The sequence below is a fragment of the Talpa occidentalis genome, unplaced genomic scaffold (assembly GCF_014898055.3).
Source record: "Talpa occidentalis isolate TD23 unplaced genomic scaffold, MPIMG_talOcc4v2.1 talOcc4.12, whole genome shotgun sequence".
Lineage (NCBI taxonomy): Eukaryota > Metazoa > Chordata > Mammalia > Eulipotyphla > Talpidae > Talpa > Talpa occidentalis.
Window position 1 is genome coordinate 81,200,787 of NW_023601212.1, and position 128,929 is coordinate 81,329,715.

General features: G+C 43.0%; 6 protein-coding genes and 1 long non-coding RNA gene across 11 annotated transcripts in view; 4 read left to right on the forward strand and 3 right to left on the reverse strand.

The window, feature by feature from the left end:
- Positions 1 to 30,602: 30,602 nt before the first annotated feature.
- On the forward strand, positions 30,603 to 34,097 carry LOC119241623 (uncharacterized). Its single transcript, XR_005124344.2, has 5 exons — positions 30,603 to 30,686; positions 31,109 to 31,204; positions 32,872 to 32,982; positions 33,434 to 33,577; positions 33,915 to 34,097. It is a non-coding gene; the product is annotated as an uncharacterized LOC119241623 (long non-coding RNA).
- AZGP1 (alpha-2-glycoprotein 1, zinc-binding) lies at positions 30,699 to 35,608 on the reverse strand. Its single transcript, XM_037507039.2, has 4 exons — positions 35,432 to 35,608; positions 33,397 to 33,657; positions 32,011 to 32,286; positions 30,699 to 31,377 (listed from the first exon to the last, which is right to left on the reverse strand). The coding sequence occupies exons 1-4, from the start codon at positions 35,496 to 35,498 to the stop codon at positions 31,049 to 31,051; spliced, it is 933 nt and encodes a 310-aa protein (XP_037362936.1). The 5' UTR covers positions 35,499 to 35,608; the 3' UTR covers positions 30,699 to 31,048.
- Positions 35,609 to 42,215: 6,607 nt separating this feature from the next.
- On the forward strand, positions 42,216 to 49,217 carry GJC3 (gap junction protein gamma 3). Of its 3 annotated transcripts, XM_054693663.1 has the most exons (5): positions 42,216 to 42,239; positions 46,398 to 46,989; positions 47,105 to 47,170; positions 47,447 to 47,511; positions 47,990 to 49,217. In XM_054693663.1, exons 2-4 carry the CDS (start codon positions 46,399 to 46,401, stop codon positions 47,486 to 47,488), a joined length of 699 nt encoding a protein of 232 aa, XP_054549638.1. In that variant the 5' UTR covers positions 42,216 to 42,239; position 46,398; the 3' UTR covers positions 47,489 to 47,511; positions 47,990 to 49,217. The 3 variants fall into 3 exon arrangements, with proteins under 3 accessions (XP_054549638.1, XP_054549637.1, XP_054549636.1); XM_054693661.1 differs by lacking the exons at positions 42,216 to 42,239; positions 47,990 to 49,217 and adding an exon at positions 44,153 to 44,172 and having other exon boundaries at positions 47,105 to 47,488; XM_054693662.1 differs by lacking the exons at positions 47,447 to 47,511; positions 47,990 to 49,217 and having other exon boundaries at positions 46,398 to 47,255.
- Positions 49,218 to 65,036: 15,819 nt separating this feature from the next.
- LOC119241620 (olfactory receptor 2AE1-like) lies at positions 65,037 to 65,975 on the forward strand. The gene has a single exon (XM_037507038.1). It carries the CDS (start codon positions 65,037 to 65,039, stop codon positions 65,973 to 65,975), a length of 939 nt encoding a protein of 312 aa, XP_037362935.1.
- A 5,449-nt stretch (positions 65,976 to 71,424) lies between these two features.
- On the forward strand, positions 71,425 to 72,369 carry LOC119242338 (olfactory receptor 2AE1-like). Its single transcript, XM_037508061.1, has one exon. The coding sequence runs from the start codon at positions 71,425 to 71,427 to the stop codon at positions 72,367 to 72,369; it is 945 nt and encodes a 314-aa protein (XP_037363958.1).
- A 1,296-nt stretch (positions 72,370 to 73,665) lies between these two features.
- On the reverse strand, positions 73,666 to 99,181 carry LOC119241615 (cytochrome P450 3A12-like). The gene is made up of 13 exons (XM_037507029.2): positions 98,756 to 99,181; positions 95,432 to 95,525; positions 93,582 to 93,634; positions 88,223 to 88,322; positions 85,339 to 85,452; positions 84,484 to 84,572; positions 83,639 to 83,787; positions 81,059 to 81,186; positions 79,975 to 80,041; positions 78,704 to 78,864; positions 77,446 to 77,672; positions 76,407 to 76,569; positions 73,666 to 74,201 (listed from the first exon to the last, which is right to left on the reverse strand). The coding sequence occupies exons 1-13, from the start codon at positions 98,824 to 98,826 to the stop codon at positions 74,106 to 74,108; spliced, it is 1,512 nt and encodes a 503-aa protein (XP_037362926.1). The 5' UTR covers positions 98,827 to 99,181; the 3' UTR covers positions 73,666 to 74,105.
- A 22,489-nt stretch (positions 99,182 to 121,670) lies between these two features.
- Positions 121,671 to 128,929, reverse strand: part of ZSCAN25 (zinc finger and SCAN domain containing 25) — an 18,299-nt gene continuing 11,040 nt past the window's right edge. For all 3 annotated transcript variants that reach the window (XM_037507022.2, XM_037507023.2, XM_037507021.2), the window contains exons 5-6: positions 127,940 to 128,066; positions 121,671 to 124,563 (exon numbers count right to left, since the gene is read on the reverse strand). In XM_037507022.2, coding sequence (XP_037362919.1) covers positions 123,731 to 124,563; positions 127,940 to 128,066 — 960 coding nt within the window. In that variant the 3' untranslated portion in view covers positions 121,671 to 123,730. The remainder of the gene's footprint in view (positions 124,564 to 127,939; positions 128,067 to 128,929) is intronic.

The window sequence follows — 128,929 nt, forward strand, 5'->3', positions numbered from 1 at the left end:
ATTGTAAAGGAATGTTACCTCAAAAGAAAAAGTGCTTCAAAACTAAATATCAATTACAGTATCATTAAATGAAAATTGCAAAATGGACAAAAATAATCAACTAATTCTTCTGCCCTAACTTTAATTGTGATGACTTTAATTTATCCCTTTCCTATCTGCTTTCATATGTATATATTTTATGTTTATTATGTTAAACCTAGTTCAAAATCATCATTATATTTGACAGGTGGCTGGTGTGCTTGAACACCTGCCACATCTATGCGGTGACTACTATTTGGACCAGAGCTGATTGTATCAGGGTTGGACACTTGGTGAAAGCGCAGTTAATGTATATGCTGACCATTAGAACTATGGGGGACAGGCTGACCAGCTATGGCAGAGGGACCTGTAGGGGATTAAAGCGATTAGATCCCTTTGGAGGAGGGGAGATTTAAATGTGAGACAGAACAAACTGGGGTAAGCAGAAATCAGAAAACAGAAGCCGCAAAGCAATGGGAGTAATGAGTAAGTAGAGGCTTGAGTAGAAAGAAAAACAAACCAAGTTATTCAAATAAAGACAGCGGAGGGGCTGGTGCATCCCTGGGGGAGCTCACAGCAGGGATCCCAGCCACCCAGTACCCAGCGCCCACAGCATAATGAGGTGACAGCCTAAATAACCTTCAGACCAAACAAGTTTTATTCTCTGTTTTGCTTGCCTCTGCTGCAGATAGCATTGCTCCCTATCTCCCTACCTCCCTCTGTGTCTCACAACAAAATAATTTATCTTTGTTCTTTGCTCTCTCAAGTGTGAAAATCCCAGTGTGATTGATGTGAAATCATATGTACTACTGAAAAATGGTCACTATTAAAAATAGTAAATTAACAAATTCAGATTTTGTTACACAGAATAGATATTTATCATTTTAATAGCTATGTAGAAGTCCATCAAGCAGACTGGCTGTTAATTATTCAGAATTCCTCCATTTCTAGACATGTAGATTACTCCAAAGTTTTGCTAGTTTAAGAAATACTTGAATGAAAATTTTGTGCAAACATCTTTTGCATTATCTACTTAGAACAGATACTGACGAGTGGGTTTACTGAGTTATAGGTATGAATTTTTAAAAATGTAATTTACCAAATTTCTTGTGGGAAGACTGGTTCTCCCAGTCAAGGTGGAGACCTGAGGTGGTTGAGGACACAGAAGGCCCCCATAGGGGAGGAGGCCACAGCCAGGTCCTTTTGAATTTGCATTGAGAACACTTTCTGAATTGTGTAACCCTTCCTGATTATTTCCCCTCTCCCTGCTACAGTAGGCCACTGAAAATTAGCAGAATAATGGCACAGTTCCCTTTCTATCCACATCCAGGGAGAGCCTCTGGTAAATGCTACTCAAATATTGACTTGGATGGTGCTAATGCAGGGTTCACTGAGGAAAACTTTCCCTCTGGAAGCACCTGTCAGGTATGTATGTGTTGAGGGGAGGGATGGGGATCGGTCAGTGGATAACAGAACAATCTTTGCCAAAAACATGCAACATGTTTCCTAGAAGCCAGAAGAAATGAAGAAACCTAGCAGAGAAGGCAAAAACTACAGCAGTCCCTCTTTAGGAAAAAAAAAAAAAAAATATATATATATATATATATATATCAGTCTCACTTTAAGAAAGGAAATAAATGTTTGGTTGGTTTTAGGGGGACAGTGATCTCAACGTGGATCTCAACGTGATCTCAACTTGGAGGAGATTATAAATCTTGGGGGACACCCCAGATTTGCCAAATCAGAAACTCTGAGGGTAGTGTCCAGCTATCTTTATATTAACCAGCCTTCCTGGTGATTCTAGTGCATGCTAACATCTGAGAACCATGTTTTACTGGAAGACTTTGGTGCTGGTTATAATAGAGAAAGTCTCAATGCAAAATTTTTTTGTTCACATTACTCTTACACCGGTTTTGTTTTTTAAAAAATTCTTGACTACAAAAGAAAAGGTAGGAACACTCCTAGGGCTAATGAAATAAGTGAGTTGTTTTTTTTCTCTATTTATAAAATTACACAGGGAAGACCTTAATGATTGAGTTAACTTTAAGATTTATAAAAAAAAAGTCCAAATAATTACAAAAAGTTACTAAAAATGACTAACGTGACAATGACGACTTAAGACTGCTTTGGTGTTAATGAGAGAGTACATGTGACTAAGATTTTTCTTTAGGGGAATTGTTTAAAAGTCACAAAAAGCTTAGGAAGGACTTAATGTTATAGAAAATTTCACTGTTCTTGGTTTCCTACAGCAGGGTTTTTTTTTTTTTTTTTTTGTAGTTTTTAAAGAAAACAGTGATTTCTGATAGTTTTTTTCTGAATTCCTCATACAATACTTTTGTGTGTTGTTTGTTATTCTTCCCCACACCAGTGGTGGAGGTGTAGGCAGGGTGAAGCACAGGACATCGACGTAGGGGTGGAGTCCAGGCCAGGAGCTTCGCAGTGGAGGTGACCGGCACTTACTTGCCTTCAGTGGCCACAGTTGTCTAATCTAGATGAGCATCAAAACAAAATCTAGCTCCTCGAATGTTTTTAAAAAAAGATTTATTTTTATTTATTTATGCATCAAGAACTGGGGTGTAGGCCAGAGGTGGACGGGGGAGAGGTTTCACCAGAGTGAATTTTAAGACACAATGGGGAGCAGAACAGGCAGATCTACTGAAATACACTCCTGAGGGGAGCAGCGGTCAAGATAATAGAAGTCTGCTGTGCCATGTGGGTCAGCTCTCTGGTTGGGGATAGAACACCTGCTGCAGTGGCTGCAGATAGCTTCATAGAGCTGCAACTTAACCCTTTGCGCCACCAGGGAGAAGATTCTTGTCATAATTCTAGTCATAATTTTTTTCAGTTGTGTGTGGCAGCTTCCAGGGAAGGGAGCACAGTGCACCATAGGTTTGATACCTAGAATCAGACTGGGATTCAAATTTTTGCTGAAGTACTAACTGGCTGTGTGAGTTTGGGCAGATTAGTTAACCTCTCTGAGCTTTTGTTCCCATTATGGGTTCACTTGTACACCCCTCCTTCTTCATTGGAGATAGAATCTTTACAGAGGTAATCAAGTTAAAATGATGTCATTAGGGTGGGCTGCAATCCAACATAATTCAAGTCCTTATAAGAAGAGGAAATTTGGACACAGACTTTATAGAAGGAAGGCAATGTGAAGCTAAGGGCCAAGATGACCACCTACAACTTGAGGAGGGGGGCCTGGTCCCTTACAGATCTCAGAAGGAAGCAACCCTGTGGCACCCTGATCTCAGACTTTCAACCTCCACAACTGAGAGACATTACATTTCTGTTAAGGCTCCAGTATGTGGCACCTTGTTACCAAAGCCCCAATAAATGCAGTTCCTCAGTTACAAACTGAGGTCAGTGGTATTGTTACAGGGCAGGGAGGCACCCCAGAACCTCCCCTTTTCCTGGGAACCACCCTGTTACAGTATCTGCCTCACAGATTACTGTGAGAATAATATGGGAGCAGATGGTGAGCAAATGTCCACTGGTTCTGACCTAAATCCACTTGGGGGTTCAGGCTGGACATTTTGAACTGGAGGAAGGTGTCCTTCTCAGGTTCATTTGCACGAAGGTCTGGGAAGTCTCTTGAGACAGTGCCCTCCCTGTGGGAAAGGCTACAGACAAGTCTTATCAACAACGAAGTTCTAGCCATCACAGGGATGTGCTGGGAACACCAGGACACTGCTCCAGACTTACGGCTTGAGCCATGGCATCTGGTCAGGGCAAACACGGGTAGCTCTAGATAGAGCAGTTTCAGTGGAGGCTGGCGGCCTCACCGCAACGTGACTGGGCTGCCAGCTAACATTTCCTGCTGGCAGATCCCCAAGGGTTAGTCTCTGAAAGCCTTTCCTCTGGGGCGTATTGGTTTCTGTATTAGTTTCCTCTCACTGCTGTAACAAATAGCTGCAGATTGAGTAGTTTAGACCATACAATGTGTTCTCTTACAATTCTGGAGGTCAAAAGTCTGAAATTGGGTCTTTTGGGGCTAAAATCAAGGTGTGTTGATAGGGCTGAATTCCTTCTGGAGACTCCAGGGGAGAGTAGATTTCCTGTCTCTTCTGTCACCAACAAAAACCCAGTAGCTTAGCATCTTCAAATCTCTCTGACATTGCTTCTGTTTCCATGTCTTTTCTTTCTGACTTTGAGCTTCTGCCTGCCTTCTATGACCACCTTTGTGACTATACTGAGATCCCCAGGATAGCCTCCCCATCTTGAGATCTTTAATTATATCTGCAAAATCCTTTTTACCATATTCTACAACATGGGTATCTTTGGTGAACTGTCCTGCATCATGAAGTTTCCCAAGGGAAGAACCCTTCCAACCTTGCCTGTGAACAAGAATCCAGCTCCTAGTTCTGACCACCTATGCACCCCTGACTGCTGCTTCACCACCAGCTGTCACCCTGATGTCTCAATATCACCACCACCAAGGCTGCTGCTGCCACCAGCCCAGCAGGAAATGACACCAGAGTCACCCCATTGGCAAAGGAGTCTGGAAAGTGTTAATTTGCACCATTCCAGACTTCTTCAGTACAGAATGGAGCACAGAAGGGAGGGAATCAAGTCAGGATTGGAAAGCAGATAAGCAAAGTCCACTGCATCCAATCTCATCCTTTAACCAAGTTGAATTTGCATGCAGCAACAGTGACAACAACTCCTGTCCTAAAACTTAGAACACTCTATAAAATGACAAGGAAAACAAAAACAGGAAAAAGGAATGATTAGTGGATGTATGTAAATATATAAATACACACATAAGAAGAAAATACAAATAAGGAAGAAAACATGCAGAGTTGCTTCAGGTCTTGTTTCGATAATTCAGCACATGGTTGTATATTGGAGCAATTGGCTAGCAATTTGGAAAATATAAAAATTAGATGAGTATTTTACACTACGCCAAAATAAATCCAAGATGGATTAAAATTTTTTTGGATTAAAATTTTTAATGAAAAATACAAAACCAGATGTAATGGAAGTAAAGAGGTGTGGCTACTGTGCTCTTTGGGGTGTGGGGGCAGTTATTAATTATGACATTTAATTATTGTCTGCCCAGCATCCCTTGTTCTAAGGAACCTAGGCTGCCCCTACTCTCCATTCCATACCTCCAACCCCCATCATGGACATGTGATTTGAATAGAGGTGTCCTCTCCTTATGTGCATCCAACTTCCAGCCACACTTCATCCAGATGGGGCTGATCACTGCCCTGGCCACCAATCTGAGATTCTTTGAACTCTGTCTCTGATCATGACACTAAGCAGATGTGATGTGTGTTTTGGCAATGCCTTTTGGAGGTGATGCTAGCCTTTTGGATATAACCATCATGAGAAAAAAAAAAAGCTGACGAGAGAGAGAAAGTTGAGAAAGCAAAGAGGTAGTGCCCAGTCCCTGCTTCCTGTAATACCAGGTTACTCCCTGTTCTTGTCAGTTATGTTTTTGTATATTCTCATTTTTGTCTACGCTTACTTTAGCTCAATTTCTGTCACTTACAACTTAAAGTTCCAGTCCAAACAAATACCAGAAATAGGAACCATAAAAAATGGTAGATTATAAATCAAAATCCCGTTAAAACCAGTATTTAAAAAGAAAAAAATACCCACTTAACAAAATTAAAAAAACAACCGAGGAAAATTGGCAACACATTTGACAGTTGCTTTTGGCTGTTTATTTCATAGTGATGCTTTTGGAGTAGCAAAACATCTTTGAGCATAGCCATTAAAGGCATTTTTTATTATTTCCTGAGGATAGATTCCAAGAAATGAGATTGCAGGTTCCACAAATAGAGGGCCTCTGTGAAATAGTGCTGGTAACCCCAAGGTTCCAGACCAGTTAGCAGGAGTTGAGCTAATGAGATCAGGTGGTGAACCAGAGCTCTGAAGGAACCCAAGGGTGAAAGTATTGAAGGTACCAAAAAATGGAATGATTTACTCTTACACAGACACTATGCTTAAGGACTGGCAAGCTGCCTGAACAAATAAAGGTTCTTAAGGGGGCTCTAGAAACTAGTGGCTCCCAAGTTTGACTTTTCTTTTGTCAGAGCTGATAGAATTCACACTGAAGGGATGCATCCCCAAATGTGTCTCCAACAGTGGGTCCTGGGGGCGTCTCCTGGGGAGGCTAGTGACCTTTCACTGTGTGTTGCTCAGAGTTCTTTCTATGGGAGCTAGTTGAGCCCTGGGTTTATAGTGAGAATCTGTGTTTGACTCAGTCTTATACCCAGGAACATTAAGCCAGGGTCACTAAAAACTCAATGTTGTTAGACAGTCTTTTGGGCCACTCTGACAGTGTGATCTCTGGCCACAAACCTTTGTGAGGGTGGCCACGTGGTTAGGAATTTCTAGGACCCAAATTCGTAGCCATTTATCTCCATCATGTTCTTTGGTGTGGATTTTTTTTTAAAAGTTTATTTATTTATGCCAAGATTGGGGTACAGGCCAAAGGTACGGGAGGGTGAGAGGATTCACCAGAGACAGAGTAGGGCAGAACACGCAGATCGACTTTTGAAAACAGTGCTGAAGGGAGCAGCGGGCAAGACAGGAAGGTCTGCTGTGCCATGTGGGAATCTCCCTGGTGGGCCAGGGATTGAACTCGTGCTGCAGAGGCTGTGGATAGCCTCAAGGTGCTGTGCTTAACCCCCTGCGCCACCAGGGAGGCCTGGTGTGAATTTTTTTTATTCACCCTTAAAGGGGGTTCGATATTCTGGCTTTAGGCAGTTGTCCTTGCCTTTGTCTCCTGTTCCCTTCATGTGTGACCTGTTGAAACCCATGCTATAGGGTGTGCTATCCCTCTGGATCCGAACTCAGGCACCATGCTTAGAGACCACTGTCCTCTAAGAGGAGAAAGGCAAAGCTCCCTGGAGTCCAACTTGGCCTCATGTCCTTGTCCTGCCACCTTGAGAGTTACTTAAACTTTCATGTTTGTGAGAGAGAGACCCGAATCATTTTACTTACCCTCTTCTGTATGGTCAGATGTCCCTTCTCTCTGGGTGACAGATTTTTAAATGGCACCAGAGGAGATTCCATACTTCTTAGTTACTTTCACTTAAGATTCTGCCCAGTTTAAAATCTAATCTCACTTTGGTTTCAAAAGTTGCCTCGTTGCTGTTGGCTAGCATTGAGGCTGGGGAATTACTGTGGGGAGGTGACCTAGTCTACTCTTTACTCCTCTCCCTCTCCCAGGAGTGAAGGGAAAGGAGGTCTGTCTGAAGGAGACTGCCTCCCTGCCCCATTCTCAGTCTAAGCTCTGGCTTCTCTGCGGTGTGAGGGAGAAAAGAGGGATAGGAGGGGCTGATGTCTCTTATTTAATTCTCTTTGTTGGCTGTTACTGCTTCCTGGTAACACCGTGCTCTATTTACTGAGGCTGCAAAACAAATTGTCCCCATTTTTAGTGGGTTAAAACAATAACAACTTTTATTTTGCTTACAAATCCTCAATTTGGGGCAAGGCTCAGCATGGTTGGCTCAGCTCTGCTCCATTTGGCTCAGCTGGGGAGTCTCACAGGCCTCATGTCTGGATGGTCTGAAAGCACCCTCCCTCCTGCTACAGTCTGGTGATTTATGCCTGTGGTCAGCTAAGATCTTGACTGGAGTTGGCAAAAGTATTCTGGAAGCTGTAACACACAGTAAAATATTAGATGTTATAGAAAGTGGGTCGCTTGACAAGAGGGAGAGCCTGGGCACAAAAGCATTGGAAGAGAAAAGGCCTGGTGAGTCCGGTGGCTGAGTCCGGTGGTGGAAGTAAACCTGAGAAGTTCCAATGGGTCATGCAGGACAAAGCAATTTGGATTGAGTGGTGGAGCTGGATACTAGGGACAGAGGTGCAGAGAGAGAGGGAAGGAAGCTGGCAATGATGCCTGTTTAGTAGTCTTGGAGATTTGGGTTATAAAAGGAAAGATAAAGAATAGGTAAGAAGTAGCTAGAACATAACTGGGTGCCAGCTTCAGGCAGACGTGTGCAGGTTTGAATGCAGGGGAAGAAGCCCAGGAAGAGATGGGACCAAGGCATTTGGAGGCACATGCTTCCCCGCTTCCATGATGGTAGAACTGTGTGTGTGACATGCACTTTACGTGGCCTGTCCTCAGGCTGTCCACATGGGCTTTGTCTGGGGCCCAGGAATGCCCACTGGTGGTGTCCATGGACAGTATGGTCCTCACTTAGAGCTTTGTGGGCTCACTGCCTTGGCTTCCATCAGGTCCCTAAGGGTCTTTTGGGAGCTACTTGCAAGGCAGTTGCATGTTGGGACAATCTCTGGGCACACCTCACTTCACAGCCAATCGGGGATGCAGGAAGCAGAGTAGATTGAGCTGAAACCTGTGGTCTCCAGCTTCTGCCCTGTGCTGGTTGTGTGGTTCCTCGAGCCATCAATCAACTCATGTGTAAAATGGGATGATTCAGGCCTTTGCTACCCACTCCGCTGTCTGGAAGACTGTACGGACTGATGGATATGACAATGCTTTGTCACCCACCAGGTACCTTAGAGCTGCCAACCATCACCATTCCTTAAATGTCCAAAACTGCATTTCTTACCACCTTGCCAAATAAAACTGGCTGAAAACCTGAAATGATTTGTTTGGTCTGGGTATGAATTAGAGGGGAGAAAATAGGAATGTTTTAAGAATTTGTCTCTAGTTGTCCATATTCACCCCAAAGTAAGGCTTTTGTGAGGGCAGCCTCCACAGAGACCCAGGACACAGTGGTGGGGGCCTGACCTGTCAACGCTCCCCTGCTCCGCCAGAGAACAGCCAGATGGCCACTGCCCCCTTCCCTGTGCAAACATCTCTCACCCAGTTGAGTAAACAGGCCTCCCTAGGTAGGAGGCGCCTCAGTGTTGGTGGCGCCCAGAAACAAGGGTGCCAAGCCAGGGGCTCTGGACTTGGGTTGTGTTTTTAATCCACCCCCGAGCAACAGGGTCATCTGTCTTGGCTCCTTCTCTCCTTGTGTAAACAGGGCTGGGGCCCCATGCGGCTTGAGTGCAGCCAGGCTCCTGCTCTCTCTTCCCTGTATAAACATATCACAAAGAATCTTTGTGACTGTCCAGGCCCAGAGGCCCAGCCTAGGAGGAGGAAGTGGGTATCAGGAAGGGGTGAGGGTGGAGGGGGGGTGTTTGGGGGAGGAGGGGAGGATGGAGAAGGGGTTCCCTTGGATCATAGGATGTGGCGAGGTCAGCTTCTCTCAGTGTCTGGCTTTGAGAGGAGAAGGTCTGTGACCTGCAGCAGACATCTGGACTAACGGGGAACTGACGCGATAGCCCACAGCCAGTATATCTCCCCTACATTAGCATTTCAGGTGTGGTTGAAAAAAAGAAGGATGGCCTCCTTTCCAAGCAGTCCAGGGCAGAAGAAAGATTATCAGCTGGAGGTTGAGAAAACAAGGGCTATTTCTGCCTCCACCCCTACTTAACTGTGGGCCCTGTGAATGATGCCTTAACCTTTCTGAGTTTCCTGGTCAGATAAATTAGAATTATAATCTGCCATTTTTTTGATGGGACAGGGACTTTAGATATGTTATTTCATTAATCCACACAATACCACCTGAGGTAGGAGTGACCATGCCCATTTTAGAGATAAACATCAAGGCTCAGCAAGGAAAATGGATTTGCCCTCAAATTCACATTCATAAGTAACAGAGCAGCTCTATTCCCTGCCAAGCCCCCACTCTGCCCCTGCACTTAGGAGATGGGGGTTTCTTTCCTTGATTAATGTGAACGCTGAGATAAGCACTGGCCTACTTAAAACAATTTCCACTGCAAGAGACAGAAATTCTGGCTCAGGTAAGCTCAAGGCCTGGGAGTTGGGGCTTCGAGCCCACGTCTTCCCAGAGCTCTCCTCCCACCACACTCATTTATCACCTTGGTTAAAATCCAGGAAAGAGAACAGTCAACAACTTGTTCCACCCGGGGTAGAACTTGGCAGGAACCCTCGGAATTGCTGTTACCAACTTTTCCATTCCAGGTAATTCGTAAATGTCTAAGTTTCCCTGGCACATCTTGCAGAAGGGAGGAGGTGGAAAAATCAGTAACTCTTCTACCTATAGACAAAAGTTAGTGCTGGGAGGTGTCCCTCAGGGGAAGAGTAAGAAGATCCAGATTTAAAAACTCTCAACCATGGCATCTAGGACATGGACGGCAAATTGCAGCCACAGGGCCAAATGTGGCTCCTGCTTGCTTCTGAGCAAATCTAACAATTTTGCAGTTTAATATAGTTGAAAAAAATCAAAAGAAGAATAATTATTAGTAATGCCTGAAAATTTTATTAAATTCAAATTTCAGCATCCCTAAATAACTGCTTTTGGAATGCAGCCAGGGTCCTTCATTTATGTGGAGTCTATGGCTGTGTTTCTGCTACAATGGCAGAGGGGAGGGTTGTGACATTAACCACGTGGCTGCAAAGCCTAAAACATTTATTTATTTATTTATTTATTTATTTATTTTAAAGATTTATTTATTTATTTATACAAGTACTGGGTACAGTCAGAAGTGCGGGAGGGTGAGAGAATTCACCAGAGCCAGAAACAGAATAGCCAGAGTGACGAAATACACTGCCGAGGGGAGCAGTGGGTATGGCAGGAGAGGTCTGTCACGCCATGTGGGACCCTCGCCGGTGGCAGGGGATCGAACCGGCGCTGCAGAGGCTGTGGGCAGCCTCGCAGCCCAGCACTCAACCGCTGCACCACCAGGGGAGGCCCTAAAATATTTATTTTTTTAAAGATGTATTTTTATTTATGCACACAAGAACTGGAGTGTAGGTCAGATGTGCGGGGGTAAGAGGACTCACCAGAGACAGAGAGGGGAGCAGAACAGGCGGATCTACTGATATACACTGCTGAGGCTTGGCCAGGGATGGAACTCATGCCACAGTGGCTGGCGATAGCTTGATAGTGCTGACTTTAACCCCTGGGCCACCAGGGAGACCCCTAAAATATTAATTTTCCAGCCCTTTACAGAAACACTTGCCATCTCCTGTTCTAGAAAAGGACATGCCTGGGCAGGACTTGGGGGAGGGTCTCACCATTCAGGAGGTAGAGATTTACTTAATCCTTTATTTTCAGTCTAGTTCCTAATCTCAGCTGGGTCTGGTGTCCCCAGTCCAGCTGGGTCTGGTTGGTGGCCTGAGGGATGCAAGCTCTCAGGCTCAGCCTTGCCCTTATCCCTCCTACCCTTCAAGGCCCAAGTCCTTTCCTCCCTTGGCATCCAGGATTCAGGCAGCCAGACTTGGGTTCCTCAAGTGGGAGGCTGGAGGGGTTTCCCTTTTAAGAAATTCACGAAGAGACAAGATTGAGATACTGAGGATTGGGAGTCCAAGTCCCAGCATGTCATCACTGACCCGTGAGTGGACAGCCAAGACCACTGAGGAAAGCCCACATCTTCAGGGCAGGTGTGGTGAGGTCGAGGATTTGGGGGTGGGTCAAGAATGACAGGATCACCCTGTGGCAGTATGGCAGGGCAAGATTTATTGGTTGGAGCTGGGAAAGGATTGCACAAATGGTACCTTGCACACAGCTGCAGCACCCAAGGGAATGAGGACAAAGAGAACACCCTCCCGGGAGGGAGGGCAATCAGAGAAGGGATTTACCTTGTCTAGGTGATGATGCTCAGCAATAAACTGGAGTCTCCAGTTTATTGAAGGCCACTAGAGTTGAGGGGTTTTTATAGCCCCATGGATTGTCCTATTTATGGTTATGTAATGTTGGATATAGTTTTATAAAGCAAGAGGCTCTAAGTGACTAAAACCACAGTTCTTTTTTCTTTTCCAAAGATTTATTTATTTGTGCATACAAGAAGTGGAATACAGGCCAGAAGTGCGGGGGGTGAGAGGACTCACCAGAGACAGACACCGGGGAACAGAATAGGCAGATTGGCTGAAACACACTGCTGAGGGGAGCAGTGGGCGAGACAGGAGAGGTCTGCTGGCCATGTGGGTCACCTCCCTGGCTGGGGATTGAACTCATGCTGCAGTAGCTGCGGATAGCTTCATAGTGTTGATGCTTAACCCCTTGCACCACCAGGGAGGCCCCTAAAACCACACTTCTTTAGGGTATCTTAAAATCAATTGGATGTGCAAGAATTTGAGCTTAGTGCTGGAGAACTTTGAGCTCACAGTCCCAGTCTGTGGTGACAAGCAAAGAACACAGGGGTCATTTTTTATAAAACAGTAGCCCACCACAGCAGAAAGACCAGGAAATCACAGCAATGCAAGGAGTAGGAGAAAACACGGCACAAAAGCCATGGCAAATAACATTCCTCAGAGATGTGAGAAGAAAATGCATGATGTTCTAGAAAGGGAATATTTGGGGAGGGGAGGAGGAAAGGGGTATCTTGGAAATGGAAAATATTAGAGCAAAGATGGAAAATTTGATAGAAGATTGAGAAAATATCTGGAAAGTAGAACAAAAAAGACAAAGTGATGAAAAACATGAGTGAAAAAATATGAAAGTTAGAGAGTTAACCCACGAGGTCTGACATCTGAATTTTAGGAATTTTGGAAGAGAAGAGAAAGTGCAGTAGGGGAAATTATCAACAAAAGAATTTAATGATGTTTTTCAGAAACAGAAATCATAGACAACCCACTGAATGCGCAGCAAAATGAATGGGTGGGAAAGAAACAAAATGGATTCATTCACATGAAATTTTAGAACCCAAAGATTTCCAGAAATAACAACAAAAACAAACAACCCCCCCCCCACAATGATTTCCAGAAATAAAGAAGAGTTCTTATAGAATGAACAAGGAATCAGGATGCTTACATTTGTTCACAATAACTGAATTTGGCTAGAAAACAGAATTCCAAGGAAAATAATTCCTAAACTAGTATTTTACACCCAAACTAAAAGCGAGTTGTAAGTGGAATATTTTCAGGTGAGCAAGTTCTCAAAATATTCTCTCTACAGGCATGCTGCTTCAGGAAACTTATTGAAGCATATGCTTTAGCCAAAAGAGACAAGAAAGAAATCAGAGAGCAGGAGAGCCCCTGGCATTAGGGGTGGGGTGGGGTGTGTGGGGGGGGTGAAGGCTCCTTAGGAAGCCACTGAAGGGAGGCCCTGAGAGATGGGTGTGCAGGAGCTAAGAGAGCGGCTAGATCATTTTGGAGCAGGAAATGCTCCGAGATTTTTCTAAATAGTGAAATATATGCATTCAGATTATAATCAGACTGTCCTCAAAACCAAAGAAGACATGTTAGGAGCTCCTATAGCTTCTTTTGCATTTCCTTGAAATCTTTTTTAGTTGGTTTGTTGTTAATAGTTTTCCAAAGGCAATCAAGTCCTATGTCTCTCCGTGCTGTTTGAACATCTACTTGATTGTAGGAGGAAGATAGAACTTCCAGTTTAGAAGATTCTGTCATCTCTGGCTATCCCAGAATGCAAGATTATACTTCCTTTTGTCTTAAACACTTTCATTTTCCCCTTTCGCATCATGTAGCAAAATCCCTCAAATGCACTGAGCCTGAAGACAGGCTGTGGGGAAGTGGGGATTGGCCGCTTTGTTCCCCACACATCCTTGGTTAAGAACTTTAAACATGGCACTTGTCTTCATTCTGAGTAGAGAGGAATCAAAGAACCTAAATCTGGAGAAGCATCTTAGTGAAAAAAGCCTGAGCTTTGAAGCCAAATTGACTTGATTCCCCTGGTTTGTAGCTGCTGAACTTTGGCAGCTGTCTCCACCTTGGTGACCTCATTAAGGTACCAGATATGAAAATCTCAACTTTGTAGAGTGTTCTGAATTTTAAAAGACCATGTCAAGGATATACAGCATCCAGTATCATTCCTGGTTCCTAGTAGGCAATTTACATATTGTGGCAGTTACATCTGTTCCTGTTTTATAATTCCCATGGTGCTTCCATCCTTCCCTTCTCATTGCATTTTCAAATTGGAGAGAGGACAAGTTTTATGTCCCCATTTAAAAATAGACAAAACCAAGGCTGAGCAACAGGCGACATTGTTGAATCCTGTGGGGCTTAGCATTTGTGATTACTGGGCAATGAACAGATACCCAGAGCCCCTGGGAGGTGAACTTCCTTGACAGATTAATGGTCCTTGATGTGATTTTCCTTCCAGGCCCTTCTTTCTAGCAACTGAAACATGTGGTTGGGAACAGACTGTGATTACAGACGGGATCCCAGGAGGGTGTTTTGATGTTCCAGGTGGGACCAGGAGGGATAAGTGATGACAGGACAGCGTGGATGCATGAATGTTTGTTTTATAACCATTGCCCAAAAGAAATGGGAAAACACTGTATGAATCACTTCACTCTTTTAAACACATTTACTATACAAATAGGATAAGAGGGGGCCTCCCCGGTGGCGCAGCGGTTGAGCGCTGGGTTGTGAAGCTGCCGGCGACCTCTGCGGCGCTGGTTCGATCCCCGGCTGCTCCCCGGCCACCTGAGGAGGGTCCCACATGGCGCGCAGACCTCTCCTGCCGCCCGCTGCTCCCCTCAGCAGTGTGCTTCGGTCTTTCTGCCTGCTCTGCTCCCCGCTTTGGCTCTGGTGAATTCTCTCACCCTCCCACGCTTCTGACTGTACCCAGTGCAAGTATAAACAAAACAAACAAACAAATAAATAAATAAAAAAAAACATGCCTCTATTAAAAAAAAAAAACAAACATTTAAAAAAAAAACAAATAGGATAAGAAATATTAGGGCATTGTGAAATAAGATTTGAGAAGTATGAACAAAGGTCTAAGCAAAAGTTGGCATTTGTTTTTATTTTAAATAGGCTTAGACTTCTTTGAATGTTATTAAGACATGTCAAACCACGTTTTAAAAATGGTGTAGGGGAAGTGTTGTGTGAAGGGTGGCATGTTAAACAAATTCAGACTTCTCCAATCATTTAGAAATAATTCAAAAAACTTCAGAGACTGTTATAGTAATTGACATGAAAGCAGGGCCCATGTCTAATTTTCTGAGTTAATTATCTCTGTGTGCATGGTTTCTGCTTACTTTTTCTTTGAGAAGAAATGTACAGTGAAACTTAGAAAGTTATACATGACCATTTCCTGGATGGTGAAGAAGATGTAAGTGAGGGCATTATTGTATGAAGGATGTTCATAATGTTGACCAAATCAGAAGCAAGGAGCTCATCGTATACACACAGGAAGGTGTCACACATTCTAGAAAGATTTCCACGTGGAATGATTAACAGTGCTATTTCTCAGAATGTTAGCATGAAGTTGATAAAAGTAGATAGAATAAAGAAAAATTACAACAGTCTAACATACTAACATCATCATCAGTCAGGGAGCAGGAACTCCGCCTGCAGCCAAATGCCAACCTCCCCACGACATAGGCAGATAAGCTGGGGAGTGGAGCAACCTGTCCATGAATCCACCTGCTGGATGGGATGGACCAAAGGGGCCCATTCCCAAATGGGATAAGGGCTTTTGAGATCCTCTGGTCAAGATCGGAGACTCTACAGGGGCCTCCCTGGTGGCATGAGGGGTTAAGTTGCAGCACTATGAAGCTATCCGCAGCCACTGAAGCATGAGTTTGATCTCTGGCCAGGGAGCTCCCCTCAGCAGTGTATTTCAATAGATATGCCTGTTCTGTTCCCCACTCTGTCTCTGATGAATTCTCTCTCCCCCCACACCTCTGACCTACACCCCAGTTCTTGTATGCATAAATAAATCTTAAAAAAAAAAAGAAAGGAAAAGAGACTCTATAGGCACAGGTGAGCACAGGCAAGGAACCAGGGTTTATTGATTAGTGAAAGGGCAAGAAGAGAGAACCAGGGAGACCTCTCTAGGCATGAAAGAGAAACTCAAGGATGTGTTGGGGCCTGTGGGTCTGTATAAGCTTAGGATTGGGTTTGAGGAATTGAATGTTACTGGCTGAGAGCCCGAGGAGAGCGGACTTGGCTAAAGTCCATTTACTGTTGCGAGTTGTGGGCCCCAGGTAGCCACAGCTCTGGCAGTTGTGCCAGGCTGTGACCATCTCCAAGGCAAGCATCTCATGGAGGCTGAGGGCCCACAGCTCATGTGTAAACAGACTGGTCTCAAGATCTGTGACTTTCCTTCTGGGTCTGCAACTCTTTTCTTCTCATAACGTCAACTTGATAAGCCATAGAGAGATAGCTCAGAAATGGTAAGAACAAACAAACAAAAAACACAACAAAACAATGAGCAAAGGAAATTTATGGCCCTGACTCTTGGGGCTCTTGGGCCAGTGTAGGGTAAAGAAAATGTCAGGCTTTTCTGCCCTCCCGCCATCAGGATAGATGATGGATCCTTGCGGTCCTGAATGCATGCCTGATGGTGGGCACCTGGAGTAGGGTGTGGGCATAGGTAGATGGGATTCACCTGGGCTAAGACTGTGCTTTTTTTTTTTTTTTTGCTTTTTTTTTTTAAGATTTATTTATGCATATAAGAACTTGGGTACAGGCCAGAGGTGGGTGGTGGGGTGAGAGGATTTACCAGAGACAGAGTGGGGAACAGAACAGGCGGATCTACGGAAATACACTGCAGGTGAGTCAGGAGAGGTCTGCTGTGCCCTGTGGGTAGCTCCCTGGCCAGCGATTGAACTCATGCTGCACTGGCTGTGAATAGCTTCATAGGTTGTGTAAGACCATGCTTTTAAGGGCGGTGTCACGGGGACGCCAGCAGAAGCCAAGGAGAAGCCGAGAACGCCGGAGAGACCAGATAGAGTGAAGACTTGCTGGGGGTTGGGAGGCCTGCCAGCCTCCTGGCTCCCCAGCATCCCTGCCTGCCATATGCCTGGTGAACCCCAATAAAAGACCTGCATAAAACCACTGAGGACTCTGACTCCTCCTTCACCCGGTCTGCATGGGATCCTAGAAAACCTGCACCGTGTCCATTCCTGCCCCTTACAGCCAGTCAAGTAATCAAATTAACATCAGACAGATTTATAGGAGAAAAAGCAAATTTAATTCCATATGTATGGGGAACGTACATGGACACGGAATATAAGGAGAAGAGGGGGTGTAGCTGCCGAGCTGGCTGGTAGGCTGGGCCTTCAAGAAGAGAGGAGGGGCTCACGCGAGGAGACCAGAGGCTCTGTACCTGACGCTTGCCCTGTCACATAGAGATGTTTCTTTGGAAGGTTATTCCTGATAAAAACCCTAATTCTGGTTAAGACCCTCAATTTTTATTCTATATAGTTATGGGAGTGGGAAGTTTTTCATGAAGCTTCAGTGCCTTGACTGACTTTAGCTTGAAAAAATTCACAAGTGAAAGCCTGTTCTGAACATCTTATGGAGGCTTATTTTTCACAGCAGTGGGCAAAAAGAGTGCCAGTGAGTACATATTCTCCCTGAGAGGAAGAGATGCCAGATCCGATATCTCTGTAAGCCTTGACTCCTGGTTGCTGGTCAGTCTTCTGGGGTTGTGGGTTATAGGGCAGTGTAAGGATGTGGTGGTGGGGGGTGTGGAGAGAGAAACAAGATGTATTTGCTTATTGTATCTACAGAGTATTTGCAAACTAGGCACTTGTAAATTGAGGACACCTGTATTGCATCCACCCTACCTCATCTTTTCCCCACATGCACTCTCAATGTCTGAGAACAATGCATTGCTGCTATAGAAACAAAACCTACTGTCCATGATATCTTCAGAGACATTAAGGAAAACATAGTTTGAGGAATTATAAAAGGACCAGAAGAAAACTATGACCAGATAGTCTGTTTAGCTATTGATAAAATGTGTGTTTCTGGAGTGTGAATTAGCTTGTATACACTTGGTGAACAGGGAATGATGTTAGTCCAATGTGAGGTGCTGTTTTACATACAAGTGTTCTTGGCACCTTAATGATTTGTGCCACTAAGCAATAGAACCCGAAAGCAAAGCATACCAGTAACGTGCCAGCAGAATACATCTCAACAAGCTGCCAGGCAGTCCAGCAGAATATATCTCTCCTTTTCCATTAGCTGGGGGGCCATGTGCTATACTTTGGAGAGGCTCACTGCACAGTTCCCCACCATCCCCAAAAGAGAAAGATCCATACACAAAAGAAAGGGAGAAAGAGACTACTTTCCCTTAGTTCCCTAGAAAGGGAAACAGGGCAGCCATTCTATAAATGGAGTCAGCTTTGGTTCTCTCAGAAGTTCTCAATATTTTCTGTAGGCAGGTTCCTCCGGTTCATGAGAGACTTAGAAAGGTCCATGGGTGACTATAAATCCCAAATCATATTGAAGGTGTCATTAAGAGGTGATTTTGCATAGAGGATTACACAAGTATATTAAGCTTTACAAAGTATACATCTCATGCTTGCTTACACTCAGACAAAATGCTGTAAGATACTGTTAGTTTAAGAGGAAGTTGTTAGATACGGTTTCATGTGAATTCTGGGAGGAATGAACAGGTTAGCTTTCCTGTCATTTTCTGGAATATACTTTTCCTCTTATTCCACTGCTCACTGTACAAAAGGAGGCTGTCTAGTAGCAAGGGATACTGACTGTCACATCCTCAGTGTTCACTAATAGTCACAACAATAAAGACACCACATATTAAAACTACTTTGCCACACACATTGAGGTAGATGCTTATTCCTCTTTCATTGCTATTAAATAGTTGCTATTATTATCCCTCCTTTAGAAACAAGGAATCTGAGGTTCAGAAAGATTTAAGAAAATCACCCAAGGTCACTCAGTCAATAAGTTGAATTCAGTTCTTATTCTGCTTTATTATCTCCAGAAAACAAGTCCATTATTTTAAAAAAAAGGGGGGGGGGGACTTGGCTATTTTTAGCAGAAGAGATTTAACAATCTCTGGAGCAGGAATTTATGGCCACACATTCTTGACTCCACTGCCCAGCACAGGATAAACATTTATCAGGATGGTGTTGAAATATTTACCACTGTCCCTGCAGTTCTCACCTTTTCACCTTTGTGCTTTTGCTCCTGCTGTCAGAATGTTCTTGGCTGGCAGGGCATTTCCACAGATCCAATTCCCGTCCTTCCTTCAAATGCCACCCAGTTTGCAAAGTTTTCCCATCACTGCCTGAATAATAGCTCTTTATTTCACACACACACACGCACAGGAACACGCACACACGCTTCCCTTGCTAGAGTGTCCCTATCTGGGAAAGGCAAGCTTCCCATCTGAGTCCTCGTTTCCCATATGGCCAGTCGAAGGCTCGGGTTATTAAGACTGCACTGAAGAAAAATGAAAACGGAAAACCGAGAGATCCAGAGAGTGTCACTTCAACACCTGGGCTTCCCTCAAGGTCGTTTCCCAAAGGAGTGTCTGTGGAGAGTTGCAAGGACTTGGGAGAGCCTTGGGGTGGGGGGCCTGAAAACCTGAGGCCCCGCCGCCAGTCTGGCTCCAAGGGGGCCCGCAGGGACAAGGAGTCAAACAGTGGACACCTGCTCCCGTGAGAATTCCCCTCTGGCTGGGCACAAAGAGAGGGTGAGAACAAAAATTCGGGGCAGGAATTGACCGCAGCGCCCGCAGCGCGCTGCCCAGCCTTCTGCGGGGCCGACCAGGCAGAGACTGGAGCGGCGAGTCTGGGGTCCTCTGGCCTCGCTGCTGGGAGACCGCGGCCACCCACTCACCGCGGGCCCAGCTGATCCGAGCGCGGAGCACTGGCTCCCCCTTGCGGCGCCGTCACTGAGCGACTCACAAAGGCCGGAAGTTCGCCCGCGTCCGTCTGGCGAAGCGCCCTCTCTAGGACTCCGGAGGCTCTGCGTCTCCGTGGTTCCCCAGATTCCCCAGGTTCCCCAGGCCCCTGCTCCCGGGGCTTGGGCCCGACTCCAGGGTAAGCAAAGTAAAATAAAGTAACCAGACATAGAGTCCAGCAACACAGTGTGGAGGACAAATACCATTTAAAATACATCCAGGCGGGCTTCCCCTAGTGGTCAGCGGTTGAGCGCAGGGCTGCGAAGCTGCCCTCAGCCTCTGCAGCGCCGGTTCGATCCCCGGCCATCGGAGGAGGGTCCCACATGGCGTGCAGACCTCTCCTGTCATGCCCGCTGCTCCCCTCGGCAGTGTATTTCGTCAGTCTGCCTGTTCTGCTCCCTGCTCTGGCTCTGGTGAATTCTCTCACCCTCCCACGCTTCTGACTGTACCCAGTATTTGTATAAATAAATAAATAAAATCTTAAAACAAAACAATTGAGATGTTATTTAAAAAATAAAATAAAATAAAATACATCCAGGCACTAAATTTCAGTTAAAGAGTTGGAGCATGGCAGATTATTATTCTGGTTTATCCCAAAGGGTGAGGGAAAGCCTGGCCTCAGAGGGTTAATTCAACAATGGAAGGTCTGTAGGGTTAGACCAGGAGGTGGGATATGCGAATTGTGGGTCATTGCAAGGAAACACCAGTCCTTACAGAGCAACTGCCTTAGAAGTGATGGACACCACAACAGGTAAAATTCTACAAAGGAACGAATCCCCTAAAGAACACTATATAAAGATACATCTTGCTCTGGCAAAACGCAGATCTTGTTCCAAGATTGCCCCCTTGTGTCTATGCAGGCGTTTCTTCTATTAAACCTGCCCCTTTCAAATGCAGCTCTCTGCCTGCCTGTGTCTATGCAGGCGCCTCCTTTTTCCTAATAAATCTGTCCTGTTAAAATGCAGCCTTTGCCTATTTGTGTCTAAGCAGGTATCTTTTTCCTTTGTAAACTCATCATGTGCCACTGAATAGGAAACTCTGCCAAAGCCTCAGAGGAAACTAAGGACCCCACTTACCGAACCCCAACACCAGAGGTTCTAGTACTGGCTATATATTCCAAAGAGCTGAAAGCAGAGATTTGAAATATTGTATACCCAGGGTCATAGCTGCATCATTCAAAAGAAACAAAAGATGAAGACAGTCTGAGTGGCATGAGAGATACGTGGATGAACAAAGTGTGATATTTCCCAAAGTGGACTATTATCAGCCTTACAAAGTAAGGCTTCTTACACAATGCATAAATCTTGAAGACATCAGGCTAGGTGAAACTGTTATAGGACAGGGAGAGGGTCAGCCCAAACCCTGCAAACCTGCCTATTCTACATGGGTTCTGCCATCCGCCGCATCAACACAAAACACATGAGACTAATGGGAAGGAACTTTAATAAAACTAGGAAACAATACAGGTAAGGCAAAGAGTCTAGTTTCTAAATGAAGCACCCAAAGTTACCCGTCCCCTCGTGGGTAAAAGTCCATCCAAATGGGATTGGCCCAGAGCAAGGCCCCAAAGCCTGCTACAAGTCTAAAGCATCTTCCAGTGGGGACCCACAGAAAAGGGTCACAAACAACCAGACAAGCCCGGAAGGAAAAGAGCAAAATCAACATCAAGATAAAAGCTGCCATTGTCACCTCCCCACGGGTCTCACCCACATCTGTGTCACCTAGTCCACGACCAAAAGACAAGCGCAGTTTCTTCACGTGTCTCTAGGCTCCATGCGCCTCCTCCAGGTCTCCTGGCTCCATCCTGCTTCCTTCCTTCCTCAGTCTCTTCTTCAGCTTCCTCTTTTGCTGCTCAGCTCCACCCTCCCTTGGGTGGGGCAGGGAACCTCCCCCTTTCCTGGGGACCACCCTGTTGCAATCCCCCCTTTTAATTTTTATTCCACCATATCTATGGTGGCACAAATGTTAGGGTGTAGTCTTAGGAGACAGTCTTTTTTTAGGGTTACAATGTGTGTAAGAGAAGCAACAATTAGTCAGCAGCATTGTCCATGAATGTCCAGTATGACAGTTTTTCATTACTTGAAAATAGTCCATTATCCAAGCCAAAAGAAAAAAAATTGGAGCGTTAGCTAAAACAAGACAGCAAATATGTAAAAATCACAGGAAAAAAAAAATCTTAAAATGGTTCAACTGATGTAAAACACAAATTTTCTCAACCTTGATCCCAAACTTTTAACAGCAAAGCAAAAGTTTGCAAACTAAATTTACTTTTAAATTATTTTTTTTATTTTTGTATAAAATTACAGGGCAGAAAATAACTAACAGCAATTTTTAGCTGGCTTTGTTGAAATACTCCATACAGGATCAGAGCGAACCGGTGGCATCCAGTCGATGTATGCTTCAGGTATAAAGTTGGTCTCATCAGACTCCACCTGGGCTTTCCTTTTCTCGAGGGTACCAGGGCATTTTCGTTGGCCGGGTTGTCCAGTCCTGCCAATGGAGGCAAGCTTCCTCACCTTCTTTGGAGGTCTCTGGAACCCTACAAACAAGGCAAACAGGTTTTTCTCTTCTTGGTTCAGCTCTTTTTCAACTTTCTGGAAGAACTCCACACAAAGCCACACAATCAAACTCACGTCCAATTTTTTTGTTAAAACAGACAAAATCCCTATGGAAGTTATGCAAAAACAGACTCTAAGATAAGTAGCAAAAATTACTACCACTATTTGTATGCTGTGTTGGTATCAAGGGGAGAGAAAATGTGACAAGTTAGTTTTGCTGGAAAAAAAAATTACAACCTTTCTGCAGATCCTGGTTACTCAAAACAAAACAAAACAAAACAAAAACTTTGTGGATTCAGGACAGAAATGCATAAAAAAAATTTCCAGTATGTCAAAGAAACCTTAGTAAATGTCAGGTGTATTTCCAGGTCTATTCAGTCCTTTGTAGGAAAGTTTTTTTTCTCTCAACAGTTCCATCAATAGGAATCTGTTGAGACCTTTTCTCCCTATATTTCCGGAAACAATTTCTGTAGGTGTGAAACAATTGAATTATACAATATTACAAGGTGACAATCACCATTGATAATTTACACACATACCAGATACTACTGTTAACATTTTGTACATACCAAAGTTTTACCATTTTCCCAAGTGACAATGCTTCCCTTCCAGTTTTACTTTATTAGGTAAAAGCCAAATAAAACAAATTCATGTAATGCCTTCCCAGGAGGAAAAGGAGAAACTTCGTGGAGTGTCTCAGGAGCTCTACTGAGGTTTCACAAAATTTCCTTGCATCAGTCAAATGACAGGCTACCAAATTTGTACTTGAATTTAGATTTTTGGGAAGCTTTGCCATAAATATCAGAAAATTAACAGAAACAACAATATTCAATCTCTGTGAAGGCACCGGCTTAGTTCAGTAGCACAATGTTGACAATCAAACCATAACTTTTAGTTTTTCTCATAACCAGAGACTCTTTTTTTTTTTTTTTTTTTCAACGTCTATGGGCACCATGTATACCAATCTGTCAATCACTGGAGGTCAAGACAGACATGAGGACATACAGACATACAACATATAGACAAAGACAGTTTTGTTTTTTTTTTTTTTTAGTTATGCAAATCGACATATGAAACAAACACACCGGAGAAACCAAAAATCACATTTGCGCTTGTGGTAGCCAGTGCCATAGGGAAGCCCAATTCCCCATGGGGCTGACTAACCACGGATGGCTCTGTCCTAAATCACGTTGGACGCCAAATCTGTTATAGGACAGGGAGAGGGTCAGCCCAAACCCTGCAAACCTGCCTATTCTACATGGGTTCTGCCATCCGCCGCATCAACACAAAACACATGAGACTAATGGGAAGGAACTTTAATAAAACTAGGAAACAATACAGGTAAGGCAAAGAGTCTAGTTTCTAAATGAAGCACCCAAAGTTACCCGTCCCCTCGTGGGTAAAAGTCCATCCAAATGGGATTGGCCCAGAGCAAGGCCCCAAAGCCTGCTACAAGTCTAAAGCATCTTCCAGTGGGGACCCACAGAAAAGGGTCACAAACAACCAGACAAGCCCGGAAGGAAAAGAGCAAAATCAACATCAAGATAAAAGCTGCCATTGTCACCTCCCCACGGGTCTCACCCACATCTGTGTCACCTAGTCCACGACCAAAAGACAAGCGCAGTTTCTTCACGTGTCTCTAGGCTCCATGCGCCTCCTCCAGGTCTCCTGGCTCCATCCTGCTTCCTTCCTTCCTCAGTCTCTTCTTCAGCTTCCTCTTTTGCTGCTCAGCTCCACCCTCCCTTGGGTGGGGCAGGGAACCTCCCCCTTTCCTGGGGACCACCCTGTTGCAAAACAAGCCAAACTGTGAAGGACAAATACTGAATGACTTCACTCATACAAAGTACCCTGAGTAGTGAAATTCAGAGACAAAAATTAGGATGGTGGTTGCCAGGTAGTGCCACTTGAACTGTGCATTTAAATGTAGTTCAGATGGTACATTTTATGTTATATATGTTTTGCCCTATATGCAAAGAAGAATTCAGAAAAGATTGTGGCAACAGTGGGATACTTCCAGCTCTGACTCAAGTTAAAGAAACATTAGAAAAGCTGCTCTGGAGAAAAATACTTTAAATGGACTGAAGGTGAGAGGATTCACCATAGACAGAGTGGGAAGCAGAACAAGTGGATCCCCTGAAATACACTGCTGAGGGGAGCAGTGGGTGAGAGAGGAGAGGTCTTCCTGGGCCATGTGGGTCAGCTCCCTGGCCAGCCACAGAACTCAGGCCGACAGGGCAGAGGGCCATGGCAGTGGTGGTGCTGAGACTTAACCTCTAGGCCACCAGGGAGTCCCCTTTGACTTAAATGTTAAGCATCACATATTTATACACCACATTCTCTTATCTTTATGTAACAGGGTGGTGTGTGTTTGTGGTGACTTGCTAAGAGATTTTAATTTGTGCAAATTGTTCTGTGCCAGTTTTACTCAATAGATTAGGCAGTACATTGGACCATGTGGCCAGATCAAAGATGGCATCTGAGGCCACTTGGCGAGCTTTTGTAAAATTCAGAGGTTCTTGTTGCTAGGACTTTGGAACTTTTTTTTTCTTTCTTTTTGTAATCTCTGCTGTCTCATTAGCATTTCTAAAGGCAATAATGGTTCTTCAGTGGTATGTTGCTTTGTCTTTGGCTACTTCCTGCTCTCTGCCTGATGGATTTTGCAAGCCAATTGTAGAGCAGTGGTGTTTAAATTAGCAAATGTATGCCTGGGTGTTAAGGAAAGAGTAGCCTTAAGCAGTAACTGGTAATTGCTGGTATCCTTGATGGATTCTTGGAGATAACTTGAATTTTTGCAAAGTCTGGATCAAAAAATTAACAACATTTTGTCTGAGTCTGAAAGGATTTGCTGCTGTGAATTTTGTCTACACAATTTGTTTTGGTCATGTTTGCCATTTTGAATACTGAATTTGTTCAATTGCTGGGGTAAGAGGATATTCTAAGTTTCTGCTTCCTACTGAGGAAAGTCTGTTATGGAAAGCACTCTTTAGGGTGCATCATGTAACTGTACCAGGTTTTCATACCTGTGTTGTTGTCGTCCCTCCCTAGTGTGGGGGAGGTGTAATCTGTGCTTAAATGTTTAATCTGCTCTTTCAGCTTCTGTCCCAGAGTGGCTAACAAAAGTAAGGAAATGACTCCTTTTAATTGAAAGTTAATTACTAATATTTTGATTTTGCTTTTTCAGGTTCTATTCCAGGAAACCCAAGGAGTGCCTGCTTGGTGGCTAACAAGAAATGACTCCTTTTGCTTAAAAGTTAACTTTTATTCTTTCAGTTGCTGTACAGAACACCCTAGGATTGACTTCTAATAAAAAGTCTTCAACACTAAAAACCCTAAGGTTATAAACAAGGTCATGTAACTCTTGTGATTAATAAAACTTTTCCTTCCTATTTCCAAAGTCTTAGGTTTGTAGAATGACAACTGGAAATTTTTCTGCCAGCAACACTCCACATTTTTTTGGACTTTGACATTTTTTTTCTGAGCCTATGGAGTAAAACTACAGTTACCTAACATATTCCACGTGGCATAACTAAAAAAAAAAAAAAAAACTGTCTTTGTCTACATGTTGTATGTCTGTATGTCCTTGTGTCTAACTGTCTTGGCCTCTAGAGGTTAAAATTGGTATACATGGTGCCCATAAATGTTAAAAAAATAAAGAGTCTCCAGTTATGAGTAAACACAAAGGTTATTGTTTGATTGTCAACACTGTGCTACTGAACTAAGCCGGTGCCCTCATAGACATTGAATATTGTTGTTTCTGTTAATTTTCTGATATTTATGGCAAATTGGATATTGTTGTTTCTGTTAATTTTCTGATATTTATGGCAAAGCTTCCCAAAATCTAAATTCAAGTACAAATTTGGTAGCCTGTCATTTGACTGATGCAAGGAAATTTTGTGGAACCTCAGTAGAGCTCCTGAGACACTCCACAAAGTTTCTCCCTTTCCTCCTGGGAAGGCATTAGATGAATTTGTTTTATTTGGCTTTTACCTAATAAAGTAAAACTGGAAGGAAAGCATTGTCACTTGGTAAAATGGTAAAACTTTGGTATGTACAAAATGTTAACAGTAGTTTTCTAAAATGTGTATGAAAAAACCTCTCAGTATCTGGTATGTATGTAAATTGTCAATGGTGATTGTCACCTTGTAATATTATATAATTCAATTGTTTCACACCTACACAAATTGTTTCTGGAAATATAGGGAGAAAAGGTCTCAACAAATTCCTATTAATGAAACTGTTGAGAGTAAAAAACTTTCCTACAAAGGACTGAATAGACCTGGAAATACACCTGACATTTACAAGTTTTCTTTGACATAATACTGGTAATTTTTTTATGCATTTTGTCCTCAATACACAAAGTTTTGTTTTGTTTTGTTTTGTTTTGTTTTGTTTTGTTTTGAGTAACCAGGATCTACAACAAGGTTGCAATTTTTTCCAGCAAAGCTAACTTGTGTTTGCATTTTCTCTCCCCTTGATACCAACACAGCATAAATATAGTGGTAGTAATCTTTTACTACTTATCTCAGAGTCTGTTTTTGCATAACTTCCATAGGGATTTTGTCTGTTTTAACAAAAAATTGGACGTGGTTTGATTGTGTGGCTTTGTGTGGAGTTCTTCCAAAAAGTTGAAAAAGAGCTGAACCAAGAAGAGGAGAACCTGTTTGCCTTGTTTGTAGGGTTCCAGAGACCTCCAAAGAAGGTGAGGAAGCTTGCCTCCATTGGCAGGACTGGACAACCCGGCCAACGAAAATGCCCTGGTACCCTCGAGAAGAGGAAAGCCCAGGTGGAGTCTGATGAGACCAACTTTATACCTGAAGCATACATCGACTGGATGCCACCGGTTCGCTCTGATCCTGTATGGAGTATTTCAACAAAGCCAGCTAAAAAATTGCTGTTAGTTATTTTCTGCCCTGTGATTTTATGCAAAAATAGGAAAAATTGTTTAAAAGTAAATTTAATTTGCAAACTTTTGCTATGCTGTTAAAAAGTTTGGGATCAAGGTTGAGAGAATTCGTTTTTGCATAAGTTGAACCAATTTTAAAATTTTTTCCCTGTGATTTTGATATATTTGCTGTCTTGTTTTAGCCAATGCTCCAGATTTTTTTTTCTTTTGGCTTGGATAATGGACTATTTTTAAGTAATGAAACTGTCATACTGGACATTCATGGACAATGCTGCTGACTAATTGTTGCTTCTCTTACACACATTGTAACCCTAAAAAAAAAGACTGTCTCCTAATATTACACCATGAGATCTGTGCCACCATAGATATGGTGGAATAAAAATTAAAAGGGGGGATTGTAACAGGGTGGTCCCCAGGAAAGGGGTAGGTTCCCTGCCCCACCCAAGGGAGGGTGGAGCTGAGTAGGAAGAGGAGAAGCTGCAGAAGAGACTGAGGAAGGAAGCAGGATGGAGCCAGGAGACCTGGAGGAGGCGCATGGAGCCTAGAGACACGTGAAGAAACTGCGCTTGTCTTTTGGTTGTGGACTGGGTGACACAGATGTGGGTGAGACCCATGGGGAGGTGACAATGGCAGCTTTTATCTTGATGTTGATTTTGCTCTTTTCCTTCCGGGCTTGTCTGGTTGTTTCTGACTCTTTTCTGTGGGTCCCCACTGGAAGATGCTTTAGACTTGTAGCAGGCTTTGGGGCCTTGCTCTGGGCCGATCCCATATGGATGGAGTTTTACCCACGAGGGGACGGGTATCTTTGGGTGCTTCACTTAGAAACTAGACTCTTTGCCTTACCTGTATTGTTTCCTAGTTTTATTAAAGTTCCTTCCCATTAAAGTCTCATATGTTTTGTGTTGATGTGGCGGATGGCAGAACCCATTTAGAATAGGCAGGTTTGCGGGGTTTGGGCTGCCCCTCTCCCTGTCCTATAACATTTACACCCTTTGATGGACTGGGGTTGTTTCCACGTTATTTTACCTTACAAGAGGGAAATGATGTGATCTTACTCAGAGTACTGAAGATGCTCAGAAACGGGGGATACTTGGGAGGACCCCAAAATCTCTGATCAAAGCCTAGTGGGACACAAGCAGTCTGGGTGGAGAAATGGGTCAGAGTGAGAGCATCATCTGGCTTTGGTGACATCTCAGAATGGCCATCGGGTAGGATGGAAGGTAGCTGATTCCACGGTCTTGTCTTGGGTGTTTGGGAGGATAGAGAGGCCCCTAATTGAGAAGAAGAATAAGAAGGAAGGAGGTGGACCAGAAGGAGGTAGGGAATAAGAGGATGAGGAAGGGAGGAAAAGGAGGAGGAGGAAGAGCTTTGGAGTCTTTGGGTATGGGGTGAATTCAGGAAGATCGTGCTGGAATTTGCTCTTGTGATTTGAGGTGTTTTTGGGGCATCCGAGTAGAAAGGCTAGGAGACAGGTGTGATAACAGAGTGAGAAGAGGCCAAAAAACACAGGTGAAGAGAAATGTACTCTTCTGCCCTCCTCACCGCTGCTCGCTGCAATCCTGCAGGCTCTTAAAGCCTCTGGAAGAACCTCTCCAATCCGTTAGCAGGATGCAGAGTGCCCTCTCGTGGCACTATCTTGAAACTGCAACTGAGCCTATCCCCTAGGGCAGAAACCTCTTTCCTGAATCCAGAAAACAGTTTTTCCCATTAGCATAAGAAGGAAATATGACACTGGCCCCAAACAAAGTGTTTTAAGATCCTGCACATAAGGATTGGGTGCTGAGTACTTGAGGGTCCAGAGAAGCCCACTGCTCCCTCAGCAGGTGTCTGAGTCTAGCTGGCACCTATGGACAGCACAGTGAAAATGATGCTTGGATAGATGGATGTGAAGGCAAGGTTAATGGGACGTAGTGTGTGGGTGTGGCGTAGAAGGCTCCTTTCAAGTGAGACCGGAGTAGGAGGCTTGATGGCCCTGGGGCAATAGGTATACATCCCAAGGTATAACCTGAATGCCAGGGGGGCCAGTGACTGATCTACTTTGCACCCCAGGGACTGATCAGTGGAACAACGCCTTGTTAAGGTTGGAGCCATGGGTGGGAGTCAGAGTAAATCAGTGAACTCACCCTCCCTAAAGCCCAACATCCAGTGTTCATTTTGAACCCCTTCTCTGCCTGCTGCACGACTCCTGTTTCTTTTCTTTATCACTGCGGTGTTGCTGTCAACAGTCATGGAGGTAGAACAGGGTGTATACTGAAAATATTTGGGGGTCACCCTCATGCTGCTATACTTCCTTTCAACTGTGAATGGACAAGCAGACTTTTCCAGCGAGACAACTCTGGTTTAAAGAAATAAGTCTGCATGGATGGTCCCTATGCAGCATCACAAAGTATAAAACATTTTGTCTTGATCTTCTCTTCTTTTAATTGGCTCTGCCTCAGTTTAAGTAAAGGCCATTTCAAAAGTCTAAGCATTTATTTCAATAGAAAATACAGGGATCACAGCAGCACCTGCCTGCGGCATGTTGTATTTGATTAGGATACAGGCTTGGCATTTGTGAATGATAAAGAGAGCCTTCAGCCAGACAAGGATTTATTTCTCTCATCTGAAGCATCTGGGTTTAGGCAGTGAGGTTTGGATTGGTGACCAGGACTCAGTCTCCTGAGATTCCTCTCCTGGTGGGCCCCCCAATCTCTTCTGTCACTCTGGAGTGGAACCTCACATTCCAGCCTTAGCCCTGGCCTGTTCTTGTGCACTTTAGATTTCCATGTTGAGCTCACATTTTCCTCCTGTCACTTGTTACCTTTATTTATTCACAGGATAATACTATTTTGAAATATCAATCACTATGTTTTTTCCTCTTGACTATTTGAATTTTTTTTGTAGCCCTCTTAATGGATATATATATATATATATATATATATATATATATATATACATACCGTCAGGGGGAATGTGGATTTCAAATCGATAGACTAAAGAAGTTGTTTTTTCAGCTTTGAATTTCAAATTGGATCAAAGGATCAAAAAAAGTGTAGCCTTCAAATTTAGACTTTCAAGGATAATAGGAAAGTTGGCTCAGAATTCTAAAGACTGGGAATGATTTTCTTAATCAAGGTACTTGGCATGGAAGGTTGGCGCTGGAGAAATCCATAGTGGGGTGAAGGAAGGCTCTGTCTCACAGAAGGAAAAGACACTCAGGACAGGTGAGGCTTAAGAAAAAGTCAGGTGTGAGAGTTCTGCTCTGTCTTTTGGGGTTCAAACCTGTGGAAAGTGATGGATGAGTCAGTTAAGATGAAAAAACACACTCAAGTGAACCTGGAGCGAGTCCAAGACTATCAGGGCCCGCGCCTGCTTCCCCGTGCGTTCTACAGGGGACCCCCTCTGATGAGCTGTGGTCTGTATCGCAAGGCCATTGTCACAGGGTGGGAAAGCTCAGTTAACTGGAGTAGAGGGTGCTGTCTCCCAGGGAGGGAGGGGGTGCTGGCGAAACTGAGGTACAGAAGAGTCTCGGGCTGGTATTAAGGGCATCACAGGATTCTATGACCTCACATTCAGGGGATACCAGGGGCGGGTGCCGGAACCTTGCCCGAGGGACCTGGTGGTCCAGTCCATGCTACACTGGGTGCCCCAGGTCAAGAGCTTGTAAGTAAACATTGCTTGCTTGAAGTAGATGCCAAGCTGAGGGATCAAATGCTGTGGGGCAGGGGTGGGAGGATGGGACAAATGATAAAAATCTCACATTTCTATAGCATTTCTTAGTTTGAAAATGTTTTCTGTATTGTGCACTAGAAGAGGTAATTGTTGTTGATTTTACAGATTAGATAACAAGTGTTACAAGGCAATTTGGCAATGAGTCAGTTTCGTCTCCAGCAGTCCCGAGTCTTCTTTCTCTAGACCCGCCCTGCCCCTTCGCCCTGCCCCTTCGCACTGCCTCCTGGGCCTCCCCAGTGACACTGGCGGAGATTTCCAGAGTTCATCGCACTCCTGGCCTGCAGGAAGGGTGGCTACTGGGGCTGGGTCCCCACATCCTCTGCAGCCTTTGCCCCCTGACTCTTGTCCCACAGCACAGCAACAAGAGGCTGGTCCAGGGTGATGTGCTCCACGTGGCAGGCGTGGAGGGCTTTGACCTGAGGGGGGACTTCCAACACCAGCCAGGCCTGGTAAGTGCCATTTCCACTGGGAAGAACCACTTGCCCTGACTTGGTCTCCTGCGTGACACCATCCTGACTCCAGTGCAGACGAATGCCTCGTGGGTAGAAGTCATAAGCCAGGCACTTGAGGGTCCTCGTACTTCCTGGGGCCGCGTGACTGCTGAGGGCCACTGAGGGAGGATCTGTGGGGGCACCGTGTGTGGTTATGGAGGCCTGGGGCAGCCTCTTCCTGTTCTCATCTCCCCCACCCTGTCCCCACGCCCGAGCTGTCAGCCAGGCAGGGCTCTGAGTTCTGTATCTGCCTTCCCAGGGAAGCTACCAAGATCAGGGAAGGCTGAGCCTTCCCTGTCATATCATGGAGGTCTGTGCTGACTTTCTTGCCTCCTTCCCACCCCATAGTCTATTTAGACTTCTAATAGCAAGAAGATGTGAATGCCCCCTGTATTCTCTCTCACCCCCCAGCCCCAGCAAACCTTGGCGTGGGCTCTGTGGCTCCCCGATCCCCCAGTCTTTGCTCTGCCCCTAGTTCTGTCTTTGTTTCTGTCCATCCATCGGCTCCTTCACTGCTCCCTGCCATACTACCCTCTTTCTCGTTCTCAAAGCAAAACCTCAGCTGGTGGCCACCAATTCTGCCTCACTTGCTCATCTGCATTCCTCTAGAAGAGAGCACACCTGGCTTCTCTCCTCTGCCCAGCCAGGAGGCATCACGAGAGAGCAGCCATGGCAGGGTTTGCCTGAGCTTCCAGCCCAAGATCACCTTGGTCTTTCTCAGCTGGGTGGGAGGGTCAGGGGAGGGCAGAGGAAGCGGTGGGTACCTTTCTGGTCCAGATACTTCTGACCGTGTTGCAGGTATCTCTGCAGCATCCCGGGACACTCCTCTTCCAGGTAGGCCTTGGCCCGCTGCACATAGACCGCTTCTGCCTCCCACTTCTGCTTGACATTCACAGCTGCTGGGTCCAAGGGGACCCAAGCTGGGATTTCCTTGTTAAACTTGATGAAGTCCTGTCCGTCGTAGGCGTAACTCCAGAAGGCTCCGCTGCTTTGGTTGCTCCAGAGCTCACAACCAAACACTCCCTGGAAGGTGTGAGACCCTGCACCCTCCCCCAACCCCATGGGAGTCACTGAACTTGGCTTCAACTCTGTCTCAGTCTCACACGACAGGAGACAGGCCCACAGGAAGAGAGGTTTTTGAAATCTAAGCCCACATTGTTATCTTGGTAAGATATTAGCCAGGCATACAGCAGACACAGAGAAGGAAACGCACATGGTTTGGTGTTTTAGGTCAGTCTGAGATGTGAGATAGTTCTTCCCAGCCAGCCAATTTCAAAACACCACAGTCCCCAGCCCCTCTGTGCCATCTCATTAAGAGCTCCACTTGCTGACTATACTGTCAGTTTTGGGGCGTCTGACATTACCACACTGACGTGCATTTCCAAGTTAAATAGAAATTATTTGTAACCTTATAGAGATTATGAGCCCTGTGCTTTCTTTCTGAATTCTCCAGTACTCTGCCCACCCCCTCCCCGCGCCCCCAAGCCTGCTCCTTATGGACAAGAGGATCTTTATAATTCCATTGCCCCTCTCTCTATGGTTTTTAATTCCATTCTTCCTGCGCTCCTAGTATGGGCCATGGTTTGGGCCAGGTACTTTCTCTCATCCAACAAATTTCACTTCAGTTAGTCTTGTTGATGCGGCTCCAGGGAAGAGGAAGCCAGACTGTGTTCTAGCTTTCATGGGATCTCTTGGATGTAAAGCTCAGCGCTCCAGGTTTTGCAGATTCAGATCAGGTAACTAAGAAGGGTGTTCACTGTGAGACCGTGATGGGCGGCCCGACCCCAAGAGTGGCCCAGCACTTGGGCGGTGTGAGTGTTTCCCTGGGCATGGTGAGTGCGAACCCTTCTAAAGTGGATCCACCTGAGATGGGTAGGGGTGTGGAGCTGAGAGGTCAGATGTGCTTGGGTAAGAGCTGACTCTGACATCACTTCCTGTGTGAGTGAGGCCTGGGAGTGAGGGTGAGGGCTGTGATGGGGAGGGAGGAAAGCAGGTATGTTGTGGGGTGGGGAGAACAGAAATGTCACTGTATTTCTACTTATACTTGCTTGTCCTCTGGGATTTCCCTTCTACTAACCTCTCTCCCCTCACAGTTGCTGGGCTGCCTCTTGAGTTATACCGTCTATCCCAGCAGTCTGTGGGCTACTGACCTTTTCCATCCTTGTAATAGTCCATGATGTCCTTCAGGGTCTCCATGAAGATGTCCTCCCTGGCCTTCTGAAGTTGGCTCTCCTTCTCCCAGTCCTCCATTCCTTCCAGCTGGCTCCATGGTTCCAGGGGCTCAGCCTTCCTGCTGTTGCTGTCATAGCGGAAGAAGGCCTGGTCGTTGAGGTAGGCAATTGCCTGAAAGCTGGGGAAACCCACACTGGGTTTGGACAACCCAGTGTAGAGAAAACTCAGAGAATAATGTTCTGCAAAAGAGGAAAGAAGACTTTGAGGTGTGGGGTCCATGCAGGGGAGTCCCAAGGTAGGCAGCAGAGGGCCAGGAGAAGAGGTCTGGGCACTGGGCCTCCTCCTCCCTGGCTCTTACCCAGCTGTCATGTGGACTGTACTTGGATTCCTTGTAGGTATTTTGGGACCTTGTTGAGTTCTGTCAAAAGGGATTGTGACTGGACGTGTTGTCTTTCTTGTCATCTCAGTTTGCCCCCTCTGTTTCTCTTCCCTTTAGGTGATGACATTGGAGGCCACAGGATGAAACAAAAGTGTCCCAGGATACAAACAGTCTGGTCTGGATTCCTGAGTCCGCCCCGCCCGCCGCCCCCCCAACCCCGGAGGGAAGGGAAACTGCCTAGTCTGTATTCAACTTTACATGACCTAGAAATAAACATTTGTTGGTTAAGTCACTAAAAACTTTTTTGTTCCTGGAACATAGCCTAAGGATCTTATTCAACAAATACATATAGTTAGAATGTATAGGAAGGGAAATTTATTAGAAAATTCCAGAAATGACATAGATGGATTGATACAAGGTTATACTAGTATGGATCTCAGATTTTCCAGGGTTGTAACTTGCATTTTGGTATGAGTCAGGGATGGGAGAAGGGGAACATTTCCACAATTAATTCATGATAGCACTCACATGATATAACATCTAGCAGCTTCCTAGTTAAAATACTGAATCATTATAGCTAATTTATTTCCAAATGTAACATTATCCTTCATAATGTGGATGGGCCTCATCTAATCAGTTGAACGCCGTAAGAAAAAAGACAGTAGACCTTGAATGAAGCAGATTATCCTCCATAATATGGGTGGGCCTCATCTAATCAGTTGAAGGCCACCAGAAAAAAGACTGAGAGCCCCCAAACTAGAAGGGATTGCCTCCTGATTTCCTTTTGACTCAAGACTGTGATATCAACTCTTTCTTGGGTGTCCAGCCTGCTGACTTGCCCTACAGATGATTTTGGATTTGCCAATTCCCATGATTGTGTGAATCAATTCTTAAAAATAAATCTTTCTTTCTCTCTGTATATATATCTTATTAGTTCTGTTTCTCTGAGATATCTGTCTAATATATCGGTATAGGATATGATTAACATTCTAAATATGGTTATCATAAAAATAATATAAAATACATACTCCGACAACTTCTAAATGCAATGAATTTTAAATTTGTGCAGTTTAGCTTACATTTATTCCTGAACTTTAGTATTACAAAAGCAGCCTCATTCTCCTGTCCTAGAAATGACTCTGATATTCTTTCTAAGCTCTACAGCCTAGTCTTCTGACCATTTGCTTTTTGGGCTCACTGTAGTGAAGTTTTTGGGGTCGAAGGGATGGGTTTCCTTCTAGAACCAACCCTCCAGTTCGCTTGCCCTCATATTCTGGGTTCACTCTTCCCATGAATCGGACATTGGAAGGAGGGAAGGAAGAGTAGAAAAGTTCTACCTGTGTGGTTCCTGCTCTATGCTGGGCTGTGTGACCTTGGCTAGGTTACTTTACCTCTCTGAGTCTTAGTTTTGTTCATCTGTAAATTATAAGTTTTAGATTCTGATTCCTTAAGGTCTCATTTAGCATGAATCCAGAGACTCCCTGAATGCTTGTGGAAGTGTGTGGCTACCCACTGCTACAGCTCACTTGGGATTCCCAGCTGCACCAAACACCCTCTCCTAGTCCATCTGTCCCATTCACACCATGCACCCCCCGCCACATTCTTCCCCATACCAACCCTGCTTCCCCACTCACCATCCTGGGTCTCCTGTGGGACAGCAGGGCTTAGAAGGAACAGGAGGGACAACAGGACAGGGACCATTGTGCCTCTTGTGCCTGTTGGAAGTTTCTGGACTGCCTCAGTTCCTGGAGCTCAGAGCAGATTACTTGGAGGTAGAGCCAGGTGTAGTTATGAGAATGGCTGGGATTTGTGCCCAGCACAGGGGAGGAGAAACCAATGGCCAATGAGAGTGGAGGACAGGCTCCTCCCCACACTAAGAGAAAAGGATGCCCAGCCAAGCTGGGTTGAGGTCATGCTCAGTGTCTACAGACGGTGTACAAATCTCAAGTTGAGACAGCAGATCTGAAGACTGGCACTTGTGTATCCACCAGGGGAAGGGATGCCAGTGGGCAGAGGGCGGTGTGATGAATGGCAGATACCTGGGACATGTCACTTTCCAGTCTATCAGCCCATCCTCACCTTAGGCTCAGTAGGGGGGTCCGGGTGTTGCCAGATCACCCCTTACCCCAGCAGTAGTCGTAGAGGTGTCTGGCCTGCATTGAGGGGTCACTGGCACCCTTTGTGGCCTCTGCAACCTCCGTCAGCAGCATGTTTACTGGAGTAACTCTGGGTGTGATTCTGCAGGTGTTTCACCTGCCTGATTCTGAAGCTTCATTTCTCTAGCCTCTCCATGGGTTCCGAGAGCTAGACAGGACCTACATTTATTTCCTGCTTGATATCAAATAGGATTCTATTTCAGCAACCAGTGATTCTGACTGATACTGAGATTGGGAAGAGGATTGTTTCCAGGTAACAGTTGCTAAGGGAAACGGAGGGGAAGCTAGGCTGGTTACAAGGCCAGAGTGGGCTGAAGGCCATGAAAATACAAGTATCTTGGGGAGGTTCTTATTGGTTGTGATATGCAGTGGGAGAAAAACAGCTGCGAAAGTTGTCTAGTGTGGTCAACAAAAAAGAAATGCTCACAGAAGGCCTAATTTTAGGTCCCAGGCTGATACCATAGGCCAGTGTGCAGGACTTGGGGAATGCAAGGACAAACCTGGGAGGTTGAGTCCAAGCGTGCTGGAGACAGTGCACGTAGCTGGCATTCTCAGTATCCTATGTGTTCGCTTTTATGCATTAAAAATTATCTTGAAAAAAATCCATACATTTTTAATTAAAAAATTAAAATTATCTTGAGAATAACTGGTCAGGGAGCAGGTGGCACAAAAGACTAAGAAGTACTGACATGGGGGGGTCAGTGAGGCAGAGAACATGGGCCGTGAGGGGAGACACAACAGTGGCCCGCACCTTGTTTTCCGGAATCTGATCCCCAAGCTCCCATTTGAATTGCTCACTAGGCTGAGCACTAGAGTCAGAGAAGTGAGCGCATTGGACACATCCCTGTCCTGTGGCATCTGCTGTCATCTGCCAACAGATGTTCTGTCCTTGGCCCATATCCCGCTCACCTGCAACAGCTCTCACGATTTTCCTGATGCCATTTCAGACGAGCTTCTTCACAGGGGAAGTGCTCGGTACTCACCGTCTGTACCTATCACACGACATTGGCAGGGATGTCTTGATCATCTTGGCTATTAACTATATGAGGCTTTGTAATTAGGTTACAAAAACCTAAACTTTTTGTTATTAGGCTTTAGGCTTTAATCATTAAACATTATTAGATTTTTGTCTGTTTCATCTTTACAACTGTGCAAGGCTGTCGATCCTTTCTGAACAGTCAGAAATAGCCTGATATTCAGATTGTGCTTTGAGGCAATGGTTTTGGCTTTTGAGTATGTCCTGTATGAGCTGAGGTCTGAGAGTGAGGGTTGGGGTATCACGGGGGGAAAGAAAGCAAGTGTATTGTGGGGGATGGTGGTGAATACAGAAATGTTTGTGTGTTTCTACTTCATTCTTTTATTGACCTCTGGGGGTCTATAGTTAGTTCATGCTAACTCCCCCTTTTCATGCCTGCTGGGTCCTTCCCCCTGAGCTGGGGACAACAGTCCACTCCTAATTTTCCATCCACCACCCTCAGTCCACCGGCCTTCTTGGTTCTTGCAATAGGCCATGATGTCTTTCAAGGTCACCATGAAGATATCCTCCCTGGCCTCCTGAACTTGGCTCTCCTTCATCTCCATGCCCACCACCTGGCTCTTATTGCCTTCACAATTATAGAGAAACAAGGCCTAATCTTTGGGGTGGACAGTGGCCTAAAACCTGGAAAAATTGGTGTAAAGAAGTAAGGATCTGCAAAAGAGATGTTTGAGACACGGATCAACTGTGAGTTCCACTCTGGGGCAACAGAGGATCAAGAAGGAAGAATAGTCACTGGGACAAATTGCAACCTCCCAGCACTGCGGGCTCACTTGGGGAGAGGACTTGCCTTTGTATGATGGAAAATGCAGGATGAGTTTTCTAGAAATTTAGGTAATGAACTAGATAGCATCAGCATGAGATAAAACTGTGATGCTGTGTTATCACCAGTTTCTTGAGCTAAACTTGTTACTAAGTAGAATCTTTGCTTGTAAATGTTACAGATTTGAAATCTGCACAATCTTAAGAAAGTACTAGCTTATTTTTTTTTTCCTCCAGAGTTGTACACAATGATGGGCTTGGGACTAGTTTAGTTCCCCTCTCTCCAGATCATATAATACCCCAGGCAGTGCTGTGCTGTTCTATCAGTTCTGGGGAGATGTTTTCCTTTTTTTTTTTGGTTAAGATTTTATTTATTTATGCATCCAAGAGCTGGGGTACAGGCCAGAGATGTGGGGGGTGAGAGTTTTCAGCAGAGACAGAGTGGGGAGCAGAACAGGCAGAATGACTGAAGGGGAGTAGCGGGCAAGACAGGAGAGGTCTGCCTCGCCATGTGGGTTGCTCCCTAGCAGGCTGGGGATTGAACTTGTGCTGCAGAGGTTGGGGATTGCTTCATAATGCTGTGCTTAACCCCTTCCGCCACCAGGGAGGCCCAATGTTTTTCTTCTAGTCCTGACGCTTTCCTTCTGTTGACTCATTCTCGATCCTTGTTCCTTGGGGTCTCTCCCACAAACCAGATAGATGCATCCTGTCATAGAAAAGAGGGAGGGAGAGAAGAAAGAGTTTCTTTCCATCACTCTTGGAGTGTAAAATGCGAGGTCTGCACTCCCTACCCTTGGGTGATCCCTGCATCGTGGGCACCCTTCTGCTCCAGGTCTTGGCACATATCACCAACATATGGCTGTGGGAGGAGACTGGTCTCATCTGGTGGGAGGAGGAGAGACAAAGAGGGCACTGTCCACTGGAATAAAGAAGTGGGACGAGAGTTCTCTTTACCCTTGGGGGCTTCTTTCCTGGCATGAACCCTCAGAAAGTTATTGTGAAAGAGAAGTTTGTCTTGGTGTTTAGGGTCCTCTCAGAAGCCCAGAAACAGTTAGACATAACCCTCTTCCCCCGCCCCCACCTCCAGCGTCAACCTTAGCCTCCTCCCCCAATACCCATATTGACCAGGGTGCTTTGGACATAAATAAATGGAGCCATTGAGGAATCAGGAGAAATTCATGCAACTTTGAAAAATATGCCTATTCCTTGAACCCTGCATGCCCCCCCACTTTCCAGCCCCCACTTTAGTTGTTTAGACAAGGAATTTGGTCACTATGACTTGACCATCGGCACAATTCCAAATGGTGGGGTCACAGCTGTCAGCTTCGTGGGAGAGGCCATGAACAAAGACGCTGAAGGTGCCTGATTCAGTTCAGTCTTAAGAATGTTTAGCAGGGCCTCCCTGGTGGCACAGGCGGTTGAGCACAGCACTGTGAAGCTGTCCGCAGCCTCTGCAGTACGGGTTTGATCCCAGCCGGCTGGCGAGACACCCACATGGCACAGCAGACCTCTCCTGTCTCGCCTGCCGCTCCCCTCAGCAGTGTATTTCAGTAGATCTGCCTGTTCTGCTTCGTGCTCTGTCTCTGATGAATCCTGTCACCCTCCCGCGCCTCTGGCCTGTACCCCAGTGCTTGTATAAATAAATAAATAAATCTTAAAAAAAAATAAAATAATGACCTTTTTTCCCTGGTAAATTTTTTTCTCTGACATCTAATTTGATGTTAACATAGATACTTCATACAGTATTTGATATCTCCCCTCAGGTGTAGTCCCCTAGGTCTCCCACCACCTGTGACCATCATCATAGTCCCTTGTGCTCTTCCCTCCCTGTTTTGACCCCTCCCCCTCTTCTGCCCCCGCTGTGTGCCTCAGCTCTATGGTTAGTTTGCAAGTTTTGTCTTTTTCCTACTGTACAAAAATTATAATGATGTAAATAATAAACTAAAAATATATACTTTGGCTTTCTTTGATTGGTGTTAACATGGTATATTTTTGCATCCCTTTACCTTTAAGTTATTTGTGTTTCTATATTTATTTATTGCTTTATTCTTTTAATAGCTACTTAATATTCTATAGAATGGATGTGAATATTTCTTTCCCACCACCATTCCTTATATTCCTTTGACACTTTGTTTTTTCTACCTCCCTCAATCTCTGAAACCTCACTTCATTTATTAATGTCCACTTATTTTTTATAAATATTTTGCTTTGTCTCGTTGTCTACTGTGTAAATATCCGACATCTGTCTTTGTTCTGATGTGCTTTGCTACACACAGTTCTCCCAAGTTCCTTTCATTTTCCTGTAAATGGTAACATTTGTCTTTTCTGATGGCGGGATAGTATGGCACTGTGTGGATAAACCATCTTTTCTTGATTCAATCTTTTGCGAGTGGGCACTTAGGTTGTTTCCATGTCCTGTATTGTAAACAATGTTCTTGATCTTAGCACAGTTACACCATTTCACATACAGAAAATGAATCTTACAAAGTATACTCCCGCTTTTCCCCTCCTGGCCTGTATGTAACAGGGGTCACAACACACTCCATGGTGTCCCCACCACACGTGAAGGTCTTCCTTACTGAAGTCATTATCAAGGTTTGGGAGAAGCGGCTGTTTTTTGAAATGTGCAGACAACTATCATTAAAAAAATGGAAAAATGACACCACCACAGGCACACAGTAAACTTCCCATAACTGCTCTCAAACAAATGGAGATATATGAATTGCCTAAGAAGACAAAATAATTGTATTCTCAAGAGCTATTACAGAACCCTGATGAAGAATTCAACAAAATCAGGAAAACGATATAAGCACAAAACAAGAAGTTTAACATAGAGATAGAAAACATAAAAAAGAGTCAAACAGAAATTTTGGAAGTGATGTGCACAATGACTGAGTGGAGGAATTCAATAGAGAGCTTCAGTAGTGAACTGGACAGGAGAAGAAAAAAATAAATGAAGCTGAAATAACATCATTTGAAATGATCAGTTAGAGAAGGAAAAAGATTAAAATGTAAAGCAACGAAGAAAGCTTTTGTGTCTTACAGGACACTATTAAGAGAAACACCCTATGTATGTATCTCTGGACTCCCAGAAAGAGAAGAAGCGGGGATGGGGCAGAAAGCTTATTTATTTTTTTTCTTTCTTAAAAATTTCAAGTGTAGTACTTTTTTCTTACATTGTTGTTAATTTTTGGACAAGAAAGCTTATTTAAAGAAATAATTGCTGAGAACTTCTTAGACTGACAAAGAGATTTGGACATGCAACTTCATGGACCTAAAAGGTAACTCCAAGATGTCAAGCCAAAATGATCTCCTCCAAGATCCATTATAATAAAACTATAAAATCAAAGACAAAGAGAAAAGTTAAACACAGCAAGAGACAATAAAGTCCTCCATACAGAGGAACCCCATAAAGACATCAGTGAATTTTTCAGCAGAAACGCTGCAGGGCAGAAGAGAAGGGATGGTATATTCAAAGCAGTGAAATAAAAACTGCCAACAAAGAATACCCAGCCAAGTTGTCTCTCAGACATGAAGGCATGATAAAGACTCTCCTAAGTAAACAAAAGTTGAATTTACTCCATTAAAATAATGAAATGACCTCCTTATCACTAGACCTGCCTTACAAAAATGCTGAAGTTCAAGCTAAAATAAAAGATGCCTATTTCTAACATGAAAAGCACCACAATGGTAAAGGTAAGTATATAGTCAGATTCAGAATGCTCTAACACTGTGATATTGTGGTGTGTTAACCAATTGACTCTAGTATAAAGGCTTCAGGCAAAAGCAATCCATAGGTGAGCAAGTATTAACCTTTTAATATCAAATGGAATCCTGGTGGAGAGGGGCTGGCCTGCCTGAATTGCTGAGAGGGCTCAGAGCAGAACCCCACTGTGCTATGAGAACACTGTGCTGTTTCTCCCAGCCTACGGGAGAGACATCCTGAGATCACAATGAGTTCTGGGAAGGCTGCTGCCTGCAGAAATGTAGCAAACACACCCACACCTACACCCACACCCAAGAATCCTCTCCTTCTCCCATCTGCCCTCCACCCCCATAGGTAAACTTATGCTTTGACCAGAAGAGTAGGGGACTTAATACAGATTGAAATTTATGGAAATTCTGTCTGTTGTTGCCCGAGCCCTGTCCGCCCTCCTGGCTCCACACTGGAAATACTCCAAAGCTATTGTAACCCTTTCAGATAATCTGAAAATTACTGTTTCAGTTCACTTAGTAGACAGACCCCTCACCCACAATAACAGAGGGTTATTCTTCAGAGCTCATTCTCTCGCTGCAGGGCTGCCTGCTCCTTCAGCTGCAATTCTTTGACTCCTCACTGAGGCTGCCAGGAATGAACGGGAGGGGGAAGAAGTGGGTGGTGGCAGGAGGCAGGGCCCCCAGAGAGAGCTGGGACCCTGCAGGCTCCAGTCTCAGGACGCCTTTCTGCCTCCATCCCCTGTTGCTGTTGCTTCAGTCCAGAGCTGCCAGGTAAGTGCTGGCGTCAGAGAGCAGCTGGGCTGGAAGAGGCAGGGGGCAGAGGTGGGAGTGCTGCCTGGGGTTCTCTGTTGCTTTTCTCCCACTCCAATGTAGACCCCAAATAACATGGGATATTATGAAAGTTCACATATGATTTGGTCAGTCTGCCATGTAGCCTGACGTTCTGCATTCCTGCTGATGTCAGGGCTGCTGCTCCAGGGACCACTTTTGACTAGAAGAACCTAGAATGTTTTCTAGGCCAGATAGGGTGAGATGGGAGCAGTAAGCTGGGTCCAGCATTGTGCTTAATGGACGTGCCTCCCTCACGCCTTAAGTATCTGACATGGATTCTGCCACCAACGGAATCCTGAAATTGCTCTCTAACGGAACAAGAGATGCTTACAAATATTATTAACAAAATCAGGATGTAACTAAAAATCTATTTACATGTTTGAAAACCTCTTCAAATGCTGGCCTTTTCTTCCTCTCCCAGTCCTTAAACTTATGAATATGCTTCACTGACTAAAATCTTGACAGGGTTCCTGCTAAACTTTGCCCCAAATAAATAAACTTGCAAAGAATTTCTCCACTCCTAGAAACAGAGTGATGCCCCCTGTGCCAGCTCCATGAACAGTGCTGAGCCCTCAGCTCTCTGAGTCCTGATATTCAGCCTTGGGACTCTGGCCCTGTGGGGTAAAGCTGCAGACCCATTTGTGGGAGAAGGATTTGGGCCTCAGAGAAGGAGAGATGTGGGCTGGGGACAACTGGAGAGATGGGGGCAGCCACAGGGTCCCAGGAAAGCAAGGGTGAGGGAAGGCTGTGCTTAGCATCCGGTCATGTAGGAAATGCCCTTAGGTCTGTGGATGTTGGGAGATACAACACGATATTGACTGCGTCCTCCATGAAGCCCCAGAATGTGTGTCCAATAAGTGTCATTTTGGTGACAATGGTGAGGAGTGGGGGAGGGCAACAGACATGGAAAAGTGCTTAGAATTAGATTGTGAGGGTTCCAAAGGCAGAGGCCCTCAGGCAATACCCTCCACCCTGCTTTTTCTGCTTTCTCCCTTCCTGACCCCAAAGCTCTGTGGTGAGCTCTGGGGGAATCCTGAGATTGGTCCTGAGAGCCTTGTGGAGGACCTTTGGGGGTCTGGCCAAGGCATGGGATGGGTATGGATACTATTTCTTAAACTAGGAATATGCCAGGCCTGTTTTGTATTAATTCCAGGTCTGCTAGGAATGTGCTGGAAATGTATTTAGAGGGTGCTGGGTCTACACTTTGAAATGAGATTAGGCTGAGAGGAAAGCTCGAGAATTTATCAAATTGGCATTCAGTCTGGTAACTTTCTAGGAGAGCAAGGGCAGACACACCCAGGGCCCGGCCACCTCTCCTCAGAGCAGTGGCCCTACAAACTAAAAAGGCAGGACAGGACTTCTGGCCTCCTCACAGGTGGAGCTGGGTGAGGAGGAAGTGCCACCAGCCTGGAAATGAACTGACTATCATGCCCCATCAAAAGGAAGTTTAGAAAAACCCTTTGAGATGACATCTTGCTTGACAGAGCTGTTAACTGAAGCCAGGCATGGAGAGGTGGTGGTTCCGTGGCACCCTCAAGCAGTGGCTGTCACCTGGGGGACACTTAGCACTCTCTGGACATGTGTGGGTGAGAGGGGATATGCTACTGGCATCTAGTGACTTAGAGACCCCAGTGCTGCTAAACATCTTATAATGGACAGGATAGCACCCCCACCCAACATTATCAGGCCCATATGTCCATAAAGGCAAGGTTGAGCAACTAGGCCAATGTTGCAAAAGCCAGGGCCAGCCTTGGGAGCTGACCTTCCTTTCGGTCCCCCTGTGGAACGTGATATCTCTCCAAACCTTAGTTAAACAGTTATTGAGAAATTGCTTTCTTTTCCGGGCATTTCACTTAGTGCTTTCTCTCATCCGGTAAGTCAGCTGGTAATTTTGCTTAATTGCTGTCTTGATTTTCAAATAAGGAAACAGGCTTTGACCCCTTATTTATTTACCTTCTATTATTTTCAGTTACTCATCTTTTTTAAAAAAATATTTATTTATTTATGCATACAAGAACTGGGGTGTAGGCCAGAAGTACGGGGGGTGAGAAGACTCACCAGAGACAGACTGCAGGGCAGAACAGGAGGATCTACTGAAATACACTGCTGAGGAGAGCAGCAGGGAGACAGGAGAGGTCTGCTGAGCCATATGTGGGTTAGTTACCTGGCCAGGATCGAACTCAGGCTGCAATGCCTGGTGATAGCTTGATAGCTGATAGCTCTCTGTCTTTAACCCCTGTGCCACCAGGGAGGACCCCAGTTATTCAGCTTCTTCCTCTGAATTTGGGAAGAATCACTCAAGGTGCTTTCCAGCAATTTCCCAACTTGAGTTCCTCAGAATCTGTCCAATGACCTTCAAAATGATCTCAGTTGTGATGACCTTCTTCCCACTCTATCTGTGGTAGGTCCATTCATTTAAAAGATCCATTTGCTCTCATATTTGAGGAGTCTTGGAATGAGAGAGGATACATCTTTATCTTCAATCAGTCAGGTTGAATCATAAGACTGATTTTGCACATTTCTGGAGACTAAAATTAGACATTTTCTAAAGATTTTACTTTGTTTTATAGAAAAGAATTTTCGGCAACCTGCTATGCCTCACAGTCTATAATGGAGTAGAAACTAGGGCCTGATGGGCAGACATTCGCAAACTGATTCCTAGTGGCTCAAGATACAGTTTCTCACAGTTGGTGGATGGTGACGCATTTCCAGACACCTTTACAACAGTCTCTTAGATGATTCTCAATCTCTCCCTTCTGACTATTCAGAAGTGACTGTTCTGCAGAGGTTTTGGCATATGGCCTGTTCTGTAGATTATGACTCTAATAGTCAATGAAAATTGCTTTGTGTACTTTCTGAGTATTATAATTGGGAAGCTTCTATGAGACATTTAGGCATTAGCTGCCAATTGAACTCTGAAAATCAGATTATGATTATTAGAGTTAAAGGGGAGGTGTTTTCTCGTGTTCATAGAGAGAAAACAGGATGGTCTGAATTATGGGAGAGAGAATTGAAGTACTTGAAGAGGTAGGAGAGACCTGAGGACACAGGCTTAGTAGGGAGGGCAGCCTGGGGCACGTGAAAAGCCACTTCTTACTCTGAAATGCTATGGAAGGAAATAACAAAGAAGATAGAGGAGCACCTGTGGGTTTCATATCAAAGAATCTATCTTCTCTGTGGAATAACGTGTTTGCACAGGCCTCTGAGCGTGAGGCGGACCAGGTGTGTAAAAATTTGCGTTGAATGGGATGGTTAGAAAGAGCTGCTGGGCCTGAGGAAGGCTGCTGATGAGACAAAGATGTCACAGCTGGGCTTGGAGCCTGCGGTGACTCGTCCAAAGACCTGAGGAGGTTCTGAAAGCTGTCCTTGACCCAGGTCCCTTGTACCACAAGAGCAACATAAGCCCAAGAAACAGTGGCAAAGCAGAGATGAATTTCAAATCTTTATCCGGTCAGCTTTGGTTTTGGCTCTCAACCCCCTTCATGTTTAACTAGTAGATTCTGCTGGGCTCCCTTCAAAATATTATGCTTCTCCGAAGCTGGCTGGTTCTAAAGAACATAAGACTAAAGCAAGCCCCACACCCACTCTGCTTCCTGGATTTCCCTCAAATGCCCTAAACTCACAGCATCTCCATCTTGTCACCGCGATGGGGAAGGGGCAGGTTCCGGACACCTGAGCAGCTGAGGGCACCCAGCCAGAGAAAAGCAGGCAGTGAAAGAATACGCCTCCCCCTGCTTTCCTTCAGGTGATGCCGACGGCGGTCTCAGAGCTGGCAGCCAATGCCTGGGGAAGCACCAGTTTTCAGAGGCCGCTGCTCTCTGACTAGTCAAAGTTTGGGAGCGAGTGAGGAGGAAGAGAGAGACAGAGACCTTCGTCCCCTCTAGCAGTGCAGGGGGCCACACCTGCTGCCACACCTGCAGCCACTCACCACTAGACAGAGATGACTCCACGTTCTCTAACGCGGCCCTGTCAGAACCCTAGTGTTTGAGCAACCAGCTCCCTGGAGAGGAGCAGGAAGGCTGCCTGGGCCAACCTGGCAGCAGGAGTGGAGGGCGGTGAACACACCTACACCCACAGTTGTTCTTTGTTCCCTCACAGGATGTGTGGCAGGTTCCTGCTTCGGCTGGCAGCTGAGGAGAGTCGCTGCGCCACCCCCGTGGGGCGCCTCCTGCTTCCCGTGCTGCTGAGCTTCCGCCTGGCACTGCTGGCCGCCAGCGGGACTGGGGTCTATGGTGATGAGCAGAGTGAATTCGTGTGTCACACCCAACAGCCGGGTTGCAAGGCCGCCTGCTACGACGCCTTCCACCCTCTCTCCCCGCTGCGCTTCTGGGCCTTCCATGTCCTCTTGGTGGCTGTGCCCAGTGCCCTCTACATAGGTTTCGCTCTGTACCACGTGATCTGGCGTTGGGAAGAACCTGAAAAGGCGAAGAAGGGGGAGACCCTGGTCCTGGAAGGGGAGGGCATCAGGGAGCCCTCAGAGGCTGGAAGCCCAAGGCTGCTCTGGGCCTACATGGCCCAGCTGGGGGTGCGACTGGTCCTTGAGGGCACAGCCCTGGCGGGGCAGTACCACCTCTTCGGGTTCAAGGTGCCCAGCTCCGTTGCATGCCGTCGAGAGCCTTGCCTGGGGAGCATAACCTGCAATCTGTCCCGCCCCATGGAGAAGAGCATCTTCCTGAAGACCATGTTCGCGGTCAGCGGACTCTGTCTCTCTTTTACTCTCTTGGAGCTGGTGCTTCTGGGCCTGGGGAGATGGTGGAGGAACTGGAAGCACAAATTTTCCTTTTCAAACTACTTCCCAACTTTAGAGCGCACCAGAAGACACAAGGAGGGAAGGGGCAGCGTCCCAGTGGTGGAGCAGTTCCCAGAAGCAGGTGAGAAGGGGCCCAGTGGCCCTCTTTCTTCCCACCCCTGAAGCCTCTGCGCTGCTGATCTTCTATGGCAGGCCCCTCACCCTCGAGAAGCGCACTGCCCATAAAGTAGATAACCAGGACCCGACAGGTCTGACTGCTGCTTCCAACCCTCTTCTCCATTTCTTCCTTCCACTGATTCAGGACCAAAGCGCTCAGTCAGGTTTTCCTCCTTCCCTTCCATTGAGGACTCTTCCCATTTAGAAAGTCTCAGTTTCTGGTTGATGCTCTACTTTGCAGAGTTGTGAAGACACCTGGCTCAACTCTGAAGAAACCCTATGATTGGATCTTCTTCCCAAAGTGCAGTGAGTAGGGGTTTATCTCCAGGACGCATTAGTGGCTATTGAAGCATCTGCAAGGGCCATGCTGTCCAAAACATCTCCTGGGAGAACCCATGCTTGAGCTGCTCACCAGAATTTCCTGGTGTAGGTGTCACAGTTTTTAAGGGTTCGGTCCCCGAGTCAGCCACCAGAAGCCTCCACAAAGCCGTGCCTTTCCCTGTCCAGCACAATAAATATTGACTATGGCAATCTCATTGTTGAAGACAGTCCTCCTTCCTGTCCTCTTTTTGGTTCTTCTGTGCCCTCAAATTCTCAACAAAGAGCAATTACCTGGTTTTGTTTTCTTCTTCTTAATCCCAAATTAACCCCCAAGTAAATGAGGAAGGCTCACTCCTAAGGGAAGTTATTTTGGTTCTCCTGGGGGCACTTATTCAACAACTAGGAAAATAATACTTTTTCTTTATGCTACACAAATGTTATATAAAGAATCCCTTATTTATAGCCAGAAGGACAGGACCCAGAGCCCAGCCAAGTGACCAAGACAGCAAGCAAGAGAAAAAAGCAAGAGGAAAAAGAGACCAAGAGAAAAAAGCAAATGTCATTTTGAATTCTTTCTTGATAGTGTCCATTTTCAAACAACTTTACTGAGAAATAGCTCACATGCCATGTAAGTCACTCATTTTGAGTACAAAAGTCAGTAACTATTCGTATATACAGAGAATTGTGCATCTATTCACACAATTTTAAAACATTTCTATCAACTCAAAAAGAAATCCTTAGCTACTACTCTCAAATTCCCATATCCTTACATTTAGGTATTTGTAAGCAACCACTCATCTATTTTCTGCCTCGATAGATTTTCCTATTTTGGGTTTTTCATACACATGGAGTCATACAATGCAAGGTCTTTCGTGACTGGCTTTTTTCACTTAGCACAGTTTTGAGGTTCATCTGTGCTGTCTTAGTCCTTCACTCCTTAATATGGTTGAATATTATTTCATTGGATGGCGAGACCACATTTTGTTTATCTGCTTCTCGGTTGATGCATACTTGGCTTGTTTCCACGTTGGGGCTATTATGAATAATGGTGCTATGGCCATTCATATACTAATTTTTGTGTTCTCTTGGATAAACATCTAGGATTCGAATGGCTGGAACATACGGTAACTCTTTAACTTTTTGAGGAATTGCCAAACCATTTTCCACAGCAGCAAGGTATAAATGGGTTCAATACTTGGCATTTGGGGTTTTTGTTTGCTTTGATTTTTTAACTGTAGCCATAGTAGTGGCTGTGAAATGGCATCTCATTATGGTTTTGATTTGCACTTCCCTAATGACCTAATGATGTTCATTATCTTTCCATCTTTTTACCGCACATCTGCATGACTTCTTTGAAGTAATATCTCTTCAAATCCTTTGCTCATTTTAAGATCAGATTGATTGGGCCTCCCCTGGTGATGCTGGTGGTTGAGTGCAGCGCTGCAAAGCTGTCCAAAGCCTTGGCAACGCTGGTTTGATCCCGGCCGGCCAGGGAGGGTCCCATATGGCACGGCAGACCTCTCCTGTCTCGTCTGCTGCTCCCCTCAGCAGTGTATTTTGTTAGTCTGCCTGTTCTGTTCCCCACTCTGTCTCTGGTGAATCCTCTCACTCTCCCGAGCATCTGGCCTGTACCCCAGTTCTTGTATAAATAAATAAATCTTAAAAAAAAGATCAGATTGATTGTATTTTTGTTGTTGAACTCTTTATATATTTTGGATATACAATCTTTACTGGATATATAATTTCCAAATACTTTCTTCCCTTTTGTGGGTTGTCTTTCATTTCATTGATAATCCTTTGAGGCACAAAATTTTACATTTTGATGAAACCCAATTTATTTTTCCTCATGCTACTTATGATTTTGGTATTATATTTGAGAAAACATTGCCTAATCTGTGGCTATAAAGATTTACTCCTGTATTTCCTTCTAAGAATTTTGTAGATGTAGCTTTTACATATAGGTATTTATAATTAGTTTGTTAATTTTTCTATATGGTGAGTAATAAAGTCCAACTTCACTCTTTTGTATATGGATATCCTGTTGCCCCTGAACCATCTGTTGAAAAAACTATCCTTTTCCCATTGAATGGTTTTGGCATCTTTATTGAAAAATCAATCGATTGTGGATGTATGGGATTATTTCTGGGTGCACAGAAATCTATTTTGTTGCTTTATACAAGTATCCTTATGCCAATATCACATGGTCTGATTACTGTAGCTTTGTAATAAGGTTTGAAATTGGGAAATATGAACCTTATGTTGTTCTTTTCCCTGCCAATATTGTTTTGGTTATTTGGAATACCTTGGAATTCCATTTTTGTAAAAAGGTTGTGGGAATTTTGATAAGGATTGCATTGACTCTGAGTAATATGGGGGATATTGCCATCATAACAATATTAAATATTAAATCTTCTAATCCATAAATACATGATGTCTTTGCTTTTATTTAAATTTTTTAAATTTATTTCAACACTGATTAGTAGTTTTCAATTTTCAATTGTGGTCCTTCTTTGGTTAAATTTATTCCTAAGTATTTTATTTCTGCTCTAATTTTTTTTCTTATTTCTTATTTGTATGTGTAATCTGGGTTTGTCAGCAACTGAATGCTTATTTTCCTCCAATTCCCTTTGCTCATTTTGGTCCCATCTATTTTTTTGTATCTTTCTTGACCTTGTTCACGAATTACACGACCAGCATTTGATTTATTTTCAGCCTGGCTCCATTTTCCATTTGGAAAGATGTAAGTATTTCTTTCCTCAAGCAGCTGCTATTTGTGCATTTTTATATATTTTCCTTATTCATTTGTTGCATTGTGGTAACATTCTTTTTTCTAGTTTCTTCCATGTTTTCAAGCTACATTATTAAAAGGTGCATTTTTTTAAAAAGTTGAGGTAACATAAGTTTACAATGTTATATAGATTCCAAGACTGCATGGTAATGCCCACCCACCACCAATCAAGCAGGCTTCCTACACCTTCCCCCTTCTGGTAACTGCCATTGTGTTGTCATAGTCCAAAGGTTTGTTTTTGTTTTCTTTCTATTGCACAAATGAGTGGAATCATACAGTATTTGCCTTTCTCCTTCTGACTTATTTCACTTAGTGTAATCCCCTCAAGCTCTATTCAGTTTGTCTTATATGGCAAGGTTTCATCTTTTTTATGAGTGAGTGGTATTCCACTGTGTGTGTGTGTACCACATCTTTATCCATTCTCTGTCTTGGGCACTTGAACTGTGTCTATATCTTCACTATTGTGACTAGTGCTACAATGAACATTGGAGTACAAATATACTTTTGAGTTAATGTTTTCATGTGCTTTAGGTAAATACCCATAAGGTAGTTCTATTTCAGATATTTTTGAGGATCCTCTATTGTGTTCCCCATAATGACTATACCAATTTACTGTCATACCAACAGTTGACAAGGTATTTTTCCCCTCCACATACCTGCCAACATTTATTATTTCTTAATTTTGATAATTGTCATTCTAACCAGTGTGAGGTAAAATATCATTGTGGCTTTGGTTTGCATTTCCAAATATAAGCAATGCAGAGCATCTTTTTGTGTGTCAGTTTGCTATCTGTCTCTCTCCTATGGTGAAATGTCTGTTTAGATCCTTTTCCCATTTTTTGATCAGGTTGTTTTTGTTGTCGTTGAGTTGTACGAGTTTATAAATTTTGGATACTAACCCTCTGTCTGATATATGATTTGCAAATATCTTCTCGCATTTTGTTGGCTGCCTTTCCATTTTAATGATGGTTTCTTTCTGTTGTGCAGAAGATTTTTTTTTTTAAAGATTTATTTATTTATTTATTTATTTATACAAGCACTGGGTACAGTCAGAAGCACGGGAAGGTGAGAGAATTCACCAGAGCCAGAGCCGAGAGCAGAACAGGCAGACTGATGAAGTACACTGCTGAGGGGCGCAGCGGGCGGCAGGAGAGGTCTGTGTGCCATGTGGGAACCTCACCCGGGTGAATCGAACTGGTGCTGCAGAGGCTGCGGGCAGCTTCGCAAGCCAGCACTCAACCGCTGCGCCACCAGGGAGGACCCAGAAGATCTTTAGTTCAATGTAGAACCATTTGTTTATATTCTCTTTTGTTTCTTTTGCTATTAGAGATGAATCCACAAAGATATCACTAAGACTGATGTTAAACAGTTTTTAACCTATGTTTTATTCTGTGCATATTATGGTTTCAAGTCTTATATTCAGTCTTATAGTCAAGTCTTTACTTCATTTTGAGCATAAGCTGATGATTAGTCTCATTCTTTTACACGTGGCTGCCCAGTTTCCCCAGAACCAATCATCAAAGAGACTTTTCTTTCTCTATTGTATGCGCTTGGCTCCTTTGTCATAAATTAGTTCTCCACTTAGATATCATTTTAATTCTGAACTCTCACTTCTATTGCATTGATCTGTGTCCATGTTTTTATTCTACTACCATACTATCTTACATCCTGTAGCTTCATAGTATAATTTGTAGTCAGGGAGCATGATGCCTCCATTTTTTTCTTTTTTCTAAGTGTTTTTTTTACTGAGGTCTTTCATGGTTCCGTATCATTTTAGGATAATTTGTTCTATTCTGTGAAGAAGGCCATTGGAACATTAATAAGGATTGTGCTGAATATGTATATTGCTTTAGGTAGAATGGTTATTTTGACAATATTGATTCTTCTGATTCACGAGCACAAATACCTTTCCATTTCTTTGTGTTCTTCAATTAACCAGTTTTAATGCTTGATGTTGCCCCCCTGCCATCTTGTGGCAGTTTCTGTTACTGCAGGGAGGGAGTTTTCTAAATTCTCTCAAAAGTTCATGTTTATTCAAGAATGCTATTAATATTGAGATCCCAGAATACAAAAGGACTTAGGTAGAGTCTTGGGTAACAGAATTAACCATACAAGTAGTTCATGCATGTTTGTTTGTTCCTTGTCTTTGGAGTCAGCTCTGCAAAAATATAGCTACGAATGATGTCAAGGGGCTTATTGCCGTGTTTTCTATTAGGCATTTTATGACATCAGGTCCTACATTCATGTCTTTAATTCCTTTTGTGGTGAATTTTATGCATGGTGTAAGATAGCAGTCTAGTTTCATCCTTTGCATGTCTGGTTTTCTCAATACTATTGAAAGAGACCATACTTTCTTCACTATATATTCTTTTTTTTTTAATAATTTTATTTTATATAATTCTTACATCATTTTTCATTTTTGCATAATGTATGCATTTTCATTTTGGTTATATTCCCCATACAATTCCCATACACTTTTTCTGACCCTAATCCCTCTTTTCCTCCCCCTGCCCCCCCACTGTACTGTGTCTCTGCTCTATAGTTGCTTGCTGATTTTGACTTTTACTTTATTGCAATTAGTCTTTTTTCTGGTCTCTTATTTAGGTTTTCTAAATTCCTGCTATGAGTGAGACCATTCTGTATTTTCCTTTTTCTTTCTGGCTTATTTTGCTGAGTATGATCCCTTCCAGCTCCATCCATGTTGCTGCAAATTGCATGAGTTTATCTTTTTGATTCCATTGTGTATATATACCACATCTTCTTGATCCAGTCATCTATTTTTGGGCATTTGGGTTGTTTCCATAGTTTAGCAATTGTAAATAGTGCTGTTATAACCTTAGGGGTGCAGGTGCCCTTTTGAATTAATGTTTCTGTGTCCTTTGGGTAAATACCTAGGAATGGAGTTGCTGGATCATATGGAAGCTCCATCTTGAGCAGGTTGAGGAATCTCCACACAGCTTTCCATAGTGGTTGGGCCATTTTGCACTCCCACCAGCAGTGCAGGAGAGTTCTTTTTTCTCCACATCCTCACCAACATTTGTTGTTGCTAGTTTTTTTAATATGTGCCATTCTCACTGGAGTAAGATGATATCTTATTGTAGTTTTGATTTGCATTTCCCTGATTACAAGTCTTCACTATATTTTCTTGACTCCTTTGTCATAAATTAATTGTCCACACACAGGTGAGTTTACATCTGGGTTCTCTATTCTGTTCCATTGATCCCATTTCTATCCAGCTTTTCTATCCCTATCCAAAATGTCTGTTTTCACTCTTTTACCATACTGCTTTGAGTTCTACTGCTTTGTTATAAGTTTGTTACCAGGGAGTATGATACCTCTAGCTTTGTTCTTTTTTTTCCTCAATATTTCTTTGGCTATGCAAGATCTTTTGTGGTTCCATACAAATGTCAAAATTATTTGTTCTATTTCTGTGAAAAATTACATTGAATTTTTGATGGGGATTGCATTGAATTTCTCGATTGCTCTAGGTAGTCTAGACATATTAATTGTACTTCTCCATGATACAGAATGTCTTTCTATTTGTAACTTCTGCAATTTCCTTCATTGGTGTCTTATGGTTTTCAAAGAATAAATAAAATAAACTCAAGAAAGCAAGACATTTTTTGGGCCTCCCCGGTGGCGCAGCGGTTGAGCGCTGGGTTGCGAAGCTTCCTGCAGCCTCTGCAGTGCCAGTTCGATCCCCGGCTGCTCCCCGGCCATCGGAGGAGGGTCCCACATGGCGCGCAGACCTCTCCTGCCGCCCGCTGCTCCCCTCAGCAGTGTACTTCGGTCCTTCTGCCTGCTCTGCTCCCCGCTCTGGCTCTGGTGAATTCTCTCACCCTCCCGCGCTTCTGACTGTACCCAGTGCTTGTATAAATAAATAAATAAAAATAAATCTTTAAAAAAAAAAAAGAAAGCAAGACATTTTTATATCTGAGTTAAGACAGGGAAACAAAGAGTAGCTTAACATATGCTTTGAGAAGAAGAGCAGGGCTTGAGAGTATAATGGAGTAAATAAAAAGGAACGTATGTAAAATTTTCACTTTCTTCAATATCTGAAATCTTTTCAGATGTTACACTAAGATTTATAAAATTATTGTATGATCAACAGCTATGGAGGTAAATACAAGAGGTAATAACTGCATCATTTTATTGACTTCTTTTCTAATATGTCATATAGGGAAAGCCTCAAAAGGTTTCTGTGGGTAATGGAAACTAGATCTTTCTGAACTGTCTGATCAAAAGGGCTGGATAGGAAGGGTTTATAGAGCTCTTGTTTCTAAATTGAAAATCTGGTGTGACATTGGTGGTATAGTGGTGAGCATAGCTGCCTTCCAAATTTAAAATCTGGCCATGAGCTCTAGGAATTGTTTCCATGGCTAATTGGTTCCTTGGAGAAGATTTTTCCATGTTGTCTGCAAGCCACACACCTCAAATTCTATCATTCCCCTGGCCCCCAAAACAAACTTCAAGTAAAGCCCTTCGGGAGTGCTTATCTTAATGCATGCAATTCTAATTGGCATCTTGAGTACTAGTTTCCAGAAGAGATTCAGGATGAGTCCCATGGGTTGTGATCGCCAATACCATATATTTAGTGTTCTAATTTGCCTCAGGTGATGTCAGAGGTCCTATAGGATAAGGGATGTTTTATTCTTAAAGTTGGTGCTTCTTTTCCCTCATGACTGACTCACATCTGGCCCAGCTTGTCCTCCGTCTAATTCCTATGACTCCCTAGGACACTTTCTGCCTATTAAGAAAAGTAACTGGAGGGACAGCAATCAGAATGCAAAATTATTAGGAAAGTTACCTAAGCGAAGGGGAGAGACATGAGCCAGAAGTTGGAAAAATTTATGCTATGGAGATATAAAGAGAAAGATGAAAATAATGAGTAAACAGATGAGGAAATATATGGATACTTATGTAAAAGGGGAATGTGCAGCTATCTCGACTGAGTTGGTGTGATCAGGGGGAGCATGGGGAAAGTTGGGTGCTTGTCCCCCAAGAGGCTGAGTTTGAAATAACAATGTGGGAGATGGTCACAAAGATTAAATCCTAGTCTACATTACTAGGGAGAGAGATAATAAATATGTTTGACCTGCTAGTCGACCCCCTCAGCCTCCATCCTGTGCTTGGGATGGCCTGCAGGTCGACCCTGTCAGCCTCGTGCCTGTGTTGCAGCCGACCTAGAGGTCGACCAGCCAGCCTCGAGGCTCTGCTGGGGCTGGCCTGCACCTCAGCTCCCTGGGCTTCCAGCCTGTGCTGGGCACGACCTGCAGGTTGAACTCAACCTCCAGGCTGGGCTGGGTTCAGCCTGCTAGTCGACCCCCTCAGCCTCCAGGTTGGGCTGGAGTTGGCCTGCAGGACCACCAGGTAGCCTCAAGACTATGCTGGCACCGGTCTGCAGGGCGACCCCCTCAGCCTCCAGCCTGTTTTGGGGCCAATCTGCGGGTTGTCCCCCTCAGCCTCGAGGCTGGGCTGGGGCCGGCTTCAGGTCAACACCCTCAGGTTCCAGGTTGTGCTATGTTCGAACTGCTGGTCGACCTCATCAGCCTACAGCCTAGGCTGGGGCGGCCACAGGGTGACCCCCTCAGCCTCCAGGCTGGGCTGGAGATGGCATGCAGTTCGACCCCCTTGGGTTCCAGCCTGTGCTGGGACCAACCTGTAGGTCAAACTCCTCAGCCTCCAGGCTGGTCTGGGGCCAGCCTGCAGCTCGACCCCCTTCAGCCTCCAGTCTGAGCCATGGCAGGCCTGCTACTTGATCCCATAGCCTTCAGGCTTAGCCTTGGCTGGCCTGCTTTCGAACACTTAGCCTCCAGGCTGAGCTGGGTCCTGTGGTCATCGAAGAACTTAGTCTCCAGCCTGAGCCATGGCAGGCCTGCCCTCGATCCCCTTAGCCTCCAGTCTTACCCTGGGCCTGCCTGCATTTGAACTCTCACTCTCCAGGCTGAGCTGGGGTTGCTGCTGGTCAACCTCCTCAGACTGCAGGCTCAGCTGTGGCTGGCTGTTGTTCGACCCCCCCCATTCTCCAGGCTCAAGTCTGAGCCATGGCCTGTGTGCTGCTCGACCCCATAAGCTTCCAGGCTGAGCTGGGTCCAGCCTGCCCTTCATCCCCCTCAGTGTCCAATCTGAGCTGAGAATGGCCTGCCGCTTGACCCCAGCAGCCTCCAAGCTGTGCTCAGGAAGTCCTCTAGTAGACCTCACCAGTCTCCAGACTGAGCTTAGGTTGTCTTCTGGTCAACCCCATCGGCCTCCAGGCTGAGCTGGAGCCAGCTGCTGGTTGACCCACTCAGCCTTCCAGCTGAGTCGGATAGTCCTCTAGTGGAACCCATCAGTCTCCTGGCTGAGTTTGGGTAGTCCTATCGTCGACCCCATCAGCTGAGGGGGACTAGCGGCAGGGCAGCGATGGCTCAAATTTCAGACTGATTGGGTCAAGTGGCAGGCCAGCACCAGGTCAGCATATAGGCTGAGTGGATCAAGCAGCAGGATCACCATTTCACCAGGGAGCTGAGGTGGTGTACCAGAGGACTACCCCCTGGAGACTGATTGGGTCTACCAGAGGACTATCTCTACTCAGTGTGAAGCCTGAGTGGGGCAACCAGCAGCCAGCCCCAGTTCAGCCTAGAGACTGAGGGATTCGACCAGCAGGGTAGCCCCAGCTCAGCCTGGAGGCTGATGGGGTGGACTTGAGGACTACCCAAGCTCAGCCTGGAGCTTGATGGGGTCGACCAGAGGACTGCCACACTTCAGCCTGGAGGCTGAGGCGTTTTACCAGCAACAGGCCCCAGATCAGCCTGGAGGCTGAGGGGGTCACCAGAGTACAACCAGAGCTCATCCTGGAAGCTGAGGGGGTGGACCAGCAGCCAGCCCCAGCTTAACCTGCTCTTATCTTCCACATGGGAGATTTAAATGTTGTTTCAAAATCTAGATCATTTTATTCCTACTTATAACCCTTTAAAATCTGACTGTAGCACACACATAAAATCCAAAGTACTTAGCTTAGCTTGAATGAATGTACCTGCCCTGGCCATGCAACATTTCACTCATTTTATCCTCTGTCATGCTGCCCCTTGCTTCCTGTATTACCAGGCACATTAACCCCTGGATGGTTCTTAAATACACAAGAGTCCACTTGACTTGTGCACATATTATTCTCCAAGCCCTGGAAGTCCCAAATGCTCTCTCATTTCCTTTTGATCTTGTTAGGTGTAAGCTTGACAAAATGTGCTCCCCTGATGAGCCTGTCTACTATTTGCATAATAGTATACATTTTGCTTTATATTAATTGCCTGACTTACAAAACTGCAAGTTCCACAGGCAAGGATTTTACTGTATTATTGTCCTGGGACAGTGACAAGGGGAAGACAGGAATCAAAGATAAAAATTTTCTAAGAGTTTTACTATTCCTTCAGGCTGGTAAACAGGGGTTAAAAAGCTTGATGACTTTAGGTCCAGACACCAGCCGCCATTTATATCCTTGGCTCATTGTGTTTTTCACTAATTTCCCCCAACCTGGGCAATTCTGAGATCTCCTCCACAGTTACCAAGCTGGTCAGTATGGGGCAAAGAGGAGTTAAAAGACCTGGAAGAAGGGCCTCCCCGGTGGCGCAGCGGGTGAGCGCTGGGTTGCAAAGCTGCCCGCAGCCTCTGCAGCACCGGTTCGATCCCCGGCTGCTCCCCGGCCACCAGAGGAGGGTCCCACATGGCGCGCAGACCTCTCCTGCCGCCCGCTGCTCCCCTCAGCAGTGTACTTCAGTCCTTCTGCCTGCTCTGCTCCCCGCTCTGGCTCTGGTGAATTCTCTCACCCTCCCGCGCTTCTGACTGTATCCAGTGCTTGTATAAATAAATAAAAATAAATCTTTAAAAAAAAAAAAAAAAAAAAAGACCTGGAAGAAGAAGGGAGTCACTTTCCTGAGACCAGATCGGTTCACACTGCCGCTGCGGGCACTCAGCCTCCACAAGATGCTTGCCTTGGAGCTGACGTTTTCTTCTAAGAGTTTTATAGTTGTAGGGGCCTCCCTGGTGGTGCAAGGGGTTAAGCATCAGCACTATGCAGCATGAGTTAGATCCCAGCCAGAGATAAACCCACATGGTGCAGCAGACCTCTCCTGTCTCGTCCGCTGCTCCCCTCAGCAGTGTATTTCAGTCAGTCTGCCTGTTCTGCTCCCCACTCTGTCTCTGGTGAATCCTCTCACCCCCTGCACTTCTGGCCTGTACCCCAGCTCTTGTATGCATAAATAAATATTTTTTAAAAGTTTTATAGTTGTAGTCCTTGTATTAGGTTTTTAAAATTTAGGTAACATTAGTTAGTTTCCAACACTGTCTGGTTTCAGGCGTATAGTTTGTCACCTCCATGACTGTGTATATCACATCACACTCATCACCAAAAGTCCAGGCACCGCCCACTACCAACCAATCACTTACACTTCCAGAGTCCTCCTTTCCCCCAACCATAATGTTGTCAGAGTCCAAGGTTTTATCTTGGTTTATTTGCTTTGTTTCTTTACATTCCACAAATGAGTGAAATGATTTCAATAGGTTTTGATGATTTTAAGTTAAATTTTGCCTACGGTATAAGGCAAGGTTCCAATTTAATTACATCTACAATAGCAATCAAAAAATTGGAATTAACTTATCCAAGAAAGGAAAGATTTGTACTCGGAAAACTACAGAACTGTGGAAACAAATTAAAGCGATCAATCAATGAAAAGATACCCTGTTTTCATGGATTGGAAGACCTAATAATATCAAGTCATCCATACTGCTCAAAGTGACCTGCAGTTTCAATGCAATCCGGTCAATCCAAAGGGCATGTTTCAGAAATAAAAAACTTATTCTAGGGCCTCCCTGGTGGCATAAGGGGTTAAGATGCAACCTATGGAGCTGTCCACAGTCACTGCAGCATGAGTTCAATCCCTGGCCAGAGAGCAACCCACATGATGCAGCAGACCTCTCCTGTCTCACTTGCTGCTCCCCGCAGCAGTGTTTTTGGTCGTCTGCCTGTTCTGCTCCCTGCTCTGTCTCTTGTGAATCCTCTTACCCCCCACACCTCTGGCCTGTACCCCAGTTCTTGTATGCATACATAAATCTTTTTAAAAAAAAAGAATTAAAAAAAAACTTATTCTAAAACTCATTTGAAATCAAAGGAACCCAGGTAGCCAAATGACCAATTGATTCTGAAAATGAACAAAACATGTAACTCGTCTCTTGATACCTCCTTACTAAAAACTTTTCAAATAACTCACATTCTGCTCTGAATAAAACCTCCTTGGTCCATTGCAGCCACTGTCACACTGGCCTCCTTTCAGCTCCTGAAATAAAACACAAATTTCTTACTCTGGATTTTGAATATCCCGTTGTCTTTATATTTACCTACATCTCTTTTTATCTTCTGTTACCACCTTCTAACACCCCCTATTCCTTACCTTAATTTAGAAAGCTTAGCTTAACACCCCTTATGACCCAGTCTAGCAGGCAACCTGCCACTTTTGCCCTAGCTTAGTGAATACGTCCTTGTCATAATTTACTAATTGTTCTTATTTATTTATGCAAACCTTCCCTTCTCTTAAAGTCACCCCTCACAGTCACACTTGTGTGTGTGTTTGTTGATCCTACTCTTTTAAATCCATGTGATGGGCACCTGTCCTGGATAGGTCCACTATTTCACTGTAAGCTCTGAGATAGAGTGATGGAATCAAATATGTCACCAACCTAAAATTGTTTTGAAAAATTTCTTTCTGGAATTTTCTGAACCAGTGGTGGAGGACTACTGAATTTCAAGTCATAAGTAGGGCATCCAAGCTTCCAGCTATATATTTAAACTCCTGTGAAAATGCCTGAGAGAGTGACATTAACACAGACACTAAGACCAAGTCAACATTATTGAAGTTTCCAGATCTAGCTGATTCTGGGTTCAGTTTACCTAGTTCATTGTTGACCCCACATCATTCCCTTGGATAGCATACCTTGTCTTATGTCACTTGCATTTGAAGAGCATGAATTCAGACAAATTCTTTTTTAAAAAAGGTTTATTTATGCATACAAGAACTGGGGTATAGGCCAGAGAGTCATGGGGTGAGAGGATTCACCAAAGAGAGTGGGGAGTAGAACAGGTGGATCTACTGAAATGCACTGCTGAGGGGAGCAGCAGGTGAGACAGGAGAGGTCTGCTGTGCCATATGTGTCAAACTCTGGCTGCAGTGGCTGGCAATACCTTGATAGCACTGAGACTTTAACCTCTGCACCACCAGGGAGGCCCCAAGACAAATTCTTAACCCAATAAGATATACTACACTTGCTTAGTTATTTGTTTTATCTCTAAGTCCAAAGAGGGAAGGACCATGCTTGCTTGTTGGTCACCCACACATGCTAGCCAGTATGATGCTTGGGACATAGCAAGTTTCAAAATATAAATCAATGAATTGTATCGATGCCACAGCTACCTTCACTAGAAATATGTAATATCCTGGTGAAAGGAGACCACTGGGTAAAAGTGTAAACAATAGGTTTTGAAGTTAGCAGTGATAAATTGAATCTATTCAAAGAATTAACAACAAAATACATTAGTGAAATAAGACATTTCAATATCTGAGTTGAGAGAGAGAAGTAGAATAGCTTAACTTATCTTTAGAATGAATAGGAATACGGGTGTAGGGGCAGGAATGCACAAAGCAGGATGTCTATGATCCGAGCAGACAGATAATGAGAGTCCTGGAGCACTCGGTGGCTTTTCAGGCTTTTCTTGAGCTTTTACCAGGTACACGGCAGGCAGGGGTACTGGGGGGCCAGGAGGCTGCCAGGCCTCCCAGCCCTTGATGAGTTTTCACTCTTTCTGGGCTCTCTGGTGATCTCCTTCTCTCATTCCCTTGCTGCTTCTCGTTCTCCTTCTATTCTGCTACTCTTGTTCTCTCTGCTCTGGTGGTTCTGCTCTCTTCTCCTGGTTTCGCTGGAGTCCCTGTGATGCCGCCCTTATAAGCCCAGTCTCAGCCCAGGTGCACCCACCGATGCATGCCCACCCCCTCCTCCAGGTGTCCGCCATCAGGCAAGCATGGAGCCATCATTAACGCAATGGCGGGAGGGCGGAAAACCCTGATTAATTTTTCACTTACCCTACATTGGGGTATAAGAATGTGAGAGGAGTAAATAAGAAGGAGGTATAGGACCATGCCACTTTCTTCTTTTACTCCTTTACCCACATCTTCTCACATGTAATTAATGTAATCATTCACATTTTGGATGACCAGCAGTGAGGGTGGAGAATGCTAGTAATTGCCTGGCCCCACTGCTTGACTTTTCAAAAGGATCCTATGGGCAATAGAGCTAGGTCTTTCTCAGATTGTCTTAATAGGTTGGGTGGAATGAAGCTAGAGAGCTCTGGGTTCTAAGATAAAAAACTATACAGATTCTAGGAATTGTTTCTCTCCATGGTTAATTGGCCCAAGATAACCCCTTATTATTTCCAGAGTCTCATTCCTCACAACATCTCATTCTCTTGACCCCTAAAAAACAACCTCCAAGTTAAGCCCTTTGGGAATGCTTATATCAGTGCCTACAGCAAGTCTAATTGGCATCTTGAGTACTGATTTCCAACAGAGATTCAGGTATGTCCTCTGGGTTGGAATCCCTGATGCCATATGCTAAGTGTCCTCAATTTGTCTCAGTTGACATCATAGGTCCTCTGGGTTAGGGGTAAGATTTATTTTTACAGGAGGTGCTTCTTCGCCCTCATGATTGGTTCCTATCAGAATAAGTGTGTCCTCCTTCTAACCCCCGTGATTTCTGCTGAGGAAGCATTCATGCAGTGAGGGACAGGCTTAAAAAACAATGCCAGAGGCAATTTTTTAATTTTATTAGGTAGGAAAGGAGTTGCAAAGCCAAGCAAACAGTGCCTGGAGTGATTCAAAATAGCAGAAACACCAGAAGAGAATTTCTCTTGACGGTGGACTCAGTGATGAGTAAGATGGCAGCAAATGTAGCTTCTTAATCAGGAAACATTAATGGAAATTCTTACCTTCCAAACTATCATTCTCATTTTGGGGTAGACACATGACTTACATGCACATTTAGAGGGAGCAGAAGCATTCACATGATTCAAGTTGCAGCTAGTAGAGATTAAAAAGGTACATAACCTGTACTGCTATGTAATAGTAGAACTCAAAATCTAAACATAGACTACAAGATCATCACAGAATTACAAATATTGCTGTCCTTGGTGTTATTATGACAAAAGGTCATTACTGTAAAAAATGAACGTGTAGGACAGTTTTCTTTAAACATGTAACCAGTAATTGGAGGTTCATAGGGTCAGAGAAGGAATTCTTCTGAGCACTCCAGGAAAGGCTACTTTGGATGATCAGAAGCCAATGTGTGAGTCGGTGTGGACCTACCCTGTCTTCTGCATTTCACTGTTACTCGTGTCCTGCCTACAAGTCTCTGCAGAGAAAATTCCAGGTAAGCTTATGTTGGGATGTTATGGGATGAGCTGTGCAGAAAATCCTTCATTTGAAACTTGGGCATCTCCTACCATTTTAGTTTATTTCTCCATGGGTTAATTCATAGGGTGACATCTGGACAGTTTAGAAGGACAGCTTCTAGAGAAGGAGGAGAAGAAAAGCCACTTGAGGGTCAGAAATCAGAATGTGAAGTTATTGGAAAGGTTACCTAACATGTCTTCCCCGACATGAATCAGATGATGGAGAATCTAACACTATGGAGATCTACAGAGAAAGATGGAAAGTAATGAGCAAAGAGATAAGGAAGTCTGTGAATACTTTTATATAAAGGAAATGTGTGGATAACTTGGCTGGGTTGGTGTGATCAGGGGGAGCTTAGGGAAATTTGGCTCTGAGTCCCCATAAAGCTGAGTTTAATATAACAGTATGAGGTCATGGCCAAAAAGATTAAATCCTAGACTACATTAACAGTGAGAGAGACTACATTAAGATACTACATTAACAGTGTATCTTAGTATTAAAGATTGCCTTGAACTTAAATGATTCTTGTCCAATTATCCTGTGAATAATGCATTCAGTTCTAAGTTCTTTACTTTATAGAGTTTTAGATAATCTGGATAATCTGGAAGATCTAGGGAAATGTTTTAAGAAAAACATGAAAAGGGGTAGGGTGGATATATTAGTCATCAATTTAGATTTTTTTGTTTAAGTTGGACTTCATCTAGAATCAAGCTCTTTTGATCAGAATTTATATGATAGGATTAAGGACTTCGATATTTGTCCAGTTAGAAGTTATAATCCTAGTTTAATCAGCCTGATCCAGAAGTTGAAGACTCTTGGGTCTACACTGGACACATCTATTATTGTTTATAAGTACATAGCGTAGTGACTTTGGTATGTCTCATCCTAGCACACGTGTGTCACTTTAAATCTCCAGGTAATGACAATACCAACTTATCTTCCATCTAGCATGGCACAACTATCAATATTTCATGTACAAACAAAGCATGTTAACCTGTCCCAAGAACAGGATATAAAACACACCATTCTTTCCCCACATGAGGATATAAAATCTCTTATTTATCCTGGGTCAAATGTATTATAATCCTATCTGAAAATACTCCCCTTTTTATTTCCTGTAATATGAATTGTGAATTAAGAGATTAACTATTAATATATCTTATGTTAGAAAAGAGGATGAACATGGAGAAGAAAATGAAAGTGTCTGGTTAACATATTAAAATATTGCTATTTGTAGGTAATGTACATATTTTGGTCATTCAGATGACCAAAGTATATTTCTCATACATATTAGGTCTTTACCCACAGTTCTTGTTTCACAGCTCCCCCAAAAGCCTTGTATTTCTGGGCCTCCCTGGTGGCGCAGCGGTTGAGCGCTGGGTTGCGAAGCTGTTCGCAGTCTCTGCAGCGTCGGTTCGATCCCCGGCTGCTCCCCGGCCACCGGAGGAGGGTCCCGCATGGCGAGCAGACCTCTCCTGCCGCCCGCTGCTCCGCTCAGCAGTGTACTTCGGTCCTTCTGCCTGCTCTGCTCCCCGCTCTGGCTCTGGTGAATTCTCTCACCCTCCCGAGCTTCTGACTGTACCCAGTGCTTGTATAAATAAATTAAAAAAAAAAAAAAAAGCCTTGTATTTCCTAAGTGTTGAGAGTCTTTAAGTTGCCTGTTACTATGTTAGGAAGATAACTTTTGGAAAACACCTCAGGATGGGGGCTGGCTGTCAGCAAGCCAACAAGAATAAAGGGTGGAAATTTCAGTCCTAGCCCCCTGACCTCCTGCAAGGGGTGAGGGACTGGAAGTTGAATCGTTCCTCAATGGCCAAGAATAAATCAGTCATGTCTATGTGATGAGGTTGCCACAAAATCCCAACAGGACAAGGCCTGGAGAGCTTCCAGGTTGTGATATGTGGTGGTCTGGGGAGAATAGAGCGCTTGCAGAGAGCGTGGAGGGTCTGCGTCATTACCCATAGCTCACCTCCTGCCTCTCACCATCGGACTGTGGATTCATTCCTTAATTACCTTTGAAATTCATTGGTGGAAGAGTGCATAAGTGAGTTTCCTAAGTTCTGTGTGTCATTTTAATTTTCTTTTTAAGTGGTTATTTCAATCATCATAGCTATTGAAAAATTAGAGATAGAAAAACTTATCTTCAAAAATTCCCTATTAAAAGATGTTGCTGCCAGATTTACTGAACCCCAGGATTTCTGACAGCATGTTGTTCATCTCTACTTGTTTTCCCAGGGCCTGAAGAAGGGGAAATGTGGCAGAGAAATAAGACCTCAGTGGTATACTTCATCCTGGAAGGACTCTTTGATGACTCCCTCACACATGTCTTTCTTTTCTCCCTGACCATGCTGGTCTTCCTTGTTGCAGTGAGTGGCAATGCCCTCACCATTCTCCTCATCTGTGCTGACCCCCGGCTGCACAAACCCATGTACTTCCTGCTCAGCCAGCTCTCCCTCATGGATCTGATGCACGTGTCTACCACCATCCCCAAGATGGCGACCAACTACCTATCTGGCAAGAAGGTCATTTCCTTTGTGGGTTGTGCAACCCAACACTTCTTTTATTTGTCTATTGGTAGTGCTGAGTGTCTTCTCCTAACTCTCATGTCCTATGACCGCTATGTTGCCATCTGCCATCCTCTGCATTACACTATTCTCATGAACAGAAAGGTGACACTGATGATGGCTGTCATGTCATGGTTGGGAGGATCCATGATCTCCTTAATTCTCACAGTGACCTTGATGCATTTCCCTTTCTGTGGACCTCGAAATATCCACCACTTCTACTGTGAGCTTCCAGCTGTTGTGAAGTTGGTATGTGGAGATGTTACTGTTTATGAGACCACAGTGTACGTCACTGGTATCATTTTAATCCTTCTCCCCATCCTCCTGGTTGCTACATCTTATGTCTTTATCATCCACAGTGTCATTCAGATGCGTTCAGCTGGGAGTAAGAGAAATGCCTTTGCTACTTGTAGCTCTCATGTCACTGTGGTTTCTCTCTATTTTGGTGCCTGCATCTTCTCATATATGAGACCCAGGTCCCAGCGCACTCCACTGCAAGACAAAGTTGGTTCTCTGATCTACAGTATCATCACTCCCTCACTGAACCCTCTGATTTATACTCTCCGCAATAAGGACGTAGCAAAGGCTGTGAGGAGAGTGCTGGGGAGAGACAGCATCTCTCAATGATTGCAGTGGTAGTTGTCTTTAGTATAAAATTAGAATGGATTGAACTCATTAAATCAATCTGGTAAACCTCTAATATTTCTCAAGGGTTCAGACTTCTGATGCTCTTTGATTATGATTATTCAAAAATGGAGTAGTTAACACAAAATCAGTGTTCTAATTTTATCCCTGGCCTCTAAGCACCAATTGTATTTGCTATAGTCCATTGTTATAGTACATATAGCTGCTATAACAAAAATATATGCTGAGAGTTAAACAGCAAACATATCTTTTTTCCAGTTTTGGAGATAGGGAAGTTGAATTTTGGGGCCTCCCTGGTTGTGCAAGGGATTAAGCACCACACTATGAAGCAATCCGCAGCCTCTGCAGCACGAATTCGATCCCAGGCTGGCCAGAGAGAGAGAAACCCACATGGTGAGACAGACCTCTTCTGTCTCGTCTGCTGCTCCCCTCAGCAGTGTATTTCAGTCAGTCTGCTAGTTCTGTTCCCCACCCTGTCTCTTGTGGATCCTCTCACCCCACCCCCCCCCCCGCCTCTCTGGCCTGTACCCCAGCTCTTGTATGCATAAATAAATAAATCTTTTTTTAAAAAAGGGAAGTTGAATTTTAATGTGCTGGCATATTTGGTATCTAGTGAGTTCTAGACCTTGGGTCTAGTGAACTCTTGGTTCTTAGACGGACATCTTCTATCATGGTGGATGGTGTGTGTTCTCTGGGTTTTCTTACTAATTCTATTAATGACCTAATCATCCCCTAAAACCCCCCACCTCCAAATACCAGAACAGTGGGCATTAATTTTCAACATATGAATTTTGGGGACACAAAAAACACTTAGTGTATATACCAAGTATGCCTCAGTATATCTTTAAGAGAATTGCCAAAATTTTTTCAATATCCTTTAAATGAAGACATATAAAGGCAATGGCACTTTGAAAAATGATAAAAAGGTAATGATATAAAGATCCTTTCCCATGATTATTTTTATTAACAAAAATATGTGTAAACATGAAATGCCAGCAGTATTTCATTCTTGTGACCCCACATCATTCCCTTAGTATAAGTTGTTTTATGTCACTTGCATTTGATGAGTATCAATTAAGACAAATTCTTAACCCAATAAGATATACTATACTTGTTTAGTTATTTGTTTTATCTCTAAGTCCAGAGGGGGAAGGACCATGCTTGCTTTTGATGACCCACACATGTTAGCCAATATGATGTTTGGGACATAGTGTCAAAATAGAAATCAATGAATTGTATAGATGCCACAGCTACCTTCACTAGAAATATGTAATGTCCTGGTGAAAGGAGAGTACTGGGTAAAAGCATGAACAATAGGTTTTGAAGAAAGTAGTGATAATTGAATCTATTCAAAGAATTAACCACAAAATATATTGTGAAATAAGACATTTTAATATCTGAATTGAGAGAGTGAGAGAAGTAGAATAGCTTAATTTATCTTTAGAATGAATAGAAATATGGGGTATGAGAATGTGAGAGGAGGAAATAAGAAGGAGGGGTAGGAATATGCCATTTTCTTCTTTTGCTCCCTTATCTACATAGTCTCACATGGAATTAATGTGATCATTAACATTCTGGATGGCCAGCAGTAAAGATGGGGAATACTAGCAGTAATTGCCTGGCCTCACTGCTTGACTTCTTTTCAAAAGGATCCTGTGGGCAATAGAGCTAGGTCTTTCTAGGATTGTTTAATAGGTTGGATGGAAAGAAGGTAGAAAGATCTGGGTTCTAAGATGAAAAACTATCCACAGGGTCTAGGAATTGTCCTAGAATTGGTTAATTGGCCCAAGATATTCCAATTCCCTTGTTATCTTCCGAATCTCATTCCTCACAACATCTCATTCCCTTGACCCCTAAAAAACAACCTCCAAGTTAAGCCCTTTGGGAATGCTTATATCAGTGCCTACAGCAAGTCTAATTGGCATCTTCAGTACTGATTTCCAACAGAGATTCAGATCTGTCCTCTGGGTTGGAATCCCTGATGCCATATGCTAAGTGTCCTCAATTTATCTCAGTTGACATCATAGGTCCTCTGAGTTAGGGGTAAGGTTTATTTTTACAGGAGATGCTCCTTACCCTTCATGATTGGTTCCTATCAGACCAAGTGTGTCCTCCTTCTAACCCCCGTGATTTCTGCTGAGGAAGCATTCATGCAGTGAGGGAGGGAAGAGCTTAAAATAACAGTGCTAGAGCCAAAATTCTTATTTCATTAAGTAGGAAAAGAGTGTAAATCCAAGCAAAAAGTGCCTGGAGTGACCCAAAGTAGCAGAAAAATTAGAATAGATTTTTCTTTTGACTGTGGACTCATAAATCATTACGCACATATAACTGTAGCTTCTTAATCAGATAACATTAAAGGAAATTCCTGTTGCTCCTACTCTCATTGCCATTTTGGGATGCAGAGACAGCTTACATATAACTTTAGAGGTAGAGGAAGCATATTCATGACTGAAAGAGCAATCTAGTAGAGGTTTAGTCAAGTTCAATTACTTCACATGTCCTGATGGAATTAAAATCTTAGCAAATTGAAAGAGCACCACAGAATTACATGTACTATTGCTTCTGCTCCCGTTCTGTTGCAGGTTAGTTATGTCCACAATGTATGTAGACATCATTCTCTTTGTCATTCACTAGTAAATGGAGATTTCCTGGGTCAGAGAAGAAATTCTGATGCGCACCCCAGGAAAGTCTCCTTTGGATGATCAGTAGCCAATGTGTGAGTCAGTGCGGACCTTCTCTGCCCTCTCTATTTCACTTCTGTACTTGATGTACCCACAGGTCTTTACAGAGCATATTCCAGGTAAGATAATATTGGGGAGTAAATTATCCAGTGTGTATTTATTAGAAACTGGAATCATCTCACATTGTCATGTAATTTTTCCATCCCTTCAGTCAAAGGGTCATATTTCATCAATCTAGGAGGAAAAGTTTACGAGAAGACAGATAAAAAAAATCATCTGAGGATCACAAAACAAGATGGGAAATTATTAGGAGTGTCATCTAGAGGAGAATGTGAGATATGAGTCAGGGGGTGGGAAATTTATGCTATAATGATAACAGAGGGAGCCAGAGCTAATGAGGAAGGAGATAGGGAGCTGCTTGGACACTTAAGTTAAAGGGAAACATGTAGATATCTTAACTGGGTTGGAGTGATCAGGCAAAGTTGAGCTTTTAGTCCAGAAAAGGCTGCAATTAAATAAGTGTGAGGCGACAGCCAAGTAGCTGCATTAATAGGGAGAGAGATAAAAGTGGCTCTTTTTTAATTGGACAATGCATGTAGTTCTGATTTCTTTACTTCAGATAGTAGTAGAGAATCTAGAATGCGCAGAGATCTAGGGAGATCTTCAGGAGAAAAAAAACCACAAAAGAAACAGTGTCATTATTTTGGTCATCAATGTAGATAAAAACAAATTTTGCCTTCACCGTAAATATCAAGCCCTGAATCTGATCAATATTCATAAGAGACTTGGATAAAGGGACAATTGGGGAATTTGGTTGATTAAATATCATGAACCTATTTTTGTCATTCTGATTGAGAATGAAGAATATACTTGTTTGTTTCCAAGTGTGAAGTACGGAGGCTTTGTTATCTGTCAATGTGGAAGCATGTACATCTCTTAAAACCATTCTTAATCTCCAAATACAGTACCAAGTTATCCTTCCAACTAACATGACAAGGGGACAATAGAGAGCATGTTAACTTTTTCCTCTAGAAGAGGATAAAAAGGCACCAACCCTTTATCCCAAAGAGGATACGAAATCCTTTTTTATCTTTAGGTAAAATTCCTTCTACTCTTATCTGATTCATACTCCCCTTTTATATCTTGTTACTTAGTACTGAGATATAAAGTTAACTATCATTGATATATATTAATATATATTAAAATATCTTAATTAGAAGAGGATGACAGTGGGAAATAAAACAATAATTGATTAATATGTGTATCTACTGAACATCATCAAAATAGGGAAGAAACACCTATAACTAAAACAGTTTTTACTTCTGCAGTTGCTCACATGGTCATATCTGGTGTTTATAACCACGTCCTTTCGCTAACCATCCCTTATTTCCTTTGCTCACTGTTAGTCATGGTTCCTTGTCCAAACCTTCATTTGAAAAATTTTGGTCATTAGTAGTCCTATGTGAAATAGATTGTTATAGTTTCCCACTGGCTTTTATCACAGAACACTTCAGGACAGAAAATCACCCTAGTATATTTCCAGCAATGCAGAAATCCAGACATGCTCCTCCTCATCCCTGTGGCATAGCGGCAACTCAACCTCCTTGCCAGTGAGTGTCAATCACACCAGCCGGTTACTATACTATTCATTGCCTGTTGATTCACTGACAGGAGAAGCCCAAAGAGGCAGAGATCGTTCTCAACTCCAGTGAATGGAATTATTGTTTGTGCCCTGGTAGAGATTTCTGCCTTGGAACTGAGAACTCTAAAACAGCAAAGCATGTACAGGAAAAGGCACAAAAATTTTGCTGGTGGGTATTATAGCGGTTGTAGCGAGTAGCTTGTTCCTACTTCTACTTCTTGAGCCCAAGTCTTATGAATGCTGACTATGGGATAAACGCCACTGGTAATGGATGTACAAATTTGAATAAGTATCACCTCCAGGAAGACACTTCTCTAGCAGTGCAAGGTGCTGCTTACTTAGCTATTGTAACTGAATTGTCAAAAGGCCAATCCACTGTTCTAGAAACCAGTTGTTTCAGCGTGATGGAGAAAATGGGAAGGTAAGCACGCCACCAATTCCAGAATAACAAAACAAGACTGATTTCATGTGTGGGGGGCACAGCCCCTGGTTGTAGGTTCCAGCCTGCTATTGACTTTCCACACTTTATAGCCATGATCCTTTTCTGAACACTCTCCCTATGGACTCCAAGTTCTAGTGTAAGAAACAAAGGTGACAGACTTACACAGACTGCCAAACCAGCTTCCACAACTGCATATACAATTTTGCCAAATTTCTGTACAATCCACTGAAAGACTATGTATGTATAAGTCTCTTGTTCAGTTTCTCTAAATGTTGACGGATGTATTTTTTAAAAAATATATAGTTACTTATAAAAAGTATATCTGCATTTAATATAGGATAGATAATATACTTATAAAGAGATACATATAAATATACACGTGTGTGTCTCTCCTCCCTACTTAATGAGAAGGAAGTCTTGTTTTGAAACTTGGTACTTAATACAGTGTAGATATTCTGGAATTTTAAAGTGATAAAGTTTGTGAAGAGAAACTATGTTCTCTCTTTTTAAAAAAGGTTATGTCAATAATTAGAGCCATTGGTAATTATAAATTGGAAATTTGTTCTTCAAAAATTCTTTGAGAAAAAGGTGCTAATTCTCAGGTATGTTGAATGACAGTACTTCAGATATCACATTCCTGATTTCCCAGGGACCGAGGAAAGGGAGATGTGGCAGAGGAATAAGACCTCGGTGGTAGATTTCATCCTGGAAGGACTCTTTGATGACTCCCTCACACATGTCTTCCTTTTCTCCCTGACCATGCTGGTCTTCCTTGTTGCAGTGAGTGGCAATGCCCTCACCATTCTCCTCATCTGCGCTGACCCCCGGCTGCACAAACCCATGTACTTCCTGCTCAGCCAGCTCTCCCTCATGGATCTGATGCACGTGTCTACCACCATCCCCAAGATGGCGACCAACTACCTATCTGGCAAGAAGGTCATTTCCTTTGTGGGTTGTGCAACCCAGCATTTCCTCTATTTGACTATGGGTTGTGCTGAGTGTCTTCTCCTAACTCTCATGTCCTATGACCGCTATGTTGCCATCTGCCATCCTTTGCATTACACTATTCTCATGAACAGAAAGGTGACACTGATGATGGCTGTCATGTCATGGTTGGGAGGATCCATGATCTCCTTAATTCTCACAGTGACCTTGATGCATTTCCCTTTCTGTGGACCTCGAAATATCCACCACTTCTACTGTGAGCTTCCAGCTGTTGTGAAGTTGGTATGTGGAGATGTTACTGTTTATGAGACCACAGTGTACATCAGTGGCATCATTTTAATCCTTCTCCCCATCCTCCTGGTTGCTACATCTTATGTCTTTATCATCCACAGTGTCATTCAGATGCGTTCAGCTGGGAGTAAGAGAAATGCCTTTGGTACTTGCAGTTCTCACCTCATAGTAGTTTCTTTTTTTTTTGGTGCCTCCATCTTCTCATATATGAGACCCAGGTCCCAGCACACACCACTGCAAGACAAAGTTGGTTCTCTGTTCTACAGCATCATCACTCCCACCCTGAACCCTCTGATTTATACTCTCCGTAATAAGGATGCAGCAAAGGCTGTAAGGAGAGTGCTGGGGAGAGACAGCATCACTCAAAGGCTATAATTGTAGTCAACACTAAGACACTATCCTGTGGGCTTTAAAACACTAACTTACTGAATTCTCACAAAATGCTATAATGCATAGGCCTCCCTGGTGGTGCAGGGGGTTGAGCGCAGCGCTGTGAAGCTGTCCACAGCCTCTGCAGTGCAAGTTCGATCCCCGGCAGGCCAGGGAGATACCCACATGGTGTGGCAGACCTCTCCTGTCTTGCCTGCTGCTCCCCTCAGCAGTGTATTTCGGTCATTCTGCCTGTTCTGTTCCCCACTCTCTCTGGTGAAATTCTCTCCCCCTCCCACACCTCAGCCCTGTACCCCAGTTCTTACATAAATAAATAAATAAATCATTTTAAAAATGCTATAATGCATATAGTATTTTACCATCATTTTTAAAGAGATTTATAAGCACAGATTGTTGAAGTGATTTGCCTGAGACCACACAGTCAAAAGGTAGTAAAATTGGGATTTGGTCTCAGGGTCCCTAGCCCCATAACCCTGTGCTGAATCACTGTAGGGTAAATGATTTTCAGGCTTTTCTGCCCTCCACCATTAGGATTTCCCTGCCTGATGGAGGACCTGCATTTTGTTACATTGATATAGTTATTCTGTGGGCCATGGCTCAGTATTGAGATACTGTGTGAGAGAAGCAGAAGCAGAAGAGGCAGGAGAGAGAAGAGGAAAAAGAATGCCAGAGAAGCCCAGAGTGAAGACTTGCCCGGGGCTTGGAGGCCTGCTGGCCTTCGGGCACCCCTGCCTGCTGTGTACCTGGTTGCTGCACTACATGTAAAAGCTCAATGAAAGCCTGAGAACCCCCCCCGCCCCGAGGGCTCCAAGACTCCTCCTTTACCTGGTCTGCTCAAATCATAGAAAACCTGCTCTGTACCTTCCTGCCCCTACAATCACTAAACCACCAAAGTTCTCGCATAGACCAGTGAGATCTATCTTATTGATTATGGTTGTTAGGAAGCTCTCTTTTTGTTTTTCACTTGAGGTAACATTGGTTTTCTTGCAGTAACACTGTTTATAATATTATGTAAGTTTGATAGGTACAAAATTATAATTCAAAACCAATATACATTACACCATGATCACCCCCAAATTCCTAAGTGTCTACCCATGACCATACAGTTGACCACCCTTATCCTCTTCACTTTCCTTTTCTTTATGGTAACCACTAATCTCTTTTCCATTAAGAGATTTTTTCCCCCTTTGTTTGTTCTTTTTCTTGCTTTTTATATTTCACATATAAATAAAACTGTATATTTTTCTTTATTCATCTGACACTTCATTTAGTGTACTTCCCATCAATATTCACCCATGTTGCCACAAATGGCAAGGTTGCATTCTTTTTCATGACTGAGTGGTCATGATATAAATGTCAGTGCTGCAGTCACCACAATAAATTATTGTCTTCATTAAAGTTTGTTGATAAAATTGAGAAATTTTAATTCCTGATCAGTGCTTAGAAGATGGTTCTAACTGGGGGTGGTATATGGAGATAGTCCTCAGAAGACCAGAGAAGACAGGTCTCCATATCTGACACTTAATCACCTCCTTCATATAATGCAATATGAAGTACTCTCAAAAGAAAACTAAATGAATATACAGAATCCCTAGTCATCCACTGAGTCCAGTAGTATAGGGCAATTTTCACCTCTGGGTTTTAGTCACACAGTAAATAAGCTTTCTGGTGTTCTGGGATATAGCGCTCTTGATGAACAAAGTGGACGTCGTTAAGTAGAATCAAGCACCATTCACAATCCCATCTCTTGGTTCAACCTTTAGAACAATAGGTTTTTCTGGTTGAACAAGTCCTTGTTTGCCAAATTTCATGGGGATCTACAAGTGAAACAAACATATGAAAATTGATTAATGGAGCCCAACCAGAAGCAAAGTAAGCAAGATAATTAAGGAAAAGAATGCTTTAGAGAAATTTCTAAAACCACATTTAGAATCATATATCCTTAATTCTCTATATTTATTTTATAAGCTATATCCATACTGGATAGCAAAAGCATTCATCCATTCACTCATTCAACAAAATATCTATTGAACACCAATTCTGAACCAGGCTGCAGACAAAATGTTGGTTTATGTTCATTTTTATTTAAATTTTAAGTAAAAGGTATGATTTTTTTAAAATTGAAACCTTATTTGTATGCACTGTGGCAAACTATTTTGAAAAGCCACAGAGTTAATTTTGTATATGTTGAAAACTTAGAATTAAGTAAGTAGATGCTACACACTTTAATTTTGACTTCTAAAACCTCCAGGCATGATTCCCTGTGGAACCCATCTATTTTCACGCTGGGACTAGGTCTTTGTGAAGCATTATGCTTTTGTTTTCTAACATATCCTGGCTCCCAACAGTGGTACAAATGGTGAACTTCTGAAGACTTCCGGTGCTTTGACTCATGTTTTTAGCCCCTTTATCACCAAGTTACTCCTTCAGTGCTGGGAGAGCCACCAACAGAATCACATTCTAATTGCAGTTTGACCAGAGGGGCAAGCAAATCCTAGGAGCTTGCAAGGGAACCAGAGCCTACTTCCTCTCAGGGGTTGGGACTCTTCTTTGTACATATTTATGTAGGAACTGCTACAGAACTTCCCTAAAGCCACAAGTAATATGGAAACTATCTATTCTCTTCTCCCCTGAGGAAGCCTACTAAAGAGAAGAAGCTGCATATTAAATCTACAAGTACTAGAAATAAGCCTGATAAGACATTGCTTGGTATGAATCAATGGTAACTGATTTCAGATCTTTCTATAAGTGTTATTTAAAAATTTCAAATGTGGGCCTCCTTGGTGGTGCAGGGGGTTTAGACGCAACCTATGAAGCTGTCCTCAGGCACTGCAGCATAAGCTCGATCCCCGGCCAGGGAGGTGGCCTACACGGCACAGCAGACCTCTCCTGACTCGCCCGTTTCTCCCCTCAGCAGTGTATTTCAGTCAACCTGCCTGTTCTGTTCCCTACTCTGTTTCTGGTGAATTCTCTCACCCCCCTGCACCTCTGGCCTGTGCCCCAGGTCTTGTATGCATAAATGGATGGATCTTTAAAAAAAAAATTTCAAATGTCAGGGATATATTTCCTCTGCAGGTAGAAACACACACACACACAGAGCACAAATGTCATTTGTTAAATCTTTGGAATTAAAATGTGTATCCAAGAGCTCTGGCAGAAATGCTTTAGATCAATGGTTCTCAACCTTGGCTGCACATGAGAATCGATGCAGGAGTTTTTAAAACCACACTTTGGGTAATTTACTTTAGAAAGTCTGAGATGATTTACATTTTAGGATTTTTTTTTTAAGCTTCTGGATGGTTCCATTGTAAAGTCAAGAATCAAACTGTACAGAAACCATGAGAGTTTCTGTAAGTTCTGGTGAAGAAGAATTTCATTGTTCACAAGTCATGATGTACTCACTGCTGTACTTCATGACCGTGCACCCTTGCTTTTCTTTCTTTCTTTTTTTTTTTTTTTTTTAAAGATTTATTTATTTATTTATATAAGCACTGGGTACAGTCAGAAATGCAGGGGGGTGAGAGAATTCACCAGAGCCAAAGCGGGGAGCAGAGCAGGCAGACCAACGAAGAAATACACTGCTGATGGGAGCAGCAGGCGTGGCAGGAGAGGTCTGTCGCGCCATGTGGGACCCTCGCTGGTGGCTGGGGATGGAACCGGCGCTGCAGAGGCTGCGGGCAGCTTCGCAACCCAGCACTCAACCGCCGGGCCACCAGGGGAGGCCCTCACCCTCGCTTTTCTGATGGAAACTGAATTTAAACTTTGGTCACGTTCCAAGGACTATATATAACCATGTCGCACTAACTATGCTGACTTTTGATAATTTTAGAATTGGGGCTTTATGAAGTCATAGACAGCACTCCAAAGCTTAAGGGCCCTTGAAGCTCAAAGAGAGCTCCAAATAGATTCTCAGGCCACTAGAATAAATTAGTAAAGGATGGATGAGCACATTCTTATCTCCATCCCTCAGGAAAGAAACAGCTTCCAATAAAAATTATTTTGCAGAAAGCCAATTGTCTGACCTGTGTTTCTTTACAAGGCTTGAAGGTGAAGTTCTGCAGTACTCGGACAAGAGCAATTTTCATGTTCATAAGAGCAAACCTCATGCCAATGCAGTTCCGGGGTCCGTTTCCAAAGGGCATATATATATAAGGATTTATGTTGTCCTTGTTATTCTTGCCAAACCTGGTTGCAAAATAGTTGATGAAAACAAGTTAATGAAACAAAACCACAAGAGCTACATGTTTGAGGTCCTCAGATTCAAAAAGCAGTAATACTACAGAGAGTACTTTCATGGGCTAGTCATCAAAACCCTGTCAATGTTATTTTGTTATGAGAATTGTAAACTACAGATCCTCTCACTCCCATATTTCATAGGCGCTCCACTATTATTGAGAGACAAGATGAATTCTGTTTAAAAGAAGATGTGTAACCATTAAAATTACCTTCAGGGTAATGAGCTGTTCTCACTTGGAAAGACAAAGAATTTCCTGACTGAAGGAAATTATTGAGAGAGAGAAATAGAGAGAGAGAGACAGAGGGCAGGGAGGGAGGGAGAGAGAGAAAAAGAGAGAGAGAGAGAGAAGACAAAGCATTAAGTTAGTTGGTACAACTGTGTGTGTACGTGTATATATATCAGAATATTACACCTGTATATATACCTCATAAATATATGTGGGGAAATTAACATAAGATATTGTTTATAGTTTACTGTTAAACAAAGTAGGCGGTTCAAAACCAAATATGATGCAATGCATTCCAATTTAAAAAATCTATATATGCATAGAAAAATATCCAGATGGAACATATACCACATTATTATAATGCGGTCTATCTTAAGGTATTGGGACTGTAGACATACATTTCTTTTTTCTATTCTACACTTTGTAAAATTTTGACAACCGTGATCACTCTTTTAAATGAGGAAAAAAACCTTTAAAAGAAAAAAATGTGCAAATAAATGATTGTACAATCACATGTTTGTCATCTTTTCTGAGAGACATCAGAACATGCTTCAACCAGCCAGGCCAGGGTGGGCGCCCTTGCCCGGGGGCACTGTACCTTTCAGGCCGGAACTCCTCTGGTTCTGTCCAAAGCTCTGGGTCTTTGTGAAGAACAAAGATTGGCATCATGATCACTGTTCCTTTGGGAATGAACACCCCACTGACTTCCACATCTTTTTTGCAGACCCTCTCAAGTCTACCAGCAATTGGGTATATTCTGAGAGCTTCATTCACCACCATATCAAGATATTCCATCTGCATCACGGTATCATAGGTGGGTGGTGCCTGGGAAGAAAGGACCAGAGTTTGATAAAGTAAGATTTGAGATGAACTCTCAATCAGTGTAGGCAGTATTATTGAAAAGTTAAGAGCTCCAAAGAACAACTGATTATGGCTGAAGACCTTAGCGTTTGTAGGCATTTTAATATCTATCATGTCCTTGACCTGCTCAGAGGCCCCTTGAGATGTGTGGCATAGTTATAACTGTGGGAGACCTGTAGGAAAATCCCCTAAACATCCCTGAAATCCCTCACTTTACCATCCAGTGGTTTTTTGTTCTCATGTGAATCAGTCTAACTAGTAAACTATGACCACTAATCTTATATGAATTATTTCAAAGTCACTGTTCTCTTTCCTGTACCAGGGAAATAGAACATGTAAAAGAAAAAGTCCACGTTCAACACAAAGCTTTTTCATTGAAAATCCCTCTTGCTCTTTTGATTATGTATAAAAATAAATGTTATGATTACATAGAAACAAATTATATAGTATAAACATATATTCATACATGAAATATAAATATATACATATTTATATTATATAAAATGTATTTATAAATATAAATAATTTAGAAATGTTTTATTATATAAAAACTATAAATAACTTGGGGGAAACTAGTTCCTTTCTAAGCTAAATATGGTAAAAGAAGGGTGTGACTGGATGCCTCCAGGGCACACAACTTCAGTTCTAGGGAAAGTTACAAGAGGGTCAGAACCTCACACTCAGCTCCATTCTCTGTTCCTGGAACAGTCCCCTGGTTGTTGCTTACGGGCTTAACTTAGGTCTCTTCATAACACAAAGAATTCCATATAACTGATACACAAGAATCAGCATTTTTTCAAAGATCTTTTATTTCTGTGAGTAGCATAGATTACCTATTTTCCTTCTTTTGCTTTTGTCTCTTCATATCTTTCCTAAGTAGCACAGGTGGAAGAACTGATATTCATGCTTTTAGTTAAAATTCTCCCAGGAAATGGAGGAGGCATTCTTACTAAGGCTCTACCTTCTCCTCCCCTCTTCAGGGATCACCCACTCACCTTATTGGGGAAAGTGGTATCAATCTCTTCCTGCAATTTCTTCTGGACATCAGGGTGAATGGCCAGTTCATACATAATAAATGAAAGGGAAGTGCTGGTGGTCTCATAGCCAGCAAAAATAAAGATAATAGATTGGGCCATGATCTCCAGATCAGTCATCGCTAAAAGGGGAAGAAAGACATTTTCAATTAAGCAAGCTGATGTAAAACATCCCAATTTAGATGATGAGAAATAAATCCATATGAAACTCCCAAATCCCTAGGGAGGAATTGGGAATGCAACCCAATCTAACTGGGAGTGTTTTGCACTCGGGTGTCTATCTCATAGGGTCAGAAAAAGACAAAATTGTCTTTGATCCAGTTTCTCTCAAGGTCTATATTCTCTCCTCCCTCTTTTCTCCTTTCCTCTATGAGTAGGTAGGGGACATATGGGAAATCTGTTCATCTTCCAGTCAATTTTGCTGTAATCTAAAACTGCTCTAACAGAGTCCACAAAAGAATAAGAAAGGACACAGGATCTCATCTGAAATGGAATTTAAGAAAACTCGAGTCTCAAAATAAAGAATAATGTAAGAGTAAATTAATTATATATGAGATCATACAGATAGATACAAATAAATAAAAGGGGCAGAATGGAAAGCTCTCCTTTACAATGGAACATCAACTAAATACATGTAGATGAAATATTGGAATTAGATAGTCATCATCTTGTAGCCATTAAAGTAACGGTGGTTTCAGCCAAACACTATTCATGGATGATAAAACTAGTAGGTGAAAGCTTAGAGAGGGCCAGACTGTTTACAAAGACATCCTCCACAAGTTACTTACTAATGACAAAGAGAAAAATAAAACTTTACAGTAGATTAATTCTGTGAACACAATTTTAATCAAGTGTCTGAGTTAAGGTCCAAGACTGGGGTAATATCTATCCCAATGTGCTGCAAATTCCCAGGCAAGAATACTGATTCACTGGGTCTGGATGAACTCTGAGAATTGACATTGGAATCAAGTTCCCCAGAGTTTCTGGTGCAGCTAATTTTCATATCACTGGCTTTTGGGCTTGAAATGCTTGTTTATGGTTATCTTCCAAGCTTTGAACAAAACTGTGCTGTATGCTTCTAGAAGTGCCTTAGCTACAGTTAATACCTGAACATGTATCTTTGATTTGGAAGAAATTCTCATCTGCCTAGAGAACTTCCTGCATATTTTCAGAACCATCCTCTACCTCTGAGCCTCCCCATCTGTGGCCCTCTGAAGCAACTCCTTGGTTACCTTTATGGTTGCCAGCGTCTTTGGAATTCTGGGAGTTGATCATGAGCTGAAGAAGATCCACTCGGTGCTGAAAGAAGAAAGAGATTCTCAATGACAGAAAGTCACTTGTGAAGTCAGAAAAACATCAGGAGTGTGGTAGGTAACCTGCTTCCTTAGAACATGGCCCCTTTGAGTCCAGAAGTCTGACCAGTACCATGTGAATCATTCCTGAACAAAGAAGGCACTCTAAATCTTGCATGGCAGGATATTTCCTTGAGAGAAATCCAGCCTTCATGTCCAGCTGCTCTTTGGTCTTTGCTTTCTCTGATCCTCAGCTTCTCTGACTTTTGAACACAGCTTCCAGGCCAAAGAATAGCCTGCTCCCTCTCCTGTCATCCCTTAAGAAGTTCCTGACTGCAATCCTTTTTTCCCTCCAGTCTTAACAATGAATGGCCAGAGTTCATTAGCCGTTTTTGTGTGAGAATCTTCAAATGCTACCCTACCAGAATTTTATACACTCTTCACTGACATCTTGGAGCACTCAGCCCTGTCCTCTCACCTGCAGACATCCTGGTACTGGCCTCTACACCTCATGAAGGCAAAGATGGTTAGCTGACTTACAGCCTCAATGGCCAGAGAAAATTTATATCTTTCCTAAGATATAAATGAGTGCTCTAATTTAAATAAACTGTACTGCACCAGGTAACCTGATGAGAATGTACAAAATAAGAGGCTTGGAATTGAAGTGATTCTTTGTCACTGTAAGATCTGGGAAAATTATCATAACAGAAAAATAATTTTAAACAGTAATTTTTTATCCTTTGATAATTTATTACAGAGAAGTGGTAAAGCTTTTATCTCTAATATTTCTGTAGTAACATTCTAACTGTAATGTCTATTATTAAATTTTAAACGTTGTCTCTCTGATTCATTTTCTTATCTCATTTCTCAACTTCCATCTTTTTCACTCCCCCTAAAATGTTAGACCTTTTCTGCCTTAAATCTTAGAGTTAAAAAAATACAAAGAAGTATTTAAATCATACATATACAGCTCAATAACTCATCTAAAAGTGAATACTCTCATGTAACCACCACCAGATTTTACCTGTTGGTCATCCTTGAGGCGATTTTCTTTCATCCTTTTTATAGAGTTTCTGAAAAAACCAGTGACACTTTTTGGAAATAGAGAGATGTTTAATAATTCAAAAACGGGTGTTAAGAATGGGAAGAAAGCTGTAGGGAAAAAGAAAACATGATAAAAAAATAATATACCAGCAAATTACAATTTTTTCTACTAACCAGAAGAGTAATTAAACAGAATTCTCAACCAGGAGCCATTTCCTCTAAGACCTTGGCTCAGACTTCCAAGCCATTCATTGAGCAAGGAAAGTCACACATGGGGCCACCACTACAGCAGCGAGCCCCTTCTATGCTTTTGTAGTAATCCAAGAAACGGAATTAAACTCCTTGACTTCTCGGTCCCTTATTTATGGTACTAGAGGCTCTTTGGATGCACCAGACTACAGTCTACTACTTTAATTAATTGTACTGTTCAAAAAATATTAGTCAGGACACACATAATAATGCATATATTCTTCAATCACAACAAAATGAAATTAGAAATCAATAACAGAAAGAAAATTGGGAAACTCAAAAATAGTTATACATTAAACAATACACTCATAAATAACCAATGGGTTAAAATAGAAATCAAAAGAACAGCTTGAAATTACTTTGAGATGACCAAAAATAAAGACATAGCAAAGTACTTTGAAATGAATAAAACTGAATAGCCAAAGCTTATGGGATGTAATAAAAGCGGTGCTCAGAGAGAAATTTATCATTATAAGGTTTAAATTTGAAAAGAATAATGATTTTAAAAAATCAATTTAGAACATATAAAGAACTCTCTCAATGACAAGAAGACAATCCGACCATACGTGAGCAAAGAATTTGAACAGATATTTATCTAAACATATAAAAGGGCCTCCCTGGTGGCACAAGGGGTTAAGCACCACACTATGAATCTGTCCACAGTCTCTGCAGCACGAGTTCGATCCCTGGCCGGCCAGGGAGCTACCCACATGGCATGGCAGACCTCTCCTGTCTTGCCTGCTGCTCCCCTCAGCAGTGTATTTTGGTCAATCAGCCTGTTCTGCTCCCCAGTCTGTCTCTGGTGAATCCTCTCACCCCCCACACCTCTGGCCTGTACCCCAGTTCTTGTATGCATAAATAAATCTTTAAAATATATATAAAAACTTCACAAAACATATAAAAAGTTGCTCAATATCACTAGACACCAGGTAATTGCAAATCAAACCACAATGAACTACCACTTTGCATCCACTAGGATGGTCATAATCAAAAAGACAGAAAAAATATTCACCAAGAGTTGGCAAAAATATGGAGAAATTGGAAGCTTCATACATTGCTGGTGGGAATGAGACAAACAATTTGGCAGTTCCTTAATAGTTAAACATAGCATTACTATAAAACTCAGCAATTCTGTCTGAGCATATGCCTAAAAGAATTGAAAACAGGTTTTCAAAGAAAATTTTATACATGAGTGTTGAAAGCAGCACTGTTCACAATAGCCAAATGGCAGAACCAAATGGCAGAAAAAACCAAAATGTCCATCAACTATTGAATGGATAAACAAAATTTAGCATGTCTATGTGATGGAATAATATTTGTTTATAAAAAGAAATAAAAACTGGTACATGCTACATAAGGATGAACATTGAAAAATAATGCTAAATGAAAGAATTCAGTCACAAAGACTACACATTATATAATTCTATATACATGGGAAGTGTGTCCAGAACAGACAAATCTATGTAGACAGAAATTAGATGCCTGGTTGCTTAGAACTAAGGAAAACAGGAGGTAATAGTTACAAAACAGGGTTTCTGAGTTGACAAAAAGTGTTTTACAATTGAGGAGAGTGATGGTTTTATGTCTTTGAATGTGCTAAAAGCCCTTTTAAAGTTTTATTGTTATAATTAGCATAAGTACTATAGAGGTTGAAGATGTACTGCATAATGATTTGACTGGCCTATGTTACTGGCCTATGATTACCACAATAAGTTTAACATCATGATCTCATATGGTTAGAATTTTTTTTTCCCTTGTCAAGAGCTATTCTCTTAGCAACTGAAAACTATACATTGAGCAGTGTAAACTATGGTCATCATGTTGTGTATCACATCTCCAGTGTTCACTAATCCTATAACAGAAAGTGTGTACCTTTGAGTGCTTTCCTCCCATTTTCCCACCCACAGCCTCTGCCTCTGGTAACATAAATCTGATCTCTTTTAACATGAGTGTGTTGGGTTTTTTTAGGTTCCACATATAAGGGATATTGTACAGTATTTGTCTTTCTCTGTCTTATTTCACTACAGTGCCCTCAAGTGCTATCTCTGTTTTCTCAAATGGTAGGATTTTCTCCTTTTATGAATATATTCATATATAGAGAGAGATATATACATACAAACATATAGATTCTTATATATACATATATGTGTATACACACATATATACGTAGATTATATTTGCCTTATCCATTCATTTGCTGATGGACATTTTAAATGGGTAAATGAATTATATCTCAATAAAGCTGTTAGAGAGAAACAGGCAGGGGAAGGGAGGAAGAAGGAACAAAGAAGAAAAATAATAGTCCACATACTTATTAAGAGAATGAATGGGTCAAGGAAATTAAATCTTAAGAGCTTCTGGGTATTTTCTACAAAGGGATCTTTCGGGTTGTTGAGGGAATCAACGCTCACTCCAAATGATGTGCTAGTGATCACATCCATGCTGTAGGCTCCAAATACGCTGAGGAAAGAAAGACATGGAAAATTTAAATTAGCTCCTCTTTGCTATCTGCACCCAATATCTGCAGCAAGTACATGTAAATTCATATGCCTGGGCAAGACAGGTAAAAGCCACACACTTTGAGAAGCATCTGCTGGATCATCTGAAGGATCTATGCTGCCATCACATTCATACATGAGGTGTTTATCAGGTGCCAGTTTATCAGGCGCCAGCTGGCCCTTTACCAGGGGTGGAATTGCTAAAAATTGACATGGTCACCCTGCCCATTGCCTGCACAGGACCTTCTCTCTTCTGAGACTGAAGGAAGGAGAGACGGCAAAACTTAATACTTAGTATTTTGCTAGTTTCCTTAGCAAAATCATGAGAGGCTTTAATTTGCTTCAAATTTCACTTTGTATATTTCTTGTCCCACCCATTACCCATCAATATGTACCTCGTGACTTCTCCTCTCACCATTCCATTCCCCCTCTACACTCAATACTTTGGTGTGATCGCGTTTCTTCTTTCTAAACTATGTATTTTGTCTTCCAGAATATTTGGGGTGACAATTAAACAGATAAATTGATCCTGTCCTGCTTTTTTTGGTCCACTTCTTGTGGACACCAAAATCCCCCACTTTTGTGTGGGTTTACAAGAGTAACTCAACAGTGGGAATTTCACCTCAAGACAACTCAGAAGCCTGGCACTCCTACTTACTTTTTCAAGGACACGGGCTTGCCTTTCTCTGCTTCCTTCCTTATGTTCCTCACCAACACATCTCCATAGTTGCCAACCATTGGGAACATCTGAACACAAAATACAACAACACTAAAGTTAAAAGCAGACCCGAGGGCCTCCCTGGTGGCGCAGGTGGTTGAGCGCAGCGCTGTGAAGCTGTCCACAGCCTCTGCAGTGCGGTTTGTTCCCCACCGGCCTCGGAGCCACCCACATGGCGAGGCACACCTCTCCTGTCTCATCCACTGGTCCCTCAGCAGTGTATTTCAGTCAGTCTGCCTGTTCTGTTCCCCGCTCTGTCTCTGGTGAATCCTCTCACCTCCCTCACATCTGGCCTGTATCCCGGTTCTTGTATAAATAAAATAAATCTTAAAAAAAAGAAAGCAGACCTGAGCATGAGTACTGAGTCACATTTTTGTTTTTAAGATTTTATTTATTTACAGAAGCACAGGAGGGTGAGAGAATTCACCAGAGCCAGAGCTGGGAGCAGAACAGGCAGACTGACGAAATACACTGCTGAGGGGAGCAGTGGGCATGGCAGGAGAGGTCTGCGCGCCATGTGGGACCCTCACCAGTGGCCTGGGATCGAACCGGCGCTGCGGAGGCTGCGGGCAGCTTCGCAGCCCAGCGCTCAACCACTGCACCACCAGGGAGGCCCCTGAGTCACATTTTATAATCAATCTTATAATGTTTCTTTTAGGACATAGAGATTAAATGCCATTTTGGGGAAGCTCAAATTCAGCAGACTACCCCTTGGAAACAGACTATGACCTTATTTTCTACCTGTGCCCATATTCATTCTTTGAGTTTCCAATTTAAGTCCTCTTATGTTTTTACCTCCTTGAGTTTTCCGCTGGTGAAGGTTGGAGACAGCAATGACCGTAGTCTCTTCCATTGGTCATCCTCAGACATTGAGAGGGCATGCTTCATAAATCCCACTGGACCAAAAGGCTAGAGTGAAAAACAAAAGATATTATACCCATTTGTTTGGATGTCTCAACAGTCCAGAAAATTTGTTAAATGGTCATCAATTATTCAACAAATATGTAGTGACTATCTACTTAGTAGCAAACCCTATGCTAGATACTCAATATTTACTCCAAATACCTAGCTCCCTTGAGGAGGGTAGAGGAGACATCTAGCACCTGATGTGGATTCCAACCTTATGGTCCAGACTCCATTTAAGTGCAAATGAGCCAAGTGGTAAGGAAACTGATCTTCCAGTGGCATAGACAGGAATAAGACCTAATACATCCTCCAGGGCTTTGTGAGTAAAAAGAGATTGGTGACAGAGAGACAGATGACCTTGGCAAACTGTATGTTGCCTCAGACCAGTTCCGTATTTACATATATTTACAGCACAAACAACTTGAAAAAGAGATGTCTTGATTCGGTGATTTAAAAAAATAAACAGTAGTTTACTTAAAAGATTAGGTATCTATTTGCAATTCTGAAGAAATGTTGCAATTACATGGAAGTTCTTTTCCTTTTCATCCTCCCACCCCCTCCCCCATGCCAGGGATTTAAAAAAAAAGAAAGAGATCATTTCATTTCTCAGTTTGGGACTGGGCTATCTAGCTAACCTGTTTGATAGCTTCTTTCATTTCCGAAAACTACATTTTAAAACAGATAACCTCACACTCATTCATGATTAAAAACTCACAAACTAGCAAGAGAGGGGAACTTCCTAATCTTGATAAAGAACATCTACAAAAACTCTGCAGCTAACCTCACACTTACTGGTGAAACATCCTTGGAATGACATCACCAAGACGGCACAGTAAGAGATGCCAGGTTTCATCATCCCCAAAAGTGCAATGCTTAGAGAGCTAGCCACAAATGATAAATTGTTCTGGGAGAGCTCAGGAATCTACTTAAGAAACTTCAGCACCAGTGGAGCAAAAAGTCTGAGAAAAACTGCACCAAAAGGGTAGGAAGAAGTTTCATTTTGCCCACATCGTCCCATCCTCCAGACCAGCTCTGCTCAGTGCCAAGAAGGAATTTCCCAACCTGAGAGAGTTCCTCTTGCGAGGAAAGGAGAGAGGGGTGAACAACCAGTTTCACTAGTCTTTCAGGGCATTGCACATTGCACCTGCTTTGGTTTCACTCCACCCAGAGACTGAATAAAGGGCAAGGACTCTTAATATCAGCCATATGATCCAATGACCTTGGGTCTCTGTGCTCTGCTCTGAAGAAAACCACAGCAATCTTTACTACCAAGGAAACTAGCATGGCATCTGGGGACCCCCTGCAGACTTGGTGGCTGATGGGAGAGGCGGGGCTTGCACAGAAACCTGTAGCTCTCTGAGACCTGCCCTGCCCTTTTCCACCTCCACCACAGCTACCCCAGTCAGTACCATTACCAATGCTCCAGGAGCCCACATCCAGGTCAACAGCCAACCCAGGCTCTGAGGCTGGGCATGTATACACCAGTCCCAGCCCCTACAGCAGCTCAGGTTAATGAATATAATGTAAAAAGATGTAAATTGTATGTAAAGATGTAACATCTAAAGCATAAATTGGGTAGGGGGAGAGTAAAGGCATTTGGCTTTCAAATGAGAAAAAAGTTAAGTTACAGAACAGTGGTTTATCAGAGGCTAGGGAGGGGGACAGAGATATTGATCAACGGATGCAAGCATTCCAATATAAGATGAATAAGTTCTGAAGAACTAATGTATAGCATGGTGACTATAATTAATATTACTGTAATTAATAATTACTGAGTAGATATTAAGTGTTCTTAACACACACAAAGGTAATATGGGAGGTAGGATATGCCCTACCTCCCAAATGGTGGTGACCATTTCACAATGTATCACATGGGCTAAATAAATAATGAACTTTGACCTAAACCACTCATCTTTTATAAAAATTAACACAGAATGGATCATAGACTTACACATAAAACATTAAGACAACATAATATTTAAGAAAAAACAGGAGAAAATCATGAGGACCTTAGGGCTGGGTGAAGAATTTTCAGGCTTGACACCAAAGGCCCAATCCATAAAAGGAAAAATTGATAAATTGGCCTTACCAAAATTAAAAAATGTTTGCTCAGTTAAAGAGACTTAGGGAAAAAGGCAATCTCTGCACTGTGACTACAAAAGAATAGTAAGAGGGGAGCCTCGCCGGTAGTGCAGTAGTTGAGCGCTGGGTTGCGAAGCTGCCCGCAGCCTCTGCAGCTCTGGTTCGATCCCCGGCTGCTCCCCGGCCACCAGAGGAGGGTCCCACATGGCGCGCAGACCTCTCCTGCCGCCCGCTGCTCCCCTCAGCAGTGTACTTCGGTCCTTCTGCCTGCTCTGCTCCCTGCTCTGGCTCTGGTGAATTCTCTCACCCTCCCGTGCTTCTGACTGTACCCAGTGCTTGTATAAATAATAATTAAATCTTTAAAAAAAAATAGTAAGAGGGAGCCTTATGCAATAAGCAGCTCTGTTTCTTGGTTGTGGTGTTTGTTTTCTACACATGTGACAAACTGTCATAGACCAAATGATAAATTGATCTGGGCACATAAACGTAATGAATCTGACTAAGTTCTGTGGACAGTACCAATGTAAGCTTCTTGCTTTGATATTGTACCATCATTGGGTGAGATATCAGCATCGGGGGAAACAGGATGAAGGTTACCTGACATAGAACCGCCTTCACTTCCTGTGAATCTATAATTATTTCAAAATAAAAATTTAGTTAATGAATAACTTTAAAAAAAATGGATGCCTACCCGCCGGTTTGTGAAGACAGAATAACATTCTTTCACTAGGACTGTTTTGATCATGTCTGGATCGGTGATAGCCAATACAGCCTGTTGACCGTCGTAAAACCTGTGTCCAGAAAACAGAACTGATTAAATTTAAGAAGTTGGGGCCTCCCTGGTGGTGCAAGGGGTTAAGATGCAACCTATGAAGCTATCCGCAGCCACTGCAGCATGAGTTCGATCCCTGGCTGGCCAGGGAGCAACCCACATGGCACAGCAGACCTCTCCTGACTCGCCCGCTGTTCCCCTCAGCAGTGTATTTCAGTCAGTCTGCCTCTTCTGTTCCCCACACTGTCTCTGGTGAATCCTCTCACCCCCCACACCTCTGGCCTGTACCCCAGTTCTTGTATGCATAAGTAAATAAATCTTTAAAAAAAATAAATTTAAGAAGTTGGTTTCTGCACGTGGGAGTCCAGACTCTCCTCCTGGCATTATCCCTTGCCCAGCCCTTTTGCAAAAGGACATATGAAATTCAAAATTTAAATAAATTAGAATTTTTTTAGAACAGGGATCACTGCGTCCAGAATCCACCGAGACTGTCTGGAACTGGGAAAGGGCTGTCCCCACAGCCAGAGGTGAGCTGAGCACCAAAATATATCAGACAACTATTATTATCTCTGAAAACAGTCATCAGAGAAAATACATATGTAGTAGGAGACTTTAACACACCGCTATCAACAATGGATAGATCAACAAGACAAAAAATAAATAAGGACACTAAAGCTCGAAATAAGGATCCAGACCTCATGGGCTTAACTGAAATCTATAGAATACTAAACCCAAAAAAATTTGAGTACACATTTTTCTCAAGCACACACGGATCATTGTCCAGAATCGATCACATACTGGAACACAATACAAACATCAACAGATACACCAAGATTGAAATCATACCAACCATCTTCTCTGACCATGAAGGCATCAAAATAGAAATAAACCATAAAAAGAAGCCAAGGAACCTCCTACCTCATGGAGATTGAAACCCATACTACTGGAAGACCATTGGACTAATGAGGAGATCAAAGAAGGAATTAAAAAATACTTTGAGTTGAATGACAAGGAGGACACCAATTTCCTAAATGTATGGGATGCAGCAAAAGCAGTAATAAGAGGAAAACATATAGCAATACAGGCTAACATCAAGAAACAAGAAAGAACTCAAAGAAACAACCTAATCACACATCTCAAAGAACAAAAGAAAGAACAAAAACCCTAAAACCAGTAGAAGAAAGGAAATAATAAAAATCAAAGCAGAAATAAATGAAATAGAAACTAAAAAAAAAAATCCAAAAGTTCAATGAAACCAAGAGCTGGTTCTTCAAAAAAAATAAATAAAATAGACAAACCCCTAGCCAGGCTCACAAAGGAAAAATGGGAGAAAGCACAAATAAATAGGATTACAAATGAAAGAGGAGAAATCACAACAGACACAGCAGAAATCAAAAGAATAATCAGAAACCACTATGAACAGTTATATGCAAACAAGCTCAACAATCTAGAAGAGATGGACAAATTCCTACAACTTTACAATCACCCAAAGCTAGATAAAGAAGAAATAGAACACCTAAACAGATCAACTACAAGCAGTGAAACTGAAATAGTAATCAAAACCCTCCCCAAAAACATAAGCCCAGGAACAGATGGATTTACAAATGAATTCTACCAAACATTCAGAAACTAATTAGTGCCTATCCTTCATAAACTCTTTCAAAAAATTGAGAAGGAAGGGATAATACCAAACACGTTCTATGAAGCCAATATTACACTAATACCAAAACCGAACAAGGACAACACACACACACACAAAAAAAAAAACTATAGGCCAATCTCTCTAATGAACACTGCTGCAAATATCCTCAATAAAATTTTAGCTAACAAAAACCAACAATGTATCCATAAGATAATTCACCACTACCAAGTAGGATTTATTCCAGGGACATAAGGATGGTTCAACATCCGAAAACCAATCAATGTAATCCAACACATGAACAAAAAGAAATATAAAAACCATATGATAAATCAATAGATGCTGAGAAAGCTTTTGACAAAGTACAACACCCATTTATGATAAAGGCCCTTGAAATTCTCGGGATACAAGGAACATACCTCAACATCATAAAGGCCATATATGACAAGCCCATAGCCAATATCATTCTCAATGGTGAAAAGTTAAAAGCATTTTCATTAAGATCTGGAACAAGACAAGGATGTCCACTCTCACCACCGCTTTTCAATATAACACTGGAAGTCCTAGCCAGAGCAATAATACAAGAGAAAGACATACAAGGAATCCAAATAGGGAAGGAAGAAGTTAAACTATCACTATTTGCAGATGATATGATAATATACATAGAGAACCCCCAAAACTCCTCACAACTAATCAAACTAATCAATCAGTTTAGTAAAGTAGCAGGATACAAAATCAATGCACAAAAATAAGTAGCCTTCCTATACACAAACCATCAATCTGAAGAAGAAATCAAGAAAACCATCCCTTTTATTACTGAAACAAAAAAAAAAATCAAATACCTGGGAATAAACCTAACAAAAGAGGTAAAGGACCTATACAAAGAAAATTACAAAACACTGTTAAAAGAAATAAAAGAAGATACAAAGAAATAGAAAGACATCCCCTGCTCATGGATTGGAAGAATTAACATTATCAAAATAGCCATTTTACCAAAAACAATTTACAGATTCAAATGCTATTCCAATAAAAATTTCAATGACAGTCTTCAAAGAAATAGAACAAATATTGATGAAATTTGGGCCTCCCCAGTGGCGCAGCGGTTGAGCACTGGGTTGCGAAGCTGCCCGCTGCCTCTGCAGTGCCGGTTCGAGCCCCGGCTGCTCCCCGGCCACCAGAGGAGGGTCCCGCATGGCGCGCAGACCTCTCCTGCCGCCCGCTGCTCCCCTCAGCAGTGTACTTCGGTCCTTCTGCCTGCTCTGCTCCCCGCTCTGGCTCTGGTGAATTCTCTCACCCTCCCGTGCTTCTGACTGTACCCAGTGCTTGTATAAATAAATAAATAAAAATAAAATAAAATAAATCTTAAAAAAAAAGAGTTTTCAATATTTAAAAAAAAAATATTGATGAAATTCATATGGAGCCACCAAAAACTCCAAATAGCTGAAGCTCTCCTGAAAAAAAAAAGGGGGGGGAATGGAAGTATCACACTCCCAGATGTCAAACTATATTACAAAGCCATAATAATCAAAACTGCATGGTATTGGAATAAGAACAGACACATGGCCCAATGGAACTGAATAGAAAATCCAGAAATAAACCCACAGATTTATGGTCAACTAATCTTTGACAAAGGAGCAAATAATATGCAATGGAGAAAAGAAAGTTTGTTCAATAAATGGTGCTGGGAAAACTGGGTCACTACATGCAAAAGAATGAAGCTAGACTACTACCTCACGCCATGCACAAAAACCAACTCAAAATGGATTAAAGAATTAGACATATGACCTGAAACCATAAAAAATATATAAGGAAATATAGGCAAAACACTACATGACATACACCTCAGTAACATCTTTAAAGACACATCACCCAACGAAGTGATAGTAAGGGCAAAAATAAACAGCTGGGACTACATCAAATTAAAGAGCTTCTTTACAGCAAAAGAGACAGTAACCAAAACAAAGAGAAACCCCACCAATTGGGAGAAAATTTTTGAACACAACATTAATGATAAAGGACTGATCACAAAAATCTACAAAAAGCTGACGAGACTCAACAAAAACAAAGTAAATAATCCAGGGCCTCCCCTGGTGGCGCAGCAGTTGAGCGCTGGGCTGCGAAGCTGTCCACAGCCTCTGCAGTGCTGGTTTGATCCCCAGTCGACAGTGAGGGTCCCACATGGCGCGACAGACCTCTCCTGCCACTCCCGCTGCTCCCCTCAGCAGTGTATTTCATCTGTCCGCCTGTTTTGTGCCCCGCTCTGGCTCTGGCGAATTCTCTCACCCTCCCGTGCTTCTGACTGTACCCAGTGCTTGTATAAATAAATAAATAAATCTTTAAAAAAAAAAAAAAAAAAAGAAGTAAATAATCCAGTTCAAAAATGGGCAGAAGAGCTAAAAAGAAACTTCTCCAAAGAGGAAATGCAAATGGCCAACAGGCATATGAAAAAATGTTCAACATCATTTGTAATCAGGAAAATGCAAATCAAAACTACAATGAGATACCATCTTACACAAGTGAGAATGGCACATATTAAAAAAACTAGCAACAACAAATGTTGGCGAGGATGAGGAGAAAAAGGAACTCTCCTGCACTGCTGGTGGAACTGCAAACTGGTCCAACCACCATAGAAAGCTATGTGGAGATTCCTCAACCTACTAAAGAAGGAGCTTCCATATGATCCAGCAATTCCACTCCTAGGCATTTGCCCAAATGACACAGAAACATTAATTCAAAAGGGCACCTGTACCCCTATGTTTATAGCAGCACTATTTACAATAGCTAAGCTATGGAAACAACCCAAATGCCCAAAAATAGATGACTGGATCAAGAAGATGTGGTACATATACACCATGGAATATTACTCAGCATCAAAAAAGATAAACTCATGCAATTTGTAGCTACATGGATGGAGCTGGAAGGGATCATGCTCAGTGAAATAAGCCAGAAAGAAAAAGAAAAATACCAGATGGTCTCACTCATAGCAGGAATTTAGAAAACCTAAATAAGGGACCAGGAAAAAGACTAATTATAATAAAGTAAAAATCAAAATCAACAAGCAACTATAAACCAGAGACACACTATGGGGGAGGGGGGAGGGAGTAGGAACAAAACAAGGGGGGGTGGGAATTGTATGGGGACTATAACCAAGATGAAAATGCATACATTGTTCAAAAATGAAAATGATGTAAGAAATATATAAAATAAAAAAAGAAAAAATTTAAATAAATTAAATTTCAATTTATGATTAAATAATTAAATGAATTAATTAATTTAATTAATTGATTATTTAAATTTTAATTAAATGTGAGTCATATGGGAAAAGGCAATGGCATGCAGACATTAAGAGTCTGAAATAATGTATTTTATGCAGTTTAAATGGACATAGGAAGGAAAAATGAGACCAGAGGAATAGGAGACACCAAATAGGAAGTGATGCTAGGATGTCCCCAGGCCATCAAAGACTGGAGAAAAAGTGAGACTCTCCAGGTCTGAGTCAGAGACCTGGAACCCAGGGACATAGAGGATCTCTGTAGGAAAAGCCTCTGAAGGCCTCTAATAGGCTCCATCCCAAGAGGCTTTGAAGGAGATTGTCCTCCTCATAATAAGTTACATACAGGAAATGTCCAGAATACTCACCCCCACATTTTTCCATACTTTTTGAAACATTTCATATCGAAATCCCAAAAACCCTGTAACAAAAACCAAAATTACATTATTGATCTAAATATTTTGAACCCTACTTCTAATTGGGACAAAAATGACTATTTGAATAGCATGAAACCAGGCTTACGAACTTTAACCGGTAATTACAGGAAAGCTTATTCAGAGATGTCTTAGGAGAAAGGACAGTAAATAGAGCAGACATTTGAAACAGTATTTAAGGTCACCTTTGACTGTTCTCTGAGTATAGTGGGTACTGACCAAATTATCCCATCTACTCTCCAGTAACACCTTGTCTCTGGCATATTTTGTGGATGTTTTGTGTATAGTTGCCTCGAACGTCTCATAACCCTCTGAATTATCACCTCCAGGGACAGAGAAGATTGCAGCTGAGGGAATATGACCACAAGTAGTCACACACACTCAGCTCTCTTAGTTAAGCACCCTTTCCCTTCATCTCACAGGCCTCGCTAGAATTCCAGTAGAATGAGAAAGTTAAAGACACCAAAGACAAGCAGATTTAACAAACTCTAAGGCATGTTTGTTGAGAGAGAAAGTGAACGGGTATTTGACAAAAAGGACCTTCCACTTTTCCAGCTCAATGTGGAAAAGACAGAAGGTGCCACCACTTCCAAAAGGACAAAGCAAATTAGACTCTGGCTCTGAGTTTTTGCTTCTGTAAATTGAATTAAAAAAAATCCTGTCACACATTTCAACTGTTATATTTTATATTTTAAATGTGCAAAAGAAAGTTCCACAATGTGAGTCTTCAGGTGCTTTTATTAAGAGAAAGGTAGAAAGGAAATAATGACTTTTTCTGAGGGAAAAAAGTACAGAAAGTTCTTAGGCAGTAAGGAGGCAATGAGGCCCTAGTTGGGAAATGTAGGATCTGAGAAACAAGGCTCAGGCCTACAGGAGAGGAATCTGAGCTGCCCACTTGCCTTCTGGACACCAGTTCATAACATCCATCCAAGGCCAGGCCTTGGGTGAGGCATAGAGCCGGATTAGTCACAAAGGTCCTGCCAAAATCCAGTCCATGTATCACCTAATACATGCCACTAAGTGAAATTACATTTTTATAATTTCATTAAATCATATCCTTTCTAGTGATCTTGTATAAGCAATTCTGCCTGTGTTAAAAAAAACAACAAAATCATTTAGTGGTTAAATATCTGAAGCCGATAGACAGCCGCCATTTTGTCTCAGTTATACCTGTAGGGTGCTCAGACTCACCCACAGGATGCCTCCTTTCAAGGAATCTCTCAAATCCCCAAAGATGTCATGCGTGACAAAAAGTAGAGCACAGTCATGGAAATAACTGCAGGGGGATTCACCCAATGGTGACTACTTGGATTGCCAAATAGACTGACGTGTCAATTTTAGTAAGTTGACTCTGTCCAGGAGGAAGAAAATCTTTCCTGAGTTCATACTATGAACAGGAAGTTTAAGTCTAGTTACACAGCTTGGTAAACTACTACCAGCACTCCCATCATGTTTTTCTCTTAACACTTAAGTATGAATGTGCCTACCCGGAAATCTGTCCCTGCCTGTAAGATAATCCTCTTCACAATGCTCACATGTTAGGCCATTCATTCCTGTGCTGAATCAGTCAGAGCTGGGCTGACTGACTGAAGGCAAACCCAAGGCTCTATATAGCTGACAATAGAGCCCTGGGGTAAACCTGGCCCGGTGCTGGGTGGGACCTACGAAGTCATTTCTGGAAAATATGGAACCTCAGAATTTCCTCCAGGGATGGACATTTTTACTATGGCACTCAGCAGGTATTTACAACCACAGACAAAATAAGGGGCTCAAACAACACTCACATTACGGTAGGCCAGAACAGTTCCCAAAAAAGGCATCGGTGTTGGCCCAGGAATTCCCAGCTTCTTAAAAGTTCCATGTGAATAGGTCCCATAGCTATAAATTGAAAGAGAGAGCCGGTCACAGGGATTGTGGGGTAGATGCTGGATCTGATCCATTACTGATTGGGATCTATAAGCTAAGAGGTAACATGTAGGCATTAAATAATAGTAGCAACTCCAACAGCAGTAATTATATTCGCCATCATCTCCTTTCCCACCTCTACTGTGAGACCCAAAAAACTAAGGACAATTAGCTAAAAGCAATTGAAGCCTTCATGGTCCCAATCCTACAATGAAAACATGAGAAAAGTTTCCAAACTTGTATGCTCAGGAGAGGTTCAGGCTGGAATTCTTCCAAGGATTTCTTTCATGTATCTTTAGTAAGTTGACTCTTCCATGATTCAGAGATTCTCATTTTAGGCAGAAAAGGTAAATCTTTTCTGTTCCAATGATGAGATTTTGGTTAACTGTATCCACTCAATAACACAGAGTTACTGAGACTGTACTATGACACTGTTTTTACAGTTTTCTCAGAAACTTATGCTTTTTCTTCCCTCTATGCCCTGACCAGGTTTCAGGATTTCGTTCATCTTAAATTTATGTTCATAAAGAGACCTGGAGCAGTCACAGTGCTCTTATTTCTATGGGATGAAACTGTGATCAAGACTTCCATTAGCCTCAGAAATATGAGCACCTTTCAGCTACACCTGTCTCTGTTGTCAGGCAATTTTGTTGACTTGAGCTGTAGAGAAAAATGATTGACCATATGTTCCCTGAATGATACTGTATAAAGAAATCAATAGTTAAATAATTCATTTCCATACCATTCTTCCCCTCATGGCAACTGGTCCACTAACATGTGATACTCACCTGCTAAGCATAGTGCCAAGCACACTCATTTTTTTCAAGATGGTCAATCACAGAGCAGTTAGGTTACTGCATCTGTGCATCAACTATCTCAAAAACCCATTAAGGCTGATGCTTCTTTAAGGTTGCCTGCAATTCATCTTTCATGTGTCACATGTAAATCCCACAACTGGGGGCTCTGGATCCTTGGGAGCCTTCCCACTCAGGCTGTTACTAAGAGACAGCAGAGAGGAGGCAGAAGTGAGAGGTTGAGGGAAGCGGTTGCTAGCAACCATTTTAATCTTGAAGTTGCTAGGCTTTCAAGACTAACCCTATCGAGGCAAATTAGGAAAGTACAGTTGAAGAATATGCTGGTTATAAACGGTTCATCATGCCCTCCCAGGGCTTTCAGCTAAAAGATAGGTGCTTTTCCGCAGTTCCGGTACCTCCCTGCTGATTGCAAAAGATATGTTATACAACATAAAATGAGTAACCACAAAATGTCCCAGATTGTTGAAGACCTATTTCTTCTTCTTTGGAGATTAGCCTTTAAGGCACTTACAGGTTCCAAGTATTTTGTACAGATTATACAAACCTTATGTTATAAACGAAAAAAAATGGGTGAAAGGACTTGTGCTTGAAGGACACAGCAGAGGCACTCTGGCCAGGACCAGCTGGGCATTTATATCCTTTCTCTGAGGCAAATGGTGGAGGCAGGTGCATCAACTGCCAAAAACAGGGGTTTTGGCCTCTGTTTGTCCCACCCAGTTTCTTCCTTTGTCGTCACTATCACTCAACCAATTGATTGGCAAATCACTTAAACCAGTTCTGCCTCTGAACTTTCAAAGTGTTACATGAACTCTCAAAAGAAGTCAAGGTGTTGAAAGACTGTATCAGAGACATTTGTCCCCAAGAAAAGATCTAGACTAAATGTGTAAACTCACATGGCTTGACATGAAAGAAAGCAGAGGATGGGCTGGGTGATTTTTTTTTTTTCATTTACATTGTGTAAGCATACTAAGTCTTGGCTGTGCCGGTGTCTTCTAAGGCTACAGTGTGGTTTGCCCAGTAGAGACACTAGCTAATGATAGTCCATTGCTAGGCAGGCCACACACAGTTTGACTTAGCTGCTGCCCCTGTCCCCAGGCTTCAAGTAGATAACAGGCCGACCATGCTGCCCAGTGAGTGATCTCCTGTGTGACCAGGACCAAGAGTTCTCTGTGGGACGTCTGCTCTGAGGGAGGAATAGTCCTTCACTCCATCCTGACTCCAGTAGGAGCTTCTCCTATCACTGGCTCACAATCTCTCTTACTCACTAGCACTGAGAGATTAAAAGAAACTGCTAGACAGAAATATTTAAAAACACATACATAATCTATATCCGAAAGATATTATTTGTACAGTAGAGTCACATTCCCAGCCTTATTCTAGAAGGGTGTGGTTGTTTATACATCTTTGTGGTCACAAGTACTGACTGAACCTATTTTATCCTTCAGGTAAAACAAACAAACAAACAAACAAAACTAATCTTGAGTCAATAAAAGATCTGGTATTAAACAGAATGAAATTACACCATGTCAGTGATAATACCATCAGACAAAAAATACATTGCTATGATACCCTGAACTCCTAGAATTTCTTTCAAAGAATTAAAACAAGTTTATGCTGTCTATGTTTGTGTCATGATTTCCTACTCCTAATGAAAGTGATATTTAAATAGAGCTCAAATGTGACATGGAGGGTGACTTATCTATCCACGCATCAAAAATAACTTCTTTCCCAACCTGCTCCATGATCAGGAATCCCACCACTCAAAGGAACTCCTCTGCTAGATGATTTCGATTCATCCTGCTAAATTATAACTTAAAGGGGAAAGATACTTTTAACTCATCTGGTTGGGGGGACTCATGCATTTGCAGGCTGCTAGCAAATTTTATATCAGGGAGAAAATAAATCTCTAGACCAAGATAACCTCCCTAGAGACTGGAAGGAAATGGTAAAAGAAAAGATTACAATGTCAAAATCTCTGCCAGGGCTTCTCCACGCTCAGGTTTTCTCATTCAGGGGCAAGTAGTTCTGCATATTACAGAATGAGTAATTGAGTCTTAGGAGGAGATCCCAGGAGGAGGCGCCAACTATTTTTAATCTACTGCAACTGAATTTTGGTCAATTAACTTAGGCCCACACTGGCTCCGGCAGAGCAAATATTACAAAACCTCCTAACCAAAGAAATTAGGCATTGTCAGGAGAGGGGTTTTACTCCCTTAGCAGCTCTACATAAGATCAATAATAACCTTTTATGTGTTATAGCATCTAATGCTGGAGCAATTTCCGCTCAGTTAACCCTTTTGATCTTCACAACAGATAAAGAAAAGGGGCACCTGGCTAGCACCCCCAAGACCAAGGTTGCCAAAGCACTGAACCTGAACAGATACTCACAGATAGAGGAGCACTAGGCTGATAGCCAGGAGAACCCATGTTTCCATGGAAAAGTTTGGGATCAGGTCCATGGTCACGTTCCTGCTGAGATTCTCTCCTCTGGATTTTCCTTTCAGCGGCTCCTGATAGTCCTTGCTGGCCAGTGCCTGGAAAGTTTCCCTTCCAGCCCAGTGGTGATTTGGTGAAACTGGAAGGTTTATGTGCTGGGAGAAGGGGCGGGACTGGAGCCGCAGCCAGTAGAAGGGCTACCTGTGCTCCACCTGCAAGGACAAGCTCCACCCGCAGAGCTGGCAAAGCACCCTGGCATGCTCAGTTTAGGGAATCAATGATTAAACAACTTTACAGCGTTATCAGTAAGCCCAAAGGTTACAGAAATTGATGTAAAACCACTGAACTTAAATCTCCCCTCATCTGCTCTTGTCTCCATGACAGCTCACATTCCATAAGTATTGAAATTCTTCACACAAGTTCTGTTTATAGATTTTTATACATGCAATTTCCTCTGCCTAGAAATGCCCCTGTACCCCTTAAAGGCTCGTGCTTGTCTTTCAACACCCAGCTCAGACCCAAGTCCCTTACACCAGTGTAAAGTCAAAAACGGATTAAGTCAAAACGTCAAAAGTCAAACCACTGTGAGTCTGGAATGATCTGTACTGATATCTGCAGTTAATGCTTTCCTGAATATTATTTAAGATTCAACTTTGACCAGTTGCTAAGGGGACAGAAACAAAAGTCATTTGCCATTGATAAGGACATTGTTTTTCATAGCTGTGTTATAACCTTTACAGAGTTGGACTATAATTATCTGTTTATTTGTATCTATCTTCAACCTGAATAATGTCTGGGTCTTAGTCATATCTGTATGCTAAGCATGTAAACAGAGTTGTGAAAGTGCACAGGGAGGGCAGCTGTGAGCAAGCCAATGAGGGGATGGGCTGTGGGGGTGTCTCCAGCGTCTTCCTGCACACGTTTAGCACAACTTTTAGTATGCAAGGCTCTTCATGCTTTAGTCTATGGGATTATGGGGCCCAAAGATCATGCTATTATTTCTCCTATGGAGCAAGGCGGTGCTGGTTACATTTCCGTCCCTAGCAAAGCCTAGCTTATCATGTTGGGATAGATTCCAGTGAGCTGGGCAAAGCGGGATAGATTCCAATGAATAGGGCAAGTGGATGGCCATATTAGGCTTAGTGAAAAAATCTTCATAGCTGAGTACGCTTTTTAGAGGAAGATGGGATTTTGTTTCAAGAAGAATAAGGAAGACTTATAACAATAAGGTTAAGAAAGTTTTAGGTGGGTGAGTTACATTGACAATAGTTATCAGATGACACCCTAATTTTTTCTCATGTGGACATATTCTGTGTACCTCTTGGTTGGAACACAGGGAAACACTTCATATCATCATGACTTGTATCTATCTTTGTTCTTGCCAAAATGGAGTCCTTTGATCTTGAAGATCGATGGGGAGTTGTTGTGGGGATCACCATGGAAATAGGAACCAGAATTTTAACCAGTTTGCTATTGCAAGCTTTGGCTCTCAGTATCCCCCCATAGTGGTCCTTATCAAGAGATGACAAATGTTGGACATTGGCATTCAGAACTGCAAAAGACTTTTCAGTCTCCCTTCTTATTAGCACATCTGTAAAGTGCTGTTATGAAGCCACTTGTGATCACTGAGTCTCAGTTGCTTTATCTGTGAACTGGGGATAGAAGCATGACACTATTTAACAGTGTCTAATGAAGGCACCAAAGGGGGGTAGAAATGAATCAGATTTTTTGGGACTTTCTGGCCTGCTTTTCCTGAGGATCACGTTCCCACTTCCCATGTCTGTTCTTTGTTGGTTCCTTCCTTAACTACCTCTCTGTTAGCCTCCTGTATCTATTAGGGGGAAATGATGTCCTGAGTTAATCCCATACAGGCTTTGTGGACCCCACCCCCACTCCAGACTAAAGCCATCAAGACATTGGGAAAGACAAATCCCATCACCACCAAAGGGAAGGTGGCTGGGACCTGAGGGTGGAGTTGGGCAGCCAGGTTGGATATAAAAACCAAACACGTGGGCCTTGGGGTGGCTCGCTATTGCTCACCTCCTGGCTTCATGGCTCCTGGCTCGCGGCCAGCTCTCAGAGTGCCATTTTGGGATTCCTGATCGACGGATCGGGTAGGACTCATTTAAAACTTTGTCTCCCACTCTTCTCCCTGAGCTGTACATTTCCTCATTTCCCCTTCCCTTGTCAATAAACCTTTTATTAACCTTTCGCGTGTGCCTGCAGTAGAGCACTGATAAGTCCTTTTAAGCGCCCGGGTGAGGACCCACAGTCAGGCACCCCATTTTGTATCGGGGCTGCTCTACAACATATCCAGAGATACCTGAAGCATGACTTGTTCCAAGCACTGTTACGTGTGTCTCCACATCCAGATAAGGAAGAGGACAAATGGTTTCCACTGCACCTGGCATGATACCTACATAAAACATTCACCCACTTGACCTTGAATCAATGCATAGATGTATTAATGTATTACACTTTCCAGTAGCAGCTGTGGGTTTTGGTGGGTTACTTTTGAAGAAAGTCTTAAGTCAAATATGACAAGCTAGTTTGTCAGACTGGTAGAAATTCAGATAAGACAAGATCCCAAGTAAATAAAAGGACATAGTTGAGACTTATTTATTTTACTATTGTAACATCTACCTATTCAGGCCAGTGTCAGGCAGTCTTGGGAACTTGCAGGCCAGAGTTGGCAAGGAGTAAGTATCACTTTCTACAAAAAGGCTGAAAATAAGAAAGGACAAAGGTGTTTTTTAGAGGAAGATGGGGTTTTGTTTCCAAGGAGACTAAGAAAGGCTTCTAAGAGTAAGGATAAGAAAGGTTTAGGTAAGTGAATTCCACAAACACAGCTTAAATATCTTGTTTCTGTTGAGTTTTAAGAAACTTTCAGGTTTTGTTTTTCACATAACCCAATATTTTTCAGGTCAAGCCAACAGAGAACAAGGGTCAGTGATGAACTAGTGAGTGTCTGCACACTAAGTCCTCAGTCATCTCCCACCATGAATGCCCTGGGGAGTGAGGTGGTACAGGTAACACTGACTGCTATTATAGTCTTCCTACTGGCCACTACCCGCAGAAAAACCCCACTCATCAAAGAGCAGGAGGCTATCTGCTTTGATCCCCTTGACCCTAGAGAAGAAGCTCATGCCATCTTTTTTGGAGTCTCACATGTGGTGTATGTGGTCTCTAATGACATCTGCCCTGTCCTCATTGATGGTTAAGGTGACTGGGGTCCACTTGACCATCCAGACTGCAGTTCTCCTCTTTGCTCCATTCACATCTATCGTTCTTGGACATCGGTCTTTCCAGGAGAGGAGACAATTTGGTCAAGACTCTATCTTACTGGATGTCCACTTCAGAACCCTCTGAAGGGCCTGAACAAGAAGCAGTATGAACTGTCACCACTTGGTGCAGTCATCACCATCTTAAGCATGCCCTGCCTCTCATTCAGGGGCCTTCTTGCCAACCAATACTAATAGATCAGCCTGAAAGTGCTACGTTGGTAGCTGAGGCACAGCCATGCTTCTTGCTGTATAAGTAGGAAGGTGGCATGGTCACCAAAGAGAAACAGGGAAAAGGACACCTGGGGTTCCTTCTCTACCAACTCAACTCCATCAACCTTTCCATCACGCTGCATAAAGTGCTCAGCTGGGTACTAGGAGATTGATGGTGACTAATGCCATGCTGTGCCCTTCAGAAGTTCACAATCTGGTAAGTGAAGTGTGCATGGAAACCAGCAATGGTGCTGAAGGGTAGAGAGGGCAATGATGGATTTGTGTACAGGGCATAGAAGTTGCCCAGAGGAGGAAGTGGTTGGTGAGGAGGGTTGGTGAGGAAAGGGTTGGTAAGAAAAGACACACCTCTAAAAACATTCAGTAGAAGGCTAGGCTATGAGGTTCTGGTAGGTTAGATGTGTTAAATGCATATTCAAATTAGGATTTTCAACTTACAATAGGTTTATTGAGTCACAACCCCATCATAAGTGGAGGAAGAGTTGTATGAATAGGGGACTCAGTGATACAGGGAACACCATTGTTCTAATATTCCTGCCCTTGTATATTGTTAGTCTATTGACATTTCTTCTGGGAGGTTTCCCTGACGTCCACTGGCCAAACGTACTGCTCACAGTATGAGGAGGCAGTGTTGCCTTGGAATGATTTTTACATAAGACTCAAATATCAAAGATTATAATTCTCATTGTGTGAAAAATGAAAGCAAGATTATGTGTCTGTAATTCAGTTCTCAAGTCCTCATTCTTTTCAGTAGGGCAAAACTCGATCTTTCCAATTCAGGGTAACCACATGACATCTAACCAGGTCATATTTTGGAGGCTACAGAAAAGGGGTAGCTAACTCTCCTGGGTCTTGTGGTAGTGGGGGTGCTGGGAGTGGTAGGGAGAGGGTAGGTCTGAGGACATTCTCTCTTGGCATTGGAGGAGAGGGTATCTCACTCCAATGTCACTATATGTTGGTTGAGTTCTGTGCCTGCTGTGTTCAGGCCATATGCCAAGCACTTAATATAAAGGAGTGAGAATCCTGGCCCTCATGGAGCCTACAATCTAAAGGGGGAAAGAGAGGCTAAACAAATAAATATAGAATTCTAAAGTGGGACACATGCTATGAAGAACCCCTTTACTTATGTTCCCAGCAGCATGTGATAGCTGACCTTTCTTTCCTTCTTTAAAATCTCTCCTCCTTTGAAAGATATGAAGACATGAATCAACAGGATGTAATGCATTGGAAGTCATGTGACCTTGGGCATGCCTGGGCCTGTTCCCTCTTCTGTTTTTGAGGGAAATTGACCTGAATTGCCTTACAAGGACTTTATTGCAAACACAAGGCCCCTTAGGTTAGCCTTTCTCAACCACTGTGCCCCTCTAGGATTTTCTATAAAACCTCAGGAACCAAAAGTTCCTAAGGGCACGATGAAGGAAAAAAGATAGAATAAGGAGGACCTGGGAGAAGACTGAGACAATTTAGGCTTTGAAAGTGTATGCTAGAGGGCCTCCCCAGTGGCGCAGCGGTTGAGCGCTGGGTTGCAAGCCTGCCCGCAGCCTCTTCAGTGCCAGTTCGATCCCCAGCCTCCAGGGGAGGGTCCCACATGGCACGCAGACCTCTCCTGCCGCCCACTGCTCCCCTCAGCAGTGTACTTCGGTCCTTCTGCCTGTTCTGCTCCCTCTCTGGCTCTGGTAAATTCTCTCACCCTCCCGCACTTCTGACTGTACCCAGAGCTTGTATAAAAAAATAAATCTTAAAAAAAAAAGAAAGTGTATGCTAGAGTGTTCTGGAACAGTTTCTCATCTGGGACTGAGGAGAAAGGGGTACATGCGCGCGTGCGTGCGGGCACACACACACACACACAAAAAAAAAAAAACAAAACCACACACACAAACACACACCTAGCCCAGAACCTCACCATAGGTGATGATATTTATTGTTCTGTGCACTTGGCCTGCATTACTGATTAAATCTACCCAACAATCCTATTAAGCTTTAGGTCTTAACTTTAACACAGGCTCATCTTTGTCCAAGTGGGGCAAATTAGTGGGAGAACTGGCACTAGAGCCCTGACCTTCTGAAGGGATATCACCAACACTCTGCCAACACAGAGACAAGGTTGAGTCCTTACAAGTCCATTGATAAAGTGTGTGTCCTAGCTGTGTACCCCTGATACAAATTCCCATAAGTCCTGCTATCAGGCTAGACTGTAGTCCTATCCAAATTCTTAACTGGGAGAGACTTCACCTTCAAGTCCACTTAGGTGTTCATCAACAGGATTCAGTTTCTTGCAAACTCACGGATTCATTTTCTCACAGGCTGGTTGGCCCGTGGCCTCCCTCCCTTCAGTTCTCTGCTGTATGAGTCTTTCATTGCTCATAACAAGGCAGCTGGATTCCCTTTGGGCTTGAGTGAGAGAGGGCACCCAAAACAGAAGCCACAGTCTTTTAATAAACTAATCTTGGAAGTGGTGTCCCAGTTCTTTTGTTGTATCTTATTCATTAGAAGCAGGTCACCCCACTGAGCTTACACTGAGAAGGGGTTATGCAGAGGTGTAACTGTTAGGAAGCAGGCACCATTGATGGTCATCTCAGAGCTGACCACAGAGATGAAGCCAAGAAGACCTTAAATGTCACAGAAAGTCAATCCAGCAAATTGAAATAAGAGGGTACCCAGCCAAGCTCATTCTATGAGACCAGTATCAACATGGTCCAAATCAGATTTAAAAAAAAAAAAAAAACAGACAAGAAAGGAAGATAGCATGCAGGTCTCACTCATGAGCTTCAGTGCAAAAATCCCAAACAAAATAGTAGCAACCCAAATCCAGCAGGCATCATACACCATGCCAGGTTGGATTGTCCCTGGAATTCAACAGTGGTTAACATAAAAAATATTAAAATCAGTTTTCACAGTAACAGATTAAGAGATAAAAGTCACATTCATCTCACTAGTTTCTGAAAAAGTACTTGATAGTAATCAACTCCTTTGTGAGTTGATTACTAAACTGCCAATAGTAGGGAATTTTCTTAGTCTGACAAAATTATCTACCAAAAATTCCTGAAAAAAAAAAAAAAAAAAAAACCATCGTCATAGTATAAATGCATTCTCCCCAGGCTGATTTAATGTTTTGCCTTGTGCATGTAGGTAGCCTTTTCAACAATAGCGACTTTTTGAAAAAAGAAAACCCATCAGTTAATTTTTGGCTGTAAATGGGAAAATTGTTATCATATATTGTTATCAGAAACCCAAATTGTGGATTTCAGGGTAAATCGTTCAAAAATCACTAAAAATTTTTAAATATTTGCCGACTTCGTGAGGCTACCAGGACTAAACAGATTTCCAAACAGCAGGGGCAGGGGCTAAGAGAGAACCAATGGGTTCATCCAGCTGAGGTCACCTAAGTTCGGAGCTTGAGGTTCTTTTCTTTTTTTAAGATTTATTTATTTATGCATACAAGAACTGGGGTACAGGCCAGAGGTGTGGTGGAAGGGGCTGAGAGGATTCGCCAGAGATAAGAGTGGGGAACAGAAGAGGCAGACTGACTGAAATACACTGCTGACTGAAATACACCCCCGCACTTACTGAAGGAACACTGTTCTGAGCAAAGTGCAGGTCCTTTCTAGACACATCTGCGTGATGGTGTTTTAGACACTTCACTACATGTGCTGCAGCCTGGGTCTCACTTCCATTCATGGGAGTGACACTGTTCTGAAGCAGTTTGCAGGCAACTTAGTCAGAAATATGTTTATTGTAAATGTTCTTAAACTCTTCATGACAAAATCCTGTGCTTTTGATGACCAACCCAAGAAATCATTGCCAAGAAGTCTTCTCCCTATGTTTTCTTTGAGGAGTTTCACCATCTCAGTTCCATATTTGATTTGACTTTTGTGCACTGTGAAAGGTAGGTGCTGTTACTCTTCCATCTCTGGCTTCAGTTGCAAGCACTCACAATTTTTACGTGCAGTTTCAAAGGGTTCCCAACAAGACATGTCACTACGGTGCTGCTCAAGCCCAGGACTTTTTACAGGGGCTCTGCCCCTGATAAGTTGAGCCCATTCCTGAACACCAGCCTTGTGCCAGCAACTTTGTCCCATTCTGACTGATTGTGTGGTTACCACCAGGGCATGGGACTGGTGATAGTCTCTATCAGTGTAGGCTGGGTCATCCAGTTCCATGACACACAGGGGAGGCAAAGTGTAAGCAAGATGGTGAGAGATGGTACTTATTCAGAGGATCTAGGCAGGGCCCTTCACTGTAAGCAGACACCCCCAAAGGCATTGGGTTTGGGGAGAGGCAGAGCTAAGTTGGATCTGGAACCACCCAGGGGCCCAGGAGGATTTCCAGAGGAGGTGACACTCTGCTTGCACTACCATGGACAGAGGTGTGTTTGGACAGAAGAGGAGAGCTATGAGAATGTCCTAGCTTATCATCATAATCACTGTTATGTTTGTCACTCTTGGCTACAAAGTACAGTCCCTGGATCAAGTGAACTTTCATTACCCCTAACAAGGAAGTCCTCAGTTCACAAGCCAAGCTGGGCATCCACCTTCTAGAGCAAAGGTTCAGCCCTTGACAGGTCAGCAGGAGGTTAGAAGCTGGGCAGGCCCTCTGGAAAAAGTCATTGAGTTTGGCAAGCACCATGGACCAGTTGTTAAGATAAATTTCTGGGATTTTTAAAAATGCATTAAGAGTAAAATCCATAGAACTTAAAATTAAATAGTTTAAAGTGAACAATTTGGTGGTATTTAGTACAGTCACAGCATTGTGCAACCACCACCTCTACCTAGTTTCAAACCATTTCAGTTACACCATAACAAAATCTTGTGCCCATTAAGTAATTTCTCCCTACTCTCTCCTTTGCTCAGATCCTGGCAACCACCAAACTATATTTTGTCTTTATGAATGTACTCATTCTGGACATTTCACAGGAATAGAATCATGTAATATGATTCTAGGACTACGTTTTTTTATTAATTTTTAAAAGATTTATTTTATTTATTTATGCATATAAGAGCTGGGGGGTTGGCCAGAGGTGTGGGGATGAGAGGATTCACCAGAGACAGAGTGGGGAGCAGAACAGGTAGATTTACTAAAATATACTGCTGAGGGGAGAAGTGGGCGAGACAAGAGAGGTCTGCTGCGCTATGTGGGTCAGCTCCCTGGCTGTGGATCAAACTCTGGCCACAGTGGCTGACAATAACATGATAGCGCTGAGACTTAACCCCTGCGCCACCAGGGAGGCCCCGACAATGTTGTAACACGTCTCAGTACTTCACTCCTTTTATGGCTGAACAATGTTCTATGGTCTCTGCATACCACAATCTATTATCCATTCATCCATTCACTTACATGGTCTCCACCTTTAGCTATTGTAAATTGCCGCTTGAACATTCAAGAACCTGTCTTCACAATGGAATATCACTCAGCAATCAAAAAAGATAAACACATGCAGTTTGCAGCAACATGGATGGAGCTAGAAGGGATCATGCTCAGCGAAATAAGTCAGAAAGAAAAAGAAAAATACCGGATGGTCTCACTCATAGCAGGAATTTAGAAAACCTAAATAAGAGACCAGGAGAAAGACTAATCAATACAAAGTAAAAATCAAAATCAACAAGCAACTATAAACCAGAGACACACTACGGGGGGTGGGGGGGTGGGGGCGGGAGGGGCGGGGAAAGGAAGGACTAGAGTCAAAATAAGGGGGGGGGGCAATTGTATGGGGAATATAACCAAAATGAAAATGCATACATTGTGCAAAGATGAAAAAAGATGTAAGAATTATATAAAATATTTAAATTAAAAAAAATAAAAATAAAATGTCATAAAAAAAGAAAAACAACTGATATTTATGAAAAGATACATTGGGAGAATTTTTGGTGTACATAAAATAAACAAGCCATTTTTATTAAAAATAGATGCTACAGAGGAATGTTAAAAAAAAAAAAAAAAAAGAACCTGTCTTCAATTCTCTTGGGTATAAACTCAGGAGTGGGAGGCTCTCTGGTGGCCTAGAAGTTAAATCTCAGCACTATCACTGCTATGGCCTGAATATGATGCCCAGCCAGGGAGCTGACCCACATATGGTGCAGCAGACCTCTCCTGTCTTGCCTGCTGCTCCCCTCAGCAGCGTATTTCAGTCAATCTGCCTGTTCTGCTCCCCACGCTATCTCTGGTGAATCCTCTCATCCCCCACACTCTGGCCTACACCCCAGGTCTTCTATGCAAAAAAAAAAAAACAAAAAATCAAAACTCAGGAGTGGACTAGCTCAGCCACACAGTAACTCTACACGCAACTTTTGGAGGAACTGCCAAACTATTTTTGACAGTGACTGCACATTTTACATTTCCATCAGTATCTGGGTTCCAAACTCTCCACATCCTCACCAACACTTGTCACTTTTCTTTCTTTTTCTTTTTTAATAGCCATCATTGTTTGTGAAGTAGTAAAATTTTCAGGATTTCAACTTTGTACAGCTCTAAGGGACAAGGATCTGTGGGAAAATGCAGAGACAGAGGGAGGACAGGAAAGTATGTGGAAGGCTGGGAGCCTGTCCAGGTGACTCCTGGGCTGTCTGCTAACTCCAGAGACATCTATGCTTTCTGTGTGCTGACCACTGGCAAGCAGGGATGTACAGAATGCAACTGATTCACAAGTCCTGCGTAAGCAAGTTAGACACCCTCAGCTTCAGTTAGTTGCTTAATGTAGAAAATGGGTATGCATAATTTGTCTTTCCTTCCCAAGGAGCCCAGACTAGGCCAGATTGTGGCTTGGGACCTGCAGAGAGTTCAGGCCTAGATCTGCAAGTTTGGCTCATGTGGCTTTGACTGAAGAGAACTTGATGCATTGTCCAGCCATCATCTGACCCCTGGCAGGCCCTTAGCAATAACAATCGGTATGAACTCATATAGTTCAACCAGTGCCTGAGAGGACAAGAGTTATAGAGTAACCTCAAATTGTGCAACGTATTTTCCTTTAGCAAGAAGAGAGACATGGGGCCTCCCCGGTGGCGCAGCGGTAGAGCGCTGGGTTGCGAAGCTGCCCGCAGCCTCTGCGGCGCCGGTTCAATTCCCGGCTGCTCCCCGGCCACCGGAGGAGGGTCCCACATGGTGCGCAGACCTCTCCTGCCGCCCGCTGCTCCCCTCAGCAGTGTACTTCGGTCCTTCTGCCTGTTCTGCTCCCCGCTCTGGCTCTGGTGAATTCTCTTGCCCTCCCGCGCTTCTGACTATACCCAGTGCATGTATAAACAAAACAAATGAACAAACAAATAAATAAATAAATAAAACATGCCTCTATAAAAAAAAAAAATAATAAAATAAATAAATAAATAAAAGAAGAGAGACATGGGCTTATGTTTTGGTTTAATGTAATTTCTTAATTTTTTAAATTAAAAAAATAAAAATTTAAATTAAAAAATATTTTAGTTAATTAAATTTTTAAAAATGAACTTTTTTTTTTTCGATTTTATGGTTTTTTTTAAGATTTATTTATTTATACAAGAACTGGGGTGCAGGCCAGATGTGCAGGAGGGTGAGAGGATTCACCAAAGACAGAGCAGGAAACAGAACAGGCAGACTGATGAAATACACTGCTGAGGGGAGCAGCGGGCGAGACAGGAGAGGTCTGCCGTGCCATGTGGGACCCTCGCCGCCCGGCCGGGATCGAACCAGCACGGCAGAGGCTGCGGACAGTTTCACAGCGCGGCGCTCAACCACCTGCGCCACCAGGGGAGGCCCTAAAAACGAACTTTTTAATTAAAAATAAAATATAATTTTAAAACTGGAAGTTCACTAAGTCTGGACTCTTACCTTTTACCTTCTTTTCTTCCTTACTTGTATTTAAGTGCCTTTTCTTGATACTGCCTGCTCTGTGAGGAGCCACTGATGTCATAAACGCTTAGACTTAATTTCCTGGAGTTTCACTGAGGATTTAACTGGTAGTTCCTTCCAGCTGTGTGAACACTGTGCCTGCAATGGGACCTCCATTCTGCTTCCCTACTCCTTAGGCTCCTAAGGTCCCCAGCTGCTGAAGTCCTTCCTCCCTTCTGCTCACCAGGGGAGAGTTTATTTCTAAACAGTTCCTGAAATTGAGAAAAAACAAAACTCAAAGGACAACAAAAAGAAGTAGGAAGAGCCATTCTCTCCTTAACTTACATATATAAAAATTTTTTCTTTACAAAATTCCTGGTAGGGGCAGGATGAGGGCGAGGACAGCAAGGCATTCCACTTGAGCATAAAATTGTCAAAAATCTCAGTAATCAAGATAAATGATATTCTAACGAAATATTTTTAATAGTATATTTATATATTTTACATTATTGTCTAACAAAATAGTTTTAAAAATCAATATCGGGCCTCCCCGGTGGCGCAGCGGTTGAGCGCTGGGTTGCGAGGCTGCCCGCTGCCTCTGCGGCGCCGGTTCGATTCCCGGCTGCTCCCCGGCCACCAGAGGAGGGTCCCACATGGCGCGCAGACCTCTCCTGCCGCCCGCTGCTCCCCTCAGCAGTGTACTTCGGTCCTTCTGCCTGCTCTGCTCCCCGCTCTGGCTCTGGTGAATCCTCTCACCCTCCCGCGCTTCTGACTGTACCCAGTGCATGAACAAACGAACAAATAAATAAATAAAACATGCCTCTAAAAAAAAAAAAAAAAAAATCAATATCAATGCAAAAAATTATGAGGAACAAAACATTAAAACTTTAAACCAAAACAGGAGCCGTAACTGGTTATCTTTATTTATATAGCAGGATCCATCTAGTTAATGACATGCATGTTGCAGTGTTAGGGACAAAGTGCCTTCATTCTGTATCTTACACCAAATGAGTCAAAATGGGTTGGTAGAAGGGTGGGGTGATAGTTGATAAAGCAAATAAAGCAAAATGCTAATTGTAGATCTAGGTAATAGGTACTTGGGTGTTTCTATGCAGATTTTTCTGTCTGTTTAAATTTTCTTTTTTTAACTTTATTTTTTATTAATTTGTCAATTGTTTATATACATAACTTACATATCTGGAAATTGTCTTTATTAAAATTTGGGAGGTGATAATTAGCAATATTATTTAAGGGTTTAAGTAACTTTCAAACATTCCTCCTTTTCTCACTAGCCTTCCCCCACCCTCGTCAGATTTTCATCATCTCTGTCCAGACAATAGCCACCGCTCAATCTCTTTTCAGAGGGTAATCTTTGCATATCTAATCAGAGCCCTCCCAGATTTGACCCCACTCAAAGTCAGACACTACCTGTGCCTCATCCAGGCTGGAGGTGTGTTCTGTGGCCCTGAGGTCTAACTGGTCGTGGGCATGTCCCCACATGCTGGTGGACCCTCAAACCCCTGCACCTTGGCTCATGCTGCCTCCACTGCCCCAACCTCTCCCAAATGCCTCCTCATCTTTAAGATTCCTCTCAGAAATTTAAACATGGTAGATTTGTTGTAGAGCAACCTCAGGACATCACTTCCCCCTAACAGATTGAACACATGCATTTATGTCTGAAGCCTCCTGAAACCCAGTGAATGCTCACATGCTGGTCACGTGTGGACAATTAGAGCACATTCCTCTGGGGCCTCTCAGTTAGCAGAATGTGCCTCAGAACTTGTGAGAGGTAGGAAAGGTGGGATGTTTTCTGCCCCTTAATTGTGAAGGATTACTCTTTTAGACATTAACAGCCTGGTACTTCCTTCTTGTCCCTCAGTAAGCCAGTGCCAGTGGGTAGAGACATCTGAGCCACGGGAAGCCCTTGGCATGGAAGCTGTCTGCAGGGATTGCTGTACACCCAAAGCATCTGCTCCAATACATGCACAACTGAATTTTAATTTTCCTTCTCTTTTCTCCCTTTTTCCTGGCACATGTGCCCCCAAAGTTCTCAGGAGAATGAAATGAATAGGGAATAGCTTAGAAATCTTGATGAAAGTCAAACTGTTTTTACTTCACCATCAAGCATTTTGCCTGACAAGAGAGTTCAGAAATTCATGTTTATCCGTCAGGCTAACAGTGAGTCTTTCTATGCTCAGCCCTTCCCTGCTGGCCTCCCAGCTGCTAATACTGCTGACATCTCTCATACCAGAGCCTTCTACAAGCCACTCCCAAGGGTCTATAGTTCTCTCCACGGTGTCCAGTACAGTCCCAGAAGGCAAAGTCTCAGCAGGGAAGTAACACACAGTATTGCTGGGTTGGAATGAGGACATATCTAGAAGGATGAATAATGGAGCTGGAAGAAGCAGAACAGAGGCTCGAGTGAGTGCTCCAAAATCTCCTCAATCAGCTGTTTTCCAGCAGGGGCCACCAGCACAGATGGAAAATGGATGCTAAAAGAAGAAAATGCCATGTGGATAGGCCCAAGTCTCCCATTAGCTTCACCCAGAACAGCTTTGTAAATTGAGACCAATTACTTCCAAGGATGTAGTCAAGTGCCACAAAGTCACCTATGGAAGGGGATATTGGGAAAGGCAGGGAGCACCGGGAAAGCAGAAAGCAGTCAGATCAGACCTGAGACTCTTAGGAAATGAAACGACAACTAAAACAGTATTGATGGGGGGAGTCATTGTTGGATCCCAGACCCCAGGCTCCCACACCAACCTCTCATCCACTTGCTTAACCATGGGCAACACTCTTCCACGCCCAACTCCCTGTCTGTCAGCATGAGGCAGTACAACATGTTTTCAGTTCAAAATTCAAGGTTGCAGACCTAGAAGGCAGTGATAGAAAGAAGGGGTGGCTAATATCAGTAACCAGGCGGAATATGTTGCAAATCAAAACAAATCACTAACGATGGATTTAAATCTGCATCACTGGTGTAATCCTTGTTGAATATTAAACAATGACCTCAACTTAACATGTGGACCTTAGAAAGTTCAGATTACAGTCAGACTAGTTCAGGCAGTCTGAGGATATAAATTCAGCTCACTGAAAATGAATCAAAGACCTAAATGTGAGAGTTAAAATATAAAACTCTTAGAAGAAAACATAAGGGGAGGAAACTTCACATTGAGTTTGGCAATGACTTCTGGGCGATGACACCAAAAGCACAGGAAACAAAAGATACAGATAATCTGAATATCAAAATTAAAAACTTCTGTGTCTCAAAGGATATAATCAACAGTGTCTCATGTATCAGGTATCCGGTTAATATCCAGACTATACAAAGAACTCCTACCATTTAACAAAAAAAAAGGACTTGATTACAACATTGGCAAAGAACTTGAATTTCTCCAGATACACAAATGGCCAACAAGCTCATGAGAAAACAGTCAACAGTTCTGATCATTAGGGAAATGCAAATCAAAACCATAATGAAATACCAACTCACACCCATTAGGATGGCTACTGTATCATACATGTGTAATAGTCTGCGTACCACCTCTCTCCTAGTTGCATAAAATAATGACAAATGTTCTCATTATCATGCTCAGAAGGCCCTAGACAAAGGCAAGGCGGCCTTCACAGTAGTCTACTTGCCATGGTGGTGAGCTGTCTCTACATCATGCTTAGCACCCCTGGGATAGAAATTTGAAATAAAACTACTCGAGGATTTAGGGAAGGAAGAAGCAGAAACTAAACATCACAATTGGAGAAATTGGAGGACTATGGCATCACATTCACTATCCTTGAATTCAAAGGCTGTGAACTCCTGCCCGGGCACTGCATTCTCTCTGATGTAACTATTGACGATAAACTCCTCTGTTAGACATAGGAGTCACAGTGCCCTAACCGTCCTCAATATTCTCACTGGCATGGTCATCTGTAATGCCTCTAAAGTCTCACAGCTATGTTCCATTTGTTGGTACTCCCTCTGCAGGCTCATTTCTTTGCACCTAGTAAACTTTAATAAGAAGAAAAAAATAAAATAGTAAGTATGGTGAGGATTGGAAGAAATTGGAACGCTTGTGCACCATTGGCTGGGATGTAAAATGGTCCAGCTGCTATGGATAACAGCTCCTCAAAAGAACAAAGAGAATTGCTACATGATCCAGAAATTTCATTTTTGGGTATAATCCCCAAAGAACAGAAAGCAGCAGCTCAGAGAAATATCATTATTCCCCATCACCAAAAGGTAAGGGCAACCCAAACATCCACTGACTGATGAATAGATGGACAAATGTTCTGTGTCCATACAAGGAACACTGTCCAGCCTTCAAAAGAAAGGGGTGCTGCACATGTGGTCACACCAATGGGACAGGCATTATGCTAAATAAGGCCAGCTGGTCACAAAGGACAGATACTGTGGGGTTCCTCTTACATGAGGTAGTGAAAGGAGGCATACGTAGACAGAACGTAGAATAAGGCTGCCGGGGCTGGGGGCAGAAGGGTGGGGGAGTTGTTTTGTAGGTCCAGGGTGTCAGGATGGGAAGACGAAGAGGGTGCTGAAGTTGCACAAAATATGAATGTACTTTAACACCACAAAACTGTACACTTAAAAATGGTTAAGACAATAAACTTTTTTTCAGTTTTCTTTATTTTTTTTTTTAATTAAAAAAATTAAACTTTTATTTTCTTCCACATTGTTGTTCATTTTTGTACAATATTTGATTTCTCCCCTCAGGTATAGTCCCCATAAATCTCCCACCACCATGTCACCTGTGAACCATCACCATAGTCCCTTGTGCTCTTCACACCCCTGTTTTGACACCCCTCCCTCCCCCTCTCCTGCACTATGCCTCAGATCTATGGTCAGCTTGCAAATTTTGTCTTTTTTCTGACCGTTTATTTGGTTTCCCTATATTCCTCCAATAAATGAAACAATCTGATATTTTTCTTTTTCCATAAGTTGGTAACTTTTATGTTATATATAATTTATCATAATTTTTAAACAATGACTATCAATATGAACCTTGGAGGTCTGATCTGGTTGAATAAACAAGATGAATTCCCTGGACTGAAGATAAAAGTAAGAAAACATTGATTTTCCCTATAGACTAAAGTAACAAATGAAATCAGTAAAAGCAATAACTTTCCAGTGGAAAAACCCAAAGGAGATGATGTGTTTGGAACCCAAGAGAACTGCGCCCTGCAGGACCCAAGGCAATTACTGCACATTTATCTTTTAACAAAGCCCATTGTGTACTACTCCCCAGCAGCCATAAGCAGCCCTGCAAGTAATCCCAGCATGAGGTCCACATGCCTCTTCTTGGCTGAGAGCCTGGGAGTGGAGTCCTACTCTCTCAGCCTCCTTGCCCGCCCTGCCTTCCACCTGCAGACCTGCTCTTGCTTTCCATGGAGTGTGGAGGTGTATCTCTGGCTCTAGACTGCTGTGAATTGTCTACCCTTGCTTAGCGAGAAGGGGCAACTCAGGAGGAGACACATAGGGCTGGCAGAAATCAGACCAACTGGACAGGGCAGTGCCAATATGGGACAAGAGGTATACTCCTCTCTCAACATCCCAAAACCCATAAAGCCTAAAGACATTTCTTCCTCCTCCACTTCCAAAAGACAAGCAGAACCTGAGGTCTGTGCAGGACCAAGGAAACCATGCAGGGATCCAACCCCATTGCTGTACAGAGAAGAAAACAGAATTCCTAAAATCAGGATTAGATTCCTGGACAACCTCTCTCAGCCCCTGTCTTCTAACCCAACTATGGAGGCCTATCCAGTAATTCTAGCCCTCTTTATCTTTGGCAGAGACAGGTTTGTTAGTGCTAAGACAGGCTCAGAAGCCTACCATGGCCTAATTTTCACATAATGTTGAATGCAAGCAAGTAACTTAGCAGAGGGAAAACACCCAGAAATTAAAATAAAACCTGCTCCCATTACAATCCAAAGTTCTGACTATATCTCAACCTTTTATTTCAAATCAGTTTATATCTTACATACTCCTTTACTCCATCTGTTATAATTTTCTTTAAACAAGTAGTTTCATTTTCCAAGTTGAATTAAAATGCAAATATTTGATTTTGTCATTAGTAGGAACAAAATCACTCTTTTCATTGCTTTTTTCTTTGGTGATTATTTATTGCTAACATATCAGTAAACAATTTACTGATTTTTTTTAATTTTTTTATTTACTTTTTATTTATTTATTTTAAAGATTTATTTTTTATTTATTTATACATGCATTGGGTACAGTCAGAAGCGCGGGAGGGTGAGAGAATTCACCAGAGCCAGAACGGGGAGCAGAGCAGGCAGAAGGACCCAAGTACACTGCTAGGGGAGCAGCGGGCGGCAGGAGAGGTCTGCGCGCCATGTGGGACCCTCCTCCGGTGGCCGGGGAGCAGCCGGGGATCGAACCGGCGCTGCAGAGGCTGTGGGCAGCTTCGCAACCCAGCGCTCAACCGCTGCGCCACTGGGGAGGCCCAATTTACTGATTTTTATGAGGCATCTCAGCTTGTAGCTTTCATCAGCTAACTTCATTTTTAGTAATGATTTATTTTAATAGCTTAGTTATAAGATAGACATTTTGCAAAAAGGTATTTTCTTTTTGCTTTTAGATAGTCACCACCAGCATTTCTAGTGAAATGCTAAGTCAAGAATGATAACAGAGAATGCCTGTATCTTGTTCTTTTAGGGAAAAAGTTTTGTTTTTAATAAACATGATCTACTTGCCGTTTTTTTACATTGAGATTAATTTGGAGTTTATTGATGCATATAGTGTAAGAAATGAATCTATTTTTATCTTTTTCCACGTTATCCAATTATTCCAGTACCATTCTTTAAATCCATCTTTGCCAGTGATTTAAGATGCCACCTTCAGTGTATTTCTATGTAACACACACACACACACACACGCACACACACAGAGTATTTCTGTAAATTCAGATTTCTATTGAGAGTTGGGTCTATTTCTGAGCCTTTTATCCTATTGATCTATTTACTATTTTAATTGCTGACTTTTTCATCACTTATTTTCCATTCCTTTCAGGAGACAGGAACCCTTAGAAATAAAGGGTTGCAAAGACTCTCAATGACAAGCTGCTTATCATTTTATTCTTCTTGTAATGTGCTTAGCCCTTTTGCCCAAGTTAGTGAAATTTCTAGATGATTCGATTGAATTTTTCAGTCATAGAAAATGGCATTAATACTCACCTTTAACTCCTGGAGGGAAGAGCCAAAAAGCACATACAAACTTCAAAAACTTCCTTTCCCTCCTCCATCCCCAATCTAAAAGTTAACTGACCACCTTCTCTAGAGACTGCAGTTTTCACTAGAGAGCTTGCTGCCATTTTGTCTCTGACCACTTAGATGATGGAGCCATGTTTTATGCACACAGCGGTGAAGCAGCCTTTTCATTGGAACCATTTGCTCTTTCAGGAAACCTATATGCTTCTCCTACATCCCTCTGCTTTTCAAGGCATAGCATCTGAATTACCCAGCTCTTTCCACCTGCGGTCTCCTAGCAGTTTCAATTCCCAACAATAACAAAGATTTTTGCCTATTCTCCCTGCTTCACAACAAATTTTACCTGAGATTATTTATTGAGATAAGGGGTGGGAGGAGAGAAGAATTGTGTAGGCAGCACAAGTGCACATTTCTTGGCTTGTAGAATTTCCAAGTGAATCTAGTCTTAATGAATTGGTGGTACAATATAAGAACTGACAACCAGATCCAGAGTCAGGTCAAGTGCTACAGTGTTCTTTTCTCCCACTAGCTACTAAAATGATAGAATTCCAGGCCTCTCACTTATTCTAATATGTTCTGTCTACTGTGTGCCTTAAAGACACTATTATGGAGGGGAAAAAACGTAGAAACTGGCTGCACTAAGCTCAATTTTGCCCTGACCTCCCCGCCCCCACATGCATGTACTGGGGAAGGTGAAGTTGGAGCTGGACCCCAGGTAAAAGCTCACTGTGACAGAGGCTTCATGGCAGGTGCCTACCTGAAAGGAACCCAGAGCAGAGGGCCTGGTTGCCTACATAGCAAACACATAGATTGCTTGTTACAGATTTCCAGAACCCTATCCTGAGATTTTACAAGTTATTGGTTCTGCTTGGCATCACACTTAACCCAAGCGATTTTTAATAAATTTGTTTTCTAGAAAGGGTAGCCTGAGGCTTTAAGTTTATTAATTTTTTTTTTTAGATTTATTTATTTATACAAGAACCGGGATATGGGCCAGATGTGTGGAAGGTGAGAGGATTCACCAAAGACAGAACGGGGAACAGAACAGGCAGACTGGCGAAATACACTGCTGAGGAGAGCAGAGGGCAAGAGAGGAGAGGTCTGCTGCATCATGTGGGTCTCTCCACAGCTGGCGGGGATCAAACCAGCACTGCAGAGGCTGCGGACAGCTTCACAGTGTTGCACTCAACCATCTGCGCCACCGGGGAGGCCCTGAGGCTTTAAGTTTAGCAGGAAATAGGAATTTCAGTCCTGTTTATCAATAGCTAAATCATCTGGTTCACTTCAGCTACTATCCTGAATACCAGAGCAGTAGTTCTATTGTGGTCAATTTTGCACTCCCAGGGGCCATTTGGCAATGTGTGGAACCATCCTCAGTTGTCGCAATTGGGGGATGCCACTAGCATCCAGTAAGTTTAGGCCAAGGATGCTACAAATGCACAAAACAGCCAAGACAGAGGTTGTCTTTGTCAATGTCAATAGTGCCAAGGTTGAGATACTGAGTTTAAAAGTATACTGTGAAGAGGGCCTCCCTGGTGGCGCAGCGGTTGAGGGCTGGGTTGCGAAGCTGCCCGCAGCCTCTGCAGCGCCGGTTCGATCCCCGGCTGCTCCCCGGCCACCAGAGGAGGGTCCCACATGGCGCACAGACCTCTCCTGCCATGCCCGCTGCTCCCCTTAGCAGTGTACTTCGGTCCTTCTGCCTGCTCTGCTCCCTGCTCTGGCTCTGGTGAATTCTCTCACCTTCCTGCGCTTCTGACTGTACCCAGTGCTTGTATGTATGTATGTATAAATAAATAAATCTTTAAAAAAAAAAAAGTATACTGTGAAGAAACATTTTCACCAGTTACTTTCTCTGTCTCAGAAGTGGAGTGTCATCTTATGTTACAGGGTGGAGAAGGGATTTGAAATCAGTTTATTTTTTAAGAAACAATAGCTCTTCTATTCCTAGGCTGGGATAAAGTAAGCACTGAATGTATTTAAGCAGTTAGTCAGGCTGCAGACAACATTCATGGCAAACATTTTGAGAGCAATTTTTTATTGCAATAGCTCCCTAGGACATACCTTGGGCAGCCAAGTTAGTTAGTTCTGTCGTCACTCGGGGAATAGGAAGAGATTTCTTTTACAAAAACCATACCTCTGGAAATGGCGCCCTCGTCATCACAGCATCAGGCACATGCAGCCAGGCCCTGAAAGTGCACTGCATTACCCCCATGTGAGGGAACTGTAGACACCTGGCCACATATGACTGCTATAAGGTGAACAAAAGTCCATTTGCCTTGAAGTCCCGGTTTACCCCATTGTCCCAACATAACAGCACTAGCCTTCATTCTCAAAAGGGGCAGATAATATACTAATGTGTTTCAAACATCTGTCATACCAGAAAGCAAAAAAGCTATCAAGACGACTGGGACTGTGTAAAAAGGAGCCCCCTGTCAAGTGTAAGAAGCTCCCACTGGCCAAAAGTGAAATGACCTGCACATCAATAACATCTGCAATAGCTTAACCAATATCAAACATTTAAATCTATAAATGCTTCTTGATTTAAGAAATAACTGAGGGCCTCCCTGGTGGCGCAGCGGTTGAGCGCTGGGTTGCGAAGCTGCCTGCGGCCTCTGCGGCACCGGTTCGATCCCCGGCTGCTTCCCGGCCACTGGAGGAGGGTCCCACATGGCGAGCAGACCTCTCCTGCCGCCCGCTGCTCCCCTCAGCAGTGTACATCATCATTCTGCCTGCTCTGCTCCCCGCTCTGGCTCTGGTGAATTCTCTCACCTTCCCGCGCTTCTGACTGTACCCAGTGCATGTATAAACAAACAAACAAACAAATAAATAAATAAATAAAACGTGCTTCTATTAAAAAAAAAAAAAAAAAAGAAATAACTGAACACTCTCACAGGAAGCAAAACAGTCAGTTCATCATTGTGAAAACAAGTAACTAAAAGGAAAAACCAAGAATTTCCCTTTCTGTCTGAATTGTATCTAAGTGTAATCTGAGAGCTAATGAGTGGAAATCTCTTACAGAAGCATTCCAATAAATGAAGAATTATTTACAGAAATAATGAAATAATGAATTGAGGCAGCTAACATCATATAAAAACAACCAGTTATCTATGTGTTCTTGCCAAAAAATGTGAGATATGAAACTACTTATATTTCTAGACCTGTTATTTTTTAGTTAATACAGAATGTAGAGATATATTGTGACATCACGGTTATTACCATGCAACATCATCACATTAAAATTATAATGTACAAATAGCAAAATATAACATGTAAGAAACCCTATAGGATAACCGAGCTATTTAAATGAATGAATTTTAAGAGGGAAAAAATGGACAGAAACTATAAATTAGGCTTAGAGAAAGCAACCAATTACAAAGTATAGAGATCTCAACTTGAAGACTTCAGAAAATTATGCAGGTTTTTAAAAATTAATTGGGAAACATGGAATTGTTCATTTTTTTAGGTATGAAACTAATATTGTGATAACAAATATAGGTGATAAATGACATTTGAATAGATATCAAAAATAAGGCCATTATAATTCCATACGAAAACTCTCTTAATTGATACTTTTTGAGGCATTATGTATAAAGTTGGGCCTCAAAGCGAGGGAGCCAAAAAGGAGAAGATGGGGTCTCCCGGGTGGCGCAGTGGGTTGAGTGCAGCACTGTGAAACTGTCTGCAGCCTTTGCAGCATGGGTTCAATTCCCGGCCAGCCAGGGAGAGACCCACATGGCGCGGCAGACCTCTCCTGCCTCGCCCGCTGCTCCCCTCAGTAGTGTATTTCGTTAGTCTGCCTGTTCTGTTCCTCGTCGCTGTGTCTCTGGTGAATTCTCTCACCCTCCCGTGCCTCTGACCTATACCCCGATTCTTGTATAAATAAATAAAATCTTTAAAAAAAAAAAAAAAAAAGGAGGGCCTCCCAGGTGGCGCAGAGGTTGAACGCTGGGTTGCAAGGCTGCCCACAGCCTCTGCAGTGCTGGTTCGATTCCCGGCTGCTCCCCGGCCACTGGAGGAGGGTCCCACATGGCACGCAGACCTCTCCTGCCGCCTGCTGCTCCCCTCAGCAGTGTACTTCGGTCCTTCTGCCTGCTCTGCTCCCTGCTCTGGCTCTGGTGAATTCTCTCACCCTCCTGCGCTTCTGACTGTACCCAGTGCTTGTATAAATAAATAAATAAATCTTTAAAAAAAAAAAAAAAAAGGAGAAGATGGCAAGGTCTGGCTGCTACTGAAACTTCATCTAAAGAGATTCCAACCAGCTGCAAAATGAGTCCTGTTTTGGTAAGCAAATGATCAAAGAGAATTAAATTCAGGTAAACAAAAGAACTACCAATGAGAGACTCCCGTCCCTTAGTGGTCCCATGCTCCCTGCCTTGCCCTGGAACTCCCAGAGAAGGGCGAACTCTGGCCAAGGCAGCCTCTGCATCCTACAGACCAGAAAGCAGAAGCCAAAGAAAAGCTTCCCACTAGGTTTGGCTATCAGGAGGTTCTAGGACTTTCCTGGCTGGTCTGGGAAGCATAGGAAAAAAAGAACTGATTTGCATCAGAATTTCACATGACTGAGAAGGTGCAGCCCTGGTTAGTGCAGCCTTGTAGGGACAGCTGAGGGGGCATGAGGACCAGGAGGTCATTTGCTAATTCAAAATTAAACACCATTGTTTTCTGCCAAGAAATGGGTGATAAATTGTGTTTCAAAGTTGACTAAGGAATGCAACTCTCCGGTTAGAATCATTACCATTTATGTTATTTACACAGGAAAATGGAAACAAAAATCCCACTAAAGCAGTATTAAGAGGCGCCACAAGACAATCACATCTTGCAATTATAATACTGTCCACAAAAAGACAAGCTACTCAGCAGCTAACATTCAAAGGCAACACTGCAGTAAAGTCCATTCTAGTTAAGCAGTTTCCAAAATTTTAAACAGAAAAGAAACCTTTTAGTAACGGTAAAGTAATATAAGCTTGAACACAGTTACAAATATTGTATCTTCTCATTTTTAGAGAAATGTATTTAAAATGCCTACAAACGTGGTTATTTTTTCTGAATGGACACGCATGCAAAATAGGATGCTCCTAGCGCATCATCTCCGGCTAACATCTAGGACCCCACCCCCTCTCAGATGACAGGGATCTCGAGCACGGAAGACAGCCACTATTAAGTAACAAGAGGTAGGTGGCAAATGCCTTTTAGGGCAGAAAGTTGACAGGAGCAAGGACAAGGCTCAGATTCCAGGTCCAGAGGGCTCATGGAAGCATCCACAGTTCCATCTCAGGTGGTTCTGAAGAGCAAATACATTCAATGAAATGGAAACTCCAGAACGGCAGAAACTTCCCCTCTATCTTATTCAGAGATGCAGCGAGAGGGTCTGGAAGAGCACATGACACATGCCTGGGTCTTTTAAATATTTGTGGGATGAATCAAGTGAGAAAACAGAGAAAAGCATAATACTGTAAAGTGCCATCAACATAGGGTATTAATATTAGTTCATCTTTCAGACTCGTTGAATTAAACTTTATACAGAATTGAATATTTTTTAAAATACTCTCGTTTATTCAGTGATCAATAGCAAAATATTAATTTCCTAACAGAGGTCTAAACAGTTGTTACGGTACAGAGAAAAATGGAATGGGGAAACTTTACAGATGAGGGTAAACATTACAGAGAAAAAGGAGGGCTACAAATAGAACAAGGCTGCCCGAAAGATCCCAACCAATTGAGAAAGGAGCTGATCCAGCACCCAAGCAGGCAGGGCAACAACTGAGCACAAGAACATTCCCCTGCACAGCACTTACCACAAACGTAACTGAGAACACACGGTTATCAACGGTTCTGTGCAGGTTCTGTGCTAATTCCCAGGCCCTGGGGGAATGAGGTCTCAGCCATCTCACTCACGGTACTTCCAGGTGTTCAACACTTGTCAACTGGAAGTGGGGGTTAGTGAGAGTTAACAGCCCTCCAGAACAGCCCTTGGGAAAATGAGGTCCAAACTGCCAACATGGAACAAAATTTGGCCTTGACTATCAGACTCTGGAGGTGGGTATGAACATGCCACTGAAGGAGAAATACCTTGACCTGAACTGAAACAGGGTATCTTTCCCCCAAAAGATGGTAAGAGAAACTGTCAGCACCACTTGGGTAAGAGAGAGAGGAAGCTGAGCTCTCCAGAAACTCAGCCAGGTCTTGCCCTTCTCCTGTTTGAGAATGAATGGCAGTAGATTAGGGTGCCTTTCTGTACCTCTTCATGCCTCAACTTCCCCAGGCCCCAAAGCCCTCAGGGAATCCAGATGAATGACATCTCCCTTGAGCTCTCTCCATCTACTTGATGGTCCCCCCTCCTCCAGCACCTTCTATTAGTAAAAACAGGTGTTTCCACAGAGCACCCTTACTGCACTGGGGCCTCCTGGCGATGCTGAGTTTTCTGGTGCCGATTGAGGATGGACCTCTGGTTGAAGCTCCTCCCACAGGCTGGGCAGTGGTAAGGCTTCTCCCCAGTGTGAATCCTCTGGTGTCTGACCAGCCGCTCCCCTTTACTGAACCGTTTCCCGCACACCTGGCAACCATAAGGCTTCTCCCCTGTGTGTGCCCGCCGATGCACAGCCAGGTTGGCATTCCTGCTGAAGCTCTTGCCGCACTCGCAGGTGTAGGGCTTCTCCCCAGTGTGCGTCCTCCGGTGCACCTGCAGGTGCTGTCTTCGGCTGAAGCTTTTCCAGCAGTCAGCGCACTTGTAGGGCTTCTCCCCAGTATGACTCCTCTGGTGCACCTCAAGGTGGTGCCGCTGACTGAAGGTCTTCCAGCACTCGCTGCACACATAGGGTCTCTTTCCCAGGTGGGTTCTCTGGTGCTTCATAAGGTACTCTCGCAAAGTGAACCCTTTCCCACACTCGACGCAGCCGTAGGATTTCTCCTCTTCATGGGTTCGCTGGTGTCTGACGAGATTTGAGCTCCTACTGAAGCCTTTTCCGCACTCAGGGCACTGAAAAGGCTTCCAGAAGGAGCCATGGGTCTTGAGGTCATCAGGCAAGGGTATGACACCCTGCTGTGGAGGAGGCAGCCCTGGCGTGTTTCCCACAGAGCCACCCGGCTCCGGCTCACAGGTTCTTCCCAGTGCAGGGCTCTGGAGGGCACCTTCCCCAAATCTCTCTGATGTCATTTGAACAAGCGCCCCTTTGAGATCTGCCGGCTGGGTTTTTGCCTCCTTTTCCTTGTTCCCAATTCCTATAGGACAAAGGAGATATAGACTGATTCTGAAGTAGCTCTGAGAGAAAAAGTACCTGGTTAGAACTTGTCTTCTAAGGATATCCCACCAACAACTCCTCCTTCTTCCCTTTAACCAACAAGCTCAATACACTGTGCTTTCACTGGCTCTAAAATCAGGCTTTCCTTTACTTCTTTCCATCTCTGTTATGTACATAATGTATGTGCTCCTCCCAAATTCAGAGGCTGCAGCCCTAAGTCCCATTTGTGATGCCATTAGGAGGCGGGTAAGTAATTAGGCCCAGTCTTGAGGATGGATCCTCATGATGGATTTAATGTCCTCATAAGAGGAAGCAGCCAGAGTTCTCTCTGCACGCACCCACAGGTCACCTGAGTATGATCCTTCATGATGGGATAATGTCCTTAGAGGAAGAAGAGAGACACAACTACTCTCCAACACCAGCACCCATGAGAGGACAGGGCAAAGGGGTGGCCACCTGAAGAGACCCTCACCAACTCCGCTGGCACCTTGAGCTTCTCAGTTTTCTGGGTAGTAAGAAATCAATCTTCTTGCTCAAGCCAACTAGTTTATGGCATTTGTCTTCAACCATCTCCATGCCTTTTTACAGAATAGCCTACCAAACTGTAATGCCCTCTTAAACTTTGTATTAATTCAGACTTTTATTTCCTTTAGGCCCTAACTCACACCCTGATGACTCTTGCCCCAGGTCTCTTAGGACACATGCATTCACTAGCATTGTTAATCCTGCAACTCATCCCCCTCACAAGACCTTGTTGTAAATGCTCCTCTACATTCATTGAGATGCTTCCTCTTTGCTAATGATTATAACCTATTCCAGCATTGGTGAAATATCTGCAGTTCTCTGGATCCTCCACCCACTTGCTCAACTGCTGTCTCTGCTCAGGTTGCTCCCTCCACCTAAATTTATTTCTTAATCTGGGGCTCCTGGGAGCCTGGAATGGGAAATGACTCACGGATAAAGCTTAATGACTGTGGATGAAAGCCAGACTGTCACTGACATACTTGCACCATTAAGCCTCTACAATGGCATGATTCCTAGCACTGAAATAACTTAGTCCTTCCAGAAGCTCTTCTATAACCACTCTCACACTCTCTCTAAATTAACAGAACAATTGTTGTGAAAGAATAAGAAAAGGAGGAGAAAAGATAAGAGGGAATAGAGAGAGCCAAGAGGGAACTGACAAATGTGCTTAAAAGAACAACACAGCCTTTCAGTCAAGGTCATTTTAAGATAAGAAGAGAACAGATATATTACATGCCTCCTGACTTGATAAAATTTGAAGGGTACAGTAATCACTTCTCATGTGTTTTTCCGTAAACTTTCATAAAGGTTAAAGTGTACAAGACACAAATGTAGAGTTCAAAGAATTTTCATAATGAACAGTCATGTAAGCTGCATCCAGTTCAAGGAACGTTACCAGTCCCCAGAAATCCCTCTCCCACCCCTTCCAGTGACAAATATCCTGTCCCAGGGTAACATGCTACCCAGACTTTTAGCACCATAAAATATCTCTTCCTGCTCTTGAGCATGATGTGACTGATTCATACACCGCCTCTGGCCTCTTCTGCTCAAGATTCACCCAATTGTGCATAGCTGTAGTTACACTACATTCTTTTTCACCGGTGTACAGAACAACACTGTAATATATTACTGATATTCATTTGGGTAGTTTCCAGTTTTGAGCTGGTATGACCAATAAAATTAAAACTAATTGCAATGCATACCTGGACACTGGGAAAACGTGAATATGAGCTAGATATTACATGTAATGGAACCTGTATTTACTGTCTCAGGCTCAATCCCATACAGCTGTCAATGCAAGAACTGCAAGTACAAGGGAATGGAGCTAAGGGAAATGTGAATGAATGTGCTGACTGACTGAAAGGAATTGCTTAACATTTACATAAATAATAAAAAGTATCTAGAACTACCATATTTATCAAATGTTTAGATTCATTATCTCATTTAATCCTCACGTCATGAGATGGTGGTTTGTATATATCCCCATTTTACAACGAAGGAAACGGAGTCCTAAAAAGGTCAGGTGAGATGCCTAGGGACACAAGGAAGTGGTGAAGTCATGATGGGTTCTCTGTAGGAAGCATGACACTCTCACACCTCTCTCAACATATTTCAAGATGAAAAAAGGCCAGGTGAGTCAGGACTTATGAGTGGTCGGTACACAGCTTACAGCGTGATGAGAAGGGACATGCAGGAACGTAGGAGAGGGGCCTTCCCAGCCACGTTTCTTCTACTCTCCCAGTTATTCTCCCCATTCAGCCCAGAGACTTCCCACACTGCTCTTCATTTGGCTAGTTCCTAGGTGCCTGTAGTGCACCCTGCTGGCTTTCCCAGCTGGGCCCTCACCCTACACTTCCCTTCACACTCCCCTCCCAGTTTCTCTCGCTGCTGCTGCTCTTTCTGTGAATGCCTTTCACAGCAGTGTCCTTTCAGAGTGTCCTGCAGCTCCAAGCTCAGCTGAAGCCCAGATACCACTTGAGACATGCAGGTGATGCTCTGCTTGTTCTTACAGGCCCACACCCATCCCTCCTACTTCTACAACCCTACCGCAGCGACCTTGTGCCACCTGTACCCACACTGCATGCCGAGATTTCACGTTCTTTAGCTCTGCCTTTACACAAAGATACCAACTTGGGACCTGTACACAGGGGGCACTTAATAAACACCTGCTAAGCAAATGACCCAAAGAGCTCAGCTTTTGCTGTTTTTCTCAGGCTCTCAAGTGCTCAGCATGCTTCCATCATGGACAGACCAGGTACCTGGGTAGTCCTAACAAATGACCTGTCTCATCAGAGCCGGAATAGCTACCTCGTGTTTTCTCAGCCACTGTCCTCTCCCTCTCTTAATGAAGAATGCACTAGACATGGGTCTCCCTGGTGGTGCAGGCAGTTGAGTGCCGCACTGTGAAGCTGTCCACAGCCTCTGTAGTGCGGGTTTGATCTCGGCCGGCCGGTGAGAATCCCACATGGCGTGGCAGACCTCTCCTGTCTCGCCCGCTGCTCCCCTCAGCAGTGTATTTCGTCAGTCTGCCTGTTCTGTTCCCCGCTCTGTCTCTGGTGAATCCTCTCACCCTCCTGCGCATCTGGCCTGTACCCCAGCTCTTGCATAAATTAAAAAAAAAATCTTTAAAAAAAAAAAAAAAAAGAACGCACTAGACAGATGCTTACACCCCTCAGGCCATGACCTTTCCTTAGACCCATTTACTCATCTGCATGAAACCACTGTCTTTGTCAATAGCACCAACTTCTGAAATGTGGGACAAGGGCAAGTGTCCTGACCTATAGCTTTCAAAACTCCTCCATTTCTTACCTGTGGGATGGAAACAGTCTTACCTGGATGTGCGATCCCACAGTCCTGTGCTTCCACATATTCCCCAAAGCAGTCTATCTGGGTTGGGGTCACATGTCTCCACTCCTCCTCGGGGAAGGCCAAGGCCATATCTTTAAACGGTCCCAATGCCTGAAACAACAGAAGTTATTTCTTTATAGCAGAAATAGTCTAAAGGCAGGAGAGAACTTAGAGAACAACAGGGAAGAACAGAACAACAAGACAGAGGAATTGGAGTCCCCAGGCCCTTGGTCTTAGGCACAGAGGTGCCTAGCTCTTGAAAATTTAATGACACGTAACAGATTTGTTTGAGTCTTTGCAAGTTTGAGTCTCTGCTGCTGGCACTTAGCTTGTAGCTAAAACCACAGAATCCAATTTCCACTTTTCAATAACCTCTGCTCAATCCTCAAGCTCATTAGAGCCTGGAGCTGCTGTCTATCCCCCAATCTAGAATTTTCTCTTAGAGACCAGGAAACATTCAAGCAATCCCTGTCGTAAGAATGATGCCCCATTAAAATACAGGCTTTGTTAAAAAAAAAAAAAAAAATACAGGCTTTGTCATTCACCACACCGTAAAGAACTATTGCAGTAGTGGGAGGATCTGACCAATTTAAAAATGCTACTGTCCAATCAAAAAAAATAAACACATGCAATTTGCAGCAACATGGATGGAGCTGGAAGGGATCATGCTCAGTGAAATAAGCCAGAAAGAAAAAGAAAAATACTCGATGGTCTCGCTCATAGCAGGAATCTAGAAAACCTAAATAAGGGACCAGGAAAAAGAATAACTATAAAAAGGAAAAAATCAAAATCAACAAACAACTATGAACCAGAGACACACTGGGGGCAGGGGAGGGGGGGAGGAAAGAAGGGACTGGAGTCAAAAAATAAGGGGGTTGCAATTGTATGGGGAATATAAAAATAAAATTAAAAATAAATAAATAAATATAAAATAAAAATAAATAAATACAAAATTAAAAATTCAAAGAAATACT

Excerpts from the sequence above, each read along its gene's own strand:
- LOC119242338 (XM_037508061.1), top strand. The coding sequence starts at position 71,425 with ATGTGGCAGAGGAATAAGACCTCGGTGGTAGATTTCATCCTGGAAGGA.
- GJC3 (XM_054693661.1), top strand. The coding sequence starts at position 46,399 with ATGTGTGGCAGGTTCCTGCTTCGGCTGGCAGCTGAGGAGAGTCGCTGC. Across the intron at positions 46,990-47,104 it reads TCCTGAAGACCATGTTCGCG|AGCGCACCAGAAGACACAAG; the intron begins GTCAGCGGACTC and ends TCCCAACTTTAG.
- LOC119241620 (XM_037507038.1), top strand. The coding sequence starts at position 65,037 with ATGTGGCAGAGAAATAAGACCTCAGTGGTATACTTCATCCTGGAAGGA.
- AZGP1 (XM_037507039.2), bottom strand. The coding sequence starts at position 35,498 with ATGGTCCCTGTCCTGTTGTCCCTCCTGTTCCTTCTAAGCCCTGCTGTC. Across the intron at positions 32,287-33,396 it reads CTATTACAAGGATGGAAAAG|GGTCTCACACCTTCCAGGGA; the intron begins GTCAGTAGCCCA and ends GGGAGGGTGCAG. Across the intron at positions 31,378-32,010 it reads GAAGTATCTGGACCAGAAAG|ATCCTCCCTCAGTGGCCCTC; the intron begins GTACCCACCGCT and ends GTGCCCCCACAG.
- LOC119241615 (XM_037507029.2), bottom strand. The coding sequence starts at position 98,826 with ATGGACCTGATCCCAAACTTTTCCATGGAAACATGGGTTCTCCTGGCT. Across the intron at positions 88,323-93,581 it reads AAGTATGGAAAAATGTGGGG|GTTTTACGACGGTCAACAGG; the intron begins GTGAGTATTCTG and ends TTCTGGACACAG. Across the intron at positions 76,570-77,445 it reads GAGGAGTTCCGGCCTGAAAG|GTTTGGCAAGAATAACAAGG; the intron begins GTACAGTGCCCC and ends TTTTGCAACCAG.